Consider the following 144,179-nt stretch of genomic DNA (forward strand, 5'->3'; position numbering starts at 1 on the left):
ATGACGCATTCTTCTACGAGGGGGTTTGGTGCCATGCCGTTTGTTTCCAGTCGGGCCGTTAAAGAATGCAACACATACGTCTCCCAGACATCCTGTAGTATTCAACCAACCAGATGATGACTTCGATACTCTTGAAGTGTTTCCAGATAAGTGTGCCATATGCATCAGACATTCAGCCAACGGTCCATGGGCGTGACATCTGAGGCTGAGACTAGCCCGACAGTGGAAACGTGGCTATTCAGTGCTAACATGGCGGATGCAGGCACGCCTTTCAGCATGAAAGACATTCCGGACAGTTGAAGGAACTGTCAGTGTCCCGATCGGGCCAGCATGATCACGAAAGTTTATCATTTGCGTTTTCAACCCTTGCCAATTTAAGCATTCAAGTGAAAAATGTTTGAGACTGTTTGAGAAGTTTTGTGTGAGAAGTGCTCAGAGCTGCGCGCCTCAGACAGCGTGCAAATAATAAAATTCTCTTTCACCTCTTCTTGCACCTAAATGGACAAATTCACACAAATTTCTCAAAATGCCCGCCTTTGCGAGTATCTAGGTAAACATAGTCAGTTACAGTAAGCAGTAAATAAAGAATGCATGTGCATCATTATTGTATCCATGCATTAGTCTTAAAGTGACAGCAACCGAATATTCCTGCAGCTGTCTGTTTTAATGTTAATCAGACTTCAAAAGACAAAGAAAAAATCTGCTCTTCACTGAATAACGTTTTTGTAACTTTAATAAGGATTAACCTTTATTTAATTTGTACAGTGAAGATTATTTGCAGTGATATTTTACATTTGATTACTTTATTCAATTTATGTACCTGAAAACTACTCTTAGACCTACCTGAAAAACCTTAAAAGCACTGAATATTTCATTTGTATCTTTGTTCTATTGTATTTATTTATTTGTGCTATTGCTTGTAGTTTAATTATTTGTTCCTTTTTTAATAATAACCGTTTACTTGTCTTTAATAATCTTTGAAATTTATATTAGTAGTTTTAACTGTGGTCTCAAATGGAATCAAGAATTGTTAAATTTCACTGGTATCTAAAATATTAGTTGTCATTAATGTTGACAATGTCGATAACTTGGTTGGGCCGTACTTGCCGATAACCGATTAATCAACCGATAGTTTTTAAAAATAAAACCTTATTACAAAAATTAAAAACAAAAAAACAAACAAAAAAAACAGTGCTGAACCATGAAAATGTGCTAAAGGAAATAAATATATAAAAATGAATATATTAAAATTCTCTATAGAACAATTTCTACAGAAAATAATTTAAACATTAAAATATTACAGGCCAAATGTGTGTTTCTTTAGCTATCCTAGAAACATGTACATACATTTCATAGGTAACTCTTTGCAAGTCCCATTTGTTAACAATGATGTATTAGCTAGCTTAGTAAGCTTACATGAACTACATGCATTATGCAATATACGTTTTTACAGCATGTATTAATACTTGAGCAATACAATTGTACCTTGATCATTTCATAGTGCATTAACTAAGGTTAACAGATAAAATAAAAATTAAAACTCAATTTAAAAATGTATTAGAAAATGTTGAAATTAAACTATGAACAATACTTCTACAGTATTTATTAACCTTAGTTAATGTTATAAACTGAATCTTATTGTAAAGTGTTACCATTTCATATCTAAATAGTCATGTTTAAAGATGGACATCTTTAAATATCTACGCAAAGGCCAGAGCATTAAAATAACATAAATGTATATTACATGTATATTCTCACTTTATTTTCTTCTATTTTAGAACACTTGATGATTATCAAAATAACAAAACGTATTGCAGTGATGGAAAAAAAAATCTATTCTATCGAATGCGTTTCTGGGTTGTTTTTGTTTATGGTTCTGTCGGCTGCATGAACATATCAATGTTGAGAAAGCAATCACGTCACTAGCTTTAAATATGCAACTTCGCCAGCTAATAAAAGTGACCAGCTGAATATAAACTAATGCAAACAGATAGTAACAACTGCGACATTAAACATTTGGGTCGGATTTACATGTATTTTTGTCAGCGTTTTAACCGCTTGAGGCACTACTAATGTTAGCGTCCTCTCAGCCTTGACAGCAAACATACTGCTCTTCTTTCTCTGCTAATGCAGCATCTAGTCAACAAATCAATTACTTTATAATGATATGACTCTGTAGTGTTCTGTGTTCATACCGTTTCACTGTCTGTTTTAAACGCGCATCTGATGTGCTCTCAGTGCTGATTAGTGCTCTCCGTGCCGTGTGCAGCCTCATGTGTTTAAATAAACAACACGAGGTGTCAGTAATAGTTTTTATTTCACCTCTAGAGGCCGCTCTTGTTCTGTGTAATGACAGTAGACCTTCTCAGCGCTCATGTTTTGTGTAATGATAGTGCATCATTCTCAACTGCTCCAGCAACGGACACAACCCGGAAAAACTATCGGTATGGATTTTTGCCGATAACCGATTGTTCCACCAATCAACTATCGGTGCCGATTAATCTGCAAAACCGATGAATCGGTCGACCTCTAGTTGTCATAACCTTATTTATTACAATATAAGTGAAAGGCATACGGAACGCTTCATTGATGCCTTAAATACGGAACGATTCCGTATTATACAGAACAGTTGGCAACCCTAACTATGGATGTGAAGCCATTTACACATTTTGAGAGAAAGCGAGACTCTGTACCGCTGAATCACTCAAACCGTTTGTGAAACTACGCCTCACAGAAATGTTTTAAAATAACTGATCTGCTCTTATAATCTGTTTGGATTCAAACTGCAGGTATAGTGCATAAATGTTTTCGGGAATTTCCCCACTTAATAATCGCGAAACCTGCGGGAATGTGTAGAATTATGCACAATAACTGCAATACCTGAGGTGTTTTGCAACTTCAGTGTAGTGGATTGTGATTTATTGCAACTTTAGCAATGTCTGCTGCAACTGATGGGTGATCACTAAAGCAGCTCCAGTTAGCAAGTGCTTTCAGTGCAGGGTTGCCAGGTTTTCACAACAAAACCCACCTAATTGCTACTCAAAACTAGCCCAACTAGCCCAGGGGGGCCCCCGGTAAAAAAAATAAATAAAAAATAATTCGCTTTCTAGTTGTAAAGTCTGTGTTTTTGGCAGGGTTCCCCTGGTAAAATTTGCAGACATGAAAAACAACCCACGGCAACAGTGTTAAAGTAGCCCAATGACTTGGCAACACTGTTTCAGTGTGAGCGCAAACCTTTTCGTGCCTTCAGCCTTCCGCGTTGATTGGCTGGACTCGCGACTCCCAACAAATCAGATGGACGGTGGGGCGGACCTTGCTCTAGGCCATAGAGTAGTGAGTTCCGACAGAGGTGGCTGCATCAGAGCCAAATAGCGCATTTCAAAATTACATTATTTTATCTGCAAATCGGTTTTGAAAATGACCGATACAGATAACCATAAAAATCGGCTGATAATCGGTCAATCCCTAGTGCAGTTAGTGTTACTACAGTAAATACATGGTAAATGATGGCAATTTGTAGATTAAAAAGCCTTCTGACTGTTTCGTTGCACAGAGTGTTTCTCCTGTTTATCAGTGCTGTTTCATCTGGTTTTTAACTAGCTTAAATCACCGAGACATTTGTGTTCTTCAGTGAATTCAAGCGCTTCTTACTGGATCTCACAGCGCTGTTTAGTGGTTGCGTGACAGACCGATCAGAGTAAATCCGCTCTAGTAAGCTCACGCCACGGTGCCATTTGAACTGTGAGCCGAGCGGATAAATGGTCCATTTGGTGGGTCGTTCAAATAAGTTTTATTCCGCTTTTGAAGCATAAACATTATTGAACACTTATCGAACTCTTGATATCTTTTTATTGAGGAAAATTATATTGCAATAATTATCGTTATCGACCTCATTTATGGCTTTTTATTTGAAACATGTAAGTAGTAGCAACTTTACATGGCTGCTCGCTCAATAAGCTAAATAAATGCTACTATTAGGCGCATATCCAAGTGTTTGAGCAGAGTGTGGAAGCTGCATCAATGCGCATACAGCATGACATGGAGGCGCAGGCACGAACACTTGCATTTTTTCTCATAACAGCAGAAACAACTTAAAATACTAAATTTTTGGTCATACAGATAGTAATACATCTCAATAAATTAGAATGTCATGGAAAAGTTCATTTATTTCAGTAATTCAACTCAAATTGTAATGGAAGCCCAGGTTGCTTTGATAGCGGCCTTCAGGTCATCTGCATGGGGTCTGCTGTCTCTCATCTTCCTCTTGACAATACCCCATAGATTCTCTATGGGGTTCAGGTCAGGCGAGTTTGCTGGCCAATCAAGCACAGTAATACCATGGTCATTGAACCAGCTTTTGGTACCTTTTTGGCAGTGTGGGCAGGTGACAAGTCCTGCTGGAAAATGAAATCAGCATCTCCATAAAGCTTGTCAGCAGAAGGAAGCATGAAGTGCTCTAAAATTTCCTGGTAGATGGCTGCATTGACTGTGGACTTCAGAAAACACAGTGGACCAACACCACCAGATGACATGGCAGCCCAAATCATCACTGACTGTGGAAACTTCACACTGGACTTCAAGCAACATGGTTTCTGTGGCTCTCCACTCTTCCTCCAGACTCTGGGACCTTGATTTCCAAATGAAATGCAAAATTTACTTTCATCTGAAAAGAGGACTTTGGACCACTGAGCAACAGTCCAGTTCTTCCTCTCCTTAGCCCAGGTAAGACGCTTCTGACATTGTCTTTGGTTCAGAAGTGGCTTGGTACATGGAATGTGACAGTTGTAGCCCATTTCCTGAAGACGTCTGTGTGCGGTGGCTCTTGATGCACTGACTCCAGCTTCAGTCCACTCCTTTTGAAGCTCTCCTAAGTTCTGAAATCGGCTTCGCCTGACAATCTTCTCAAGCCTGCAGTCATTCCTTTCACTTGTACACCTTTTCCTACCACACTTTTTCCTTCCAGTCAACTTTCCATGAATATGCTTTGGCACAGCACTCTGCGAACAGCCAGCTCTTTCAGCAATGACCCTCTGTGGCTTACCCTCATTGTAGAGGGTCTTGATAATCGTCTTCTGGACAACTGTCAAGTCAGCAGACTTCTCCATGACTGCTGTTGGGATTACTGACCTAAACCCAGTATTTATACCCTGAGAATGCTAATTTAATAGAACTTGAAATTAAACATTCTAATAATTTGAGATACTGATCTTTTGATTTTGATGAGCAGCAAACTGTAATCATCAAAATGAAAACAAAAAAGTCTAGAAATATTTTACTTTATGAATTAAATTACAGAAAAAATAAACTTTTTCATGATATTTTAATTTGATATTCTAATTGAGATACACCTGTATTATATATAGGCAATTAATGGCTCATTATTATGATTTATATGGCTTATTAACATACACGTGCAAATAGTTGAATCGCTTAATGACTACTAGTCAACTAGTAAAATCTTTAGTCGAGGCAGCCCTACTATCAAGACACAAGAAAGAACCACAGGCTTCTCACTGATAGATTGTACTGTTCCCACAACAGCCCAACACCTAAAAGTTAGTCACCCATTCATTACAATAATGTATTATAAAATCTTTGTTATTTAGAACATTCTAGCAATGTTTTTTTTTTTTTCCTCTTTCACCAATGTCAGATATGCCTTTTTTCTTTGAAACTACCTAAAAGGCCAAAACCCCAGAGTCTTCTGTTAAAGAAATTAGAGTGCTATTTTAAGGACCATCCACTTCTCTTTTTGTCCTATTATGATCTAGTTTGTTTCCTTCTTTTTTAAAGACAATTGAGCACAAATTATCCTTCCTAAGAACATCAGACTAATGACTTTCCGTCGCCGAGCATTTGTTGGTGTGTGGTGTGTTTCGCACAGTCGCCACTACTCAGACTACTTCGGCAGCTTTTGGCTGATTGAGAATGTTAAATCGTCATCAGGCAGTCAGTGAGACAGACCACTCTGATGGCTGTCCAAAAAAAAAAAAACAAATTGATGGAAGCAAGCAAACGAGCGTCAAGAGTGCACATAGAGAAGGCAGTTCTAATTTTACATCTTGAAGACCAACTGATCAACATGATTCATATTTAAAATAATAATCAAGCGCTGCTTGGTATACAGTTTATATATCAGCAGTCTTAGATTTGGTTTCCCTGTTTGTATGACGATATAGACTACTGCAACCTGCTGATATAGACAGTTATTTCATCTCATGCATGCGCAGATTGTATGTCCTAATTGGCCATTGGCTGTAGTTTTTGCAGTGTGTTCAAACACAACTTTTTGGCCCAGAAGCAAGAGACACAAGGTGACAGCACAGTTGGATTTCATTGCCACTAGTTCTTTGCCTTAACTTGAAGAGTACAGTGTTTGCTTCATCCATATATGAAGTTACTTGCTTAATCCTCTTCGTCCCATGTAAGACATAAGGCCGCATACATGAAGCACTTCCTGAATAATTTATTAATAAAGTGAAAGACATTACAAACACTCAACACTTAAAGAAAATTAACTGGTTCACCATTGGTTGAATCTCCCTGGTTTGAATAGCAACATAGGAATGCATTGTTTCTATTCAAAATCTTGTTTGAATATTTGCACTTGGTGTGAAAGATCTTGAATTCTTATGAGAGTTTAAAGCCATGCTTTGTACATTTGTGTCTCTTCACAGATTCCTACCTTTGCCCACAGGGGACGGAGTCGGCACATGGTGTCTGCATCCTTGATTGCTTGGCTGAAATTTGTCATTTCCATAAGCAGCTCTGCCCGCCGAGCCAGGAGCCTACATATAGAGGGCTCTGTGGAGAGAATAACGGGTTTTACTGAAAATAAATCGATATAACAGGAATTAAAGAAGGTCATTTTAAGCTTGACTTCAGCTAGATTACTGTGGCAGAAAAATATTAATAAATTGTAATGTATTATAAATTGTATTATATATATATAAAATGGATTACAGACCATTTCAATGATGCAACAAACCATTCCAAACAATAGCCCAAAAAAACCAAAAACCAAACAAAAAAAAAGTCACCTTATTTTGAACTATTACCAAAATAAAATGTTATGAATGAGAGAGCAAAAAAATTAAAGCTGCAAGCAGCGATGAAAGGGCCCTCGCACACGGGCTCACCGCCACCCGTTGACCTTAGGAAAACAGTGAACAGTGGGCGACATGAATGTAAGCGAGTAAATACAAGGGAAATATGGCAAAGTCATTTCAAAGTGCCACGCTTCCTGCTGCCAACAGGTGGCGCTTTGACTGTAACTGAATATTGCCATGTAGATGTCTTCAGGCCAGGACTGTTATCAAACATGTGAAGTCTGGAGCAGATCAAAATAAATTATTTTGTATGCCTGACTTACAACAACTTCCTGTTTTGCGGCGTTAATCGCATGCATTAGCACTTAGCCAAGTGTTGCATGATTTAACGTGTTTCTAGCATGTTTGGCATATTGAAATGTGTTTCTGGGAGTGAGTTACAATGTAAAGCAAGCCATTTCCTGTTGTCAGCAGGTGGCGCTATGACTAACTGAATATTGGCATATAGATGTCTTCAGGCCAGGAATCTTATCACACGTGAAGTTTGGGGCAGATTGGACATTGTATGCCTGAGTTATAACAACTTCCTGTTTCATGGTAAAACATCAAATTTTGTCAGGCAGCCACGGACATGCCCTTCAGCGAAAACTCTAGATCTTTGCAATTTAACATCACTAAAGCCGGGTACACACTGTGCGATTTATAATAGTCCTTTAGGATTGTTGCTTGTCAGACTGTACGTTCATGATCCTCATGTCACACTGTGGGATCTCAGCTGTCATTTATGTCAGACTGTACAACAGTCAAGACGTGCACATGAAAACTTGTACAGAGTTTTACATCATCCCACACACGTTCGGTGACTGTGAGCTGCATTACACACGGGACTGAAATGGTGGCTAACAAAGACATCTTTAGCGTTAATTTTGATCACGGGGTGTCTTGAAAAACGAAGACAATTTGACGTTTGTCGTAGGAGAAGTCACACTGCAGGACTGTGCGGCAAATCTTCTGACACTGCCAGAATTTCATCGGAGGTAAGATTTGATCACAACGGTCATTAATCAGCCGTCGGTGAACATGTCAAACTAGCGATCAAAGACTATAGATTTTAGCCTAGGATTATAGGAATCTTGTAGGATTCTCAAAATGTGTCTCAGATGACCAAATCGTGGCCAAAACCGCACAGTGTGAAATCGGCTTAAGGCCTTTAGATTAGACTGACCAAATATGATGATCTGATTAAAGCTCTAGGAGGAGTTTGTTAAAGTACAGCATCTGGAAATGGCAAAAATTGCACAAATTTTCCAAAGTTAATTCAAAATATCTGACTTCTTGTCGGTTTTCAGATTTTGTTTTGTTTTGATTTTGAGACTTTTTTGTAGGTATTGGGCTGTTAGATGTGTGTACCGTATTTCATACTTGTATGTGAAACGTAGCGTCAGGGGCACTTTGTTGAAATTTTGTAGGTGGTGCTATCGAGCCATTTTGCCACACCAAATTCTGAAACCCATATCAGACGTAAATTTTCACCACTTCTGACGCGTGTGCAAAAGTTTCATGAGTTTGAGCATGTTTAGGCCCTCAAAAATGTGATTCATTTCAGAGAACAAGAATAATTGGCCAAACAATTACAATAGGGTCGTCACACCATCGGTGCTCGGGCCCTAATAAATCTTTAAGAGCTATTCGCCTGGGTCTGTGTGTGTCTCGTGTCATTTCCATTCAGAGAAAAGTAGTTCTGGCTGAGGGTAATGAGAAGCTGAAAATTTGTTGTCACAACAAACAAGAAAAAAAAAAAAAAAAAGGATGAACTGATCAAAGCAGCAAACCTCTGGGGAATCACTATTACGAAAACAAAAAACAAAAAAGTTTTTATGTCCACCCTCTCTGATAAGGCGCAATAAGCATAAGGTAGATAAGATAATTTTGATTTGGTTTGATCATTGTGGTTTGATAAGGTCATTGCACTTAAATGGTCAAATACACAAACGCATGTACAAAATTACTGTATTGGCAGTGTATTCACGCAAACACAGAGCTCCAGACTGCAACCTTTTTTTCCTACCGGTGCAACAAAATTTTGTTAGAGGTCGCACTGGTGTGACCACCACATTGCATAACTGATAAGACCTGCCATTTCTGTTTCATACGGTTAGTTTTACCTACAGTCACCAAACTCAGTACATATATTGTTCTCGTTAAGCTGGACAATTTTATAATTTATTAGCTCCGACCAACAGGAAGTCACCTATTTTGGTTTGAATGTGGATTTAATAAATAAATAAATAAATAAATCAGGCTCTGAATTTTAAACTACTACTCCTAGAGGGTTTATTCGATTCATACCAAACATGGTGCTAAGACACTTAAGATGTTAAATTGCAAACGGATTTTAGATATCTCAAACGGTGTTGCCATGGCGAGAGATTAAAGTAATGTCAAAAAAGGGAAACAGGAAGAGTCTCATTTCTTCTAAACAATACATTATACACTATTTATTTTATATAAAATAATACAATGTTTGAAATAAACAAATTTATTCTTTTTTTCCCCCAGTTCAAAAAGCATGTGTAAATTAAAAATAGGCAGATTAATTATATCTGGTAGGAAAAAAAATGTCATACATAGTGTAACTACTAGAGGGCAGCATATACCTATTTTTAAACTGTTGATAAAACCTGAGAAAACGGTTTGTTGACAACACTGTAGAGAATACGGTTTTAGGTATAATTACATTTAGTGGGTATTCTATTTGGATGCATATATTTAGACATGATCAAAGACTAATTTCTGTCACAGTGTACATTTTATTTTTTTATTTAAAATGTTGAATCTTCTGGAGTCAACTTACTGATAAACAGTTTACAACTAAGATCTCACTCTGCCTCCCTCTCTCTCTCTCTCTCTCTGTGTGTGTGTGTGTGGGTTAATTGAGTGTCAGTGACACTTTTGATGGTTTAAACCCTTCATTGCTGTGTGCTTTGGGCTGCATTAAAGGATCTCTTAGGCCTTGTCTTTCTCGGAGTTTGAATAACAAAATAAATGCATAGAAGTTAATTCGTTGGGAACTGACAATAGTTTTATATAATTAGTTTAATAATTAGTTTAATAAAAATATAAAAAGAACTTGTGACGGCCGAACCTGTGACCACACATTCATTCACCACGCATACATTTCCCCTTGCATACATTTCCTTATACATTCATTCACATATTTAAGTCGTTTTTCGTACTCTTTATCCATCCTTTAAGTTTATGATATAGTATTTATGTTAAGGTTTATGTTAAATGTAATAAAAACGCTACACAGATTTACTAGCCTGTGTTATGTTTGTTTCTACTGAGTTTAAGTTACCATGAGGTGGCTCTACAGCGCCCCCTAGAACAGAATCTGAAATCATGGATACATACTAACACATAAATGTATGAAACTTGGTACACATACAGATCTTATCGGGCCGAACAACTTCCACACTCTATGTCATTAGCTCAAATTGCATGAAACTTGACACGTACGTCAGCGATGTCCTCCAGTAGACATGGGCAAAACCATAGAAATGGGTGGGGAGGAGGGCCTCTATAGCGCCAACTTTTGACAAAAGTGGGAAGTTAGTTTTACCTCCAGTCACCAAACTTAGTACATATATTGTTCTCATTAAGCTGGACAACTAGGGCTGTCGCGATAACCGCAATATCGTAATACCGCGCTATTGACAAGCCAACCGCAGAGGACTGCAAAAACCGCAGCAACCGCGATATTTGTTTTCTATTTTTTGAAAGATTATGTCCTTCTCATTTTACACTTCATGCATGTGTGCTAAATATTAAATAAGTTAATAATGATAGCTTAATGTGTATAATGGTGATTTGTACAGAGGCTCTGTAGATTTGCACTAAACAAGCCTAATCAGAATGTGAGAGAGATTGACTGAGCGCGTGCGATTACCTGCGTCTGTCCTTCAGGCCGAGACATTCATGAAAAAAGGTTGTGTCCAAAGATAGCAAAATTTTGTTTTGATATTGAATATGACCTTGTTACACAGATTATATTATATATATATATATATATATATATATAGGGAAATTCCTTAACCGCGACAGCCCAACAGACAACTTTCTATTTTACAGTTATTAGCTCCGACCAACAGGAAGTCAGATATTTTAGTTTGAATGTAGATTTTTTTTAAATAATCAAGCTCTGAATTTTAAACTACTATTCCTAGGAGGTTTATACCATTCACACCAAACTTTTTCAACATGACGACAAGACAAGAAGATGCTAAATTGTGAACGAATATCGGATATCTTGAACGGTCTTGCCATGGCAAGGGATTAAAGTAATGTCAAAAAGGGAAGGAGGAAGAGTCTCATATCTTGATATAATCCTTTTACATTCACCCAGTTGAAATGCATATTACCTGTCATACACAGTCTCCCTAAAGCCTCCAGGGTGGTGGTGGCTCTGGGGCTTGGGCCCACTATCGCTGCTTGCAGCTATATTTATTTATTTATTTTTTCCTCAACCTTCCGGGCACTTTTGGGGGCCTTAACGTGCTCAAACTCTTGAAAATTTGCACACACATCGGAATCATCGGCCATTAGGGAAGCTGGTACCGAACCGACCGAAGCTGGTACCTGGGCGTGGTGGGGGGCTCAACAGCACCCTCTTGAACGGGGTCTGAAAACTTGGTCCATATATCAAACACACTTGCACATATTAGTATGAAACTCTGTACACATATAGACCTCATCGGGCATAACAATTTTTGTGCTCTAAGTTATATGGCAGCCCAACAGGAAGTCAGCTATTATGGGTTGTTTGAAAAATGCATGCTCTGGAATTTGACATACTCCTCCTAGGTGATTAATCCAGTCACCACCAAACTTGGTCAGCATGAAGTCAAGACACTGAGGATGCTAAACTGCGAGCAGATTTTTAATATCTCAAACAGTTTGGCCATGGTGAGGCAATGAATTTATGACAAAAAAAGGGAAACAGGAAGTGTGTTATAACTAGGGTTGGGTATCTTTTGAATATTAACGATTCCGATTCTGATTTTGATTCCATAAGGTTAAAAAAAAAAAAAAAAAAAAAAAAAAAACTTTGGTATAATTCACATTTATTTATGTCTTGTTGCAAAACATTTCATTGTAGCTGAATACCATGAACAAAAAAAAAAAAAAAAAAAAAAAAAAAAAAAAAAAAAAAATCAACAAGCTAAAGAACACTTACACAAGGAACTTTTGTCTATGGTTTAAAAATACCATAGCAAAAACAACTAGCCTAACTAATATAAATATCAACCATTATTAAAGACAAGTAAAACACTCAAAAAATTAACACTCACAAATACAACAAATATGCGATTGAAATATACTGTTTTAAGATTTTCAGGTATTCAGGTTCAGAAACTAATCAAATGTAAAATAACACTGCACTCTATAAATAAAATAGGATGCATTACAAAAATAGTTACAAAATTATTCAGTAAAGAACGAGTGAATTCTCTGTCTTTTTTGTTTGTTTAGTGTTATTATAGAGACGGCAGCAGGAATATTAGGCTAATGTATACTAGTCGCTTTAAGAGCTGCAGCACAGAAAACAGCACAAGTCATCTCACGCTTAAAATCACTTTTTCTGTGAGCGCACTTTGGATGTGTGTGCAGCATGGAAAACAGTGTCGTCTCGTGCTTGAAAGGTTTGAAGTCATATTTAAAATGCACACAAAGAAATTAATAAGAGGAATCGAAATTAATTTTATAACAAGTATCCGATTCCTGACCGCAAGTATTTGATTTTTTCGTTTCCCAACCTTAGTTATAACTTCTGCATACACTGATTGATTTTGATTAAACTTCAGCTGTGTGTTCATTGTAGGAGTCCAATCACATGGATGTGACTATTGTGAGTCAAAGTTATAGTGCCACCAATTGGCAGCAGGAAGTGTGTCACTTTCAAAATGCTTTGAGATCACCCTTTTATTTTTACCCAATTTGCTTCAAACTTAATCAGAATAATGTCAAGACATGGCGAATGTAGACATGTGAAAAGATTTTTGATATCTTAAACACTGTTGCCATGGCAACGCAATGATAAAGGATATCTCAAATGGTGTTGCCATGGTGAAGGATTAAAGAGAAAAAAAAAAAAAAAAAAAAGGGTAACAGGATGGGTCTCATATCTTGTAAAATCATTGCTTGATTTAAATTAAATTAAGATTGTATGTTTGGTAATTGAACCTGAATGAATTTAAAATGAAAGTATTGTATTTCAGATCAATATTTTTTTTTTCTTTAAAATTTTGTATTTTGAGATTAATTCATGACATTAAACAATATTCTCTTCTGAATTATACACCGTTTATTTCTATAATAATACTAACATTAGAAAAACACATTTGAGTTTCTTTTTTAATCAGTGTTGTATGCGTAATTTAAAAATAAGCAGATTAGTGTTCTGTTTATAACAAATGTAATATATTGTATAACCAAAAGACGGCACCAAAGGCCTATTTGTAAACAGGGTTGGATAAATCTTTTTTGCTGTTAAAACAGTGCTTAAAAAGTGCAGTAGTTTAAACATTATCAAAGACTACTTTGTCACAATTTAGATTTTATTTTTTGTTTAAAATCTTCTGAATCTCACCCTGTCTGTCCTCCCCCTCACTCTCTTAGTCTCACTCTCTCTCTGTGTGTGTGTGTGTGTGTGTGTCTGTGTCTGTGTGTGAATCAGTTTCACTTTTGATGGTTAGTTTACCCCTTTCATTGCTGTGTGCTTTTGCCTGCATTAAAGGATAAGAAATCCCTTAAGCCTTGACTTTCTATACACATTTGAATAACAAAAAGGCATAAAATAATTTGTAAAATGGCAGACAACTTTCTAAAAAATATCTTAACCCCTCCCTCTCACCACCCACACACAGTCGACTATAGGCAAGACTTGACAATTCTGATTCAACTATGTAAATTCTTAGTCGGGGACACCCCTAGTGTTAAACTACCTCATGTCTCAAAGCACATAACATTACAATAATAATGAAAGTAAACAACTTGAGCTTGTACCCAACTGCTACAGATTCATTTCGGTTTTGATACTGTTGACATGGATATGCACAATTCTGAGTCTGACTGAACAGCTCTGGTTAGAACATCATGGGTTGCATCTCTTAATTATGGTAGTAATGGCATGAACGCAGCATAAAGCTCATTGTTTTGATTCGGTAGGAACTGTAAAAGGTGGCTGGCTGTTTATTTGTGGTGCTCCGTGACTAAGGTCGGTCTGCGCAAACAGGGTGCATGATAGGGGTGGGGGGAAAATTTGATCCTAAATGCATCGCGATGCAGACGCGGACGATTCTGAATCGATTCACAAATGTCGAAAATTGATTTTCTAAATGTTAACTTAATTGATAACGTAACGTTGATGGAAAGCAAAAGGCGGAACTCTGAAGTGCAGAAGTGTAGCACCCAGACAGTCTGTGGCGTGCACATAACGGTGCGTATCCACTGGCTCGGAGCGAGTGGAACAGAATGAGCGTTTTCAACTCATTTCTATGGAAGCTGAACTTGCATAGGAATGAACTGAAAACGCTCGCTCCGCTCTGCTCGCTTCACGCCAGTGGATAAGTACAATAAGAGAAAAGCAAGAAATCTGACCGGCACACTCTACATTAAAAGCTAGCATATGGAAGCACTTTGGCTTCTATGAAGTTGATGTTGGAAAAAAGGATCTGGGCTGCGTTTCTCAAAAGCATCGTAAGCCTAAGTTGATCGTAGAGACCACTGGTTGCAATTGTTCTACGATTAACTTATACTTACGATGCTTTTGGGAAACGCAACCCTGGACAAGCCACACTATAAGCAAGTTGTGTTATACACAAAGTCACATCCATTAAGGGTCAAACAGTGGAGTGTGTGCAATCTTACAAGTACTTTGGGACAATCATTGATTTGAAGTTTGAAGCCAACTGCAAGGTGGTGTGTAAAAAGGGACACCAACGTCTGTTCTTTTTAAGGAAGCTGCAAATTTTAAATTGATAAAACACTGTTGATTTTGTTTTATCGTGCTTTTATTGAATCTATTTTGTCTTTTACATTGGTGTCCTGGCATGGGAATTTATCTTTAAAGAGCAAGAACTCTATTAACCAAATTGTGAATTGGTCCAGTAGGTTGATTGGGAAGCCACAACTTAACCCTGCTTCACTGTATACCAGGCAAGTACAGCGAATGTGTGTTTCAATTTTAAGTGACAGACAGCATCCCCTGTATTATGAGTTCCAGCTCCTTCCTTCTAACCAGCGGTTTAGAATATCACAGTGTACAACAAAGCGGTACAAGTACAGCTTTGTCTCAGTAGTGATTAAGCTTTTGAATAGTAACAGGATGAAGTAATGTGTTTATTTATTACAATGTTTTAGTGTTTAGTGTTGTTTTTAGTATTTCGCTGTATAGCTTGTCTACGGTATTGTTTATATGTATGGGAAATAGCCTGAACTTGTTTACTGAAACCTAATTTACAGACAGGTATAAAATAGGGGTGTCGCAATATACCGGTATTGATGATAATCGTGATATTCAAAGCATGAAATATCGACATCGTGTTAATTTAGGGTGTGACAATATACCGGTATTGGTGATAACCGCAATATTTAAAATGAATAGGACTCTTATGATATCATGACATGTAAATACTCCAGCACCAGTACCTGGTTGACCTCTCAGGTGGAAGTATTGCACCTTAACGCTGACACCTGTCAAACAAGAAGACGACGCAGCACGCGCAGCTATTCCGAGAAAGAACCATGTCGTCCGAGCAGGAGAGCGAGAGGCTCTGTCCACACCCGAATAAAGTAAGCTCGACAGTATGGGAGTTTTTCGGCTTCAAAGAAAACACTCTGCAGAATTTGCCTGGCTACATCAGTGCGAAGGGTGGCAACACCACCAACCTTTTTACCCACCTCTGTGTCTATCACCCTGCGGATTACGCCATTTTATAGAGAGTTGCGATTATTTTACAAGTCATGGAATGGGAAATGTTAGGCTATATTAACCTGTTAACAGCGATTTTCTGTGTTCATGTATTTAAATAAATAAATTATTATTTTAATAAGTACCGTGTTTTCTTTACTCATCTTACTCAGCGTGATGTAGCTATGCATGCAGTTATATGCCCTGAAATTCAAGATATCATTTTATTTGATTGGTATAATGTATAGGCTACTAGGCTAGTATTAATTTTTGTTTCTTTGGGTCTTAAAAGGCCTTAAATTTGACTTAAAAAAAAAAACTGTGCAGCAACCCTGAAAAAGAAAAACTAAATAAACAAAGTAAAAATTAATTTGACTGATACATCGATAATCGTTTTATCATCGCAGCCCTCCGAATCGTAATTGAATCGAATCATGAGGTGCCTAGAGATTCCCACCCCTAGTCCACGAGGGTATGTAAAAACATAAGTTGGCAGGCAGGTAGGACCGTGTTATTCAAACTGACTAAGTCACTGAAATAAGGCCACAAAACAAATACTAAATGTGTGTCCACAAGACTTCTGGGTACTGAATGTAGAAGCCTAGAATTTTTGCTTCACAATGATGTGAAAATTAGGGCTGTCATGATTCCTCAATTAAATGTGAGTATTCGATTTCAAAAAAAAAAAAAAAAAAAATCAATTTGTCTGTGTCAAGTAACCGGCAAAGTACCGGAAGTGGTGCTTTCCATGGACGAGAATCCATGAAATGCTTTATTAGACCGTTTTCTAAGGCTGCACGATATTAAACCCGTTTAAAATCATTATAAAGCATAAGGCTATTGTGAATTTACAAAGGCTGTGATTCAAGTAAATGTATGTGCTTCAGGTTTTTATATACATGCGCTGTAATTATTTACATGCGTGTAGTAGGGCTGGGCGATATGTAAAAAATATTTTATCGATAATCGCCTTAAAAAATATTGCGATATCCGATAATATCGTCTACCCGAGCCCTGCCCGCCCCGCCCCCATCGGAGACAACATTGCAGACATGCACTGTAAACACACATCAGTTTGGTTGTACTTTATCTGAAAATAGCAGGCAAATCATTAGGCATAAACTTAATTTAAAGGTTAAAGGTTTGTTTTTCTTTTCTTAGTTTGTGCTTTAGTATAAAACATTAGCTTTGTTGTTATGTTAGTGTTGTTAATCATTTCCACACTGCTCTTATCAAGTGTTTGAAATGAATTTCGTTTCGTGAAGAGAACTGTTGAATTGATCAGAGTTTAACGGAGTTCATTGTGAAGGTGGACATTCTGGTGATTATAAGAATCATGCATGTTGATGTCAAATGTGTCTTGCCTATTTTTTTCTTAAGGTCCGATGTTTCTCTTTCATTTTTGAAAGCGAAACATCGGACACATTTTATTATAATACATTTTATTTATTTAATTTTAACGCGTAGCACTGTTTTTTTAAACTTGTAGTTAAGCTATAATGTATTTGTTATTTGTCTAAAAGCGATTAAAAACAATTTGATTTGTTCTGCACGACCAAAAACGGAAAGGTTATTTTTTTTTTTTCATGTTTTTGAGCTTCGATGTGTCCTTACAGGCCTCTTATAATGAAAAAAAAAAAAAAAAAAAAATCATTATTTATTTGGAAAAATAAGTAATTACAAATGTTGTTTGTGAATTTTATTTTTCATTTATTTTGATAATGAACAGGCTGCGATGTCAAGCAGTGCTATCAACATGAGTGCGCGCGAGGCGCCGGCGTGATCACTTGAACTGCTTCCTTACACCAGTGAAAATAACTTAAAATACTCATTTTTGGTCATACATAAACTGTAAAGAGTTTAATTATATCTGTGTACACTCACAATAAAAACAAAACATTTTGTTTCTGTAACATAGAGAAAACAGGTAGGCCTACCGCTTTATTCCGTCTTAGTTTCCTTTTTGAACGTGTTTGTGTGGAGAGCGTCACAAAAAATTAAATCAATTAAAACAGCATATGGCTTTTTCTTTCGTTTTGTTAATCTGTTAATTGTTTAAGTGATATATTTTGTGTATTTATTCCTTTTATTTAGGCTATATGAGTTTATTTTGTGCTGCAGGTGCTTGATGTGAATCCTCCTTTTCTGTTGTTTGCGCATGTAAAACGAAACCACTGGAAAACAAATTTTGTTATTTTTAACGAGTCGTAGACATTTAGGCTATTCATTCTAATTTAATTTAGCCTTTTAAAGGGTTAAAAGGTGCCCTCATGGCGTTCCACACCCGTAAGACCTTTGTTAATCTTCGGAACACAAATTAAGATATTTTTGTTGAAATCCGATGGCTCAGTGAGGCCTCCATAGCCAGCAATGACATTTCCTCTCTCAAGATCCATTAATGTACTAAAAACATATTTAAATCAGTTCATGTGAGTACAGTGGTTCAATATTAATATTATAAAGCGACAAGAATATTTTTGGTGTGCCAAAAAAAACAAAATAACGACATATAGTGATGGCCAATTTCAAAACACTGCTTCAGGTCACGCGATTTCAGCAGTTTGGCGGTTTGACACGCGATCCGAATCATGATTCGATACACTGATTCATAATGCTCCGAAGCTTCCTGAAGCAATGTTTTGAAATCGGCCATCACTATAAGAAGTCGTGTTTTTTTTTTTTTGGCGCAACAAAAATATTCTCGTCGCTTTATAATATTAATATTGAACCACTGTACTCACATGAACTGATTTAAATATGCTTTTAGTACATTAATGGATCTTGAGAGAGGAAATGTCATTGCTGGCTATGGAGGCCTCACTGAGCCATCGAATTTCAACAAAAATATCTTAATTTGTGTTCCGAAGATTAACGAAGGTCTTACGGGTGTGGAACGGCATGAGGGTGAGTAATAAATGACATTATTTTCATTTTTGGGTGAACTAACCCTTTAATTCTAATTTAACAAACTTGTCGGTTTAAACAGAAATGAACATTATTAGCGCCGTGGGTATAAGCCTAGGTTGATGTAAATGCACGAATCCAATATAGTCTGTTACACACACATTTTTACATAATTTTCTGTGTATTTGTCCACGAAATAACCTATGAGGCAGCTCTCCTGCGCGTGCTCTGGATGTGTGCGGAGCTCAGAAAACAGCGTACAGGGCCTACAGAAGTGTTGTCTGCTTCATCTCACGCTTGAATGTTTTAAAAATAAAAATACATTGTTAATAAGCAAAATCAAAATGTTAATTTTATAGAGTAGCCTAGGCCTATTCGATTCCTGGCCTTAAGTAAATGTGATTCCAGAATAGATTTTTTATTCCTAACCCTATTAGCTACTATAGGCTACAAAATATTTAATTGCTATTGCATGTGAATAAATATGTGAATGGTAACTACGGGACTATGTTAAATAAATTTGTATTTTTTTTCCTCGATATTGGCAATTATCATCTGTAACTCGCTTTTATTATCGCCATCACGATATTTGCAAGACATCATCGATATACGATAATATCGTCATATCGCCCAGCCCTAGCGTGTAGGTTATCTACGTGCTTCTCAGTGCGGCTCCATTCACAGTAAATGCTACTCCACCTGAACCGTTATTTACATGAGTGGTGCGTCTCAAACTGCATCTCTGCCTATGCTGTGAATTTGGATTGCTTTTAACGTTCATCTGGAAACACAATGTGCGGTATTTAGATTTGTAAGGTAAGCCATCTGTAAACCTACACAAACGTAGAAGAATACATCAGTATGTTTCAACTTAGTGAAATGTGCTAACTGCTCGTCGCAAATTCAAAAGTTTAAGCCCTCGTTTAAGTCCACATGTTCTTGTTCAAGAAATTACAGAGGTTGTAGCATTTCTGTTGTAAAGAAATGGCCAAATATTAAAGATTAAGTGGACATTTGAAATAAATGTTGTAAACCAATATTAAACAAGGATTAGATCATGTTGTAAAGTGTAAAAACATTCATCAAGCCTCTGCGGGCATTTGTTATAATACATAAAGAACATAATATTATACAACACATTATGTATTTTGACAGTTTTGTTCAATATAAAACCATATGATTACTTGCTTTTGATACTTTAAAGGTGCAATATGTAGTTTTTCATTCGCTAGAGGTCACCTATTCAAAACAAAAGGTATAGCTTGATGACGCCAAGTTTGAGTGAGGAATCTTGGGACATGTGGTCTTCACCTCACAGCCGGTAACAATTCTTTTTTGGTGATGTTCCACTATATGTGAGCTGTATCTGCAGCAAATTTGGTGGTGATCCCATAAAAAAAAAAAAAAATAAAAAAAAATAAAAAGTTACAGCATTTGGAATCAAGGTAGCCTTTTTGTTTATCCATTGGCGCCCCCTGATGGACATTTTTGATGGACTCGTGATCGGTTTATTGGATTATTTTGATCTTGGACTCATTTCTATCGAGAGAATCCACTGTAAGTAATGTTATGTCATTTTCTACAATCTATGCATGTTTCATGAAGTTATAAGCAGAAATGCCAAGTGATAGCTAAATTTTTGCTTTAGTTAGCATCTGTGCGCCTGTGGGGTTTTGTGTCGTAATTGCGTGATCAATATCTTGTGATTGGCTTATTGGATTATACTGATGTTGGGATTCATTTTAATCGTAAAAATCTCTATGGGTGTAGAACGACATGAGGGTGAGTAATAAATTACATTATTTTCATTTTTGGGTGAACTAACCCTTTAAAACCATCCATTAAGATATGCTTCAGAGATACTGGACTTTGGCATAAGGGGCATAAAGGAGGTTTTAACTTGATTACACTGTTTACACTGTAAAAAGTCATTTTGTGGGTTTGTAGAGTTCATGGAATTTAATATGTAAACTTTATTTAACAAGATTAATTTGATTTTTGGAACCAGTTTTTTTGTGTTTAAATTAATTAAAATTGTCTAACAAAACCTACTTAATTTTGTCGTTAAGGATTCATCTATTCTTATTGAGTAATTCCAAACAGAGAGAATATTGAATGAATCCAACATGATGGAAATGAGTTGTTTTCAATTGACAAGCATTTCCAATTGCAGTGTGCGCTTTTAAGGAATGACCTGAAGTTTCCCACAGCAGACAGTATGAGGGCATTTCTGATGGCACTCTTTTTGGGGGCTTTGCTTATTTTTGTGTTAATATTAACAAATAATGCTAAATAAGGCAACTGTAAACCTATTGAGCACTGCTATTGAATGGTTTATGTTCACAAGGCCTGGCTTTACTGGATTCCTGCTGACAATTGGAGGCTGACGACGACGACGATCTGATGATGATGATACAGCTAATTCTTTGACAAAGGTAAGGAAGATAATTTAATTTATTTCTTAAAAACTGTTGTTAATTGTCCAGGTTGTGTGTTATTACCACCAACAAAGTAGGAAATCATGTTTTAGACCGATTAATAGCTAGAGCAGATAAGCTAAAACTATTAGCCTATCGCTGTCATTCAACAGTGTATGCCGTTTCCAGTGCTCACATGCACCACTCCCTTTCCAGCCCTTATTATTATCATTTCAACATTTTGTTTAACTCTTACAACTAACTATGAACATAGATGCATTTGGTTGCACAGTTTAATTAGGTATTAGAGGTATTAGCCACAAAAATTAAAGTGCAAAAAAAGTTAACCGTTAAAATGTCTAAATGTACTCATGTATGTTTTTTTCTCTCATGCATTTTTTAATAGGTCCAACGTAATGAGATGACGGTATAAAATCTGCAGATTGCAACAAGAGGATCTTTTACATTACAGACTACAGCACCAGTCATCTGTACCTGGAAAATCAGTGCCTTGTCTGCATTTGTATTGCCCAATTTTCTAATAAATAAAGAGTTCTTAATCTTAATCTGTTATTTATACTTAAAATCTGATTTAATTAATTAAAATACATTAATTTAAATAATCCACTTAATATTATTAATAATATTAACTTAATTTTGTATGTCAAAATAATTTCATTGAGTAGTATTCATTAATATAGTGTTCTTGTCCAATCAACCCAATACATTTGTTTAAATTTTTTGTGTGCTATTTGCAGTTATTTTAAATGGTTCACTTTTAAGGAGCTCATTTGATTAATTTGAACTTAATTCTTATTTGTTACATTTTAATTAATAATATTGCTTGTAATCTGTTGCCACAATTATGAGTAAGATATAGTGTATTATTTTTTACAGTGTAGCAGTGAGAAAATTATTCTGACAAATTTGTTTCTCAGCATTAACAAGGTGTGATATGACTCAACGTGGGACTCTACATTTCTCAGATCACAGACTGAGTCAGCACTGGGCAAGCAGGCAACATACATGTTTACTTCCAAACTGCCTGAGCAGCATATTGTGAGATAAGAAAACATGCAGTACACAAAACGCCTACACTGCCACCATGTGAGAGAGCAGAAGAAATTCTGCCAAAACTGTAATTCACAAACACAGAAGCGATGCTCACTATGAGAAAAACTCAGCTTTCTGCTTTTACGCTTTGTCTCTGCGAGTGATCTGTTAATGCTCTGCCTGCATTACCCAACATAGAGCTTGGAATACAGGCTCTACACAGGCAAAATTAGGTTATGCATGATCCGTGGAATTAGCGCATCCTCATTAAGTGTCAACATTTTGGTTCTGTCTATCTTGTAAAATCAAAATGTGTTAGGAGACATTTGAACTGACCCACTTAATTGTCATATTTCTATTTCTTTTACACGATCATGTAACCTACTAGGGTAGGAAACAACATTCTAATAATGCCTGAAAGGGAAAAAAATGTATGTCTTTAGACATACAGAAATGCTTTCTGTTACACAAATTAGTTTAATCATTGTACCTGTTGGACAAAGCATGTAACCTAGGGATGCACGATATATCGGGCAATAAATGGTCATTTTTAAAGTTATCATTATCGATCCAATAAGGAAATTGGGCCAATATATTAAAGCCGATAAAGGTTTATTTATTTCAGCTGAGACACTTCAGATGTGCGCTGTTCACCATGATGGTTCTGAATTGATTGATATGATTGGAATCACATTGTTTCAGCGTGACGAGTGCATTGTGGTGGAAAGAGCGCATGGGATTTAAGCCTTCATGACAAGCACGGTCAAGTTCGCTTGAGCATTTGCAGCATTTTGTGCCATTATATGTTGTAATATGTTTATTTTGTGTATATATATCTGATTAATCTCATATAGGTTGAGTTTGGTTTAGTTAATTAACGATGCAGGAAGCTCTTGAATGTACCCGTGATCATTAGCATGAGCAGCTCAAACAGCAATGCACATTAATAACTATGATTGGGACTGTGCTATACATAACATTATAATGAGAACACTATTGTAATAAAACATTCTCAATTCTCTGGGTTTAGTTGCAGTGTTTTAGCATGTTGTTGAGGTGAGCGCATCCAGAACAGGAGTTATCTGGCCAGCACAGACAAGTTCGCTTGTGCATTCGCGTCATTTTGTGCAGATAGAAGTCGTTATATTAAGTTTATGTAATATAAATATCTGATTAATCTCATATAGGATGCGTTTCGTGGGTTAAATAATCCGCTAGAAAAGCTCTTCAGTTTCCAGGTGCTCATTCTCTTCAGCTTCAGAGCGCGCAATGCAAACAGCAATGCAAAACATTAAAAGCTATGACTGTGACAGTCATAAAACATAATTGTATACACTACTGTAATAAAAAAAAAAAATGTATTGGGTTTAGTTGTCATGCTTCAGCAACTGTTGAGTTGATTAACCTTCTAGCAAAGCGCTTCAGTTTACAGGTGTTCATTCTCTTCAGCTTCAGCACGCACAGCTCAATCAGCAATAGTGTTATTTGAAACAGTAATATTAAAGAAGTTTACTATTACTGTAATATTAAAAAAAGTTTAATATTTTTTTTTTTAAACATTGATGCATTATTAATAACTAGCACTTTTTTGGTTCTCTTATTATTTTCATCAACAATATGGTTTGATTAAAATCATTTCCTTTTTGGCCGTGCAGAGGCTATTACCTTTGATTTATCCATGGCACATGTATTTTGCTTATTTATATGTAGCCCAAGTAATGTTGTCCAATGACTTTTTTGCATTATTTAGGTATTTTATTTTAATTTAAATTTTTTTGTTAGGCAATAGATTTTTTGGTATCACTTTACAATAAGGTCTCTTTTGTTAATGCTTTAACTAATGTGAACTAACAGAAAGCAATAACTTTTATGAATGCTAGTTTATAAAATATTCATTTTCTTGTTAGTTCACAGTGCATTAACTAATGTTATTACACGGCTCTGTGGAATACTTGATTCTGATAGGTCAATGGGGCCATCCAGCGCTGTTATTCCCCGATAACAACCACTGAAAACAGTTAACACAGACTCATCCGGGTTACTGAAGTCTGCAGTGCTATATGTTTGTTAGGAGCGGGTTTTCCTTGTGGAAGTTTTGAATTTGGTGAGCTAATAAAATATTAAAAAGCAGACAAATTGTGTGTAGTTATGTCATCCGGTATTGCGGACTCGCTCTCTCGTTTCATACAAACGCAGCTGCTGCCATTTTGCGACTATTGTTTTGTTCACTGTAATGGATTAAGATAACAAACAGGTATGATTTCAAATCAGTTTAATCTCAGATCAATATCTTATCCCCATAATTATTTATGTGGCGAAATGCCGTGTAATATGCTGTATGACTGTACCATATCTCTTAAATGTGTTTGTCTAGTTTGAACTTGCCGCGCGAACAACTGCTCCAATAAATCCAATAAAAATAAAGAGGTATTGTTCATTCATTGTTGGTTCATGTTAAAGGTTCATGTTAAAATATCCATATTTAACAAGTTATAAAGTAAAATATCTAGCTTCTGCCAGACCACCTTCCATATTCAACTTATGAAAAAAGCCTAACTGATGTTGTGTCAGTTACACTTTCTTCGTAAGTTGAATACAGAAGGCGGCCTGGCGGAAGCTAGATATTTTACTTTACAACTTGTTAAATATGGATATTTTTCTTACACAAATGCATCGCTTCGCTTCAGAAGGATTTTATTTACCCCCCGGAGCCATGTGGAGTACATTTATGATGGATAGATGGATGCACTTTCTTGAACTTCATACTCGTTGGTCCCATTCACTGCCATTATAAAGCTTGAACGCATCAGGATATATATTAATAAAACTTTGATTGTGTTCATCAGAAAGAAGAAAGTCAAATACACCTAGGATGGCTAGAGGGTGAGTAATTTCTTGGGGTAATTTTCATTTTAAAGTGAACTAATCCTTTAACTAATGCTAGCAAAATGAAACCTTATTGTAAAGTAACCTTTTTTTTTTTTATAAAGAAAGTTGGCCATAGGAGTGTAAAATTAATTTTTAAGGAATCTTACACTGGTTCAAACTAGGGTACTGTATTGTATATGTTTGATTTATGTTGAAGCCTTTTTTTTGTAATCAGGCTCTCAAAGTATATCAAAATTGGGATTTAGATTTATCGCCCAATATATAGGTTATCACCTTCCAAATGTAAAGAATTATCGGTATCGGCCAAAATTTTCATATCGGTGCATCTTTGCTTTTCAGTGGTTTCACTGTTTGTGGTAGCGGTCTCATTGTAGGGTCTCATTTCGAAGGCTGCGCCCTCCATAGGTTGCATCTGTCAGCTGCATATGTCACAGGGTCTGTCTCGTTTTAGAAAAGCAACCAAGACTATTATTCCTTTTGAGGCACAAATTACTGTGATTTCTTTCTTACTTTGGAATGTAATGGTTGCTCTTCTGAAATGGGATGGTGATTTATGACACATGAGACCCCCAGAGGGCACAGCCTTGGGGACAAAAAAATAAACAAAATAAAATAAAATAAAACGAAATAAAATAAAATAAAATAAAATAAATAAACAGCATGTATTTCTCACACTTCAAATAATGAGCAGGTCTAATGCACTGACCTACTTTTGAGACTTTTGAGCTAAAACAAGTGCCTAACAGCAACCTAAACAAAATTAAACAAATTTCATTTACAAACACACAAAATTTCTGTAATAATTATTATTGTGCCTAATTTATTGTGTAGACAGAGAGTACTATTTGGAAGACTCTGAGTTGGGTTGATAACATGCACAAAAAAAAAAAAAAAAAAAAAAACATAGATAATGGTTGTTGTTGTAATTGCTGCTGTGATCAACAAGACACCAACCTAACTTTTTCCAGCCTAACACCTCAATGAACCCCAATTCAAAACCTCAACTGGTTTATATAAATTGTATTGGTCACGTTGTTACAAAACATCTTTGAGCGTGAGATACACAATGTCGCCCCCTGTAGCTATTTCAACAGTGTCTCGGAAAGTAGGTCAGTTCTTTATAAAATACTCGCTGCAATAAATTGGGTGAAAGGCCGCTTGTACGTAAGAATGAAACAGTCTCTTACCTAGTGCCATCGCCTCGTTGAACTTCAGTATGGCGTTGGATAAGTCTCGTTTTTTCCAAAGAATTTCCCCTTCCAACCAGTATCGTCTCGCTTTGCTTTCCGAATTGAACCACTTGTCAATCAAGCCACTGACAATAACATTTACTCTGAGTCCGTCCACATTTAATTCTCTTGGTGATTTGTTCGTTTTTAAACGACAGCTTCTGCACTCTTTCGTCAAGTCATCTTCCAGACAGCGCTTACAGAAAGTGTGCCCACACACCAAAGACGTCGGTTCCGTTAACAAGCACTTGCAAAGGCGACATGAAAACAAGTCTAAGTTCTGCTCTTCATCTAACTCGTCACTTTCAAAACATCTGTTTTCTGAGTAAGAACCCACGCTTATTGTCTTACTGTCACACTGCTCTTTTGTACGTATCGTATGCGCTATAACTTCAACTAAAACCTGCAATTCATTGGGTCTCAGTGCCTGAAGATTTGCAGCGATGCAGTATGAGTCCAATGCATCGGCTATGCGTCCCCCACGGGCCAGGGCATCAGCTTTCCGCAGACAGAGGCCACGGTCGGTGTGCTCAAGCTCGGCTAGCTGAGAGGAATATATCTCCGCGGCCAGATCGAAGTCTCCTGCCCGGCACGCCTCGTCCGCCACCCCGAGCATTTCCGCACACAAACCCGGTGCGGTCGGGTTAGAGAGGTCGTGCACATAATGTTCGGCGTGATTTTGAATCCCAGAATCCATTTTCTGCTACTCCACATGAAATTCTAATTATTTTTAGGAAAGCGGTAAAAAAGGAGCGTATAGGATTCTGTTCGAATGCATGGAATCCAAAATTACATATAACCTGATGCAGTCGTGTTTTCAGTTAATTAACAAAAACCCCACCTTTAATACAACACGATCTCGGAATATTGGCGAAATTCAATATTAAAGGAGACAAGGCTAAATATTTATATACACTCCTCCGGAAAACAATTCATTTCCCATTCACCACTGCTAGGCCCAAGACAACCTTTAAATGACTGGTGGTTCATTTCTCAGTAAAGCAAAAGTAAGGTGTCTAACTTCTGCCAAAATAATACATAACACATCTCGCAATGTTAGCATTTCAAGTTGAAAATTAAAAAAAAAAAAAACAACAAAAAAACGTACGTTTAAAAACTGCAGAAAAGTAGTTCGTTAGGTTTATTTTGAAATCACAAACGAGTATCCAAACACGACGCATTTAATTAAGCAACTGACAAAATAAAAGGTTAAATATGATTTTCACAGATCGACTTTGCTGATGGTGACTTTCGAGACCTCTGTTGAATGAAGCATATTCATGGCCGACGTTTAGATGACCCATCAGTTTTATATAAGACCCGATGTCTCTGGCAGCGGCACTCTGCGTAATCCTCGAGAAGTCTTTCGATCGGAATACCTTTTAAAACGGTCCTTCCCCGGGTCTCTTTTGTTCTGGTCATTCTACAGGATGTCCATGTCTTATACAAGCCACTGGAAACTGTAAATATTAATTACTTGTTTTAGCAGAACCGAGACAGTTGTGACGTTACCATTTGGTCTGCACGGGAAAGTGTGATACCGACAGTCTGTCTCGCTGTCATTCACGTAAGAAGCACGTGACGTCAGGGATGAAGCCCCATTGGTGTGTTATATAGCTCACTTATATAATGATTCAAACGGTTGTGTAACCTAAAAGGGGCAGGTATGTAGAAAATAGGAGATAATTTCATATTTTTTTTAAAAAAAAGTTTTTTGATAATGTTATGATATATGGATTCTATGGCATGTGAAAGACACATTCAAAAACAGTGAAAAGTTTGAGGTGACGATATTCGTAAATGGCATGTGAATATGGTGCTAGCCTAATACATGGTGACCTAACATTAATCCAAAGTTTTATGTAACTGTTTACTTTATGTAAGTGCAGTTTAATAGCCTACATTCAGTGTGACAACAATGACTAAACCTTGTTTACCAAATTTGTATATTTATGCTGCTTGATGCATTAATTGTATCTTTTATGTATATCCAAACTTTATCTGATATTTTACTCATTTGTTAAACACATTATGTATACTAAACAAATAAACATCAGTTTTGGCATACAGGTTTATTTACACACTAAAACTGTTAATAAAAATACAAAATTCACCACACTTAATTGACTATATTTTAAAGAAAAAGTAAATCTTCAAAGCATGTCAGTGAAAACTGTCAAGAATTAATTTCTTGGATCTCCAAGTGCACTTAATGCCTGTAGTAATCCTACGCTAACCTGAGATCATAGTTAAAAGTAATCCTAATGAAACACGAAACACCTGTTTGAAGAAGCAAACAATACCCACCACTTAAAAGTCATTACAAAATCAAAATTGACAATTATTATTGTTTATGGAATGTTGCAGTGTTTATTATAAATTATGTATCTGTGCAGATATTATTATTTTAAAATAAATGTTACATCTAGCATTCTCCTAATGGGCCGACATGATTCCTCACTCCCACAAGTGCTCTATGATTCAAGTAATCTTTTGGGAACCAGAAGATGGAAACATAGCCAGATACTTGCGACTTTCGATTTCATTTTGAGGATCAACTAGATCAAGCCGCTGATTATGAATGGTAAGTTGTTTTTTTTATTCTTAAGTTCTTTATTTTAATTGCTATATAGTGTCTGAGAATATTAAACAGCAAAAGACTGTTTAAATATGAATCCTGCAAGTTTTGTGTGTCTCAGTGTGAATTAATGGGGCAGATCGTGTGGTTTCATACTTTACATAACTTACATTAGTAAACATGCCATATTGGCTATTCCCAAACTATATTGCTATACTGAGATGAGTAAAATCGACTGAAATACGTAATAAATACTGAAATGAAATGTGTAAGCAATGTATTAAACTGCACATTAAGATTTAGGCTCTGTAATAAAACAAATATAATACATAAAATGCCACAGAGGTAATATGAATGTTTAGATGCTTTGCATCACAGAAATACATTATATTTTAAAGTATATTAAAATAGAAAACCATTATTTTAAATTGTAATAATATTTCACAGTAACAGTTATTTTTTTTTATTTTTTTTTGATCAAATAAATGCAGGCTTGATGGGCATGAGACTTCTTTCAAAAACATTAAAAATAGTAATGTGTTGACAGGTACTGTAATTTAAAATATAATAGGCCCATACAAAATTTCATTCACATGATGTGCAATAATAGGTGCATGCATGAGATCACAAAAATCATGTTTTCTGTTAAGAGTGGACATTATATTAATGTTAATACAATAGCTGATATGATCCTGTTATCAGCATGCTCACAGAGTTTTTTTTTTTTTTCTTTTCCTTTTTCTTTTATCTCACAGATTTGAGAATCATAGTGACCAGATACTGGCCCTCACTGGACTGCATGCAAATGATATTAAGATCACTGACTGGAAGCAGGAAAGGTTTTTTTTTTCTTCTTTTTTTTTCTCCAGTGCATAAAAACCAAATGCCAGGTATGTGATGTTCTCATATCTTTGAACAGGATTGATTTCCAGGTAACTGTGTACTGAAAATGTGTCTTTGACTCTCATTTATATAGTTAACTATATTCTAAATAAATTACAAACAAAAATTATATATTTCAGTAACACTTTATAATAATGTTCAGTTATGAGACATTTATGAATTACTAGTTAATGATGAATGAATCATTTACAAAACATGACTATACATTCATAAATGATTAAGTGGTATGCTAGCAATTAACAATTGTGTTGTAATTTATCTTAAAAATGTGTAAATGAAATAAATCAAACAAATCATTAGATGGTTGATAAGTTATTAGTTGATACATTATTTATCACTTATAAATCATTTAAGTATGTCAAAATTGTTTTGTATCATCTCAATAAACAATTGTTAATTATGAACAAATGATGAACAAACCATTAATAAATGATCAGTATATGATTTATTCATGAAGTTGTAAGCTGGTCTGTGTTTAAAAGCACAAACATGCAGGTATGCTAAAGCACTATTTTTAAGAAGAGTAATTTATTTGTTTTGAAGTGGATAAATATTTATAAATGATTTACAGTCAGGTGATTCCATTGGGTTATATTAAATCCTTTCCCTCATCAGCACAGTATTGTGTTCTGTGTGGATTGTAGGGCTGTAGTCAAGTCCACCTTTGTTGAGTCCAAGACAAGTCCAAGTCCAGGACTAGTCGAGACCGAGTCAAGAGTTTCGAGTCCAAGTCAAGTCTAAGTCCAAAGAGGTTAGAGTCCAAGTCAAGACCAAGTCCAAACGAGACATTCAAGACAGAGACAGAAAAAAAGAGTCCTCTTCAAGACCACGTACGTAACTATTGATAATTTATGTGATGTGAGAGACAGCATATCTTCTATTCTAAGATAATCATTTTGCATTATTATTTGTAAAGATCAAAAAGCATGTGCAGAGTAGCAACACTGTAGGATCAAATAAGGCCATTTTATTTACTTTAGGTATAGCAATTTCACTAAAGTCACATAAAGCTGAAGTGCAACTTCACATTTTCAATCTTTTTTATTATAGTGTAACAATCACATTTTGGGCTTCCAATGGAAAATGTAAAAAAAATAACAAGCAACACAGGTGTCACTAAAAAAAATGACATGTTCCCATTCTTGAACTTATTACTTGTCCTAAATAATCCATAGTAGGCCAACAAAGTAACTAAAACAATAAACCAGTGGGGTTTTTTGCAATGACGATGACTTGCGATAAATAAACTAATAATGAAGAGTGCATATTAGCTGCCTGCTTGTTTTTAAATTAACTTCAGCTGTGGTTCCCAAACATTATACAGTCATGTACCCCCGAGGCATATTCTTCTGCATATCCCCTCTTTTCCACTGAGACTGCTGCAGTCACACCTTTTCCATTAAGGGACAATATTTTCCCCCTTAAACTGATTGTGCATTAAAGCGCTTCTTTTTTTTTACCTTCATAAATACCTTTATAAAATAATAATGTTTTAAATTAAAAATGCCCAATAGAGAAATAATCAATGATGTTAAAACGAGTAATACTTTTAAATATTAAACTAAAACCACCAGTAGGTGGCATTAAATCACTGTCTAAATGAACGAGTCATCGAGTCATTCATTCAGTAACGAAGCAAGTGGCGGTATTTTTGAAAGGGTAATTGAATCATTGACTCTCATGGTCTTTTCACAGCCACAGATTCGTTCACAAAACATCGATATAAGTCACAGTTCTGCTGTGGCTTTCGTTGGAACTAGAGATGCGCCAATTGCAATTTTCTTGGCCGATTCCGATTTCCGATTTTTTGATAGTGTGATCTGCCGATACCTATTTTTGCCGATTTTCTTTCTAAGAACTATAATTGACAGCATATACAAAAAAAGTATACTTTTCTTCAACGCAAAGTTTTATTTTCATAAAAAAAAAAAAAAAAAAAAAAAAACTAAAACTCAGTAATAAAATAAGAACAAATAAAAAAATTGCAAACAACAGCACAAATAAATGCAATAGACTAGAGAGCTAGGAAACTAAATTTTTCAGGTTAAGTAGGTTTTTATTCAGGTAAGAAATACTACAGAAATTAAAGTAATCAAATGTAAAATAACACATCCAGTGTTATTTTACATTGGTTACCTTAATTTCTGTATTCTTTATTGTAAATATTAAATACAGATGTATTCTTATCATTAAAGTTACAAAACGTATTCAGTCAAGAGCAAAAAGTAATTTTCTTTGTCTTTTGTTCTTTAAATAACATGACAGACAGCAGCAGGAATATTGGACTGCTGTCCATTTAAGAGTTTATGAACGAACCCAATACTGTTACATAACATGCGTTTCGTGTGAGCACGAAACCTGCGGGAACCGGAGCTAATGAGTCTAGTCAAGTCAAGTCACCTTTATTTATATAGCGCTTTTTACAATGCAGATTGTATCAAAGCAGCTTTACAGTGATAACTGGTATATAATTTTGGCTGCACAGCAGCTCTTAAAAAATGGTGTCAATGCAGGCAGATCAAAGCACTGTTGAATATCAGATGTCAAGTCAAATGTCAAGCTAAGTCAAAACTAAGCAAGCCAAAGGTGACAGCGGCAAGGAACCCAAACTCCAACAGGTGACATCAGGTGTGAAAAGAGAGGAGCGGGTGTGTGTCACTTCACTGCCGGAGAGAAGAGAGCAAGAACGTGCGGCTGACGTTATTGCCTGTGCGGCCCCACTGGTAACAACGGATCGGCTCGGAATTGGAAAGAAGTGAGACTGACCTGCTGGACTCGGTTGAGACCAACTAGAACTTTTGGTGAGACCAATGACCAAGTCCGAGACAAGTCTGAGTGCAAATACCAACAAGTCCGAGACAAGTCCGAGACAACAGAAAAACATCTCGAGTCCGGACTACAGCACTAGTGGATTGTGTCGGATCTAGTGATAAAGTGAACCTCTGAACCGGTTTTACCTTCCACTGAAGCTCACATCAGGTGCACAGCAGTTAAAGACTCCATGTGTGTCAGAGAAGACAGCTATACCCTCACCAGTCAGTACACAGTACAAAGTGTTCAACACCTGTTATAGATGTGTAAATGCATGAATAAATCATTACAAAGCTTTCTGCGTCCCCTAATCTAAAGTGTAAACTATTCATCACTTGTAAATGTGTAACACATCATTTGTAGATCTTTCTTACCTGTTACAAATTATGTGTATATGTAAGTCATTTATAACACTTTCTGCATCCCCTAATCTAAAGTGTAAACTACTCATCATCACTTGTAAATGTGTTACACATCATTTGCAGATCTTCCTGTTACATGATCCATCTCATTCAATCACTTTACTCAAGCCTGAACTTTACATTTTTTTAAAAATAAATTAACACTCTGCCACCATTTAATCAGCACTTAATCGTTTAATTTTTATTTTGTTTTCCATGGGACAGCTCCTCACCATAACATGAAAACGCACCGTAAACGTAGTCCATTATTTTGTGCATTTTATTCCAAGTCTTCTGAAGTCGTACGATACAACATTGTGAGGAAAAGATTCTTATTCCATAATATAATCTTTATACATTAATAATTGTACCTATCCGCCATCTCATCTATTTAAACTTTCAAATTGGCACTTCAAACACTACGACACAGGTTTGCGTCAGTGACGTCAAACCTCGCTCCTTATTGGCTGTCACTTGTGATTTGCGACCACCATAGACTTGTTACGTTAGCATGTGGTATAAAACATCAGGCAGACGAAGAGGAACAATAAAGGCAGGATTTAATAACTAAACTCAGAATATCAGCATACACACGACATACATCAAACGAGAACGGACAGAGACTGAAGGAGAACACAAGGTATATACAGTGGGTACGGAAAGTATTCAGACCCCCTTAAATTTTTCACTCTTTGTTATATTGCAGCCATTTGCTAAAATCATTTAAGTTCATTTTTTTTCTTCATTAATGTACACACAGCACCCCATATTGACAGAAAAACACAGAATTGTTGACATTTTTGCAGATTTATTAAAAAAGAAAAACTTAAATATCACATGGTCCTAAGTATTCAGACCCTTTGCTCAGTATTTAGTAGAAGCACCCTTTTGATCTAATACAGCCATGAGTCTTTTTGGGAAAGATGCAACAAGTTTTTCACACCTGGATTTGGGGATCCTCTGCCATTCCTCCTTGCAGATCCTCTCCAGTTCTGTCAGGTTGGATGGTAAACGTTGGTGGACAGCCATTTTTAGGTCTCTCCAGAGATGCTTAATTGGGTTTAAGTCAGGGCTCTGGCTGGGCCATTCAAGAACAGTCACGGAGTTGTTGTGAAGCCACTCCTTCGTTATTTTTGCTGTGTGCTTAGGGTCATTGTCTTGTTGGAAGGTAAACAGTCGGCCCAGTCTGAGGTCCTGAGCACTCTGGAGAAGGTTTTCGTCCAGGATATCCCTGTACTTGGCCGCATTCATCTTTCCCTCGATTGCAACCAGTCGTCCTGTCCCTGCAGCTGAAAAACACCCCCACAGCATGATGCTGCCACCACCATGCTTCACTGTTGGGACTGTATTGGACAGGTGATGAGCAGTGCCTGGTTTTCTCCACACATACCGCTTAGAATTAAGGCCAAAAAGTTCTATCTTGGTCTCATCAGACCAGAGAATCTTATTTCTCACCATCTTGGAGTCCTTCAGGTGTTTTTGCATGTGTCTTGCACTGAGGAGAGGCTTTCGTCAGGCCACTCTGCCATAAAGCCCCGACTGGTGGAGGGCTGCAGTGATGGTTGACTTTCTACAACTTTCTCCCATCTCCCGACTGCATCTCTGGAGCTCAGCCACAGTGATCTTTGGGTTCTTCTTTACCTCTCTCACCAAGGCTCTTCTCCCCCGATAGCTCAGTTTGGCCGGACGGCCAGCTCTAGGAAGGGTTCTGGTCATCCCAAACGTCTTCCTTTTAAGGATTATGGAGGCCACTGTGCTCTTAGGAACCTTAAGTGCAGCAGAAATTTTTTGGTAACCTTGGCCAGATCTGTGCCTTGCCACAATTCTGTCTCTGAGCTCTTCAGGCAGTTCCTTTGACCTCATGATTCTCATTTGTTCTGACATGCACTGTGAGCTGTAAGGTCTTATATAGACAGGTGTGTGGCTTTACTAATCAAGTCCAATCAGTATAATCAAACACAGCTGGACTCAAATGAAGGTGTAGAACCATCTCAAGGATGATCAGAAAAAATGGACAGCACCTGAGTTAAATATATGAGTGTCACAGCAAAGGGTCTGAATACTTAGGACCATGTGATATTTCAGTTTTTCTTTTTTAATAAATCTGCAAAAATGTCAACAATTCTGTGTTTTTCTGTCAATATGGGGTGCTGTGTGTACATTAATGAGGAAGAAAAATGAACCTAAATGATTTTAGCAAAAGGCTGCAATATAACAAAGAGTGAAAAATTTAAGGGGGTCTGAATACTTTCCGTACCCACTGTATACATGAGGCAAACAAAGGGAACTTAACGAGGTGATTAACTAGACACAGGTGAATCAAATGAACTAATAAAACAGAATGGGGAAAACTAGTTAACAGGGGAAAACAGAAACATGAGGACTGTAACAGTTCGCCCCCCTCTTGCAAGGTGCGTCCTCGCGCCATACAAGGTCCAACAGAGGAGGGAGGGCGGGGGCTCTGGAGGAGGACGAGGAAGAGGAGAGGGACAAAAACAGACAAACAGAACCAGAATAGTCCATGGGGGAGTGGAGGGTGGGAGGAGCCAAGGGGAAGCCTGGAGCAGGAGGAGCCAGATGTTGGTCCAGAGACCAACCATGACGAGGCCCCAGGGTGGAGTTGAAGGCGGGAGACGCCATAGTGGAGAGTTGAGAGGCGCCACCCTGGGGACAGCCGATGGAGACGCCACTGACGATGGAGATCCAGGTGGAGCTGGCATGCCGGAGAGCCCACGCGACACTGCTGGATCTGGAGACCGAGATGGAGTCGGGACAACGAGCATCCAAGGTGGAGACCAGGAACCTGAAGACTGAGACGGAGGCGGTGGGAATGAGGACGAAGGAGGAGACGGTGGGGAAGGAGGAGCCAGGTGGAACCGAAGGTGCAGGCTGGACAACGTCTGACCAAGTCAGAGTCTGTGGGACGAGGGAGCCCGGTGGAGTCGTGAGGCTGAAGGTTTCCGGTGGAGCCGAGGGAGGGAAGAGCCACGGCGGAGGCGATGCGTCGACAGGCCGCGGTGGAGTGTTGGGTTCGGAGGCTGGAGGCGGAGCCAGGGGATCCTCTGGTCTAGGTGGAGCTGGTGGCCTGAAGCTTCGAAGCGGGTCCACACACTTGGGTGATGGAGCTGAAGAGGGGCTGAAGGGTACCAGTGGAGGCAGGAATTATGAGATGGCAGTCAGAGGAGGCGGGAGAGGGAGGCTGGGAGGGAACACAGGAGACACATGGCTGGACGGAACCAGCGGGGAAACGGACAGTTCTTGACTGGACGGAACCAGCAGGGACACGGACAGTTCAGGTGTCTGGATGTGGAGTGGGGCTGGTGTCATCCTCAGCAGGGCCGATGGTGAACAGGGAGTTATTGTCTCTGTTTGTTCCGTTCTTCTGTTATGTTAGCGTGTGGTATAAAACATCAGGCAGACAAAGAGAAACAATAAAGGCAGGATTTAATAACTAACTCAGAATATCAGCATACACACGACATACATCAAACGAGAACGGGCAGAGACTGAAGGAGAACACAAGGTATATATATATATGAGGCAAACAAAGGGAACTTAACGAGGTGATTAACTAGACACAGGTGAATCAAATGAACTAATCAAACAGAATGGGGAAAACTAGGTAACAGGGGAAAACAGAAACATGAGGACTGTAACAATAGACTGTTTGCGACATGCCAAATTTGAGTTGCTGTGTTGAGTGAGATGCAGTGCAACGCTTTAAAGGATGGAAATACAGATCAGGGGAATGTTTGCAACGATTAACCACTTTAATTTCATTCTGTAACTTACACAAAATTATGTTTTGCTGTCAGAGCACTGGTAATGTAGCACACGCATCATTTCGTCTGTTCTTTATACTGCTTTTTATAATGTTTTAAATAAATGATTGTGATTACATTTATCTGCCTGTCACACTTTGTATATTGTCAAAATCGTTATGCTTAAGGTTATAGAGTGGAATAGGGAGCTCAAAATGATCCTTTTTGTACAAGAGTATATTAACTAAGATAGCAGTCACTGTAAATATATCTATATTGCGTTTTTTTTTTTTTAAGTGGTCATGTTTAGGTATAAGGGGTGAGTTAGGGGCTCAAAGATATCTATATAATAGTAATATGGCAAATAAATGGTAAATTTACAAATTGCTGTTTGTAAATAATTTATATAGAAGATCTGAACTCCATTTAACATCATACCTTCATACCTACCTGCACCGCCACTCTCACCCTCCTGTCAAGACTCCAGGACGCCCGCCCTCCCTCCCCATTTGTTCTATCTACGGTGCGAGGACGCGCCTACCGGGAGGGGGGAGTACTGTCACGGTCACCATCTCTCTCACCTTCCCTGAACTCCATTTCCCATCATCCCTCCTTCTTCTCACATGCTCACGCTCAGCATTCACCCGCACCTGATCTTCATCACCTCATCACACAAGCAGCATTTAAGCACACACATCACGCTGGCACTTTGTCTGGTCTCGTTCGTTTGTAGAAGGATTCATTTACCTGTAGAGCTTACCTTTGTGTCTCCAGCGTCTGCCTGATCCTCTGTGTCTCCAGCGTCTTCATTCTCCAGGCTCCCTCCAGGCTCCACTCTCTCCTCACCTATGTGTGTGCTTGGCTGCTCACTTCCACGATCTCCTTCAACCACCTGCAAAACAAAGAACTGTCAGTATTATCATTCATTATTGCATTCCTGCTTTGACTACCATACTCACCTGCCTGTTTGCTATACCTGCCACGTTCAATAAAACTCTCATATTCATTTCTACATTGTTGTGAGTCTGTGTTTTATGTAACACAAATGATATGTAACACATTTAAGTGATGAATAGTTTACACTTTAGATTCCTCAGGTGTGAATCGCATATGGCCTTTCTAAACCAAAAAAGTGTCTTCGAAATTTAAAATTAATACATTGTTTTTGTGACCGAGTAGGCAGGATAATTTTTACATCATTCTGAAGCAAAAACTCTGTACTAAAATATACAGTTCCCAAAAGTCTTGTGAAAAAATGTTTAGTATGTGTTTTGAGGCCTTATTTCAGTGACTTTTTTTTTTTTTTTTTTTTCAAAAACCATGCATATACGTAATTCTCTCAAAAAATACAAACATGTACATTACTTGTTACTCACATATTATTGTAGCCTAGTTTGTGCTGAATCCAATGTAATGAGACTTTTGTTATTAATGTTTAAGCAACTGAAAAAAGCACAAATGTCAGAGCATGTCAAAACTACTCCAGGACCCCATATCAGCCTCAGACCCCAGAGGGTTAAAGCTCTCGGAGGAGTTAGAGTCAGAAATTTTAGTCTCATAAAAAGAATAATAATAATACATTTAAATAGCATTTTAGTAAGTTGGCTTTCTCAAGGATTCCTGAGGTCCTGTGTGTGTGTGTGTGTGTGTGTGTGTGTGTGTGTTTGTGTGTGTGTGTGTGTGTGTCCATCCTTCCTACCATCTATAAGGTGTTCATGAAATGCATACTGACCAGAGTTCTTCCGTGGTTGGTGAAAGCTGACATCTTATCCACCAAGCAAAAGGCATACATCAATAGGCAAGGTATGAATGAGCATGTATTTTGTCTTAAAACTGGGATAGGTGACTTTAAGCATGAGTCATGTAGACTATACTCAGTCTTCTTAGACTTTAGAGATGCATTTGGAACTTTATCTCACAATGTCAGGTTCAAATCAATGGAGGAAATACAACTACCTCAGTTATTCATTGACATAGTGAAAGATGTATATAGAGGCTCCTTTATCGAAGTAATCTGTGGAGAACAGCTTACTCACCCTACATCACTTCAGATAGGCATTAAAACTGTCTGCCCTTGGAGTGCTATTAATTTTATAATTGCCATCAACCAATGGTTAAAGTGGATGTGTCAATGTGCACCCCCAATGTGATCTCCAATCTCCTATTCCAGTGCAGGGCTATGCAGATGATGTCCAGATCGCTTCTAGAGAAGAAAGTGTAGTTTAAAAACATGCTGGCCAGAACAGATTCTTTTCTGAAGTGGTCAGGTCTGGAGATTAAAGACACAAAATGTGTTGTTCTGTATGAGAGGAGGAGTGGAGGGAATAGGTGGTACCGTTCAAAAACTGATAAATGTCCTGTGTTTACAGTAGCAACAAATCCTATACGTGTATATTCTCTTCATGAGACACACTTATCTTGGACATAAAATTAATATTACAGGATAATGGAAAGAGCAAGTAAACATCATCTTGTCAGAGTATACATCCAGGTTGGACTTGATTGACAAATGTCCACTGCCACTGACTATGAAGTTAGAGGCTATTAGACATGTGGCACTGTCTAATGTACAACATCTGTTTTCCAACGTTCATATTCAACAGAAAGTGCTGAGCGAAATGAATAACAAAACAGTGAGCTTGGTGCGAAAGTGGTTTGGATTGAACACATATATAGCACTCGTGATATTATTTTCCATCCTCAATGGGAAGGAGGGTTGGGGGTGCCAAACATGATATGGATTTATACCAGCATGCGGATTTCCCATCTTCTGAATATGCTGAATAATGATGACAAAGATGTTAGGGAGCTGGCTAGATCCTCCCTGTTCCTGGAGCTAAGGAGACGCAAGGTGCCGTTGGCCAGGGAGTCAGAGCCTCACTTCCTTGGCTTCAAAAGAAAACCCAGCGGGAAACTTGACACCCACTCTGCTGGTGTCTGCTCAGATTGGCCGGACCTGAATGACCTCTGTGTTCGAACTGGAGTATCGCTGGAGTGGGCGAGGTCTGACTCTGGGACTGTGAGAGTCTCGGAGGACATTATTACTGACCCCCTGACCTACGTCAGAGCAACAGCCACATACGGTGGTCATAGCCACCCGTTAACATCTACAGGTGCCCGGTGAACTCTCATGGACTTACATCAACATCACCAAAAACAACACTGGGTGGGATTGAAACTTCAAGGAAAACTTGCATGTCTTCCATCTGCTGATCACTCTGTTTCTCATTCATTTCTTAAGAATACAGCACTTTGTGAGGACATTGTAATTTTTACAGTAAAAGCTAGAGTACAAGTTCTTCCTACTAGATTTAACCTTTCCATCTGGTTTTCTACAACTCAGGTTTCCCATTGTTTGCATCATACCACAGAACAGATTATTGAAACATTGCCACATATTTTGAACGGCTGCCATGCTTACAAGGGAATGTATATAGCACGCCATGACAGAATAGTAGACCTTATAGTGAAAGACATATCAAATTATTTCTCACCTTCAGTAAGAATGTATAAACATTCCTGTGTAAAACCATACATGTTCCAGTATTGCAATAGTAACTCTAAAATCTTTTCACATCTGTTTGCTAATACACCTGATGTTGTTGTGATTAATGAGCAGTCTAGAGAAGTGTTCGTTTTGGAGGTTGCTTGCATTTTTGACTCCAGTATGGAGGAAGCCATTATGACTAAAGTACTTAAATACCAACCACTCCTAAACACCATTTCAGAGATAGGTTATTGGGCCCGATTACTTGTTTTCATATTTGGCAGCTCAGGACATACACACAGGCTGGTATTAAAGGGGCTTCAACAGCTTGGGATGCCCAAAAAAAGGGCTAAGCAGTTAGCAAGGTACTGTGCTCTGTCTGCTATTATAGGCAGCCGCCATATATGGTGGAGGCATTGTTACTTATACCCATAAAAACTGAGAGTTATGCTTAATATTGTGATGATCTGCTGTATGCTACTAGTCCATGATTTTGTACATGTATTTCACTGCATCTATAATATTTATGTCCCTGTGGATTATTTCTCTTAAGTGGACTTAAATAAATTGTTACAATGTGTGTGTCTGTGTCTGTGTGTGTGTGTGAAAGTGACAGTTGAGAGTCAAAGATTCAAATTCACGAACACTAATAATAAGTATGGAGAAGAACAATACTGATGCTTTGCCAAAGGCAAGAACCACTAACTAGAATTTACATTTCCTGAAGAAAATGTGAGTGAAAATAAGAACGTGCTTGCAGTGGCAAAACTCGGCACTCGGGTTGCTAGGGTGTTCTGAGTGGTTGCTAGGGAGTTGCTAGGGTGTTGTTATGTGGTTACTAAAGTGTCCTGTGTGGTTGCTAGGCGGTTGCTTAGGTGATCTTGGTGGTTGCTAGGGTGTTGCTATGCAGTTGCTATGGTATCCTGGGTGGTTACTAGGGTGTTGCTAGGCAGTTGCTAAGGTGTTCTGAGTGGTTGCTACCGTGTTGTTAGGTGGTTGCTAGGGTGTTCTGGTTGGTTCCTATGGTGTTGCTCGGTGGATGCTAGGGTATCCTGGGTGGTTGCTAAGGTGTTCTGGGTTGTTGCTAAGGTGTTGCTAGGCAGTTGCTAGGGTGTGCTGGGTGGTTGCTAGGCAGTTTCTAAGGTGTTTTGGGTGGTTGCTAAGGTGCTGCTAGGCAGTTGCTAGGGTGTTCTGGGTGGTTGCTAAGGTATTGTTAGGTGGTTGCTAATATATCCTGGGTAGTTGCTAGGGTGTTGCTAGGCAGTTGCTAAGGTGTATTGGGTGGTTGCTAAGGCATTACTAGGTTGTTGCTAGGGTATTCTGTGTGATTGCTAGGGCGTTACTAGGCGGTTGCTAGGGTGTCCTGGGTTTTTGCTATGGTGTTGCTAGGTGGTTGGTAGTTATCACAGATGGTTACTATGGAGTTTTTATAGAATTCTTAGCATGGTATTAACATGTTTTAACACTTAGTTGTTATTAGCATGTAGCTATTCACTGCTAGCATGTGTAGCATTTTGGAAGTCCTGTTTGCTAGCATGAGTAAAAAGAGCAATCCCCCATCTCTATACGATGTTCTGATGCAGAGAAATAGGTCTTGCTAAACTGCTGCTAGGGTACTCTGTTCGGTTGCTTGGGAGTGGCTTGGCAGCTGCCAATGATGTTACTACAAAGGCTGCTTGTCATGAATGATATAAACCAACCCCCATCCCTCTATGACATTCAGATTACAAGATATCCCTCTTTGGGTTTGGGTTGCTAGGGTGCTCTAAATGGTTGCTAGGGCAAGGCAAGACAGTTAGCATGGTTAAACCAATAGCCTGGATATCTGCCCAAATCAAAAGAGCCAAACTCTTCAAACTTTTCTCTATGATGTTCTGATTTATCTCTCTCATCTATTTTTCAATGGAAGTCTTTGGGTGGTTGCTAGGGACCTGTAACTGGTTGCTAGGGTGTGGCTATGAAGATTTTAGGTAATTACTTATTGGCTGCTTGATAAGATAAGCCATGAGTGTGAGAGAGAGACAGAGAGAGAGAGAGAGAGAGAGAGAGAGAGAGAGAGAGAGAAAGAAAGGGTTCTAAGGCCCTGCATGTGTGTGTGATAACGACAGTTGGGATTTAAATTCATGAAAATTCCGTCAATGTTAAGTCTATGGGATTTTTTTGCCCGCTTTTTCGTCTGCTGTGTGAACATTGTAGGTCCGATCACTTAGAAAAGTCATAGCACACCTCTCCTCAATGAGCTGGTTGATTTGAGACCATATTCATGGGTCTATGACAAACGGTGCGGGAGGAGTAGCGCGTCGAAATTTTGTCCAGAAAAAGAATAATAAGTATGACAAATAACAATAGTGATGCTTTGCCTTTGGCAAGCACCAGTAACTAGAATATACATTTCCTGAAGAAAATGTTTTACTTAGTTTTGCTTGCAGTGGCAAAACTCGGCCCAGGGCAGATGCTACAGTGTTGCGCACGATTGCAAGAGAGCCAACCGCCATGTCTGTACGATGTTGTGGAGCTGAGAAATGGCTTATTCATGATGGTATATGGTTGCTAGGGTGCTCTAAATGGTTGCTAGGGTATGGCTAGACAGTTAGTAGGATTAAAACTAATAGACTGGAAAAAGAAATCAAAAGAGCCAAACTCATGTATCTCTATAATGCTCTGATTCATTTATATCCCTCTCATCTATTCTCAATGGAAGTCTATAAGGTGGTTGCTAGGGTCCTGTAACTGGTTGCTAGGGTGTGGCTATGATGAAGATTTCAGATCATTACTTATTGAATGCTTGATAAGATGTCAAATAAGCGTGTGTGTGAGAGAGAAAGGGTTCCTGAGGCCCTGCGTGTGTGTGTGTGTGTGTGAAAGTGACAGTTGAGAGTCAAAGATTTTAATTCACGAACATTCCCTCAATGTAAGTCTATGGGGGGTTTTTTGCCCGCTTTTTCGTTCACTGTGCAAACAGCATAAGTTAGATCACTTAGCAAAGTCATAGCACACCTCTCCTCAATAAGCCGGTTGATTTGAGACCTCATTCATGGGTCTATGACAAACGGTGCAGGACGAGTTACGCACCAAAGTTTTGTGTGGAAGAATAATAAGTATGCAAGAGAACAATAGTGATCCTTTGCCAGAGGCAAGCGCCACTAACAGACCAATTTGGTGTTTGCAAACAGCGATGGCGTTTTTGTGGGCGGAGCCTACCTGGTTGCAGAACATGACAGTTCTGCAGTAGCAGTCTATGGAAGCCACGGGATAAAAGAATAAAAAGTTAATTTCAAGTTTATATTTCACAATTCTGACTTTTATTTCTCGTAAATCTGAGTTTATATTTCACATTTCTTATAAGAAAAAACTGAATTGTGAGATATACTCGTTGTTCTGTCTTTTTTCCTCAGAACTGCAAGTTTATATCCTGCAATTCTGACTTTTTCCCCCTCAGAATTGTTAAATAAAGTCACAAGTGCGAGTTTTAAAGTCCAAACTGGGAGATATAAACACGTAAATGTAAGAAAAAAAATCAGAATTGTGAAATAAAAATGTTATTGGCTATGTTTAAAAGTTATCTATGTAAATGTTATAGGTTTAAATATTATTTCTTGCTGTAACTGCTATGTATGTATGTCCCCTATGAACTGCATATATTAATATTATGTAGACTTACTGTTTACATCAAATTCATGTTTTAATAGTAGACTAATCATGGCAGGTTTCATCAGTCCAGTCTGTGACTTGCAACATAAACATATCCGCTTAGCTTCAAAGACGGTATTCTATAAAAAATTAAGACTATATTTTTTGCATTCCGATTCCGACATCCAGAGGCACAACAAAACATTTTTCTCTTATTCTCTGGATTTTGCACATTTTCCTCTACTCGCTACCGCTATATTTCTGCAAACTATGTGCGTGCAGCTGCAAGTGACGTAACTGTGACGTCTGCTCCAAATGGGTCTATAAGTATGGAGAAAAACAATAGTGATGCTTTGCAAGAGGCAAGCACCACTAACTAGAATGTAGTGGCAAAACTCAGCACTTGGTTGCTAGGGTGTTGCTAGGCAGTTGCTAAGGTGTTCTGAGTTGATTCTATGGTGTTGCTAAGTGGTTGCTAGGGTATTTCTAGGATATCCTAGGTGGTTGCTATGGTAACCTGGGTGGTTGCTAGGGTGTTGCTAGGCAGTTGCTAAGATGTTCTGGGTGGTTTCTAGGGTGTTTCTAGGATATCCTAGGTGGTTGCTATGGTAACCTGGGTGGTTGCTAGGGTGTTGCTAGGCAGTTGCTAAGTTGTTCTGGGTGGTTGCTAGGGCGTCACTAGGTGGTTGCTAGGGGGTTCTGATTTGTTGGTAGGGTGTTGCTAGGTGGTTGCTATGGCAGCCTGGGTGGTTACTAGGGTGTTGCTAGGCAGTTGCTAAGGTACTCAGGGTGGTTGCTAGGCAGTTGCTAGGGTGTTCTTAATGGTTGCTAGGGAGTTGCTATACAGTTGCTAGGGTGTTCTGGGTGGTTGCTATAAAGTGGCTAAGCAGTAGTCACAGATGGCTAATATGAGAGTTTCATAGAGTTCTTAGCATGTTCTTAGCATGATTTAACACTTAGCTAATCACTATTAGCATGTAGCTATTCACTGCTAGCATGTGTAACATGTTGGAAGTCCTGTTTGCTAGCACGAATCAAACGATCCAACCCCCATCTCTATACGATGTTCTGATGCAGAGATATAGGTCTTGCTGAACGGTTGCTAGGGTACTCTGTTTGGTTGCTAGGGAGTGGCTTGGCAGCTGCCAGTGATGATACTGCCAAGGCTGCTTGGCAGTTTAAATTATATAAACCAACTCCCATGCCTCTATGACATTCAGATTTGAAGATATCCCTCTTTGTATTTCAGTTGCTAGGGTGCTCGACAGTGGTTGCTAGGGCATGGCTTGATAGCTTTACGATGATCCTGAGAGACTGATTGGTTGCCTGAGTAAAATGAGCCCACCCCCATGTCTCTATGACATTGTGCTGCAAAGATATCCATTTGAGCCTTTTATAATGGCAGTCTATGGGATTAGTTGTTTTAAAGACTACTTGCCAGTCTAATTCAAAAGAGGCCACCCACTTGTCTCTACGATATTCTGATTCACAAATATACCTATAACCTTTTTCAATGGAAGTCTATGGGGTGGTTGCTAGGGTGCTGTTACTGGTTGCTAGGGCGTGGCTATGAAGTTGAAATGTCATGATTTATTGGCTGCTTGCTAAGCAGAGTAAGATGAGACCACCCCCAAGTCTCTACGACATTCTGATGTGGAGATATGACGTCACAAAGTTCATCCTAATGTTAAGTCTATGGGATAGAACACCTCTCCTCAACAAGCCAGTCGATTTGACATCTCATTCATGGGTCTATGACAAACGGTGCGGGACGAGTTATGTGCCGAATTTTTGTGTGGAATAATAAGTATGATGAATAACAATAGTGATGCTAAGGCAAGCACCACTAATAAGTTTAATAGCATTTCAGTATGTTGGCTTTGTTAATTAGAGTAAGTTGGCTTTAACTTAATTAGAACACTAATTTGTTTTTTTTGTTTTTTTTTACATTATCATTATAATTATATTAAGAATTAGAACACTCCTGTTTTTTATTGAATTTATTTGTAATGTTTGTAATATTTGTATTGTTTTTTCTCAGTGTTTTTGAGGTATACAAGTGACAAGACAAATTATTTTAAGAAACATCTGCATGACTTTTGATTCATAATATTTACACATGATATAATAGTAAAATGCAGGAAAAATCCATCTCTCATTTAGTACTCTGTCATCAATTGGTGCAGCAATGGTCCACATTAAACTGTTCTTATGGGCCTCTTTGAAGCATTTAATGTAAAGGTGCTCCCATACTTTGGACAGATGGGTGATATACTTGACCCACTGCAGTTTGTTCTGTTTTTCATACAAGCACAATTTTCAGTATGGATGTTCTGACTTGTGACATTACGAAATTAACCTGCCAAACAGAAAATGTATTTGATGCTTTTGAGTGTTCATTTTGAACCCCAGTCATGAAGATTAACTTGGTTTAGCTTTTTTACTTAGTTATAGTTTTCATTATTTACACTTCATCTTGCGTTATGTCCTATTGACTTGCATAAAAGTACTATTTTCTTTTTCTTTTGCTAAAATATTGATCTTAAGAACTGTTTATTGAGCCTAGCTTTAGATTGGCTAAGTGTGCACTAATAAATGTTTGGTTCCTCAAGTTTGGAGTCAGGCAAAGATTCTTGGTGTTGTTGCTGTGCATGAGTTTTATGGAATCACATGGTTTGCTTGGGTTGCACTTTATTTTACAGTATGCACACTAATGTGTACTTACAGTGTACATACCTCAGAAAGTACTGGGTAATATAACATATATAACAAATACAACATGGGTTAAAGTTAGGTTTGGGGGTAATAATTATTACGTTATTACCCAGTTATTGTAATTACTATAATTACACAGAGTATGTACATCGGGAACAGGACTGTGAAATAAAGTGCTACCTTTCCTTGTTTCTGTTTTTCAAGACTTTTGTAACCTAGAATCTTAAGAGTTGGCATGTTGTTTATTGTGTGTAGACCTTTGGATCTGGCCCTCCTCCATATAATCAGCTATCCATCTAACCCCTTCTCCTTTCTCACACTCAAGCACCCTCATTCTCCCCTTTTTTTAGAAACACGCAATGCTTTTAATGGCCCATTGTTTGTCTCCGAACCAGACCCCCATCCCCCCAGCCAAATAAACAAAGGATCGAGAGCCGCTGTAGTCCCTGAGTGAGCCAGGTGTTTACCACTGTCAGCCTGCTCCCTAATGACTAAGACCTCATGCTGCAGCTGCTTGCTAAGGCCTCTTTTGTGTGGTTCCATTGTTGACCACACACCCCTCGTTTATTCATGGGCCACGCGGGGGAAGACCTTTTGGACAGCCACTAGTTTATTGCCACACTCCCTTAGAATACAAATTGTGTGTGTGTGCATCAGAGAAAGAGAGTGAGAGTGTGTGTCAGTATTTACACTCCATTGTGAGCTCTGTGCACTCTTATTGGTCTGCAGATAGTGACTGGTCTATAGGGGTATGATAGACATTGTAGCTCCATCTGCTCAAGCTCTAATTGTCTTCTGAAGGAAAACAATCTACAGCACAGAGTGTCACTTCTTCTAACTTTTCTGGGTTTTGTGGCCCTTCGTCTGCTTGACTGGATTTGTGCATCCCTAAGCGTGACTTGGTTTCTGCTTCTTGGTTTTGAGTTGGAGTGCAACAACGGGAATCTATATTTTGTGCTTGGCAATCTGCTAACTCAGTTAATGCTGAACTGAAAAGAGATATTTTAATGAACCACAATAATTTCCACATCATTTTCCTACTTTTGGGTTGGATCTTCCTTCACTTATGGTAAGTCTGGTGGTTTTTTTGTTTGCTTGTTTTTTGCCATTATTTTATTTGTTTGTTTTTTTGCCCTATTTTATCAGGCATCAGCTATCTTGTGTTTAGCGCATTAAGTGTCAGTGTCTGTAACAGACTTTTTCGTTTTTTGTTTCCCAGATTAAATGCACATTTTCCTCCACATAGAATTCATACTTCTTGTGTTTTTTCTCACTAGTTGTTGGTAGTTACTTCTACTTCTAGTATTAGTTCTATTACTTCTAGTATTTCAATTGATTTTTGGGACATGGAGGCACTTGTAGGTACAGGTGTCAGAATATCTTAACTCTTTCCCTGCCATTGGCAGAATTTTCCCATTTAAGTGTTGTTAAAAAATAATGCATGAAGCTAGAATAAAACAATATTTCTGTTGTTGTTTAAAAGCAGAGGCTCTTTTCTTTCTTTTGATATATTTCATATTCAGACATTCATACAACAAAATATTCCGGGGGCCATTATTTTTTTATGAAAATGATCAAAAACACTGGTGGTGGCTGGCAACTTTTTAAAAAACGCTGGTGGGGAAAGAGTTAAGGACAACTGCCATAGAAATGTGCTCATGTTGCTATGTCTTCGTGCTTATTTACACTTTCTTTAAAATGAAGGTGGGAAGGGCATGCTTGCTGACATCTGTTGAGAGAATGGAGAAAAACATTATGTTTTGACTGACTGACTTTACTGCTCTTTATAGTTTTGCAGTGGAGCTGGGGCCCTCTTCCCTTACCTCCCCTTTTTAAAACAAGAATTAATGAAGGAAATAAGAGTACCATGACTAGCCTAGATCCCATAGGCTTAAATATATTTTTATATAACTTGATCAATGTACTTTGTTCACCTTGCCTCCTTAAGCATGTAAATTTATATTCTGGGGAGTACACTTGCGGAATCTCACAGTTTCATTTAGAGTTAAATTTCTGATGTAAAGTAATGAATGGATTTACAACTTGGTTGGTGGATGTATGGTGTGCTTCAGGTTATGTGTGGCTGGGGGATAGCTGAAACATTTTCACAAAGTGTGTATGTGTGAATTTGATGTGGTCATCAGGATTCATAGGGCCTCAGAAGTAGGATGTTTGCACTTAAAGAGAAAGCCTGTCTTAATTCTCATGTCACATGACCCGAGTTGGTAGAGAAAATGCTGGTGCTGAAGAAAGAGAATACCAGTTTTTGTTCCCTAGTTGCCTTAGCAGACATCTGTTGCCCTGCTGGGACCCCTGGGACTCCCCACACTAAATTATGTTTTTTGAAAGTTTTCTGTGAGGGTTGTGTTTAGGGGGTAAGGTTGTGTTTAGGTTAAGGTTAGGGTTAGAAACTCAGGGACTGTATTATATCAATGAATATTCTAACAAATCCACACAAACTTGTATGTGTTAGGATTAACCCCTTAATATCTGCATTCTGCGTTTCTGATTTTTGGCAAATTCTATAAAAATGCTTTCTGTTGCAGTCACACCTGAATGTGTTTATGTGTATTTGTGTGTGTTGTTTGTTCCACTTTGCATTTGTGCTCTAGTACTAGGTTTTACCAGTTTCTGTGCAGATTTTCTTTTTTTTTCAGATTTATGCGGATTTATTGATTTTATTTGACAAATAAAAAATAAACAAAATGGAAATCACTTTCTCCATTTATTTATAACGTGTACCCTGAATACCATGAATATGACTTTTTTTAATTTGAATATGACTTTTTTAATTTTTTACACACCTTCAGAATGGTCCAGGCCTGGCTTGCACGCTGGCGAGGTTTAAAAAATGGCAACAAATCAAAAGTGACCCTACTGGCAAACTTGTGGCTGGAAAGGCTGGCTTTGTGCTGTTTTTAATAAACCAGGAGGCAGGAATTGGCCAGTTTTAATTTTCAAGCATATTAAAAACGCAGATGCTCATTGTCTTAATAATCCTTTATGTTTCTTATGTGTCTCGAGTTTGAGTGATGCACAGATTGGTCTGGCAAACTCTTTTTTGTTAGACAAGTCAGATACATGGGTCGCCTTTGTACAGCAGCTGCAGCCTAGCAAAAGTTGGTTAGTCAGCAGCCGTCGCCAGAGATGGGCACAAATACATCAAAAATTAAAGCTGCAAGCAGCGATGAAAGGGCCCTCGCACCCAGGCTCACCGCCACCCGTTGGCTTTAGGAAAACAGTGAACAATGGGTTACATGCATGTAAGCGAGTAAATACAAGGGAAATATGGCAAAGCCATTTCAAAGTGCCACACTTCCTGCTGCCAATAGGTGGCACTTTGACTGTAACTGAATATTGCCATGTAGATGTCTTCAGGCCAGGACTATTATCAAACATGTGAAGTTTGGAGCAGATCAGACATTGTATGCCTGAGTTACAACAACTTCCTGTTTCGTGGCGTTAATCACATACATAAGCACTTAGCCAAGTGTTGCATGATTTAACATGTTTCTAGTATTTTTGGCACTTTGTGGCATATTGAAATGTGTTTCTGGGAGTGAATTACAGTGTAAAGCAAGCCATTTCCTGTTGCCAGCAGGTGGCGCTATGACTAACTGAATATTGGCATATAGATGTCTTCAGGCCAGGACTCTTATCACACATGTGAAGTTTCGGACAGATCGGACATTGTATGCCTGAGTTACAACAGCTTCCTTTTTCATGGCGAAACATCAGACTTTGTCAGGCCGCCACGGACACGCCCTTCAGCGAAAACTCTAGATCTTTGAAATTTATCATCCCTAAAGCCTTAAGATTAGACTGACCACATATGATGTTGTTCTGGTTAAATCTTTATGAGGAGTTAATCACAGTGTAAAACATGTCATTTCCTGTTGCCCGCAGATGGTGCTTTGATTGTAACTGAATTTTGGCATGTAGATGTCTTTAGGCCAGGACTCTAATAAATCATGTGAAGTTTGGGGCAGATCGGACATTGTATGCCCGAGTTACATCAACTTCCTGTTTCATGGCGAAACATCAAATTTTGTCAGGCCGCCACGGACACCCACTTCAGCGAAAATAGCTGACTTCCTGTTGTGTTTAGGACTCAGCTCCAAGAGACTTTTTTGTAGGTAATGGGACAGTACATGTATGTACCGAATTTTGTACATTTACATCGAACGTAGCCCAAGGCGCACACCGTTGAAGTTTTATAGGTGGCGCTATCGAGCCATTTTGCCCCACCCATTTCTGAAACCTATATCAGATGTCAATTTTTGCCAGTCCTGACGCGTGTGCAAAGTTTTGTGAGTTTTCGAGCATGTTTAGGCCCTCAAAAATGCGATAATGTTTGGAAAAGAATAATAATAATAATAATAATAATGATAATAATTAAAGCTGCAAGCAGCGATGAAAGGGCCCTTGCACCCGGGCTCACCGCCACCCGTTGGCCTCAGGAAAACAGTGAACAGTGGGCAACATGCATGTAAGCGAGTAAATACAGGAGAATTATGGCAAAGTCATTTCAAAGTGCCAGACTTTCTGCTGCAAACAGGTGGAGCTTTGAGTGTAACTGAATATTGCCATGTTGATGTCTTCAGGCCAGGACTATTATTGAACAGGTGAAGTTTGGAGCAGATCGGATATTGTATGCCTGAGTTACAACAACTTCCTGTTTCATGACGATAATAGCATGCTTTAGCAGTCAGCTAGGTGTTGATAGCATGATTTAGAATGTTTCTAGCATGTTTAGTTGCTAATAGTGCATCATATTGTTAAAAAGTCACTTCCTGTTGCCAGTAGGTGGCACTATTACTATAACCGAATATTGTCATGTAGATGTGTTCAGGGAAGGACTCTTATCAAATGTGTGAAGTTTGGGGTAGATTGGACATTGCATGCCTGAGTTACAGCAACTTCCTCTTTCACTGTATTAATATAGCACTTAGCTAAGTGTTTTGCTAACATTTTTCTAGCATGTTGGTAGCCTGTTTAGAACTTGCTGGCACATTTTAATATGCTGTCAGGAGTCCATAACATGTTATGGGCATGGACATGTGTTCAGGACAGGACTTTTATCAAGTGTGTGAAGTTTGGGGCAGATCGGACATTGTTTGCCTTAGTTACAGCAACTTCCTGTTTCATGGCGAAACATCAAACTTTGTCAGGCCGCCAGGGACACGCCCTCTTACAGAAACTCAAGATCTTTGCAATTTAGCGTCGCACAAGCCTTATGATTACACAAACCAAATTTGAAGATGATCGGATTAAAACTGTAAGAGGAGTTCGTTAAAGTACGAGGCCTGAAAATGGCAAAAACTACACAAAAATCGCACAGAAAATTCAAAATAGCTGACTTCCTGTTGCGTTTAGGACTTTTTCCAAATTTTCCAAATTTACCGAATTTCGTACATGTACGTTGAACGTAGTCCGAGGCGCACACCGTTGAAGTTTTATAGGTGGCGCTATCGAGCCATTTTGCCCCACCCATTTCTGAAACCTATATCAGATGTCAATTTTTGCCAGTCCTGACGCGTGTGCAAAGTTTTGTGAGTTTTCGAGCATGTTTAGGCCCTCAAAAATGCGATAATGTTTGGAAAAGAATAATAATAATAAATATAGCTGCAAGCAGCAATGGCGGGCCCAAGCCCGGTGGCACCGCCACCTCGGTGGCTTCAGGGCAACTGTGCACAGCGGGCAATAGGCATTTAAAACAGTTAAACATCAAGGGACTATGTCAAATTCACTCCACATTTTCTGCACTTTAAGGTGGCGCTATAGAGCCCCTCCTCCCCACCCGTTTCTAAGGCTTTGCCCATGTCTACTGGATAACAATCCTGACGTGTGTGTCGAGTTTCATGCAATTTGAAGCATGCTAAGAGTCTTAAAAGCATCCAAAATGAATATTAAAGTTTGATGCGTTGCCAAGGCAACAGTGTTTGAGATGTCACGATTCTTTTCAAAGGCCTACATCTGCCATGTTTTGACATTATTTAAATGAAGTTTGAAGCAAATTGGGTAAAAATAAGAGGGTGATGTCAAATCATGCTGAAAGTGACACACTTCCTGCTGCCAGTTGGTGGTGCTATAACTTTGACTCATAATAGTCACATCCATGTGATCAGCCTCCTACAACGAACACACAGCTGAAGTTTCATAAAAATCAATCAATGTATGCAGACGTTATAACACATTTTGTGTTTCCCTTTTCTCGCCATAAATTCATTGCCCCGCCACGGCCAAACCGTTTGAGATATAAAAAATCCGCTGGCAATTTTTCATTATCAGTGTGTTGACTTCATGCTGACCGAGTTTGGTGGTGATCGGATTAATTGCCTAGAAAAACTATATCAAATTCCAGAGCATGCGTTTTTCAAACAACCAATAATAACTGACTTCCTGTTGAGTTGGCGTATAACTTAGAGCACGAAAGTTGTTAGGCCCGATGAGGACTTTATGTGTACTGAGTTTCATACTAATATATGCAAGCATGTTTGATATATGGGCAAGTTTTCGGATCCCATTCAAGGGGGTGCTGTCGAGCCCCTGTGTCAAGCCCGGGTCCCAGCCTCGGCGGCATCCTAATGGCCGCAGTTTCCAATGTGTGTGTCAATTTTCAAGAGTTTTTGAGCATGTTAAGTCCCCCCAAAAAGCCCTGGAAGGTTGAAGAAAAAAATAAAAAATAAAATAAAAATAATAATCCTTAGGAGAACAATAGGCCCCTGCGCATTAGGGGCTTGGGCCCTAATAAACGGAGCAATTCTAATAGGGTCCTCACACCATCGGTGCTCGGGCCCTAATAAACGGAGCAATTCCAATAGGGTCCTCACACCATCGGTGCTTGGGCCCTAATAATAATCCTAAAGAAAACAATAGGGCCTTCAGCCCTTTACAGGGCTTTGGCCCTACATTAAAGCTGCAAGCGGCGATGAAAGGGCCCTCGCACCCGGGCTCACCGCCACCCTTTGACCTTAGGAAAACCGTGAACAGTGGGCGACATGCATGTAAGTGAGTAAATACAGGAGAATTATGGCCAAGTCATTTCAAAGTGCCAGACTTCCTGCTGAAAACAGGTGGCGCTTTGACCGTAACTGAATATTGCCATGTAGATGACTTCAGGCCAGGACTAACGTGAAGTTTGGAGCAGATCGGACTTTGTATGCCTGAGTTACAACAACTTCCTGTTTCGTGCCGTTAATCGCATACATTGGCACTTAGCCAAGTGTTGCATGATTTAACCTGTTTCTAGTGTGTTTGTGGCATATTGAAATGTGTTTCTGGAAGTGAATTACAGTGTAAAGCATGCCATTTTCTGTTGCCCGCAGGTGGCGCTATGACTAACTGAATATTGGCATATAGATGTCTTTAGGCCAGGACTCTTATCAAACATGTGAAGTTTGGGACTGATCCAACTTTGTATACTCGAGTTACATCTTCCTTTTTCATGGCGAAACAGCAAAATTTGTCAGGCCGTCACGGACACACCCTTTAGCGAAAACTCTAGATCTTCGCAATTAAACGTCACAAAGGCCTTTAGATTAGACTGACCAAATATGATGTTGATCTGATAAAAGCTCTAGGAGGAGTTCGTTAAAGTACAACATCTGGAAATTGCAAAAAGTGCACAAACTTTGCAGAGAAAGTTCAAAATATCTGACTTCCTGTTGGTTTTCAGACTTTGCTCCAGGAGACTTTTTTGTAGGGATTGGGCTGTTACATGTGTCTACTGAATTTCATACCTGTACGTGAAACGTGGTGCAAGGGGCACTTTGTTGAAATTTTGTAGGTGGCGCTATCGAGCCATTTTGCCACGCCTAATTCTGAGACCCATAACGGACGTAAATTTTCACCACTTCTGACGCGTGTGCAAAGTTTCATGAGTTTTCAAGCATGTTTAGGCCCTCAAAAATGCGATTCATTTGGGAGAAGAAGAAGAAGAAGAAGAAGAAGAAGAAGAAGAAGAAGAAGCGGAAGCGGAAGAATAATAATAAATGGAGCAATTCCAATAGGGTCCTCACACCATCGGTGCTCGGGCCCTAATAATAATAATCCTAAAGAAAACAATAGGGCCTTGCCCTTTACAGGTCTTGGGCCCTAATAATCCTTAGGGGAACAATAGGGCCTTCAGACCTTTACAGGGCTTTGGCCCTAATAATAATAAATATAGCTGCAAGCAGCGATAACGGGCCAAAGCCCGTTGGCACCGCCACCCTGGTGGCTTCAGGGCAACTGTGCACGGCGGGCAATGGGCATTTAAAACAGTTAAACATAAAAGGACTATGTCAAATTTTCACCACATTTACTGCAGCAGCTGGTGCTCCTATGAACCACAAACAACAACAGCCACATCCATGAGATTGTATAAATTGAGATGACTTTCATGTCATAGAATGTCATAAATCAATTTCAAATGAGTGCAGAATATCATCCTAATCTGCCATGTCTGTGTTTTTTCTCAGACAACCTCTATAAAAATTCTAGAGCAAATTATATACTATTTTTTGTGCAAACTCCACAGTGCTCTGAGAAATGTAATTCAGTCTTAATGCGAATGTCTGTGATTGCTGATGTTGTATAATCCTAACACTTCTCTTCATGTGTTTTTTGACCTCCCTGAGCTGTTGTTTGTGCACCAATCTTATGCACCAAAAGCATGCTTTCATTTAATTTCGGTATGTGTGGTATAAGATGAAAAAATAAAATTAAAAAATTAATAAATAGAGCCAAATCATAGATCCTGCAAAGACAATTTTAATGTCAGTCTCAGGTAATAGTAAGGTAGATTTTTCTGCTCACTTACGCAAGTTTATTTTAAACAGCCACTTTTATAATCATGTGAAATTTACTTAAAGATTTTATTTTAATAAATTTGAATTATATCAATAAATAATTAATTTAAAAATAATAATTGTAACTCAAACGACATTTAGAAAACTAGTCCTGTACTAATAGTAATATAGTGTCATAGTTCAGTTTCAAATGAGTGTGAAGTTATCATTTGCAGTATGTTTTTATATTTTAATTAACCTAATTATCAAACTAATAATGTAATACTATGTTGTCAGTGGCCTACAAATACACTGGTTTGATTAGCTGCCTCAGGTGTGTTTGATTTGAGTTGGCACTAAACTCTAAAGCACAGTGAGTCTGCAATAAAAGGGTTAAATAACTGATCAAGGGTGTAAAACTCACTCTCTCTCTCACTCACACACACACACACACACACACGCACACACAAAGACTGTAGGAGTGAGGGGGAGAGGAGGAGGGAGGGTGTAGGGGGTTGGACAGAGAGAGAGAGTCTACGTCTGTGTGTGTGTGTGTGTGTGTGTGTGTGTGTGTGAGAAAAATCCACATTCAAACCAAAATATCTGACTTCCTGTTAGTCGGAGCTAATGACTGTAAAATAGAAAGTTGTCCAGCTTAATGAGAACAATATGTGTACCGAGTTTGGTGACTGTAGTTTAAACTAACCCCCCGACTTTTGTCAAAAGATTGTGCTATGGAGGCCCTCCTCCCCACCTGTTTCTACGGTTTTGCCCGTGTCTACTGGTTGACATCTCTGAAGTTTGTATCGAGTTTCATGCAATTTGAAGCATGCTAAGCGTCTCAAAAGCATCTTCCTGTTGAGCTGGCGTATAACTTAGAGCATGAAAGTTGTTAGGCCCGATCAGGTCTATATGTGTACCGAGTTTCATACAAATACGTGCAAGCGTGTTATATATGATATATGGACCAATTGTTTAGGCACCATTCAAGGGGGCACTTTCGAGCCCCCCTGCCACGCCCGTGTACCAGCTTCTGCCTGGCCCTGATGGCCGACGATTCCGATGTGTGTGCAGTTTCAAGTTTCAAGAGTTTTTGAGCATGTTAAGGGCCCCAAAAACCCCAAAAACTTAGAAAAAATAATAATTTTCCTAAGGAAAACAATAGGGCCTTCAGCTTTTGGCTTTGGCCCTAATAATAATAATAATAATAATAATAATCCTTAGGGGATCAAGAGCGCCCTGCGCCATTAGTGGCTTGGGCCCTAATAATAATAATAATCCTTAGAAAAACAATAGGGCCCTGCGCCTTAGTGGCTTGGGCCCTAGTAATCCTTAGGGGATCAAGAGGGCCCTGCGCCATTAGTGGCTTGGGCCCTAATAATAATAATCCTTAGAAAAACAATAGGGCCCTGTGCCTTAGTGGCTTGGGCCCTAATAAACGGAGGAAATCCAATAGGGTCCTTGCACTTTGGTGCTCAGGCCCTAATAATAATCCAAAAGAAAGCAATAGGGCCTTCAGCCCTTTGGGCTTTGGCCCTAATAAAAAAAAAAAAAAAATCCTTAGGAGAACAAAAGGCCCCTGCGCCTTGGTGGCTTGGGCCCTAAATTTAGCTGCAAGCAGCGATGACGGGCCACAGCCCGGTGGCACCGCCGCCCCGGTGGTTTCAGGGCAACTGTGCACGGCGGGCAATGGGCATTTAAAACAGTTAAACATAAAAGGACTATATCAAATATTTTCATGTCATAGAATGTCATAAGTCAATTTCAAATGAGTGCAGAATATCATCCCAATCTGCCATGTCCGTGTTTTTTCTCAGACAACCTCTATAAAAAATAGTCCGAATAGTGATATAGTATCATGGTTCAATTTCAAATGAGAGTGAAGTTATCATTTGCAGTTCAAAATTTTATAAGTTCATCAATAAATAGGTAATCAGTAAAAAGGTTAAAGACCACTAACCAAGATTGTAATACACACACACACACGCACGCACGCACGCACCCACACACACACAGGGAGGGGAGAGAGAGAGAGAGAGAGAGAGAGAGACAAAGTCTGCATACCTCTAGTGGCTATCTCTGCTGGAGTTAGATTTGCTACCAAGTAGTTGGCCCTCCTTGGGTCACCTTGAAAGCAATCCTCTGGGGTGAGCTAGGTTGCTGAGTGTTCTAGTTCCCTAGAATTGAGCAGATGGTTATCAGGTTATCCCTGATACTAGCCCTGGAGTTCTAGATCTTTACCAAGTAGTTGGCCCTCGAGCAGGCCCCCTTGAAGGAGATCCTCTGGGTTGAGTAGGTCCTTAGAGCACTTCCAGCTAAGATAGTATTCTGACTCCCTAGAGTTATATCAGAGTGTAGGCTCTTTAGGAGCCTACCTGGTACTTGCATTGAGCTTGGTCAATACTCGTCTCGGTTGAGTCCAGTGGGTACTCCCCTCGCATTGAGAGTCATTCTTTAGAGTACTGCGCTCCCGAGGTCTGATCGGAAGGTTGAAGGTCTCTCGTGAGACCTCCCTGGGAGCTCAGTATTGAAGGCTGAGGACCTCGCCCCTGAGTTGGTCATTGAGGTTTAAAGGGTTCTTTTTAGTAAGAACTCCCTTAATCGATCAGCTCCTGTTGGAGCTGGAGGTACGTCTCTCTTTAGGGACCCTTTTTAGAGTATTCAGCCTCCAGAGTGCTTATTAAGAAGCGCTCTGTAGATCCTAGGTTGAGCAGAGTAACTCCCCTCGATTGCAAGGGTTCTAAGCGCTATGCCGAGTTCTGCTCCCCAGGATGCCTGTCTCTACGCCCGGTCTGAGTTGGTTACTTCCAGTTACTGCCAGTTTGTAGTCCCTCTTTCTGGACCCCTCCTCTGGAGGCTAGTGCTTTAGAGATTCTGTTTTGGTAACAGGCAGTTTGCTGGCCAGACTAGGTTTCTACTAAGTAGGACCAGGTCGGCCTCCCTGGTGGCAGTCAGGGTAGACTATGCTCCCCTGAGAAGTGACTGGCCGGGCCTCCTTTCGGCTCCCTGGCCACATTCCCCTAAAGTGACCCCTTCTGTTTGAAGTTGTTAGTTCCAAGCCTTTGAGCGGCCTTGGTAGGCCTCTAGATGTTTCTGGAAGCCTCTTTGAGGCTTATAGCTTGGGTGGTGGGCATAGGGAATGCTGTCACTGACAGCCTTTGCGACCCTTAGGAGGAGTGTTTTTTGGCATTTCAGTTGAAATGGTTTCTGATATTTGTCACAGCCATTCTTTGGCATGCACTCCCCTCAGCATGGCGGCGTGCGTATCCGTTCCCCATATGCGTTACGACGCAGTGCGAGTTCCCTTTCAAAAGGGAACGTCTCAGGTTACGCATGTAACCATGGTTCCCTGAGAACAGGGAACGAGACATATGTTCCCCATATGCGTTAAGACGCAGTGTCTCGTTCCCTGTTCTCAGGGAACCATGGTTACATGCGTAACCTGAGACGTTCTCTGCTCACTTATACAAGTTTGTTATAAACAGCAACGTTTATAAAATCATGTGGAATTTATGTAAATATGGGTTTTGAATACATTAGAATTATATCAATAAATAATTAATTTAAAGACATATGCGTCGTATGTGATGCTCGCAATCACAGCACATGACCTTCTGTCATGCCCATGTCTACAAAACACACTCTCCTTTGTTAAAAAAAAAAAAAAAAAAAAAATTTGTCTTGTCTGAATCAATACATGAAATCACAGTTGTCAGGTAATAAGAATTGTAACTTAAGTGTCATTTAGAAAAGTAGTCCTGTCCAAATAGTGATATGGTGTCATAGTTCAATTTCAAATGAGTGTGAAGTTATCATTTGCATTGTGTTTTTATTTTTTAATTAACCTAATTATCAAGCTTATAATATAATACTATGTTGTCAGTGGCCTACAAATAAACTGGCTTGATTAGCTGCTTCAGTTGTATCTGATTAGGGTTGGCACTAAACTCTGAAGGACAGTGCAAGAAAAGGGTTAAAGAACTGATCAAGTGTGCAAAACTGAGACACGCACACACACACACACACACACACACACACACACACACAGACAGACAGACAGACACACACACACACACACACACACACACACACACACAGACAGACAGACAGACAGACAGACAGACACACACACACACACACACGCACACACACACACACACACACACACACCATTCAAGGGGGTGCTGTCGAGCCCCCCTGCCATGCCCGGGTACCAGCTTCTGCCCGGCCCTGATGGCTGTGGATTCCGATGTGTGTGCAAAATTTCAAGAGTTTTCGAGCATGTTAAGGGCCCCAAAAGTGCCTGAATATTCGGAAAAATAATAATAATAATAATAATCATAATCCTAAGGAAAACAATAGGGCCTTCACCCTTTACAGGGCTTGGGCCCTAATAATCCTTAGGGGAACAATAGGGCCTTCGCCCGTTGGGCTTGTGGTCTAATAATCCTAAAGAAATCAATAGGGCCTTTGCCCTTTGGGCTTGCACCCTAATAATCCTAAAGAAAACAATAGGGCCTTCGCCCTTTGGGCTTGGGCCCTAATAATAAACAGATTATTAAAAAATCATGCATCCTTAGAAAACTATAATGCGATTCATGGATTCGTGTCTGTGGAATGCTCCACTTCTGGTATTGGCAGCCCTATAGATATCTTTACCATGGTTCAAAACACAATGCGCCAGCCGGAGAGGCTACGCAGAACGGCAAACAGAAGATGCAGAGAAGAATGAAGAGAGAGAGGGAACTGCATGGGGGCTTTTTAAGCTCTGATGATGGCCTCTCTTCCTAAGGGTCAGTGAGCCAATCTTACTTAAGCTTTCAGAGGAAAAGTTTTACGATCCTTTGTCTCAAGCAGATAGTTTGCATATGTAACTGGATTGGCTGCTGATGAAGAAACTAAGATTCTTGTAATACTAATATATTGCACAGGTATCGACATATATACACAATCATTTAAATCTTTAAAATACAAATTCGTAGACCCAAATTTGGTATAGGTGAGATTACATTAACTGTTGGTTCTATCATAAAATATGCATAAAACAAAATACCATACAAAAGACACTACACAAGACAGTAATAATCATACACACAATGTCCTGGGATGCATGTTCATTTTTATATCAGATCATCTATAAATTAATGCAGGAAAGTCTGTTTAAAGCCCCGGGTATACTTCGGCCGTCCGCGTTCGTGCACCATCCGTATGACGTAATTTTCGTCATGCGGAGGGCTCACGGCCGGACGCACATCCCATCCGTGTGCAGCCCAAATTTCGAGACAGCGCGGACGGTGCGCGGATCTAGGAATAGATCTAGGATCAGAACCTGTATGACTTTCTTTCTCCTGTGAAACATAAAAGAAGAAATTTTGATAAATGTCTCTGTAGATTTTTTTTTTTTTTTTTTGGTGGGAAGCTAGAGAGTAAGTAAGAGGGAAGGGGGGAGCAAGGGGATGGTAGAGTGCCAAGCACAACAACTCACAATACCACAGACCGACAACACATCATATAGAAATGAATAAACATTAAAATGTGAGTGGAGACAATAAAACAAAAGAGCTTATAGCACTTTGCTGTTTAATTCACAGGACAAAAGTGTGAATGGGTGAAGACTATAGACAATAGATCTTTTTGTCTCTCTTATTCCTTTCATGTCCTTTAGTAGAGCTCTTAACCCCATGTGCTTCAAGCATGCTTTATCAGTTCAGCACATTAGACACATCTTTCTGTTCCCTGAATTTCTATGCAGTCCCTTAAAGTATCCCTCTCTCCTTCTCTAGGTTCACATGAGAAACGTGATCTGAGGGCTGAATAACAGGTGGCAAGAGTGGCAAGTCTCACAGTCAAAACGGTGCTGGATATCTGTGGCTGATTCATGGGCCTGAAAGACTATGTGGATGATGGAACAGGCCACATACTCAAACTCGGGCTGGATTTAGCTGACAATGGACCTATTATAGACAGTGGCTTATCAGACACAGGAGACATGGTGGCCCCCTGCACCAGGAGCTGTGGTTCATCACCACAAGATGAATCAGAGAAAAGTGCAAGGCCAGACAGTGAGCCTGTGAAGAACCACAGTCATCCTCCTGTTGATACCTTTAGCAATAGATCTATCCATGCAGTCCACTCACTACTCTGTTGGTCTCCATGTTTAGATTTGGATTCATTGGTTCCAAATATGGTACCCCAAGTACCAGGCCCCATGGATACACTCAGGGAATACCAGACAAAGATGGAGTTTGCCCTTAAGCTCGGCTATGCTGAAGACTTGGTTCGGCTGGTTCTGAACAAGCTAGGGTCAGATGCACTGATCAATGATATTCTTGGGGAGCTGGTGAAACTAGGCAGTAAGCCGGAGAATGAGGGTGGGACACAGTCTCCCTACCCATCTACTTCCACATCATCATCCTCTGGCTCATCTTCCTGCAGTTTCTCTGACTCACTTGACTCTCGCTGGTCCCCTTCTCAGATACCCATGGATAATAAGGATAACCTCCGTCCCATTGTTATTGATGGCAGCAATGTGGCCATGAGGTAAGAATCCAAACATTGAAGAATCCAATAATATAAACAGACCTGAAGTGGTAGGGGTTATGCTTAATTGTAATTGTAATTGTAATGTAGTGGTAATTGTAATGATCACAAATGTAGCTACAAGGAGCAATCCATTTCGATGGATCAAAGGTTTGATACCTTCACATCTTCATAACCATTGAACAAAATGGTATATCAAAATTCTGTTCAGTCATTTCTGTTTGGCTCGGTCCAGTGACTAGGCCAATTTTGGTAAGAATCTGAGAAAATTTGAAAGAGGAGCAGCAAAAAAAGCGGAAAACAGTACATTTCCAAATGGGGACTACTGTAATGGTCGGAGTCTTAATGTAAGATATATTATGTCATCAGCATGAGGAGAGTATTCAAGTCAAGTCACCTTCATTCATATAGTGCTTTATACAATACAGATCTAAAAGAAAATAGTGTCATTGTTCAGCTGAAGTCAGTTCAGTGTTAATTCAGTTCCGTTCTAAAGATCATCAATTATTAAATTAGTTTATTTCACCTATAAAGCAGGTCTGCAGAAAACAGTGATGTCATTGTCCAGCTTAGTTCAGTTCTCATCCAATAGTGTCATTGCAGTCAAATCAATAAAACACCGTTTTAACAGCAAAAAATATTTATCTGTTTAAAAATTAATCTCAAAATACAAATTTTTACAGACAAAAAATATTAATCTGAAATCTAGTACATTCATTTTAAATTCATTCAGGTTCAGTTACCAAACATACAATATTAATTTAATTTAAATCAAGCAATGATTTTACAAGATATGAGACCCTTCCCGTTTTTGTTCTTACTTTAATCCCTCAATAGGCATTTAAAACGGGGAAAACATAAAAGAACTATGTCAAAGTCATTTGAATTCACCACATTTACTGCAGCAGTTGGTGCCACTATGACCACGAACCACAACAGCCACATCCATGAGATCATTTAAATTTAGATTAATTTTATGTCATTTGTCAATTTCAAATGAGTGCAGAATTCCGTCCGAATGCTGATGTTGTATTATCCTACACTTCTCTGCATGTGTTTTTTGACCTACCTGAGCTGCCGTTTGCACACCAATCTTATGCACTAAAAGCATTCTTTCATTTAAGGGTGGTATCCGATGAAAAAAAAAACGATAAAATTAATTAGTTTACTATAAACAGCCACTTTTATAAAATCATGTGAAATTTACTCTTTTAAATAAATGTAAATTATATCAATAAATAATTAATTTAAAGACATATGCATCATGTGATGCTCGCAAACACAGCACATGAGCCTGTGCAATGCCCATGTCTAGAAAACACACACTCCCTCCTCTGTAAAAAACACACAGATGTTAGTCCTGTTTGAATCAGTACATGAAATCACAGATGTTGGGTGATAAGAATTGTAACTCAAACGTTGTTTAGAAAACTAGTCCTGTCCGAATAGTGATATAGTGCCATAGTTCAATTTCAAATGAGTGTGAAGTTATCATTTGCAGTTCAAAATTTTTATAAGTACATCAGTATTTATCTTGTGTTTTTTATATTTTAATTGACTTAATTATCAAACTAATTATATAATACTATGTTGTCAGCGGCCAACAAATGAACTGGCTTGATTAGCTGCTTCAGGTGTGTTTGATTAGGGTTGGAGCTAAACTGTGAAGGACAGTGGGTCTCTATAGGCAGAAACACACCAAGCCGACGGTCGCTTGTCGGGCAGTTTTTGTTTGTCGGCCGACTAAGTTTTCTCAGTATGTTCCACATCGTCGGCTGAAGTTGGTCCTTGACGGCTTTTTTTCCGGCTGAATCTACATGTTGAATTGGCGTCAGAGCTTGTCAGTCCGTCGGGCCATCTGATCATTCTGATTGGCTATTCAGCTACTGCCACCTGCTGGTATGGAAAGGCATTTCATCTTACGCAGGCGAAGAATGGACGTGCTACTTGGACGTCGGCTGTCGAGTGTCGGTTTGGTGTGTCAGGGCAACTTTGGACCAAGACGCTGCCGACGTGAGCCAACCCCGCAGTCCGCTTTCGTCGGCACTAGTTCATCGGCGTCGGCTTGGTGTGTTCCTGCCTTAAGAAAAGGGTTAAAGAACTGATCGAGGCTGTAAAACAGACATTGAAAGTCAAGTCAAGTCACATTTATTTATATAGTGCTTGTAACAATGCAGATTGTGTCAAAGCAGCTTTACAGTGATAACTGGTATATAATTTTGGCTGCACAGCAGCTCTTAAAGAAAATGGTGTCATTATCCATCTTAAGTAAATTCAGTATTGATTCATTCTGTTGTAAGAATCAATAGTTATTAATTAGATTGGTACGGTCTAAATCCTGACTGGAAATCCTCACAGATACAATTTCTTTCTAAAAAGGAACATAGTTGTGATTATACTGCCTTTTCTAGTATTTTTGACAGAAAAGGAAGATTTGAGATCGGCCTGTAATTGACTAATTCTCTAGGATCAAGCTGTGGTTTTTTAACAAGAGGTTTAATAATAGCCAGCTTAAAAGTTGTTCGTACGTATCCTAGTGATAAAGATGAATTAACGATATTAAGAAGAGGATATATGACCTCTGGAAGCATCTCTTTCAATAGCTTAGTCGGTATAGGGTCTAATGTACATGTTGTTGATTTTGATGATTTAACAAGTTTAGACAATTCTTCCTCTCCTAAAGCAGCGAATGAATTTAATTTTTCCTCAGGGACACTACAGTGCACTGTCTGATGCGATACTGTAGTAGACGGTTGCATGGTAATAATTTTCTCTCTAATATTGTCAATCTTGAAAGTAAAAAAGTTTATAAAGTCATTACTGCTGTGCTGTTTGGAAACATCAGAAGTTGAAGCTTTATTTCTTGTTAATTTAGCCACTGTATCAATTAAATACCTAGGGTTGAGTTTATTTGAAAAATTTGAATTGAAAAATAAGCAGATCTAGCAGTTTTTAAGGCCTTTCTGTACTCAATCGTTCTCTCTCTCCACAAAATGTGAAAAACTTCCAGTTTCTGTTTTCTTCCAGCTGCACTCCATTTTTCTGGCTGCTCTCTTAAGGGCCGAGTGTGCTCAGTGTACCGCGGTGTTGGACTAATTTCTTTAATCATTTTTAAGCGCAAAGGAGCAACTGAGTTTAATGTGCTGGAAAAGACAGAGTCAGTAGTTTCTGTTGCAACATCGAGATCTTCTAAGCTGTCTGGTATGCTAAGGCGATGAAACTGATCAGGAAGATTATTTATAAAGCAATCTTTAGTGGTAGAAGTGATGGTTCTACCATATTTGTGGCAGGGAGGCAGTTTCGCAGCCTTGACTAAATGTAGTATACACGAGACTAGATAATAATCTGAGATGTCGTCACTCTGCTGCAGAATTTCAACAGCATCAATATCGATTCCATGTGACAATATTAGATCTAAAGTATGATTACGACAATGAGTGGGTCCTGACACGTGTTGTCTAACTCCAATAGAGTTTAGAAAGTCTGTAAATGCCAATGCGTCCTTATCTACATGGATATTAAAATCACCAACAACAAGGACTTTATCCGCAGCTAGTACTAACTCTGATAGAATATCAGCAAATTCTTTGATAAAGTCTGTATGGTGTCCTGGTGGCCTGTATACAGTAGCCAGCACAAATGTCAACTTACATAACGTTACATAAAGCACCATCACTTCGAAGGAATTATATTTTAAAGACTTTTGAATAATACTGTAAATATTACTATAAATTACAGCAACACCTCCCCCTTTGCCTTTCTGACGAGGATTGTGGAAACACACATATATACAGAGAGAGAGAGAGAGATACTGAGGGAGTGAGGGGGAGGAGAAGAAGAGATAGAGATAGAGTGAGATTCAGAAGATTTAACAACATTTTAAACAAAAAATAAAATCTAAATTGTGACAGAAACTAGTCTTTGATAATGTTTAAATACACTTGCAAATGCAGTGTGAAATAAAAAGAAACTATTGCGATTTTAAACACTGTTTTAACAGCAAAAAAGATTTATCCAACCTTGTTTGTTTAAAAATAGGCCTTTGGTGCCATCTTTTGGTTATACAATATATTGCATTTCATATAAATAGAGCACTAATCTGCTTATTTTTAAATTACACATAATACATTGATTAAAAAAGAAACTTGAATGTGTTTTTTTTTTCTAATGTTAGCATTATTGTATATAGAAATAAATGGTGTATAATTCAGAGGAGAATATTGTTTAGTGTCATGAATTAATCTTAAAATACAACATTTTAAAGAAAAGAAATATTGATCTGAAATCTAGTATTCATTTTAAATTCATCTTAATTTAATTTAAATCAAGCAATGATTTTACAAGATACCCTTTCCCTTTTTTGTCCTTAATTTAATCCCTCGCCATGGCAACGCTGTTTGAGATATTCTATAATCGTTCCCAATTTAGGATCTACAGTGTCTTTGTTTCATGTTGACCGAGTTTGGTGGCGATTGCATGAAGCCTCTACAAGGAGTACATAAAAACTCAGAGCTTGATTATTCAAAAATCCCCATTCAAACCAGAATATCTGACTTCCTGTTGGTCGGAGCTAATGACTGTAAATTAGAAAGTTGTCCGGCTTAATGAAAACAATATATGTACTGAGTTTGGTGACTGTAGGTAAAACTGGCGCAATAGAGCCCCTCCTCCCCGTTCGTTTCTAAGGCTTTGCCCATGTCAATGTATTTTATTTTATATTTTATTGTATTTTATGATTGTTTTGTACGGCACTTTGGTCATTGTAAGCTGAATTTAAATGTGCTCTTTAAATAAAATTTACTTACTTACTTGTTCCCTTTCAAAAGCTACACTCGAGACGGTTCCTGCCCTTTCAACCACTCTGTCACCTGGCCTATGCATCCCTTTGCGAGATCCTAAAGCGCACTCCGGTGCTTCTTCAGTTCACGCAGGGGATGACAATTCTCTTTACGAGTGTGCTGCCTCTGAGCGTTCCTCACGTGATGATAAATCCGTTGAGGAATTACTCAAGGAAGTAACTCGAGCTGTGGCCAGATTACAGCTAGTCTGGCCACAGGAACAAGAGATCCCCAAATGCTCTAAGCTTGAGGATAGGTTTCTGTCTGGTGGCAAAGGGGAGGGGCCACAACCTCAGCCTCTCCACTTCTTTGAGGGCCTTCATGACGAACTATCAGAGTCATGTAAATAAAACATATACAGTGGGTACGGAAAGTATTCAGACCCCCTTAAATTTTTCACTCTTTGTTATATTGCAGCCATTTGCTAAAATCATTTAGGTTCATTTTTTTTCCTCATTAATGTACACACAGCACCCCATATTGACAGAAAAACACAGAATTGTTGACATTTTTGCAGATTTATTAAAAAAGAAAAACTGAAATATCACATGGTCCTAAGTATTCAGACCCTTTGCTGTGACACTCATATATTTAACTCAGGTACTGTCCATTTTTTCTGATCATCCTTGAGATGGTTCTACACCTTCATTTGAGTCCAGCTGTGTTTGATTATACTGATTGGACTTGATTAGGAAGGCCACACACCTGTCTATATAAGACCTTACAGCTCACAGTGCATGTCAGAACAAATGAGAATCATGAGGTCAAAGGAACTGCCTGAAGAGCTCAGAGACAGAATTGTGGCAAGGCACAGATCTGGCCAAGGTTACAAAAAAAATTCTGCTGCACTTAAGGTTCCTAAGAGCACAGTGGCCTCCATAATCCTTAAATGGAAGACGTTTGGGACGACCAGAACCCTTCCTAGAGCTGGCTGTCCGGACAAACTGAGCTATTGGGGGAGAAGAGCCTTGGTGAGAGAGGTAAAGAAGAACCCAAAGATCACTGTGGCTGAGCTCCAGAGATGCAGTCGGGAGATGGGAGAAAGTTGTAGAAAGTCAACCATCACTGCAGCCCTCCACCATTCGGGGCTTTATGGCAGAGTGGCCCGACGGAAGCCTCTCCTCAGTGCAAGACACATGAAAGCCCGTATGGAGTTTGCTAAAAAACACCTGAAGGACTCCAAGATGGTGAGAAAAAAGATTCTCTGGTCTGATGAGACCAAGATAGAACTTTTTGGCCTTAATTCTTAGCGGTATGTGCGGAGAAAACCAGGCACTGCTCATCACCTGTCCAATACAGTCCCAACAGTGAAGCATGGTGGTGGCAGCATCATGCTGTGGGGGTGTTTTTCATCTGCAGGGACAGGACGACTGGTTGCAATCGAGGGAAAGATGAATATCCTGGACAAAAACCTTCTCCAGAGTGCTCAGGACCTCAGACTGGGCTGAAGGTTTACCTTCCAACAAGACAATGACCCTAAGCACACAGCTAAAATAACGAAGGAGTGGCTTCGTGCAACAACTCCGTGACTGTTCTTGAATGGCCCAGTCAGAGCCCTGACTTAAACCCAATTGAGCATCTCTGGAGAGACCTAAAAATGACTGTCCACCAACGTTTACCATCCAACCTGACAGAACTGGAGAGGACCTGCAAGGAGGAATGGCAGAGGATCCCCAAATCCAGGTGTGAAAAACTTGTTGCATCTTTCCCAAAAAGACTCATGGCTGTATTAGATCAAAAGGGTGCTTCTACTAAATACTGAGCAAAGGGTCTGAATACTTAGGACCATGTGATATTTCAGTTTTTCTTTTTTAATAAATCTGCAAAAATGTCAACAATTCTGTGTGTACATTAATGAGGAAAAAAATGAACTTAAATGATTTTAGCAAATGGCTGCAATATAACAAAGAGTGAAAAATTTAAGGGGGTCTGAATACTTTCCGTACCCACTGTATACTTCCCTTGTCTTTGTGCCCTCGACGTCAACTTATTCAACTATCGTGGGTGCTGGGGCGAGGGGGTATACGACGATGCCACAGGTTGAAGAGACGCTTGCAAGCTATCTCTCGCCTGCATCGGCATCGTCACTCAAGAAACCTAACCTCCCCACAAAGCCCTGTAGAACCACCTCAGTGCTTGTTAGAAAAGCTTTCCAAGCAGTGTTACAAGCGGTGTTACAAGCGGTGTTACAAGCGTACCAGGCTGACCTGCTGAAGGACCTGAGTGCGGGTCTGAGACCTGTCTCTCTTGTGCCATTGGCCGTCCTATGGCTGCTATGGTACGCACGGAGAGGCATCTGTGGCTGAATCTCACTGGCATCAAGGTACAGTCGTGAGCAGGTTTCAGGAGGTGAAAAAATCTAAAGGAAGCTTTCATGAAATTTCTTCCTCGTCTCACTTAGGGGGAGGGGCCGTCAACCACACAGCCCCAACCCGGTCCTTAAAAAAGGGAGGTTCAAAAACAGAGTGTAGCAAGTCGAGCTCCCCCTCGCAGAGACTGGGGGCCATCTCGACGCCCTCAGCAACCTCCCAGGCAAGACCTCAGGACTAATTTATCAAAAAAGAAGAAGTCCTGATGGTCTTGCGCCCAGCCCCGTGGGGATGGCCCCCCTCGGGATGGGGCACGTAAAACATCTAAAACCCGCCCCTTCTCGACATCTCCACACAAACCCTCCTTCCCCGCCACCTCTGGTGCGTCGGGGGGCAGCGGTTTCCAGCGAAATGTTAGGTGTTCCATTGGTCCCTGTATCACATCAGGACATGGAACATCTAACATTCCCTCAAAAGGATGTATCAAAATTAGTACCCATTTCAGAGAGCCTGGCAGCGTGGAAACTACTGCCAGGGATTTCTGCGTGGGTTCTAAACACAGTAGAAATAGGATACAGAATCCAATTTATTCGTCGTCCTCCGCGTTTCAACGGCATGGTCTCCACTACCGTGAAGCCGGAGCAAGCAACTTTACTGTCACAAGAGCTGCAAACTCTTCTGAAGAAAGGGGCCATAAAGCATGTTTCCCCTCTAGAGAGAGAGTCAGGTTACTACAGCAGATACTTCCTAGTTCCCAAGAAGGACGGGGGGCTGCATCCAATCTTAGATCTTCGAGGCTTAAACCGTTCAGTCAAAGATCTCAAGATCAAGATGTTAACCATAAAGATGATCCAAAATCCAACAAAATCCACAAATCCAACATCACGATTGGTTCGTCACAATCGATCTCAAGGACGCATATTTCCACATAGAAATATTGCCACAACACAGGAGGTTCCTGAGGTTCGCTTTCGGGGGCAAAGCTTACCAATATCGATTTCTTACATTCGGCCTAGCCCTATCACCCTGCACATACACAAAATGCATGGATGCAGCATTGACTCCGTTGCGACTCCACAATTATCTCCCGCACGAGTCGAGACCATTCTAAACACCCTGAAAAATGTCAGGCATTCTACAGTATCAAAAAATATTAGGAATCACAGAGGATGCTGATGCCATGAGACCTATGGGCCTGCTGCATATGAGACCGTTTCAGTTGTGGCTCAAAGCCAGGGGGTTTCATCCAGGGGGCAAACCCCTACGGCAAATAAGGGTTATGCGCCGCGGGCTTCGTACCCTATCTATGTGGCTCACACCCCGCTTCCTTGCCTTGAGTCCCACTCTAGGGGCGCCGATTGCTAACGACAGACGCCTCCCTGACAGGCTGGGGAGCCGTCTTAAGTGGCCGTCCAGCCCAAGGGGAATGGGAGGGTCATCAGCTCGTCTGGCACATCAACTGCCTAGAGCTGATGGCTGTATTTCTGGCCCTGAAATACTTTCTCCAGCAGCTGAGAGGCTGTCATGTCCTAGTGCGGATGGACAACACAACAGCAGTCTTTTGTATAAATCACCAGGGAGGTCTGCGTTTGCGCCATCTGAACAAGATAGCATGATAGATCTTCCTCTGGGCCCAGGACAAGTTCCTGTCACTGAGGGCAGTGTACATTCCTGGGTACCAGAATGTGGGAGCTGATTTACTGTCCAGACAGAAAATATAGACAGGGGAATGGAAACTCCACCCTGAGGTAGTCAAACAGATATGGCTGAGATTCTACGAAGCAGAGGTGGACCTCTTCGCCTTCCAACAGACAGTGCAATGTTCCCTTTACTTCTCTCTAAGTCACCCAGCACCCCTAGGTCTCCCTCCACTAGAATAAGTTATGCCAACAAGTGGGGTGTCTTTGAAAGATGGTGTACTGCACACAATGCAGATTCAGTTAACTGCCAGATTGCTACAGTTCTGGACGTCCTGTAGGAGAAATTATCAACCCGCCATCCTCAGGGTTTATGTGGCCGCTCTTTCGGCTTGCCACGCTCTGATTGACGGGGTGCCTTTGGGCAAGTATGTCCTGCTTTCTCGCTTCGTTCGAGGAACTAGGCAGCTGAGGCCACCTGTTAGAACCAGGATCCCTTCGTGGGACCTAGCTATAGTCCTAGAGGGCCTGGTTGAGACCCCCTTTGAACCGTTAGAGTCAGTTTCTGACAAGCTGTTACCTCTGAAAATGTTTTTTCTTATGGCTATAACTTCTCTGAAAAGAATTGGGGACTTGCAGGCTCTGCCCATTGTGCCATCCTGCTTAGACTTTGCCCCAGGAATGGTGAAAGCTATTTTGCATCCTCATCCTGACTATCTGCCAAAGGTTCCTTTATCGACCTTGCATCCGGTCACTCTCGAAACCTTCTGCTCTCCGCCGTTTACTATGCCGGATCAGGAGAGACTTCACAGACTGTGTCCAGTCCGTGCTCTTCAGGCCTACGTCCACCGCACTAGCCAGTGACATAAGTCAGAGCAACTAATAGGCCGCCACAAAACAGACCACGTCACATTGGGTGAGAGATACTATTGCCTTTGCCTATGAGGTGCATGGTCACACTTCACCAGCAGGCATCAGGGCTCATTCCACCAGGGGGCTTGCCTCTTCTAGAGCTTTGAAGGGGGGTGCCCCCTTGCAAAATGTTTGTGATGCAGCAGGTTGGTCCTCTCCGCACACATTCATAAGGTTTTATAGTTTGGATGTTCATGTTACTCCGGGCTCTTATGTCCTTGAGTCAACATCGCAAGCTAGTGTCTGAGACTCTCTGCGCTTTGTGACACACTTCACAGCCTGGGGGTCTGGATACACAGTGCGGCGGCATGGGTATTCTCATTCCCATAGCGCTGATAAAGCGCAGCTCGAGTGTAGCTTTTGAAAAGAGAATGCCCCAGGTTACTTCACTGTAACCCTGTTCCCTGAAAAAGCGGGAACGAGAAACTGCGCTTCATTGCCGCACTGGGATGTCCCAGGACTGCTCTTCAGACAAAATATCCTGCTGAATGCACCTGTGGTTCATCTAATTATAGCCTCGTATTGGCGCATTCCAATGACGTCATGTAGATTATAAATATAGCTGATAAAGCGCAGCTTCTTGTTCCCGCTTTTTCAGGGAACAGGTTTACAGTGAAGTAACCTGGGGCGTTTTGTTTACATTCGAATGTGATTGGCCTCTCAGGCGAGATACCAATTCATCAGTCATTCTGACATGACATTTTCATTCCCTCCTTCAGGGAACATGGGTTAGATTAGAAACCTAGACATTCTCTTCTTGAATGAAGGAAAAAAAGTACAAAAAACAAGTGGAAGTTCGGAGAAACTGAGAAAAAAAAAACAGTTGGTCCAGTTACTTACCTGTTCAGTATTGATTCATTGCTTTGTAAAAATCAATAGTTGTTAATTTAGTAAATTCATCTATACATCGTCCAGCTCAGTTCAGTTCGCATACAATGGTGTCAATGCAGGCAGATCAAAAACATTGAATGTCAAGTGTCCAACAGGTGACAAAATGGAGAAAAAACCTTGGGAGAAGGCTCAGTCGGGGGGCCAGTTCTTCTCTGGCCAACAACGAACAGTGCATAATTATGATTCAGGCAGCGTTACAGGTCATAAGTCAGATTGGGATCACAACAGTCAAAATATTTAATCAACTGCCACTGGCTGTCGTATCGATGAGGCCATCGCAGGGGATGGTCTAGTTGACACAATCTCTGTTGACACTTCAGGGATGCATTGTGGTCGTGTCTAGGCGCAGGTCCTCCATCTGATCTGGATACGGCCTGGATCCAACTGACTATGGTAGACCTCGTGATAAACAGGGAGACTAATATTAGCGTAGGCGCCATTCTTCTTCTGATGTAATGAGTACATCGGGTGTTATAGGAAGTGTTCCCGGTTCCGGCTGACCTAATTTTGCAGCCTAACAATCCTTTAACGGATGTGAAAATATAAATTGATAATGTGTTATGTGTATGCCAGGTTAAAGAGATGCGTTTTTAGTCTAGATTTAAACTGACAGAATGTGTCTGCTTCCCAAACAATGCTAGGAAGATTGTTCCAAAGTTTAGGTGCCAAATAGGAGAAGGATCTACCGCCTGCGGTTGATTTTGATATTCTAGGTATTATCAACTAGCCAGAATTTTGAGATTGCAATAGACATGAAGGACTGTAATGCATTAAGAGCTCACTCAAGTACTGGGGAGCTAAACCATTTAATGCTTTGTAAGTAATTAGCAAGATTTTGAAATCTATACGATGTTTAATAGGGAACCAATGCAGTGTTAACAGAACCGGGCTAATATGGTCATGCTTCCTGGTTCTAGTAAGGACTTTAGCAGCTGCATTTTTTTACGAGCTGTAGTTTGTTTATCAAGCGAGCAGGACAACCACCCAGTAGAGCATTACAGTAATCTAGCCTTGAGGTCATGAACGCATAAACTGTTCCGCATTTGCCATTAAGAGCATATGTCATAGTTTAGATACATTTTGTCAGACAGCTCACTTATTGGATCAGCCACATAATTCACTCTAGACCAGTCTAGCTGTAAACACTGAATACAGTTTCCTCCCATGAGGCTAGGTCCCTTACCTTTAGACACCAGTAAGACCAGTTTTCCTGACTGTTCCTTACATGTCACTGTAACCTGAATCAATCTAACAATGAAATTTGTTCTGAATAGGTCCTAAAGGTTACATCACAAGGCTAAAGTTGACATTTTTTGGACCTCTTTCTGTACAAGGTCTCTGAAATGATGGACATGGATGCTCCTATATCAACCTGCATCTTTGACTTAACACCATTACATCGGATCATTACATTGTATGGTTCCCTCACTGTTCCCTTTTAAGGGACTCACTGCTCCCTTTTAAGGCAAACTCTCCACAGTCCTTGTCCATCTGTGACTGCTGCCCCTCGGCTTTTGCAGCGGACTGATTTATATAATCACTGGAGTCGCAGTCCGGTGGTTGTACTAGCTGATCTGCCCTCTGTGGGCGTTGTCTTTTTTTCTGGACCACGGTGCGATTTCTCCCTCGTTAATCCCTTCAGTAGAGATGTATTTCGTCTTGCGTTCCCAAACTATTTTTTATGGCTCGTAAGTTGGAGAATTCAATGCTGTTTTTCTCCAGTCTTTTCTGTGGTGGGGAATTTTTACAGGCACGCTCTAAACATCCCTTTTACCTGCAGACTCAGCATTGGAAATCATTATATTTGCAATTGGACGCAGTATGTCTCTTTCCAAGACACCTGTAACAGGGGTTTTTGTTTGCTCTTCTCATGACTGCCTTTCCCTGGCATTCTGTCCTCCGCTCCCGGATGCTCTTCTAGTGGCTTGGCATAATTCAAGCTGTTGGTTCTCAGTGGTGCATGCTGAAATTCTTTTAACTCATAACAGTACATTCAAAATTGTTCACAATGTCCAAAACCTTAGGTCAGGGGTTCGCTGTAATCTGTACTCAAAAGTCAACTTACTGCATATTCTGTAAACAAGCTGGTCCCGCAACTGTTCTTCCATTGAAGCACTAAACTCACATGTGGACACTAATCCCTTTAATGCAGCCACATATTCAGACAGGGATTCCAAATTCAGCTGCTTCCGTGTACGGCAACTGTATCTTTCACTCAAGATGTTTTTCTTGGGTATATAGATGTCACTGAGCGCTTTCAAAATGTCATCTAATGGTGTTTCCAACGGTCTTCTTGGTGCCAATAAATCCGTGAGCAAGGAAAAGGACTTTGCACTGACGACAGATAGAAAAAGAGCACATTGCTTGTTTTGGTCACGTCACTTAAGGTGAGTGTGAAAATTTGGTCACGTCACTTAAGGTGAGTGTGAAAATGTCAGATGACCTCTTATGCCTTTTACTTCAGGGCCACCAGCTAAGGAATTTCACCTTAACAGTAAACAATCAAAGATGATTGTTGAATAAATATGATTATGTAAATAAGAGGGAGTTTGACCAATCTGAAAGATTTTTGAAATATTGTTAACTTGTAGAGCCTCTTCTGTATTATCAACACAAGGACTGACACACGTGTAATAAAATAAATTTTATTACCAAAAAGATAATTCAAGTAAATCAACACAACTACCAAACGAATACCATGAATTATAAAAGGAATATAGTGCATAATATGCATAAAATACAAGTGATTAAGTTGGGTGTAGCTATGGCAGAGAGCCATTACATATAAGATTACAATATTACATTATCTTAGCAAAACTAATAAGGTGAAGACCCTTATTACACATCAAACAAATGAAATGAAATATTAGTTGTTATTACCTAGCATCAGTTATGTTACTTATAATGTAAATTAGAAAATCATATACTGATAATATACAACAATAACAAGGTCTCTGCACTCTAAAAAATAATGTGTTGGCTCAAAAAAATAAAATAAGTTATGCAACAGTTTGCATAAATTTTTTTTGAGTTATGAAAACTTTGATTGAATTTACATTCAACCAACAAGCTAGATTGAGTTAAAGGAACTTAATAATTTGTAGCATAAACACAAATGCTTATACAGTCAATGTAGTGTTTACCAGTCCTATGTAAAGCATAGTGAATATGAGGCATGCGATTGGTTGACGGTTGCTAAAGCATCTAGTCATAGCATTCTAACACGGCACGGTTTCACACTGTACACGTTTGGCACGGCAATGCCCTCCAAAGCAGGGTTTCATAACCACAGGTAAAAAAGTGGTGGTACTAACCCCTTTTTTTGTTCCGAGGAGTAGGTCCTCAAGGTTACATCACAGGGCTGCAGTTTACATTTTTTGAACCTCTTTCAGTACTAGTTCTCTAAAATGATGGACATCGCTGCTTCTAACCCCGTTTCCAAATTACTAGCTTTAAACTTTCCTTTATCTGGGGTTAAAAGCGGAGTTTAGAATGATGACAACCCAGTGCAGTGTGAGAAGTCCTATAGAATGTTTCGACCTGGAAACTGTGACGTGTGACGTCTAACTTAACAAGTGGATAGCCCCAGCAATCCCCGCCCTAGTGGTGCAACTGGCAGAATATTATCCTTTGGGTAACTCTTTATAATAAGTATAGTGTAATAAAGTACTTACAAATCATTTGCAAACTATTAGTTTATAGTTAATTAATAGTTTATAAACTGTAGTTAATACATTAATAGACTATAAACAGATACGTATATGCATGGTTTTTAATAAAACAAACAAACAAAACAAACAAACAAAAAAACAACAACAAAACAAAATAAGCCACTGAAATAAGGCCTCAAAACACATACTAAATATTTTTTCACAAGACTTTTGGAAACTGTATATTTTAGTCTAAAGTTTTTGCTTCAAAATCATCCTGCTTAGTCACATAAAACAATGTATTGATTTTAAATTTCTAAGACACTTTTTGTTTAGAAAGGCCATATGCAAGAAGGCATGAATCTTCATGAATAATGCTTTGATTCACACCTGAGGAGATTAAGACCCTGCCCCTAATGAGCCACATAATGAGCCATTCAGTGAGGAATGTGACTGAGTGAACTAAGAAAGAATGCAATGACAAAAGAAATATATAATTTTCTGTTTGTAGTTTATTTAGAATGTAGTTATTGCACATCATAATATATATTTTAAATTACAGTACCGGTCAAAAGATTGGACACATTACTATTTTTAATGTTTTTGAAAGAAGTCTCATGCTCATCAAGGCTGCATTTATTTGATCAAAAATACAGAAAAAACAGCAATACTTGAAATATTATTACAATTTAAAATAATGGTTTTCTACTTTTATATACTTTAAAATATAATGTATTTCTGTGATGCAAAGCATCTAAGCATTCATTTTACCTCTATGGCATTTTATGTATTATATTTGTTATATTACAGAGCCTAAATGTTAATGTGCAGTTTATGTAAGATTGTGTGATTGGGTCAACGGCGTTAGGATCCATTTGCAGTTTTTATCGATAAGCAAACACAACAGGGCAAGGACAAGGCAGAGGCATAAACTGGGACAGGCAGAGATCAGGGCAGGTGGCAAACAAACAGAGTCTAAAGACAGGCAGAGATCAGGGCAGGCAGCAAATGTACAGAATCCAGGAACAGGCAAAGGTCAGGGCAGGCAGCAGAGAATCAAACACGAGGAACAGTCCAGTCAAACACAAGAATAGCAATCCACAATAACGCTCTCACTGGTGATGACACTCTCACTGGTGATCGTGACATAGCCCCCCTCCTAAGGAGCGGCTTCCAGATGCTCCTAAACTCAAAACCCAGAAAGTCCTGGAGGGAGGTGGAGTGGAGGCGGAACAGTGTGCGGGATGGAGGGCTAGGTCCATGAAGCAGTTAAAGGCCTGGAGACTGAGGCAGGACAGATGGCCAGGGCAGAGGAGGCTGGACAGACAGCCAGGGAGACAGGCTTGAAGACCCCCACGGTGGAGCAGAGGACCACCACGGCAGTGCAGGCGGGCTTGAAGACCCCCACGGCGGAGCAGAGGACCACCACGGCAGTGCAGGCGGGCTTGAAGACCCTCACGGCGGAGCGGCTGAGGGCTCCGTCGTGGCAGCCATCTTGGCTGAGGGCTCAGGCGTGGCAGCCATCTTGGCTGAGGGCTCAGGCGTGGCAGCCATCTTGGCTGAGGGCTCACAGACAGCCACCTTAGCCATGACAGGACAGAGCGAAAGTTCATAGACAGCCTCCTTAGCCGTGACAGGACAGGGCAAAAGTTCATAGACGGCCTCCTTAGCCGTGACAGTACAGGGCAAAAGTTCATAGACAGCCTCCTTAGCCGTGACAGTACAGGGCAAAAGTTTATAGACGGCCTCCGTCCACAGTGGTACTATCGGAAAACAGGGAGGAATCCTCTGTGGCTGATTCTGGCAAGACAAAAGTTCACAGACAGCCTCTGCAGCTGGGTCGAGACAGGACAAGAGTTTGCAAACGGCCTCCGGGGCTGATTCAGGACAGGATGAGAGTGTGTCGCTGGACGCCACCACTGTGCCAGTAGCTGAAGCAAGCACCACCGCTTCGTGAGGTTCTGCAGCATATGCCGCCACCTCTAGGGAAATTGCAGCGGGAGTAACTACCTCCAGAAGTTCTGCCACATAAGCCACCACCTCTGGAGATTCAGCAGTGATGTACGCGACCCAGGTACAGCATAAGGCGACCCCCATTATGGGGAGCGTTGCAGGCAGGGGAATCAATTCAGGAGCAGGAGGGCTAAAATTAACTGGTTTGGGGAAACCAGCTGTTCGTACTGACACCAGTGGTGGATCCTCCACGCTGGATGCAAACCTCTGACGCTTGATGACGGGTTCCCCTGACAGAACAGAGGGGGGTTGTGGTATGACAACGGATGCGGAGACGTGACGTGACGTGACTCTGGACGATCAGCGGAGACTTGACTGGATTCATGAAGATCAGCAGTGATTTGACTTGACTCACGAAGATCAACTGTAACTTGACTTGGCTCATGAAGATCAACTGTGACGTGACTGGATTCATGAAGATTAGCAGTGATTTGACTTGACTCATGAAGATCAAATGTAACTTGACTTGACTCATGAAGATCAACTGTGACGTGACTGGATTCATGAAGATCAACTGTGACGTGACTGGATTCATGAAGATTAGCAGTGATTTGACTTGACTCATGAAGATCAAATGTAACATTGACTTGACTCATGAAGATCAACTGTGACGTGACTGGATTCATGAAGATCAATGGTGACTTGACTGGACTCATGAAGATCAGCCATGATTTGACTTGACTCACGAAGATCAACTGTGCTTGACTTGACTCACGAAGATCAACTGTGACTTGACTTAGCTCATGAAAATCAACTGTGACTTGAGTTGTGGCCGCCATTTTGTGAGTGTGTTCTAGCGTGGCTGCCATCATACGAGTGAGTGCAGGATTGCGTTCCTCCGCGACAACCACAGTGAACGCTGGACCATAATCCAAAAAACTACCCAATGACGAACGAGGGTCCATGAATCACTTTTGATTTTAAAGGCTGATTAAGGCCATCACAGAAAAAGTCTATTAATATACAGTCCGGTAATTCTGAGCCATTAGCCAAAGCCAAATATTCCCCAATGTAACCCTCGAGTGATCGTGTGCCCTGCTTGAGCGCTAGCAGCAGAATCGCTGCGTTCATACCTGGCCAATGTCCCTTGGAGAAGCCGCTGGATCCTTGTCTGGCGAAGTCTTCTGTAAGGATTGGGTCAACGGAGTTAGGATCCATTTGCAGTTTTTATTGATAAGCAAACACAACAGGGCAAGGACAAGGCAGAGGCATAAACTGGGACAGGCAGAGATCAGGGCAGGCGGCAAACAAACAGAGTCCAAAGACAGGCAGAGATCAGGGCAGGGAGCAAACGTACAGAATCCAGGAACAGGCAAAGGTCAGGGCAGGCAGCAGAGAATCAAACACGAGGAACAGTCCAGTCAAACACAAGAATAGCAATCCACAATAATGCTCAGAAAAGATCACCGGGGAAAATCAAGACTTCGCGTGGAGGTGTGGGTGCAAGTGTCTTTTATGTGTGAATGAGTGATTGCATAATGGGTAGCAGGTGCAGGGTGATAAGTCCAGGGTATGAGGGTAGATGGGAAATGAAGTCCAAATGATGTGTGTAGTCCAGGATGGAGTGCCCTCTGGTGGCAATGATGGGCACTCTCACTGGTGATTGTGACAGTTTAATACATTGCTAACACATTTTATTTCAGTATTTATTACGTATTTCGGTCGATTTCACTCATCTCAGTATATCATTATAGATTACTAATGTAAGTTATGTGGGTAACACTTTAGAATACTGATCCTTCATTAATGAATAACTACACAGGAACAAATGAGTAATGCATTATTAACACACTAGTAACTACTATTAACTAACGAGAAACTCTGATTAATGAATTAATAAGTAATAGTGCTCAGTTGAATGTGGTAGTTCACTATTAGCTAATCAGTAACTACTGTTTTTTCATACCTCCCAGAGAACTACTAAGAACTACTATATACAGGTTCATAATTAACATGAATGATGCATAATGTATAATTAATTCTAAAGCAAAGGTCATGGTAACCCACTAGTAATGACTGAAGTATTACCAAATCCTTCAGAAGAAATACTAATACTAATTATTTGGTAAACATGATAACTCTCTAGTAACTACTGAAGTCATTGTAAACTTTTGAGGGGAAGAGGGGAGAGAACAACCAATGAAACACAGACATACAACACACTCATTATACAGAATAATGAATATTAATACAGTGCCACTTGAAAGTTTGTGAACCCCTTGCAGAATCTGTGAAAATGTGAAAATTTTTTAACAAAATAAAAGAGATAATACAAAATGCATGTTATTTTTTTATTTAGTACTGTCCTGATTAAGATATTTTACATAAAAGATGTTTACATATAATTCACAAGTCAAAAAAAATAGCTGAATTTATTAAAATGACCCCATTCAAAAGTTTGTGAACCATTGATTTCTAATATTGTGTGTGGTTACCTGGATGATCTACGACTGTTTTTTTGTTTTGTGACGGTTGTTCATGAGTCCCTTGTTTGCTCTGAGCAGTTAAATTGCCCAGCGTTCTTCAGAAAAATCCACCAGGTCCTGCAGATTCACCCGGGGGGTGAAAACTTTTTGAATTTGAAGATCAAGGTAAATTGTACTTAATTTGTCTCCGGGAAACATGTAGGTATCTTCTGTTGCTTCCAAAGGGCAGTACTAAATGAAGAAAATTGATATTTAAACAAAATACGAAAAATTTGGACATCTGCATCCTGTTCAAAAGTTTTCACTCCTGACTCTTAATGCATTGTGCTTCCTTCTGGAGCATCAGTGAATGTTTGAACCTTTTTTAATAGTTCTGTTTGAGTCCCTTAATTGTCCTCAGTGTGAAAAAATGGATCTCAAAATCATACAGTCACTGCTGGAAAGGGTTCAAATATGCAAAAGATGCTGGAAATCTGAAGAATCTGCAGGGCCTGGAGGATTTTTCCGAAGAACAGAGCTCAGTTTAACTGCTCAGAGCAAACAAGGGACTCATGAACAACCATCACAAAACAAACAAACAAACAAAATAATAATAGGCTAATAAAAAAAAAAAACAGTCGTGGATCATCCAAGTAACCACACACAGTATTAAGAATCAATGGTTCACAAACTTCTGAACGGGGTAATTTGAATAAATTCAGCTATTTTTTGTCTTGTGAATTATATGTAAACATCTTTTATGTAAAATATCTTAATCAGGACAGTACTAAATAAAAAAATAAAAAAATAACATGCATTTTGCATTATCTCTTTTATTTTGTTAAAATTTTTCACATTTTCACAGATTCTGCAAGGGGTTGACAAACTTTCAAGTGGCACTGTATATGAGCACAGAGAAAATGACAACAAACTCCCAAGCACAAGGGAGAAATGAGAAAGAATATTTAAAAGGGCTAATAATACGTTGATTACGTTTAAGAGCGCTGCAGTCTCATTATAAACAACACGTAGTTTAACACAGAAAGAATAAAGACATAGTTTATTTTTTGTCCATTTTTCCTTTGAATTTCCGATCTAAATCAGTATTTTGTCTATTAGAATAATCATGTTCAGATAGGCTACACTGTATCAGTGTCCAGTTTGCACATATATTTCATTTGAAGAAGACTTGATGAAATATGTGTGCATACACCGTGCTGGTTCGTGTTTGGTGCAGGAGAATATGTGAAATATGTCTATAAAAACTTTAAACACGGATACTTTATTCTGTATATGAGCTATGATCCACGTGGCTAGTGTTGTTAAACTCATCGCGGAGCTCCGCGCTGAAACCGATCATATGCGTGCTCCTCGTTTAAATCATAACAATTGTATTTTTGATGTGTTCGTATTCAAACTCCAGTTCTGACCGCATCGCGGGCAAAATACAAACAACACTTATGTGCTTGCTGTGCTGAGGGAAACATACATACGGCTCACGTGTCCGAACACAGAGGTGAATGAACAGCACCTTTCCATTTGAATTCTCCGCTGTAATGCGATCTCATGCGAACAGTAGATCCTGCCAAGAAAACAAATGGAGTCAAAGTATCAGTCAATTAATGTGTATAACTGTACTAAGTATGAAACAACTGGGTACTCACCCTATTATCTGCTATTTGGCTCGTCTGCCTGTAGACATAGAGTTTGGAACTTCATCAGAAGGTGAAAGTGGTCTGAAACATCACCAGTACATTGAGGGTGTGAAAAAAGACTTACAACACGCATACCAGTTAGCAGTGGAAAATTCTCTGAAGACGCAGCGAAGAAATAAAAGACAAAGACTGTAGAGAAGAAGGTTGTGAATCTGTAGAAATAGAGTCTGAGAGTGAGGGCAATAGCATGGATGAATATTATCCAGTTCAGCAAAAGACATTTGACAGACTGCTCATTTCTTTATTAGCATCAGAGAGAGCCAAAGTACCTACTCAAAGCCCTACTTGATTGGAAGTGATGGAACACGTTAAAGAGCATGAAGTGGGGAGTACTGCTTCCAGTGTTGCCAACTGCTTTCAATTGAAAGTAGCTAAAACTGGTAGCTAAATGTCACTAGATGACATCATAATGGTAAATTCATTGATCTATATAAATATGAATAGAGATCAGTGGGCAAAATAAGAATCTAGATAAGGTGTGTCCAAGAAGTTGCTAGATTTGTCCCTAAACTTTTGAAAAAAAGTCTCAAAAGGGGTAGGGAAGTCACTAAATTTAGTGACAAAATCCCTAAATTGGCAACACTGACTGCTTCACCAACTCCTTAATGTACTGAAGGTCTAGAATCAGAAGGGGGAGACAATTCATCCTTTAGTACACCAAGAGTAGCGGAAAGTGAGAGAAAGGAACTTTGTCCTTGGAGAAAATTGAAACCTGTAAAGAAACTCAGTTATGATGAACTGGGGAATTCCAAAGATATGCCCTTAACACTAGTGTATAGGGGTATGGTGGTAAATGTTCAAAATTCTACCAGGCAATTTTACAAGAATAAAGCTCAATATAAGCATATACTTTTTAAAAACTAAGTTTTTTTTTAATCAGTTTTATTTTGATAAACATGACACAATATAACATCACGACTACATGAAAAGAGCTTTAACTGTTATAAAAATACAGATTTGTGAGCATTAGTGGAACTGAAGGCGTGACAATAAACACGAAACACACGTGATCGTTGTCATGCCTTGAATCCGGCCAATCGTGAAACAGCTGTGTCGTCATCAGAGCTCGTGCAGCTCCTCTTGAGAAACTGCGCTGGCTGACTCAGGTGGCTGATCTCGAATCGCTCTCGCGGTACTTTGAAGCCATACATCACAGTCACATGGCGTCAGCACTGTCTCAAGTCGGACAAAATTTCTTACCGGCATGCACTGCTTCAAGTCAGCCGCCGATCGGTTTTGCGGTGCTGCATCAAGTCTTCTTCTTTTGATGTTTTATGGCGGTTGGCAAACCAGCTTATGGTGCATAGTCCGCCACCTACTGGGATGGAGTGTGAGGCGATGATATCAAGGGAAATAATAATACTTAAAAAAAAAAAAAAAAAAAATTACCTATATTTTGTTATGTAACTTTGTTATTTTCAGGAAATTTATAAGAGCTTTGTATCCTTTATGAGAACTGTTTAATACATTCTGTAATGTCATAGAATTAATGCCTGCAGATTTTAATTCCTCTTTTAACTGGAGTCTTTCCATTTCATATGCCCTACAGTTAATCAGCACATGCTCTACTGTTTCTGGAAGTCCACAATGATTACATTGACCAGATTCATGTTTTCCTATCATCTGGAGTGATTTATTAAGAGTAGAGTGTCCAATTCTCAATCAAGATATAACTGTAGCATCCCTTCTATTACCATAAGCATTTCTTACATAGCCAACTTGTTTATATTATACTTGTATATTATACAAATGTCGCCCTTTGTTTCCTTTATTCCATCTCTTTTGCCACATCTTTCTAACAGCAACTTTAATTAAACCTTTAATTTTTGATTTACTCAAGGTTATGTGTATGTTGACATTTGCATGCTTTAGTGCCGGTTTCACTATCTTGTCCACCTCCTCATTACCCTCAACTCCAACATGAGCTGGCACCCATAAAAATTCTGCTATAATTCTCAGTTGGCAAATTCGATACAAACTTTGCAGTACTTCTATTAATATATCTTGTCTAGATTCAGATTTTCCACTCAGTATACTTTTAAGTGCAGAATATGAATCTGAACAGATTACAACTGTTGTTGGTTGTATTTCTTCCACCCACTGTAAGGCTATCTGAATAGCAATCATCTCTGCTGCATATACTGATATATTATCAGAAGTTCTTTTTGCAGATTTATATTTAAAATGAGGAATATACATGGCAGCACCGGTACGCCCAGTTTCTGGGTCTTTAGATCCATCTGTATAAATTTGTAAAAAATTTAAAGTAATGGCTATCTAAATGCTGCTGCACTACTATCTCCTTTGGAACATATTTCTGGTTTCCATTTATTAATTTAAATATTTGCAAATCAACTGTTGGCATAGAGAAGAGCCAAGGTGGATATACTGGCAGAGCCACCGTGGGGCTAATATCAATATTACTGATTCCTATTTGTTGAGCATGCTTGCCTACAGTCCAGCCAAAGCTATTCAAACACGTCTGCTCATATTCCCAGCAGCAACTCTCCAATATTTTTTTAACTGGATGATTTGTAAAATGACCTTTAATACCACTCCAGTATACCATTTTAAGCTGAACTTCACGGATGTCTATTGGCATTTCACTCATTTCTACCTGTAAAGCTGTTACAGGAGAGGATCTAAAAGCTCCACAACGCATTCTAAGGGCTTGGTTTTGAATCATCTCTATCTTAGTTAGTAGAGAGGTTGATGCTGAGCCATATATTATTCTACAATAATCAATTGATGATCTAATTAATGCACAGTATACCCTTTTAAGAGAATGTCTTGTAGCACCCCAATGTACTCCTGCCAAGCACCTCAACACATTGACTCCTTTCTTACATTTATCGACTAACTTCTGAATATGTGACCCAAATGTTAATTTGGAATCCATCCACACTCCCAGATATCTAATTAGTGATACTTGCTCTAAAGTTTGTTTATATAACTTTAATTTAACTTCAGGAGTTTTCTTCTTTTTTGAAAAACATATTACCTGGGTTTCTGCTACTGAAAGACGAAATCCCCATTGGTTAGCCCAATTGTCAACAACATCTATTGCCTCCTGCATTTTTTCCCCTGCGTACTGCAGGTTCCTTCCTCTTTTCCACAGAGCTCTGTCATCCGCATATAGTGCTTTGGCTATTCCTGATTCAATTTCCCCAAAAATATCATTTATCTTTATATTAAAAAGTATGGGGCTACAAACACTACTGTCACAATCGAGTCTTCTGCACCAGATCTCCCGAACCGCCAGAGGGAGCCATCACCTGAGTATTAGCTTGTATTGGACTTCATTTCCCATGAACCCACATACCTGGGACTGATTACTCATGCACCTGCCGCCAATCATTCACCCACTCTTCCGCTATAAAAGACACTCTCACTTCCAGCTCTGTGTGAAGTCTTGATTAGCCACAGTTGTCAACTCTGAGCGTTTATTCTGTATTGTGGTTTTGTTACTGACTTGGATTGTTTATCTGGACTCTGATTCTTGCTGCCTGCCTTGACCCTCGCCTGTTTACTGTTTATCCCTGTCTGCCACCTGCCTCGACCTACTGCCTGTTCACGTTTATGCTGCTAGCTGCCTGCCTCGACCTTCTGCCTGTTTACTGGTTTGTGTTTCTTGTACTACCCTTGTTGTCAATAAACTGCAAATGGATTAATACACTTCTGACTCGTCACAGAAGACTTCGCCAAATAGCGATCCAGCAGTGATTATGCAGCTATCGACCGAACTGTCTGCCCAGGCTAGCCAACTCGCTGTTCACCAACATCAATTAGCCCGGTTGACTTCCCTGACGGAGGATCTGGTGAGATTGCTACAAGGCCTCAACCTGCAACCCAGCACGCCACCAGTGGCGCCACACCCAACGCCCGGCCATCCACCAGAAACCCCACCAGCCATCGTTAACCCACGACTGGCTTTCCCGGGAAAAGTTCGATGGGGAATCCAGCAGGTGTAAGGGCTTTTTGCTACAGTGCTCACTGTTTGTCAACCAGCAACCAACTTTATATTCCACAGATTCAAGTAAGATTGCTTTTGTCTGTTCGCTACTTACGGGGAAGGCCCTTGATTGGATTACTGCTGTTTGGAGATCTGATGGTTCCAGCTTTCACTCGTCAATCATTTTATGCAACGATTCAGAGAGGTGTTCGAACAATCCAACAGCGGACGAAGCGCGGGTGAGCAACTGCTCGTTCTGACTCAGGGCACAAACTCTGCAGCTGAGTACACGTTGGCCTTCTGCACCCTGGCCGCACAAACAGAATGGATTGAGGACACCCTAAAGCTATTATACCGACGAGGTCTGGGTCTAGAACTACAGGCTGAGATGGCTGTCATGACGAGGGTCGGTCCTTGAACGAATTCATGGAGTTAACCATCCAGATCGACAACTTAATGCGTTCACGTCGCCCCGTACGCCCCACTCTTACTTCAACTCCTCTCCCTTCCTGCAGTCCTGAACCCATGCAGCTCGGATACACTCACCTGACACCAGAGGAACGAGAACGCCACCTGTGCATGTACTGCGGTCAATCTGGCCACTACAAGTCATCATGCCCTGTTCGACCAACCTCAAGTAACACCAAAGCGGTGAGTGGACAGCCTCGAACCAAACAGTTTATCTCCTGTGTTAAAATTCCAGTCAAACTGTTCAGCGGCAGCAAATCAATAGCGGTGGTGGGCCTATTTGATTCTGGGGCTGCTGGCAATTTCATATCCAGAGAATTTGCTGTCAAACATAACCTAGCTCTAACGCCCTGTACTTTTCGCTTGGCAGTGGAGGCGCTAGACGGCCGACCGCTCGGAGAGGGTCAGATCACGCACATCACCGATCACCTACGGATGCAGACCGGCATACTTCACCATGAAACTCTCCAGTTCTACGTTATCAACTCACCCATTCACCCATTAATCCTGGGATTACCATGGTTACGCCGATGCGACCCCCAAATTTCGTGGAGAGAGGGTGAGATCACTCAGTGGAGCACCTCCTGTCACCAGAACTGTCTCACTTACATGTCACCCATTCCGGTCAGCACCATCACACTCACCCAAGCTAAACCTGACATTCCTGGACTCCCACGCGAATATGCAGATCTCTGCGAGGCCTTCAGTAAGACCAAAGCCTCCTTACTACCACCGCACCGTTCTTGGGAATGCGCTATCGATTTACTTCCTGGTACCACGCCACCCAGGGCAAGAATTTTCCCACTGTCGCAACCTGAATCTGACGCTATGAAGAAGTACATAGAGGAGGAGCTAGCCAAGGGTTTCATTCGGCCATCCACCTCACCAGCATCAGCCGGGTTTTTCTTCGTTAAGAAGGATGGGAGTCTCAGACCTTGCATTGATTATCGTGGACTCAACGACATCACTGTGAAATTCAGGTACCCTCTTCCATTAGTTCCTGCTGCCCTGGAACAGCTTCGCCAGGCCAAATATTTCACTAAGTTAGATCTGCGCTAGGCCTACAACCTTATACGCATAAGGGAGGGGGACGAATGGAGGACAGCATTCTCCACATCCACTGGGCACTATGAGTACTCTGTTATGCCGTTCGGCCTTGCCAACAGTCCGTCCGTGTTCCAATCCATGATCAATAACGTCTTCAGAGACATGCTAGATCGGTGTGTGGTGGTCTACATTGACGATATCCTTGTCTATTCAAACACCATGGAGGAGCATATTCAGCATGTCCGCTCTGTGCTTCGTCGGCTCATCCAACACCAGTTATATGCAAAAGCAGAAAAATGTGAGTTTCATCTGACGACAACTTCTTTTCTGGGATACATCATCAGTCAAGAGGGAGTGGCAATGGATGATCAGAAGGTGAGAGCAGTGGTAGACTGGCCCCAGCCCCATACACTCAAGGAATTACAACATTTCCTGGGGTTTGCAAACTTCTATCATCGGTTCATCATAAATTTCAGCACTGTGGCAGCACCCTTAACTTCTATGACTCGTCAGAATTCAACCACCCTCTCCTGGTCTCCCGAAGCTCTTCAAGCCTTTTGTGAGCTCAAACACCGCTTCACAACCGCACCCATACTTCATCACCCGGATCCCAGTCGTACGTTCATCGTGGAGGTTGAGAATGGGAATTGGGGCTGTTCTCTCGCAACGACATGAGCCATCAAACAAGATGTTTCCTTGTGCTTACTTTTCAAGAAAGCTCTCGGCGGCTGAGCGCAACTATGATGTGGGAAACCATGAATTATTAGCAATGAAGGCAGCTATGGAGGAGTGGCGTCACTGGCTCGAGGGTGCACAACAGCCCTTCACCGTCCTAACCGACCACAAAAACCTGGAATATTTGAAGTCTGCTAAACGTCTGAACCCGCGCCAAGCCAGATCTCACGTATGTACCCAAACAATACAGAGACAAGTTGCTGCATTACGTACACGACAGCCCGAGCTCAGGACACCCTGGTATCACAGCTACGCTGCATCTTCTCAAAAATAAGTACTGGTGGTCATCTATGTCTGAGGACACTGCTCGATTCGTTGCACAGTGCGTCACCTGCAACACCTCCAAGTCATCACACCAAGTACCAGCCGGCTTGCTTCAACCTCTACCCATACCGTGGTCGCATATTGCTATAGACTTTGTCACTGACCTCCCCAACTCTCTCGGTAACACCACTATTTTGACAGTAGTAGGCCGATTCTCTAAGTCCTGTCACCTTATTCCCTTGCCCAAGTTATCCACCGCCTTGGAAACTGCAGAGACTCTATGCAACTACGTCTTCAGATTCTATGGTTTACCCGACAATATTGTATCCAACAGGGGTCCTCAATTCACATCCAGGGTCTGGTCAGCCTTCTTCCATCTCCTCAATGTCAACATCAGCCTTACCTCCGGATACCACCCACAATCTAATGGACAGACTGAACGTTTGAACCAAGAGCTCACCCGCTTCCTCAGAACATACTGTCAGAACAATCAGACCGACTGGAGCAGATATCTCATGTGGGCGGAATATGCGCAAAACTCCCTTCAAAAGCCAGCCACAGGTCTCACTCCTTTCAAGTGCGTGCTGGGTTTTCAACCACCTCTATTCCCCTGGTCCGGGGAGCCATCTGAACTGCCTGCTGTCACAGAATGGTTGCAACACAACGAGGAGACTTGGAATCGAGCCCACGTTCATCTTCAGAGAGCAGTGAGGAGACAGGAGGATCAGGCAAAACGTCATCGCCGCCCCGGTCCTGAATACGCTTCTGGTCAATGGGTATGGCTATCCACCAGAGACCTCCGCCTTCGACTCCCATGCAAGGAGCTCAGTCCTAGGTATGTGGGGCCATTCAAAATTATTACACAAATTACACCTGTTTCATTTCGTTTAGAACTCCCTGCTAATTATCGTATTTCTTCCACTTTCCATATGTCACTGCTGAAACCTGCTGGCGGTCCGAGAGAAGGTCAGGAGACTGCGGGCACCGAGAATCAGAGACCCCCGCCCTTGCTGGTCGACGACGAGGAGGTGTATCAGGTCCGAAATCTGCTCGATTCTCGATGCCGCAACGGGGTGCTCCATTACGTGGTATATATAAAAGACACTCTCACTTCCAGCTCTGTGCGAAGTCTTGATTAACCACGGTTGTCAACTCTGAGCGTTTATTCTGTATTGCTGTTTTGTTACTGACTTGGATTGTTTATCTGGACTCTGATTCTTGCTGCCTGCCTCGACCCTCGCCTGTTTACGGTTTATCCCTGTCTGCCGCCTCCCTCGACCTACTGCCTGTTCACGTTTATGCTGCTAGCTGCCTGCCTCGACCTTCTGCCTGTTTACTGATTTGTGTTTCTTGTACTACCCTTGTTGTCAATAAACTGCAAATGGATCAATACACTTCTGACTCGTCACAACTACCTTGAGGGGTTCCATTGTCTATTTGATAAATATCAGAGTATTCAGAACCAGCTCTCACTTGTATTGTTCGTTCTTGCAGGAAATCCATAACCCAGTTATATAACCTCCCCTTGATGCCCATTTGATCTAATTTAGTTAACAGCCCTTCTTTCCACACCATGTCATACGCTTTCTCAATGTAAAAAAAAAAAACCCTCCTATTACCACTTCTTTTTTAACTAGAGCTTTCCTTATTTCATTCTCCAAGCATACAACTGCATCTAGTGTGCTTTCTCCCTTTATAAACCCACTCTGATATGGATGTAACAAATTTGGTTTCCAAATAAAATAATACTCGTGACATAACCATTCTTTCCATTACTTTGCACATGTTTGATGTTAAAGCAATAGGTCTATAATTCGTCAGAATAGAGTGGCGATAGAAACCACTACACCTTGTTTCCATGAAGACGGAATTTTTCATGATTTCCATACTTCATTGTAAAGTTAAGATTACATTTAATGCTTTATCTGATAGATGCTTGATCATATAACACACTTCATCTTTCCCTGGAGAAGTATGTCTTACCCCATTTCTAATCCTGTTTTACAGAAGAGAGGAAAATGGTCACTTCCTAAATACTTTCCACATACTGTCTTTAGCTAAACATTCAGACATAATCGTTAAATCTATAGCTGAATATCTACTCTTAGATATATCCAACCTAGTATAACTCCCATCATTAATACACACTAGATTTCTCAGTTCTAAGAGTTCTTCCACTGCTCTTCTATTATGATTAGTGTGCATGCTACCCCATAATGAACTGTGTGCATTAAAATCACCACACCACACCTCCTTATGGCTACCTTCTCCCCCTAGATTTGTTAGTCTTTCACAGGGATTATGAAAATTGATTACTCTAACTTTTTGTGATCCTGTCCAAACTTCTACTATCACTGATTCACATTCTTCCTTCACATTCACTTGTTTATATGCTACATCATCTTTAATGAACGTTACAACTCCACCACCATTTCCAACTTTCCTGTCCCTTCTAACTGCTGAGTATCCTTGTAAAACAGATTTCAAGTGTGGTTTGAGCCATGTCTCCTGAATACAAATTACTTGAGGTGTAAAACTACTATCCGAAATATATTTCTTAAATTCCTGACTATTTGCTATCAAACTTCTAGCATTCCACTGAAGAATAAATAAGACCATTAAGATCCACCACATGCTGTTTGTGTATTTGAAATCTGAACCTTTAATTTTTCATGTATTTGTTCCACCGTTACTTCTTCCACATCCAAATATTTTCCAGCTGCCCTCAGGATTATTCTAATTCTTTCTGTTCTACTTTCTGTTTGCGCTGAACAATTGATGACTTCTGCCATAAATGCAATGAATGACATCTTGTCAGTCAACATTGTTTTGTCATTTACTCTTTGACTGCTTACTTGTTGTTCATCCACTGTAGATGATTTTTCCTCCTGATCTGCGTTTCCTGTGCTCGTCTTCACATTTTTTGGACATGCATTAAAGCTTCCACATATGATATTCCTTCAGATATTCTTATATTTTGTGCTTTCAGACCATTCTTTCTAACTTTACATCCTCCATAACCCGCACTATGGTTTTCTCCACAATTGTAACATTTTGGGTTTACTCCTTGCCCACACTTTCCGTACTCGTGCTCTCCTCCATACCTAGCACAACGTAGTTTTCCATTACAAACTGCAGCTACATGACCAAACTTCTGACACTTAAAGCATCTTATAGGTGGTGGACTGTATGGTCGTACCACGTAACTCAAATATCCTAGATACACTTTCTCTAGTAATTTTTCTGCATCAAATTGAATCATTACAGAGAGGCTATCCACCTTTTGTTCATTTTTGGCATATTTCAATCTCTTCGCATCTACTACTACTGCCCCTGGTAGATTTCGTTTGATAGACTCAACTGAAACATCCGTTGATATTTCTGATATCACTCCTTTCAACCATTTCCTTTCCTCCATTACTGTACAAGATACTTTAATTCCCAGCAAAGTTTTTAGTCCTACTGCTGCTTTTTGTTGCTTCTTGTCATGACACAACAACAGTAATCTGCCATCTCTCATTCTCTTTGCACTTTCAATCTTGTCAACCACTTCTTTCAGTGCTTTTGTTATTTTAATTGGGTTCAACACATTATCTGATTCCGCAAGAAATTTAAGCATTACCTTGTACTCCTCTTTCACTATCTGAACCAGATGTATGATTCCTCATTTTCTTCCTTTTACGATTTTCCACTAAGGTCCAATTACTATTTTCTGTACTTTCTAATTCCCTGCCATCCATTCCATTCGTTTCCGGATCACTCCCTGAATCCACGCAACTTCCTTCCATTACCGCCTCAGTCACACCCCAGTGCTGCCAACCGCCGGTCGCTGCATCAAGTCGAACAAGCCTAATGGCTTTAAATACAAGAACTTAGTGAACACATGACTAAGACAACCAATGGGCAAGTTGGCACAAGGAACAAGGGAACTAATGACAGAACAGAACTCAGAAACACATGACCATAAACAACCAATCAGAACATGACACATTGACTAAGGGAGCACATGAGGAACAGGGGAAGCATGAACAAAATTACAAAATAAAAGACATGAAATCATAAACATGAACATGAAAACAAGAATATTAACAAAACCCAAAACTACACGTGAGAATGTAATGCATTATGATGTCATCCTTTAGCCAAAAATGATTCATGTGCTAGTTGGAGTACTGACTGCAAACCCAAAGCCCCTATACAAATGTAGGAAATAGAAAAACTCATGGGGACATGAGAATATCAGAAGTGGGAAAGTGTAGCCCAGCTAAGGTTATTTATAATGTCCTAAATACATATTTCTGAATATGTAGATTTTTCTGATATTCATGGGTTAAACCATTATAAATGCCATGGGCTCATATAATGGTATGTCATTTCACTTGTACAAGTGTTACATGGGTTATTGTAAATGTTTATGTGATATGTACTGGCTCAAAGCGTGGCTTTGACTAGCACGCATGTTCTTTTATTTGTGATTGGTCTTTGTTTTACTTAGTCCCACCCTTGTGCAGGTACTGAGAGTTCTGATTGGAAGCAGGATGAGAGTGAGAGAAGAGAGATGAAGAGAGATGATAGAGGCAGATCGGAAAGTGATGTCGCATTTTATTTTTTCATGATTCAGAAAGAATTAACAAAATAACCGCTGGCTAAGTGGTCAAAGATTATATTCAGCGAATGTAGGAAGTGTTACAGAACGTTTATTTAATTTGTTTTAATTGTTCTACTCTGACTAAGAGGTTGCTGTGCGCGCTGTCATCTCCCTTTCTTTTACGGATGATGATGATGATGTGATGATGGACCAGAGTTTATTAATCGTTTCGAAGAAGACGGCTATAGGATGGAGGAACCAGATAGCGTTATAAAGCCCCATGCGGTTTAGAATTCCTCTGGAATTGTGGAATTCATTGTCATTCAGCGGACAGCTGGTGAGACTGCAGACGCATATGGACTTCCATATGCCATTTATCGGTTTTAACGGCCACACCGTTCTCAAGCGACGACACAGGCCTGCAACATGGGGTTTTGAAACAGTGAGAGTGTGTATGGGCCAACATTATATTTTTTGTATAGTTTATTCACATGATTTATACTGAGTGAATTTTGCATTTTAATTTCTTTTGTTATATTGCCATACCTCAAAAAGGAATTGCATTATTGTTTTCTTACTGGTACAAATTGATTATTGATATTTGAGTATCAGGTTTTGGAATTTCTGATCTGAGAAGTTTGAAAGGTGATTTTGTGTGAAAGAAAATAAACAACAGACGTTTTGAATTTTCATTTAATCCTTTCACTCTTGATTTACAATATTTCATTCTTTAATCTTATTTTCTGTTAAATAAAATTACTTGTTAATTGATAAGAACTTACCTTTTTTGTGATTTACATTAACAGTTTATTAGAAAGACTATCACATAACATTTTCATTTATCAAAAGTGATCAGAGGCGAAAAAGGGAAGAAAGTATACGAGTTACAGCTGCAGTCCATAGCTTTGCCTCTTTGTCGCTATCTCTGTTTGAAACCTGCAATTGCAGTTGTTTGCAGAATTATTATCTGTATTATCTGCCTCGGCACGGCTCCTCAGCGTGGATGAATCTAATGTTTGCTGTCAATCACTACACCGGTGTGGATACTGTACTTTGGAATCACAGATTGTAGTCTTGAAGTATGACCAACATAAGAATTTTCAACAGAAAATGTCATCTGAACAAGTAAGTAACATGTCTGCCACTTTTGTTCTGACCAACTGAGGGGGAAAAAAAAAAACATTACAGTAAATCGCGCTGGCAATGGTAATTAAATCTAACTATAGCTTAGCTCGGATCACGTCAAACTGTGCAAATTATTATTGTTATACTTTCTCAAATTGTTAATGTTAACAACATCAACATTGTGTGACTATATGTAGGCTATTTAGTGTGAATTAGCATTACCTAGATCTAATCTCTAACATTAATTTGTCATACCATACAATCTGCCATCAAAATAATAAGTTTAATTATTGCAGCTGCTGTGAGAAAACGCTATAAATGATCCTCTTCACATGCGATGTAGTGTACTAACTTGGACTAGTTACAGACGTAACGCAAAGACATGCTCGAATTTCCCGCGGAAACCCACCAGTACCACCCGAATTATGAAACATTATTACAAGCATACCGTTGTGAATCGGGCTAAGATTCAGATTATCTAGCTAAGATAAGGTAAGGAGATAGTTTTGAACACTGGCTGGTTATGTACATGCTCAAAAAATGATTGTGGATCATTTTTAACCAAAAATAAATTAAAAATAAAAAAGTTACGGACAGCAGCTTTAGTTAAGTTGGGAGACACATCATTAGAACCCGGTGCTCCGCCCATTAAAAGAAGAGGGTAGGGGGCGCTACATTCGTATTCAGTGTTCCCTTGTTCCTTTCCTAACACTTTGTTAATTAAAGTGACAATGAATGAAGAACTCAGTATTTGTATATAGTCTATTAATGTATTAACTACAGTTTATAAACTATAATTAATTAGTTTGCAAATGATTTGTAAATACTTAATTACACTATACTTAATATAAAATGAACTGCAGGCATAGCAGTAGAGTACTTATTAGGGGTGGGAATCTTTAGGCACCTCACGATCCAATCCGATTCCGATTCCGGGAGTCATGATCCGATTCCAAAACGATTCTTGATCTACTTTTTTTATTTTTATTAATTTAGTTTACCGACTTGAAAATGTATTTAATTACAAATTTAATTATAAGTACTATAAGTAGAAAGTGAGGATGGAGGAATCAAAGGAAATATTGTAATAAATATTCTATAATCTATAATAATATTGTGAGGAATATTCTTGATCACTCAAACACCACTTCGAAACGTCATCAGCTGCGCTGAAGGGATCTACCCTTATGTTGTTGAAGTTTAGTTCTTTAAGAAATTCATAATAAATATTAATAAAGCAAGATGCCCTGTTGAAATTTGTGAGATGTATAGTTTATGTAAACTGAAAAAGTAAAACAAATTAAAATGATTGTGACTGATGTGAAGAGGGAGGAAATGTGTGTCAGTTTTTTCAACAAGCAACACTTCTGAATAGGATACACCTGTGGATCCTCACTCATAGCTCCTCTGGAAGCTTCCTCACTCCTTGTCTCTGCGCAGTGCAATTACAGAATTGAGATGTACCTCAAGATGGCTAACTTTGATCAGTTTACGGCTCACAAGCTGTAGGGCGGAAGCATTAAGCATTAAGTCTGATAATGAATCAAAGGGCTATGTAATACTTTTAATTGTGTGTTACTCTTATTTAAATGATTTGGTTCAACACAGTCACCTGTTGATCAACTGCCTTAAACTTGCACCAGAAATGTTTTGTTTAGTTTTATTTTGTTATTGGATCAGAGGGTGTATTCATTTTTGCAACAACATTTTATCAATTTGATAAGAACAAAAAAATCCTGATTAATACTGGCACACTTTATTGGTAACTGATAAACCAGATTTGCTGGAACATTATATCTTCAAACATGTATCTTCCATGTCATTGACAAACATTTTTACTGAATTTCAAATTCAAGCCAACACAGTGACTACACTTTTAAAAAAAGTTATTAATTAAAGTTACATATGTTTAATTGTTGCTTTCTTCTTTCTTTCCCATTTTTACAGCCATGGCAATAAACAGATGTTCTCCTGTCATGGCATTCAGCTGGCAGTTGATTGGTTTCTTGAACGTGGCCATCAAGACATTACAGTGTTTGTGCCAGCCTGGAGGAAAGAACAGTCCCGCCCTGATGCTCTTATTACAGGTGAAAATATTTGCCTGCTTGTCCTCAGACAATCAAATAAGCACATGCTGACATTTAAACTTTTCTGTGAAGCTTGCTGAAGTTATATTAAGTATATATTTGATGGTATCTGATTTTTATTTTTTATTTGTTGTTATTTTAGGTCTAGAGTGACTATATCAATCAAACTGAATTTTTTGCATTTTTCCTTAAAGATCAGGAGATTTTGAGGCGGCTGGAAAAGGATAAGATTCTTGTTTTCACACCCTCACGTCGTGTCCAGGGCCGCAGAGTAGTCTGCTATGATGACAGGTTTATTGTCAAGCTAGCTTATGAATCAGATGGCATCATTGTCTCCAACGACAACTACAGAGACTTGGCTGTTGAGAAACCGGAGTGGAAGAAGTTTATTGATGAACGCCTTCTGATGTACTCTTTTGTAAATGATAAGTAAGTCTGTTGAACCTGGAATTTTGAGGTATAAATATTTGTGGGATTTAAATCTTAATTTCAGTGCTGTGTACATCAGTTTGCTTTTTTGCCCTTTATAAAATTAGAAAATTAATCTTGAAAAAAAAAAAAAATCTCCCAGGTTTATGCCTCCTGATGATCCATTGGGTCGTCATGGGCCAGGTCTGGAGAATTTTCTAAGAAAAAGACCTATAATTCCAGAGCATAAGAAACAGCCCTGTCCATACGGTAAGTGATGACACCATATTTGATGCCGTTTTACAGTTGCCTGTATGTATGTATCAAAGCTATTATTCAGTTCAAAATTTGAAGCAAATTAATTACATTACTCTTATCAGCTTACTACTACAATTAAATTATTAAATCAAATTGCTATAATGCTATTATGTGTTATGCTTTTATGTTGTATGTTATTTTCATTTTTCTACTGGCCAATGATGATTCTGAAAGAAAACGTACAGGGTTTTGATAGTAACAAATAGGCCTACAACTTTCATGCGCATCTGATTGACAGATAAAGTGCATGCTCTTATTTCAGTGTTGCTGTTAATGTTGTGGCAAATGTTTGCTTTGTGCATTCTGTTCAACCGCATTAAGGTTAAGAGGGTACACTTTATCACTCAACTGAACTGCACATGGATTTTAGACACCTGCTCTTGTGTTCTTGCTGCGTTCAAAAAATAAACACATCCTTGAATGAGTGCTGTAGCGTATTTATTTAAAGTTCAACCACTTAGGCATTCTCCATGGTATGACCCATTTCAGGGGATGCCATAATTACAATTTAAAGTCAGAGTAAAGTAAAAGCTTAATGCTTAAATAATAATAATAATAATAATAATAATAATAATAAATGCTTAATTTTATAAGGTCTAAATTTGAATTATAGAATATTATTGAGTAGCACGACAAAATGACTATTTTGACCAGCAGAGGGCAGCAGAGGATCAGTCATTGGCTCACGTTCATTTTAAAAGTCTCTGTTTATGGTTTCCATTACATTTTCCATGTTAACTCCATTAATTAAATGTGCTCACACAAACACTTTGTTGCAGATATGGATATTTGAAATCAATGATAGGTTAGAAAATGCTTATTCCAGGTTTCCCCTTTAAAAATCATCATTTTCAGGTCTCAATGTAAATGTAATGTTATATAATAGCAAAAACATATCAAATGAAAATGAAGTGGTAAACCTTGATAAAATGTGAATAGTAATGTTATTATAAGGATTTATATTGTTTAAAAGGGATTTTAAATGACAACCTTGAAACCTTAAAGCCTTGAACTATATTAGTGGCCTTCTGCTGCCATCTGGTGGCACTAAATGACATTATCAGGCAATTCACTATAGAAAAAATATGGTTTTAAAGGTTTTTTGACAGTTATAGCGCCACCTATTGCCTGATCTCCACCGCTTTTTTTGGGTGTCCTCAGAGTGGGTCCATACATATGTGTGCCAATTTAGGTGAAAATATCTCATTTCGTTTTGAAGTTATAGACGCTTATATATATGAGAGTATAAAAAATGACGCAAGAATGTCTTTGATTGGATTTTTTTTGCCACTTGCTATCAAAATTTTGACATTTGGGCTTTAACATTTAGTAAACCAACTTAGATTCCATGTTACCTATGGTGGTTTCGTCTCGATCAGACTAACGGTTTCGAAGATATTTGCAAAAGTTTAAGTGCTAAATCACAACGTTGAACAAACCATAAGCCGAAACCTGGCAAGTCTGATATCGTTGGACTCGGTAAGGATTCAGGAGTCTAAATACATAACTCCCGTGAAAATAAGTCAACTACACACAGAGTTATATTTTTATATATAGTTTTTTAAAGTTTATTAACAGTTATAGCACCACCTATGGTCCGATCTCCATAAAAATTGGGGTGCTTCTTTAGAGTCATATGCTGCATGTGCTTACATATTTTCGTGAAATTCGGAGTTTTCGTTTAGGCTTTTTTATAGGCTTTTGGCTATATTTAGCCACGGCCACTTTCTAAATGACTGTTATAGTGACCCAAAGGGTAAAGTTCCACGTTTTTTTTTGATAATTATTGATCTAGAGAGTCCAGAGAATTGTCCTGCACTGGTTTCGTTCCGATTGGGCAAAAAACCTAGGACTAGTTCGCAAAAGGTTTTTAACTTATTCATGAATAATTAATGAACGATTTAATTGACAGCATTGGTTCCTGAGGCAAAGTTGTTCAGCATGAGGAGATCTATCAAATGATATGCATATTGTGTGGATCTGTGAAACACCACGTGATTACAAGGGGGTAAAATCTCGTTAGCACCAACTAGTGGCTGATTTCTTTAAAAATTCTTACAGACCTCCAGGCCCATGAGTCGATCGTGCACACCAAGTTTCGTTCCGATCGGCCTCCGTTAACCTAGTCTAACAAGTGCTCAAATTTCATTGGCCGATGGCAGCCATGTTTTTTGAGATACGCCAATGTCCTCATAGACCATCATGCCCCTTTGGACCAAGACACTGCATGCCATGTTTCAAGTCGATCGGACTAACGGTTGCATAGTTTTCATGTTTTTTTCGTGTTATAGCGCCACCTAGTGGCCAATCGCTGTGATTTTTTTTTTATCGTGACCAAAAATTTAGCCCCTACATATTTGTACCGAGTTTGGTGCAAATCTCTCATTTCGTTCTCGAGTTATAGCCATTTTAGTAAAAGTGGCTCTGCCTACTTCGTACATTTTGGTGCCAATCAAAATATCAACTTTTTTTTAATAATTATTGATGTTCAGACTCCAGAGAACATTTCTGCACTGGTTTGGCTCCGATCGGGCAAAAATCCTAGGACTAGTTTGCAAAAGTAAGTTTTGGACAAAATTCAAAATGGTGGGAAATTTGCATACCGGAAGTGAAATTGGAGGTTTGTCCGTCTTGAGCCAAGGATTACAAATATATAAGACACTTGTATCTAGGACAAACGGTCTAGGAGTTATTAGAGATTTACAACTTTTGATCGCTATAGCGCCACCTATTGGCCGATTGGGGTCATACTTTGTCAACCTCTCCTTGATTTCTGTCCTATCATCTGATAAAGTTTCAAGTCTCTAACACTTACGGTTTGGGCTGCACGATCAGTTTTACGGCAGAATAATAATAATAATAAAAATTAAAGCTGCTAGCAGCATTTATCGGGGTTCAAGCATTTAAGGCCGTTTGCATAAAAAGGACTTGTCTTATTTATTAAGCATGTAACCACTGAAATCATATATGCTAAATAAACACACAGAAAGAAAAGGTTTAAACAATAATACTTGATACATACGAAGCATGCTTACACACACACACACACACACACACACACACACACACTCACAATAGTCACAAACAAGATAAAGAAAAAGCACACAATACCTTTTCTTTACTTTCAGTGTGAAGTTAGACCTTTCAACACTTTCTTTGAGCATAGGTCAATGCTAGGCACAGTTAGCCACTGCTAAACTCGGTTAGCCACTGCTATCACACAACTAATGTTGCACAATGTCACAAGCAAACACATAACCCAACAACATTTAATCTGGAGCAGGGGAAAAGTTTGTCTCCTCCAACAAGCTCTGTACTGCCCCAATATACTCCCAGTCTCAGGCATGCTCTCACGAACGAGCTACGGGTGGTGGTGATTTGGCCTGAGGAGGAGTAAAGAGAGAGACAGACACACACACACACACACACACACAAACACACACACACACACACACACAGAGAGAGAGAGAGCATGCAAAAAACACAGGCACAGGGCATTCAACCACGCCCACACCTTTGTGAACCACTGTGAAATAAATAATAATAAATTACAACCAAAATAATACATCCTGGGACGTAACACATCATTTCAGGTTTCCTTTTAATTAATGTGGCACAACTGTTAAAAGTAATACTCTAATTGAAATGTAGAATCATTTTAAGAAAAAAAGTGTTGGTAAATGTTAAAATAATGATTTTATTAAGTCTAAATAAGAATTATAGCACAATATTAGTGGGTAGTATGACAAAATTACTATTTTAGACAGCAAGTGGCAGCAGAGGACCTCTTATTGGCTCACTTTCATTTTAACAGTGTCTGTTTTGTCTAAGGTTTATTTTACATGTTAACTCCATTAATTAAACGTGCTGACACACACAGAAATGTTGCAGAAATGGATATTTGAAATCAATAATGAGGTAAGAAAATGCAGATTCTAGGTTTCCCATTTAAAAATCATCATTTTCAGGTCTCAATGAACAACTGAAGTGGTAAACCTTGACAAAATGTGATTTGTAATGTTATTATAAGGATTTATATAGTTTAAAGAGTAATCTCTTTAAACTATATAAATCCTTATAATAAATGACAAAACCTTAAAACCTTGAGTTATATTAGTGGCCTTCTGCTGCCATCTAATGGCACAAAATGACAGTGTCAGGCAATTTTATGGTGAAAAATATGGTTTTAAAGGTTTTTTGACAGTTATAGCGCCACCTATTGAGCGATCTTCCCCACTTTTTTTGGGTGTCCTCAGAGTGTGCCCATACATATGTGTGCCAATTTTGGTGAAAATATCTCATTTCGTTTTGAAGTTATAGACACTTATATATATGAGAGCATAAAAAATGACCCATGAAAGAATTTGATTGGATTTTTTTGCCACTTCCTGTCAAAATTTTGACATTTGGGCTTTAACGTTTAGTAAACCAACTTAGGTTCCGTGTTTCCTACGGTGGTTTTGTCTCGATCGGACAAACGGTTTCGAAGATATTCGCAAAAGTTTTTTAAGCGCTAAATCACAACCATAAGCTGAAACCTGGCAAGTCTGGTATCGTTGGACTCGGCAAGGATTCAGGAGTCTAAAGACATGACTCCCATGAAAATAAGTCGATCACACCCTGAGTTATATACATTTTCATCCAAAACCATTAAAAACACAAGTTTTTTAAAGTTTTCTAACAGTTATAGCGCCACCTATAGTCTGATCTCCATAAAAATTGGTGTGCTTCTTTAGAGTCATATCCTGCATGTGCTCACCAATTTTCGTGAAGTTCTGAGTTTTCTTTTAGGTTTTATAGGCTTTTGGGTATATTTAGCCATGCCCACTTTCTAAATGACTTTCTAAATTCACTGGCCGATGGCAGCCATGTTTTTTGAGATATGCCAATGTCCTCATAGACTTTCATGCCCCCTTGGACCAAGACAATGCATACCAAATTTTAAGTTGATCGGACTAACGGTCAGGTGGTTATAGCTGTTTTCATGTTTTTTTTTTAAGTTATAGCACCACCTAGTGCCCAATCGACGTGATTTTTTTTATCCTGGCCAAAGATTGAGCCCATACATATATGTATCGAGTTTGGTGCAAATATCTCATTTCGTTCTCGAGTTATAGCCATTTTAGTAAAAGTGGCTCTGCTGACATCGTACATTTTGGGGCCCCTTAGCGACCGTGAATCAAAATTTCAACTTTTTTTTGATAATTATTGATATTCAGATTCCAGAGAGTTTTTCTGCACTGGTTTGGTTCCGATCGGGTGAAAAACCTAGGACTAGTTCGCAAAAGTAGGTTTTGGACAAAATTCAAAATGGGGGAAAATTCCAGGCGCAAATGAAATCGAACAACAAAAGGAAACAATGTCACAATGTGCATGTTTTCTACGCTACTATTTTCAAGTATATATATTTGGAATAAATGACTGCACCAAGGACAGCAACATAGTTTCACTAATAATTTGTTTATTTTGCACAATTCAAAAAACTTTTTAATTCTTTTGATGTTATTGGAATCTTTCATGTAGTGGACAATTTTGAGATTTTGGTCAATTTATGCTTCTATGTCTTCTTTTACTCTAATGGAAAGAAAACTTCCAAAATACACATTTAGATGGTTTGTTTTAAGCCTACTACCCTCCGTGTGTTTGCATGTGTAGATTTCTTCTAAATTAACCAAAACAAGCTAATCTGCATATTTATACACATCAAGAGTCTTTTCTTCTGAAATGTTACAAGTACAAAAGAAAAGCCTGGTGATTGTTGTTGTTACACATCATGATCAAATCCTTGTTTATGGCCAAACAGCATTTAATTAAAAATATATTAAAAAAAATAAATAAAAAAAATTATATATATATATATATATATATATATATATACAGGTGCTGGTCATATAATTAGAATATCATCAAAAAGTTCATTTTTTTATTATAAATTATTTTTAAAAATGAAACTTTCATATATTCTAGATTCCCTATATGTAAAGTAAAACATTTCAAAAGTTTTTTTTTTTTTAAATTTTGATGATTAGAGCGTACAGCTCATGAAAGTCCAAAATCCAGTATTTCAAAATATTAGAATATTTCCTAAGATCAATCAAAAAATGGATTTGCAAAACAGAAAAGTTCAAGTTCTTTAAAGTATGTTCTTTTGTGCACTCAATACTTGATTGGCAGGACATATTACAGCAAATGACTTGCTCCTAGCACAAATTACTGCATCAGTGAAGTGTGGCATGGAAGTGATCAGCCTGTGGCACTGCTGAGGCACTATTGAGCCTTCAGATCATCTGTATATTGTTGGATCGACTGTTTCTCATCTTTCTCTTGAAAATATCCCATAGATTCAGGTCAGGCATATTGGCTGGCCAATAAAGCACAGTAATATCATGCTCAGCAAACCACTTGGAAGTGGTTTTTTGCACTGTGGGCAGGTGCTAAAGTCCTGCTGGAAAAGGAAATCAGCATCTCCATAAAGCTTGTCAGCAGATGGAAGCATAAAGTGCTTCTTGAACAAGAATATGTGAACATCAAAACATGTAAACTCAGAGCAAGGGTTTGAACTTTTATTGATGTTGTCTCTTTTGTAAGCATATGTTTAAACTGATAGCATTATGCTATGCTGCGTTATGATTTTAAATGGTTTTAATAAATTGTGCATCCTTGGAAAACTATAATGCGGTTCATGGATTCGCGTTCGTGGAATGCTCCACTTTTGGAATTGACAGCCCTACAGATATCCTTAACATGGTTCAAAACGCAATGAAATTATAATATGACATAAATTGCATTAGTATCAAATCAGGCAGATGCGTTGCTGATGGCCAAATTATTAACACGGCGTTAAACACGAATAAATAATCTCACCCTTCAATAGCCAAAACTTTCACATGTTTGTGAACATACATAGGCTACCTGAAAGTGATGCACGGGATTCATCTTGAGTTTTTTTCTTTTTCTTTTTCTTTTCCTGGGCATAGTTGTCACAACTTGTCATCCAGCAGCATACAGGAATGAATGGCGTGTCGCATGCGTTCACCGTAAAATGCATTTTTTTTCTATGCTTATGTTAATATTAATATAGAATGAAAGGGGGTTTTTTTTCAGCAACGGAAATGGTGCCCTACGCAAACCGCGTACTCTACATTTAGGGAGCAGCGGTACTGGATGTGTCAATGTGTGCTGCACTGCTGAGGCCCAGGGCACTTACTCTCTAGGAAGAAAAAGGGCAGGTGCTCAAGCCCCCTTTGATGTCTGTGTGCGCATTTGCCTGAAGATATTAGCATCCACACCAATGAATAATAATGCTGTGTTTATTCTAAGCACGCGGCGCAGGATTGTTATCTGCCGCTTTAAATGCTCACACTCTTTAAAGCACAATGGATTCTGATTGGCTGTCAATGATTTTATCGTTTATCAGCTGGAAAAAAATCGTTCTAAAAGTGACTCCAGTGATATCGTTTCTCGGTGCCAGTGTGCTGTTATCATTATAGATGTGATGTGGACTCTGCTATTGTTTTATATTTAGAACGATTTTCAGAACTAGGGGAGAGCGGGGCACAACCTAACGCTTTTTGACTTTCTCAGTTTGTGTAAATCTACTTAAGGTTCAGGGAATTTCTTTTGTTCCACATTAATTTCACACATGTCTGGTACAAATATGTGGCTTTGTTTCATTAATACAGTGTATACTTTTTTCTTTATTTATCCCGAAAGAAGGGAAGTGAAATGTGACAACATGCCCCATAGGTGGGGCACATTGTAACATGTGATGGGACACGTTGTAACATGACCATATGACAGCTTAAATTTTATCTGACTTACTTAAAAAAATATACATGACAAACTAAAATATTTTGTCAATAAAACACAATCATTATTTTTTTCAAATAAAATAATAGCATTTTTTTTTAGAAATTCAAATTTAAATAATTTTGTAGTTTGACAATGAACACTCTGCAAAACACAGCTATACAGCACTGGTCAAAACAATACACCCAAAGAGATGAAGAAACATATCCAGACATTCAGAAAAACAGAGCTGAACAAAAACACTCCTCTCCCTCCACTCACAGCTCTCACAGAACATGAGACAAATAGACAAGCCAGTACAAATGCTGAACATTTCTTGAAATAATATTTTCTGGATGTTCAGGTTCTTCCTCTCAGTCTTTATTCACCTTTTTTTCCATAGTTTATCAACATAAATTCATAAAAGTTTATTATGCCAGTTGTATCGTAACTGTATATAATAGCATTCTAATAGCGGGGCACATAGTAACGCAGTGTTACAACGAACCCTATCTGCGCAGCTGGAATTTAAACCTGGTTAGTGTCTTCTGATAGTTAGTGAAGCATTAAAGAACTATGCAAACTGCTAAACAACAGATATGAGATTGAAATAATATCAGATTTGTCTAATTTTAAATAAAAACAAAAAATATAGATGAAAAATTAGCTTAAGTAAGAAATTTACTTTTGCTATTGTTAAATAAATGTTAAGTGATATCTTTCAAAGATTTTTGAATTTTGCCGCAATTTTTTCTCTATATATTGTTGATATGGCAACTAGTAAATAAGCGAAGTTTCTTCATGCTAGCGTGTGTGGAAGTATTTAAACCATGTGTGTTACAACTAACCCCGCGTTATCCCTTATGTCTTAATCATTATCATTATCATTATAGTTATCATCCTTTGTGTGAATGGGCCTTTATCAAGGAAACAAGAAAGGTACTGAGGATTGCAATTGTCAGTATTATAGCTTACAGTATATTTCTGAACAGAGTCCCCCTCACAATGTCACAAGTTCAAGAGAGGCCATTGAGGATATTCTCCATGCAAAATACCAATCCTGATAATGCCATATGTTGGAAAACAAGACGTGTTCATAAATATAGCTGCAAGCAGTAATATTTGGAGCTGAGCAAGTCAGAAACAAAGTGACAAGCTAAGCAAGCATGGCAGGGAGCATCAGAACAATAGAATAAAATGCTTATTATCAACCCTCTTCAATGTAAATATTGCATATGCGACTACATTTTAATGCTAGGCGAGTAAAAAAGGTCTGTCATTAGCCATTGGCAAATAAATTGTTAGATTTCACACGTCAGTGTTTGAGTTAAGTATATGTTTAGCACAGATATATTTTCACTTGTCTTGAACACTCTGACTGTGTGCTTAAGAGAGTTTCGCTCTCCGTCTTTTACCCTCATATTCTTCTCATGACCTCAAATATTTATAGAGTGATTGTATAAAAAAAATTTTTTTCTTTTACTTCTCAACTGTACATTTTTGCTGTGTTTTGGGGGATATATGGTACTTTTTTACTAATTCACAAAATCACGGAGAGTGCACAGCATTCAAACGCAAATTCTGAGGCGATCCATGCAACAGAGTGAACTTCTGCATCAGTCTGAAAAAATGCATCAAGCTTAGTCAGGTTCATGTACATCATTTTGAGATGCAGTGAGGAATAATTCTAGAAGAATTTACCTCAGAGGAAGAGCACGACTTTCAATTTCATTTCAAAGATCAACTTGATCAGGCAGATGATTGTGAATGGTAAGTTTTAAGTCTGTGAATATTAAACCGTAAAAAGACTGTATAAATTTGAATCCTGCATGTTCTGTGTGTCTCTGTGAATGAATAGGACAGACACACATTTTGTTTACAACACATAACTTACATCAGTAAACATGCCATATTGGCTATCCCCAAACTATATTGCTATACTGAGATGAGTAAAATCGACTGAAATACATAATACTGAAATAAAATGTGTTAGCAACGTATTAAACTGCACATTATAATTTAGGCTCTATAATATAACAAATATAATACATAAAATGTCATAGAGGTAATATGAATGTTTAGACGATTTCTTTGGTCTGTTTTGAACAGATTATGAGGTGTTTACTTTGAAATAGTAATGTGTCCAATCTTTTGACCAGTACTATATATAATTTAAAATAAAATAGGCCTATACAAAAAAAAATTCACATGTATATGTATATACAATAATACGTGCATGCATGAGATCTCAAAAATCATGTTTTCTGTTAAGAGTGGACATTATTTTAACATTAATACAATAGCTAATATGATCCTGTTAAAGACATGCTCACAGAAGTTTTTTTTCTTTATCTCACAGATTTGAGAATCATAGTGACCAGATATTGGCCCACATTGGACTGCATTCACATGATACTGAGATCACTGACTGGAAGCAGGAAGTTTCTTTCTTTCTTTCTTTCTTTTTTTTTCTCCAGTGCATAGAAACACCAAACACCTTGGAATGCCAGGTAAGTGATGTTCATATAAATCTTTGAACAGGATTTATTTCCAGGTATAACTGTGTACTCAAAATATGTCTTTGACTCTCATTTATATTGTTAACTATATTCTAAATAAACTACAAAATAAACTACTTTGTCCTGAAGCTCTTTCTTTCCTCACACATACAGGTGCTGGTCATATAATTAGAATATCATCAAAAAGTTGATTTATTTCACTAATTCTATTCAAAAAGTGAAACTTGTATATTATATTCATTCATTACACACAGACTGATATATTTCAAATGTTTATTTCTTTTAATTTTGATGATTATAACTGACAACTAGGAAAATCCCAAATTTAGTATCTCAGAAAATTAGAATATTACTTAAGACCAATACAAAGAAAGGATTTTTAGAAATCTTGGCCAACTAAAAAGTATGAACATGAAAAGTATGAGCATGTACAGCACTCAATACTTAGTTGGGGCTCCTTTTGCCTGAATTACTGCAGCAATGCTGCGTGGCATGGAGTCGATCAGTCTGTGGCACTGCTCAGGTGTTATAAGAGCCCAGGTTGCTCTGATAGTGGCCTTCAGCTGTTCTGCATTGTTGGGTCTGGCATATCGCATCTTCCTCTTCACAATACACCATAGATTTTCTATGGGGTTAAGGTCAGGCAAGTTTGCTGGCCAATTAAGAACAGGGATACCATGGTCCTTAAACCAGGTACTGGTAGCTTTGGCACTGTGTGCAGGTGCCAAGTCCTGTTGGAAAATGAAATCTGCATCTCCATAAAGTTGGTCAGCAGCAGGAAGCATGAAGTGCTCTAAAACTTCCTGGTATACGACTGCGTTGACCTTGGACCTCAGAAAACACAGTGGACCAACACCAGCAGATGACATGGCATCCCAAACCATCACTGACTGTGGAAACTTTACACTGGACCTCAAGCAACGTGGATTGTGTGCCTCTCCTCTCTTCCTCCAGACTCTGGGACCCTGATTTCCAAAGGAAATGCAAAATTTACTTTCATCAGAGAACATAACTTTGGACCACTCAGCAGCAGTCCAGTCCTTTTTGTCTTTAGCCCGGGCGAGACGCTTGTCTGTTGTTCAAGAGTGGCTTGACACAAGGAATACGACAGCTGAAACCCATGTCTTGCATACGTCTGTGCGTAGTGGTTCTTGAAGCACTGACTCCAGCTGCAGTCCACTCTTTGTGAATCTCCCCCACATTTTTGAATGGGTTTTGTTTCACAATCCTTTCCAGGGTGCGGTTATCCCTATTGCTTGTACACTTTTTTCTACCACATCTTTTCCTTCCCTTCGCCTCTCTATTAATGTGCTTGGACACAGAGCTCTGTGAACAGCCAGCCTCTTTTGCAATGAACTTTTGTGTCTTGCCCTCCTTGTGCAAGGTGTCAATGGTCGTCTTTTGGACAACTGTCAAGTCAGCAGTCTTCCCCATGATTGTGTAGCCTACAGAACTAGACTGAGAGACCATTTAAAGGCCTTTGCAGGTGTTTTGAGTTAACTAGCTGATTAGAGTGTGGCACCAGGTGTCTTCAATATTGAACCTTTTCACAATATTCTAATTTTCTGAGATACTGAATTTGGGATTTTCCTTAGTTGTCAGTTATAATCATCAAAATTAAAAGAAATAAACATTTGAAATATATCAGTCTGTGTGTAATGAATGAATATAATATACAAGTTTCACTTTTTGAATGGAATTGGTGAAATAAATTAACTTTTTGATGATATTCTAATTATATGACCAGCACCTGTACCTGACTGAAAGGCTCATTATTGTCTCCTCAGGTGTGAATCACAGCATTATTCAGGATTATTCACGCCTCCACGCATACTGTCTTTCTAAACAAAAAGTTTAAGTCAATATATTTAAATCAATATATTGTTTTATGTAATTGAGTAGGCAGGATTATTATCATGTCATTTTGAAGCAAAAATGTTAAACTTAAACACTTAGTACCCAGAAGTCTTGTGGACATATACCCAAGTATGTGTTTTGTGGTCTTATTTTTTGTTTTTTTCAATAACATATAACATGTACATGTTGCTTACATATTATGGTAGCCTAGTTCGTGCTGAATACAGTGTAATGACACTTTTGCCATTAATTTGTTTATAAGCAACTGAAAAAGCACAAATGTCAGGGCATGTCAAAACTTCTCCAGGTCCCCAAAAACCCTCAGAACCCTGAGGGTTAAGAAAAGTAGCCATTAGATTGCAAAGAAAGAAACTAGATAAAAAAGTTTGTCAAGACAAACTTTAAGTTGGCGTGAAAAAGCCTAGCCAGAAAGTTTGAAGTAGTTTTAAAACCTTAAAGGTTGAAGGTTTTCAGTTTGTAATCATTTTAAGCTTTAGTTTTACAGTTTTAAAAGCTTGCTAGATTAGATAGATAGGTGGTTGCTAAGATGTTGCTGTGTGGTTGCTAAGGTACTCTGGGTAGATGCAAGGATGTTGCTATGTGGTTGCTAGGGCACTCAGGATGGTTTCTAGGGTGTTTCTATGTGGTTGCTAGGGTACTCGGGGTTGTTGCAAGGGTGTTGCTATGCAGTTGTTAGGGTATTCTGGGTGGTTGCTAGGGTGTTGCTATATGGTTGCTAGGGTACTCAGGATGGTAGCTAGGGTGTTGCCATATGGTTGCTAAGGTATTCTCGGTGGTTGCTAGGGTGTTGCTATGCGGTTGCTAGGGCATTCTGGGTGGTTGCTATGCTGTTGCCATGGTGTTTTGGGTGGTTGCTATGCGGTTGCTAGGGTGTTCTGGGATAGATAGATAGATAGATAGATAGATAGATAGATAGATAGATAGATTTAATAAGTTCATGAGTTTAAAGGGGGGTGGGGGGTGTAATGCTATTTCATGCATTCTGACTTATTTACACTGTTAAAGAGTTGCATTCTCATGCTAAACATGGCCAAAGTTTCAAAACACGAGTTGGACATACAGTGGGTACGGAAAGTATTCAGACCCCCTTAAATTTTTCACTCTTTGTTATATTGCAGCCATTTGCTAAAATCATTTAAGTTCATTTTTTTCCCTCATTAATGTACACACAGCACCCCATATTGACAGAAAAAAACACATAATTGTCGACATTTTTGCAGATTTATTAAAAAAGAAAAACTGAAATATCACATGGTCCTAAGTATTCAGACCCTTTGCTCAGTATTTAGTAGAAGCACCCTTTTGAGCTAATACAGCCATGAGTCTTTTTGGAAAGATGCAACAAGTTTTTCACACCTGGATTTGGGGATCCTCTGCCATTCCTCCTTGAAGATCCTCTCCAGTTCTGTCAGGTTGGATGGTAAACATTGGTGGACAGCCATTTCTAGGTCTCTCCAGAGATGCTCAATTGGGTTTAAGTCAGGGCTCTGGCTGGGCCATTCAAGAACAGTCACGGAGTTGTTGTGAAGCCACTCCTTCGTTATTTTAGCTGTGTGCTTAGGGTCATTGTCTTGTTGGAAGGTAAACCTTCGGCCCAGTCTGAGGTCCTGAGCACTCTGGAGAAGGTTTTCGTCCAGGATATCCCTGTACTTGGCCGCATTCATCTTTTCCTCGATTGCAACCAGTCGTCCTGTCCCTGCAGCTGAAAAACACCCCCACAGCATGATGCTGCCACCACCATGCTTCACTGTTGGGACTGTATTGGACAGGTGATGAGCATTGCCTAGTTTTCTCCACACATACCGCTTAGAATTAAGGCCAAAACGTTCTATCTTGGTCTCATCAGACCAGAAAATCTTATTTCTCACCATCTTGGAGTCCTCCATGCGGGCTTTCATGTGTCTTGCACTGAGGAGAGGCTTCCGTCGGGCCACTCTGCCATAAATCCCCGACTGGTGGAGGGCTGCAGTGATGGTTGACTTTCTACAACTTTCTCCCATCTCCCGACTGCATCTCTGGAGCTCAGCCACAGTGATCTTTGGGTTCTTCTTTACCTCTCTCACCAAGGCTCTTCTCCCCCGATAGCTCAGTTTGGCCAGACGGCCAGCTCTAGGAAGGGTTCTGGTCATCCCAAATGTCTTCCATTTAAGGATTATGGAGGCCACTGTGCTCTTAGGAACCTTAAGTACAGCAGAAATTTTTTTGTAACCTTGGCCAGATCTGTGCCTTGCCACAATTCTGTCTCTGAGCTCTTCAGACAGTTCCTTTGACCTCATGATTCTCATTTGCTCTGACATGCACTGTGAGCTGTAAGGTCTTATATAGACAGGTGTGTGGCTTTCCTAATCAAGTCCAATCAGTATAATCAAACACAGCTGGACTCAAATGAAGGTGTAGAACCATCTCAAGGATGATCAGAAGAAATGGACAGCACCTGAGTTAAATATATGAGTGTCACAGCAAAGGGTCTGAATACTTAGGACCATGTGATATTTCAGTTTTTCTTTTTTAATAAATCTGCAAAAATGTCAACAATTCTGTGTGTACATTAATGAGGAAAAAAATGAACTTAAATGATTTTAGCAAATGGCTGCAATATAACAAAGAGTGAAAAATTTAAGGGGGTCTGAATACTTTCCGTACCCACTGTATATGACAGAGTATTTCTGTGCCAAATATACTACTTCTGGTTGTGGACATGTTTCATCACATAATAAGAGCGGAATTCCTTGTATAGGCACTTCTCCCTGATAAGCGTGCATACACACACCACCGAGAGAAAGCTACCCTTTTTCAGCTTCCCAAAGAACCCAGCATTAAAGGAACAGTGGATAAAGTTTGTTTTTACGGGGCAGCGTTGGAGTTGTGCACGTATGTTTGTTTGTTCCCAGAATTTTGGTGATGAATGCTTTGTAAACAAGTCCCAGTTCGGTCCTGGATTTCCAGATCGCAGGTGGTAAGTAAAACTGCATCAAATGTTGTTGGCAATTGTTGGCAATCGGTGTGCAAGTGCATACAATGTAAACAACAGGAACGTTTTTGTTCCCTTTTCATTTATAATGATGTCAGCGTGTAGACGATCTCTACACAAAAGCTGCGCGCGCTCGTGACTCTTTAGCTCTGCCCACGGCAGGCACGCCTCCAGGAGCTCGGCTTTTTTCGAAAGACTTGGTACAGTGTATCTATCTTTTATAAATATGATAAAACTAAAGACTTTTCGGAGATATGAAGGATGCACTACTACTCTATAGGTACTCAAGATTAACATGAGATTGGCAGAAACTGTGTGTGATACCTCCCCTCCCCTGTGTGTGATACCTCCCCTTGAGTCTCAATGGCTTAGAAATAGTACTTAAAATGGCAGTTTAATTGAGTCTAATGGGCTTCAGTGTGTTTATATTTGAATTCTGACCGTTGGAGTTTGAACAGTCTTGGCACATTTTAACATTCTGTCAATGAAAGTCTATGGGATTTTTCTGAGTTTTAACAGTCTTTTTTTAGGAAAAACCTAAGTCGGATCAGTTAGAAAAGATATAGCACACTAAGTCATAACGGTCTGAAGGTCTAGTCTGAGTTTGGTGGTTCTAGAGTTAAAGCTCTAGGACACTGGTCACCAACCTTTTTAGGCCCAAGATTCCTGACCTTTATGAAAGACAAGATCTACCTATTGAAGATTTGATAGAAAAAAACAGCCCAGATTGTATTTAGTATTTTTAGTATTTCATGGCCAATTCAGATTCCAATGTATTTATTTTTACAAGCAAATTGGCCGATTCCGATACTAGTTGCATATATTTTTATTATTATTATTATTATTATTATTATTATAAACAAAAATATCTAGCTATTTCAAATTAGAGGTAACCACTGCATTTTAATCTCGATCCAAACAAAGATGCTACACACGTTGCATGAGGAAAGAGGAAAATAAAATGCCATTGCCATTGAAACTTTTCTGAAGTCAGTTCCCTTCAGAGATACATTCATATAACCCCTCACCCCAATTCAATATTTATATTTTCTTCCTATATTTCAAGCATCGTGAACAGTGAGCTGCTCTGCCTGTTACAGAATTTTTTCTTCTTTAAGAATCAGAAATTTTAGGGTCAGAAGAAAAAGAAGAACTAGAACGTTGATTTCCTGAGGAAAATGTGTGGTGCTTTCAGTGGCAAAACTTGGCACTCTGTTGCTAGGGTATTTCTAGGCTGTTGCTAGGGTATTCTGGTTGGTTGTTAAGGTGTTGCTAGGAGATTGCTAGGGTGTTCAGGGTGGTTGCTAGGGTGTTGCTAAGTTGTTCTGGGTGGTTGCTAGAGCTTTGCTAGGCGATTGCTAGGGTGTTCTGGGTGGTTGCTAGGAGGTTGCTAGGGTGTTCTGTGTGGCTGTTATGGTGTTGCTAGGCAGTTGCTAGGGTATTCTGGGTGGTTGCTAGGGTGTTGCTAGTTGGTTGCTAAGGTATTCTGGGTGGTGATTCATGATTGGCAGTTTGCTGTCCAGAGTCAATTGAGCCCACCCTTATGTTTCTATGACACATCTATCTAAATATATCCCTTTGATGTTTTTGAATGGAAGTCGATGGAACTTGTTGCTAAGGTGCTCTAAATGGTTGCTAGGGCGTGGCTTGATAGCTTTACAATGATCCTGAGAGACTGATTGGTTGAGTGAAATGAGCCCACCCTCCTTGTCTCTATATCACGTGATTCAATATTATGTTCAATACAAAATCCCTATGCAATTTACCATAGTAGGAAAAACATGTATGTGCAATGGGCATTCCCTTCAACATAGTATGTCAAGGGGCAAATTCGGGTGGCTCTTGCGCCCCAGGGGTACAACTTTTACCCCATTGCGAGGTATGTTCTTACAGAGCAAGCCAGCCTCTTCAAATGTAGTAACCCACGTTTCTACGAAATCCTCAGAATGCAAAGTCTATGGGACTTTTTCGGCCACTTTTTCGCCTGCTGGGCAAACATCGTACACCTGATCACTTAAGGCATCTTTACACAGCCGATTTAAGGCTACTCTGAAGCGGGTCGGTGTCTGCTCAGAATTCAGTGTAAAGACGCAATGCCGCATAAAAGCAGACCTAAAATATGCCGGGTCTGACCCACCTCAGCCCCTAGTATCAAAGGGACTCTGATACTGTTCTGGTTCAGTGTAAATGAACCCGAAATATGGCCGCCCTAAACTACGTCATTGTCATGACAACCAAAAATCATTCCAGTCAGCTCAGGCGGCGTGAGATTCAAGAAGCAAGATACGAAACATATAGGCCAAATAAAAAAAATGTCTACCAACAAGGGGCAGAGAAGTAAAAGATTCCTATACTCACACCGTGAAGCAAACCACCAAAATAACAGCAGAGAATCGTCGTGTGTCATCAATCGGCTTTTGCCATTTGTAATCTTCCTATCGAAGAGGCTGTCAGATCAACGCGCTGCTACATTTCTCTCAGATACGGTAAATGCAAACACAATCGGCCTCACTGTGAATGTGCATTGTTATATTGAATTTCAAAAATCATCTCCTTGAGGATGATATTTCACCCACACACGATGATCTGGTGACATCTGCTGTCCTGCCTGACACACGCAAATGCTAGCATCATTTTTTGTTTCTGGCTCTTTAGGGGGAAAAAAAAAATGGTCGACCTCTTTTAATCCTGTGGTGATCAACCCAGTGTAATAATGAATAATTTCTTTGTAGCATTTGTTTCAACTGTAACGATTTTTATTAAGAAATAGAAAATTACTATCAGTAGCCTACCACAGAATTATGACAAACATCAAAGCGTGAGATAGCTATTGCACGCAGAGAAAATTAATTTAAAATTTTGTATTTTTTTTATTTCAAGTTTTATTTCATTGTTTATTATTTCATTACTTTTAAATTCATTTTGTTAAAACTGTAGTTTTAAAATAGTTATGTTCAAAGCATTGTTTCCCGCGATTTTAATTCCTGTGTAAATGCATTTATGCCGCTTCAGAGAAACGTTAAACAGTCTGTGTAAATGCACATTTTTGTGATTTTATGCCACTTCAGGGTTGGTTTCTGTGCCGCTTTTTCTGTGTAAAGATGCCTTTTATAAAAGTCATAGCACACTCTCCTCAATAAGCCGCACGATTTGACACCTCATTCATGATGCAGGAGGAGTAGCGCACAAAAGTTTTGTGAAGAATCTAAGGCCCTGCATGTGTGAAAACGGCAGTTGGGATTCAAATTTATGAAAATTCCGTCAATGTTAACTCTATGGGATTTTTTTGCCCACTTTTTGGTCCACTGTGCAAACATTGTAGGTCCAATTGCTTAGAAAAGTCATAGCACACCTCTCCTCAATGATGTCGATTTGACACTTCATTCATGGGTCTATGACAAATGGTGTGGGAGGAGTAGCACGCCAAACTTTTTGTCCAGAAGAAGAAGAAGAAGAAGTATGCAAGAGAACAATAGTGATGCTTTGCCAGAGGCTAGCACCACTAATAATAATTAGAATGCACATTTCCTGAAGAGAAATGTGAGTGGTGCTTGCAGTGGCAAAACTCAGTACTGGGCGGTCGCTACAGTGTTCTGTATGATTGCAAGATAGTATATGACAATAAACAATGACAATATTCAACGTAACATGTAGGCTATATTTATGTAAAAATGAAACAATATACTTATTCTATTCAATTATACTTATTATATACCCGTTCTTATTGAAATATATAAAAGAAATGTGATCATACTAAATTTTATTATATTTGAAATGATTTTCACTTCCTTTCAGTTCTTGCTGACAAATGGGTAAAATGTAGTGGTTTGAAGAATAGTGGCAAAGTATAAAGCTTTAAAAAAAAAAAAAAACAATTTATTAGTATTTGGGAGCTGCACTGTGATCCTTAAATTGAGTCTTTTAATATGACTCTTTTTTCAAAAAGATTTTTTTAGCATATAAACTATTATTACACTGAATGACATTTTATTGGGTGTCTTCTACGGAAGCCCTGAACCGCATGGTGGAGGAAAAAAAAAAGATAACTTATCTTGTTATTTCAACATAATAACTTATTTTTGACATAACTCGTTATTTCAACATAATAACTTGTTATTTCGAGATATTAAGTCATTATTTCAACATAACTCCTTATTTCGATATTAAGTCGTTATTTTGAGTTACCATCTTATTATGTTAAGGTTTGGGGGTTGTGAAGATGGCCTAATAAAAGCACAATTTATTGACAGAATTCATGTTTAATATTTCATACTTATATCTACTATAATACAATATATTGATAATCCAGAGAGTATTTACATTACTAAATAAATACATAGAAGTATTAAAGTATTGAGGCCAAACATAAAAATACTAACCTGAAATCCAAAAGGCTGTAGCCATAGATCTGATTATAGCCCCTTGCGTTGTGGTTGGTATACACCGGTTTTTAAACTTTTTTTAGTGTGACCCTTTTTCATTGATGCGACCCATAGGCCTATGCAACCATATGTAGCTAAACAAGCCAGAACGAATTCAAAAACACCACAGTGGAGCAGTGCTCTTGCTGAATGGCACAGATTGCACTACGGACTATTTAAATAGCATTGAGCATTGTAACTTTTATATATTTGTTTGACTGTATTATATTTTGATAATGAACAAACTGTGATGTCACATTTCCAGTGCGAGGTGCCAGTGTGATCAAACAGCCAAACAGCAGTCTTTGCAAGGGACTTGCCTCATCATCATGGCAACGGTTTGTGGCCAGGTCAGATTACGTCAGAGTTTGTTGACGTTTGTTGGAAAATCATACCACACTGCTCAGACATTCCACGACCCAACAAAGGCCAATTAAACATGTTCATTCGGGTGAAAACAAACTCCGACCAACGGCAACAGACGGCGACAGGGGCATCACACTGATCCAACAAGCTTCAACAGACGTGTTTGTTGGTGTTTGTTGGCGTTTGTCTGTGCGGTGTGAACTGCCCTTAAAAGAGCCAATGGCTGAATAATAAAATCATTATTGCATCACTGCAGCTGCCATTAGAAGCTCCAGTTCCCATAGAAACCGGAGACTCATGCTTAGGACTGTACATGCGCATTGGCTTGACTAGCCTGATATAATGTAGTCCAGGTGATATGTGAAAAAAATGTTCACTTTTTCATAAAAGCATGAAATTTGGTACACTTGTACAGTTTGGGACCCTGAACATTTTCAGAAATGGAGTCATCACAAAAACGCCTCGTGGTCGCCATGACAACCATTTTACTTTCTGCCATAACCAAATTACGTATTTTGTATCATATCTTCTGAATCAAACATGATAATACAGAAAAGGTGATGTCTACCCTTATGTTTTGATGGTCAAGGATTACAATGATACCATATAAAACATCATAAACTGTTCAGGTGAATAGGTAATGGTGAATTCAGTGACGCGAGAAGAAAATCACAGTACCTGGGAACCTAGGCTTGACTTTATAATACAAACCCGATTCCAAATAAGTTGGGACACTGTACAAATTGTGAATAAAAAAGGAATTCAATAATTTACAAATCTCATAAGCTTATATTTTATTCACAATAGAATATAGATAACATATCAAATGTTGAAAGTGAGACATTTTGAAATGTCATGCCAAATATTGGCTCATTTTGGATTTCATGAGAGCTACACATTCCAAAAAAGTTGGGACAGGTAGCAATAAGAGGCCGGAAAAGTTAAATGTACATATAAGGAACAGCTAGAGGACCAATTTGCAGCTTATTAGGTCAATTGGCAACATGATTGGGTATAAAAAGAGCCTCTCAGAGTGGCAGTGTCTCTCAGAAGTCAAGATGGGCAGAGGATCACGAATTCCCCCAATGCTGCGGCGAAAAATAGTGGAGCAATATCAGAAAGGAGTTTCTCAGAGAAAAATTGCAAAGAGTTTGAAGTTATCATCATCTACAGTGCATAATATCATCCAAAGATTCAGAGAATCTGGAACAATCTCTGTGCGTAAGGGTCAAGGCCGGAAAACCATACTGGATGCCCATGATCTTCGGGCCCTTAGACGGCACTGCATCACATACAGGAATGCTACTGTAATGGAAATCACAACATGGGCTCAGGAATACTTCCAGAAAACATTGTCGGTGAACACAATCCACCGTGCCATTCGCCGTTGCCGGCTAAAACTCTATAGGTCAAAAAAGAAGCCATATCTAAACATGATCCAGAAGCGCAGGCGTTTTCTCTGGGCCAAGGCTCATTTAAAATGGACTGTGGCAAAGTGGAAAACTGTTCTGTGGTCAGATGAATCAAAATTTGAGGTTCTTTTTGGAAAACTGGGACGCCATGTCATCCGGACTAAAGAGGACAAGGACAACCCAAGTTGTTATCAGCGCTCAGTTCAGAAGCCTGCATCTCTGATGGTATGGAGTTGCATGAGTGCGTGTGGCATGGGCAGCTTACACATCTGGAAAGGCACCATCAATGCTGAAAGGTATATCCAAGTTCTAGAACAACATATGCTCCCATCCAGACGTCGTCTCTTTCAGGGAAGACCTTGCATTTTCCAACATGACAATGCCAGACCACATACTGCATCAATTACAACATCATGGCTGCGTAGAAGAAGGATCCGGGTATTGAAATGGCCAGCCTGCAGTCCAGATCTTTCACCCATAGAAAACATTTGGCGCATCATAAAGAGGAAGATGGAAGATGAAGACCTAAGACAGTTGAGCAACTAGAAGTCTGTATTAGACAAGAATGGGATAACATTCCTATTCCTAAACTTGAGCAACTTGTCTCCTCAGTCCCCAGACGTTTGCAGACTGTTATAAAAAGAAGAGGGGATGCCACACAGTGGTAAACATGGCCTTGTCCAAACTTTTTTGAGATGTGATGATGCCATGAAATTTAAAATCAACTTATTTTTCCCTTAAAATGATACATTTTCTCAGTTTAAACATTTGATATGTCATCTATGTTGTATTCTGAATAAAATATTGAAATTCGAAACTTCCACATCATTGCATTCCTTTTTTATTCACAATTCACAAGGGGGAACACTTAAATCACACATTGGATCTCAATGAATGAAATATTCAGTTTGAAAATCTTTATTCATATACATTCTGTAATTTGTTAATAACAAAAATTGTGAAAACAGTCAATGGAAACCAAAATCATCAACACACTGAGGGTTGGGTTCCAGAATCACACCAAAAATCAATGTAAAAAACTGAAGTTGCAGGCTGATCCAACTTGCATGAAGTTCATTACAGCAACTCATAATGTAAGTCAGTAGTGTGTAGGGCTGCAAAATGAATCAAATTTCTAATCATGATTACAGTTACGGATGGCACAATTATGTAATCGTTCAAAAGTGCAATTACAAAAAACAAAACAACAACAAAAAAAGTCCACTTACAGTGCATTATTTTGTGTGCTAAAGATGTGTGTTGTCTTTCTACAGGTTATTGTTTTAATTTTAGTTTTGGCATAACCAATACCATATATTTTTACTTTTTTATTTAAAAAAAGAAACCAAACCAATGACATCTGAGGCTTAATGCTATAAAAAACTAAAAGTTTTTCAGGAGTGTTTTCAGCTTGCTTATTTTCATAAAAAGATATGGCATGCAGTTGCTTCAAACGATTGTATAAAGCTATTCAAAACAAAATTCAGTGTAAACTGTGATAATCGTAATTAATAATTACAATTACAATTTCAAGGGAATAATCAACAATTATTTTTGTCATAACCGTAGAGCCCTAGTAGTGTGTATGGCCCCCACGTGCCTGTGTGCACTCACGACAACATCTGGGAATGCTCCTGATTAGATGACGGATGGTGTCCTGGGGGATCTCCTCCTAGACCTGGATCAGACCTTTGGATGCTCCAATAATGTCCAAGAGGTTTTCAATTGGATTCAGGTCTGCGTAACGTGAGGGCCAGTCAATGGCATCAATGTCTTCGTCATCGGTTGCACCTGGTGATTCCATTTATTTACGATCACAAGAATGCACAAAACTCCATTAAGGTTTTAAATCCAAAGGCTTACACATTTAGAAAAATATTGATAAAATATTGTATGTTTACATCACATTTCTGAAAGTTTCTATTAATTTCCCTCGAAATTATGTGATGATTGCAATCCGAGGAGGTTTGTGCGATCTCTCTGTCTCTCTATACTGTTATCCTTTCAGCCAGAGCAACAGAGGGAGCTCATGAGAGGAAAAAAGGAGTTATGAGTTATACAAGTTAACTGGAGTGTCTGAGTGTGACAGGTATATGGATGCATTAGTCTGGTATCAACAAAGGCACAGGGAAGAGACTGATAAAACATTAAACCAAATAAATACATGTTTATAATCATATATGACTTGTCTACGTTCCTCAAGCAGTTTCTGGTATTTTCCATAAATGTGTGTGTTTATTATTGCAATGATTAGCATAAGCAGACTTTAGCATCACATTTCAGTGATCAGAATCCCCATCGGATCACAAGGATGTTATTTCAAAACTCACTGGTGTCTGAAAGTGAGCTTTTAGCTGAAAATTGTTTAAAATGTCTTAAATGTTGAAATTGGCTGGAAGCCTGATATAATAACATGGGAAATGAGCAGCGGTGTTGACCATCTCCTGACTCAGATAAACTCCGTCTCTGTTCATGACCACTCCTCAAGCCCCAGTTGGCCCGCTTTAGACCAAGGTATTCTGCGGGCCAACCCTGGCTGTTGGCCCCAAGGAAACCCTGATGAGGTCCGATTAAGCCCATGAAGTGACAGCGGAAATGTGACTGGCCCTGGCCCTCCTCTACACTGACACAGAGCTGTGCACATTAAGGAGGCTTTTTTTTTATATTGCAGCTACAACTTAGGAGTGGACTAGCTTGCCTGTGAAAGTGTTGACCACAATGGTTTCCAATCGCTTGGGTCCATCCAACCCTGGACTGAGATGGCATATTTGGTGCCACCTCAAGTGTTTGTCCCCAACAGTGTCCTCTTTTGGTACACTGCTCTTTTGAGGTACTGCACCAGTGCATCCTTAGATGAGGGGATTTGTTCCATTCCTCTTCCTTTCTTTCTGAACAACGCAAGACAAGCTTGATTGATGTTGAGTTGGCTGCTGGTGTGATCATAGAAAAGAATTGTGAAGTGTTTCATAATGGAAATCACCTCCTCTGCAATGCTTTTTGGAGCCTTTGACAGGGCATTGTAGGCCTCTGTTGTCATGTCATCTGCAGTCCAGGTATCCCCTGCTGTCTTCTTGCCCCTGACTGCAAATGTAGATGCTGTGTCACAGCCAGTGAAGGCATGGATCACAGGAAGGGCGTTGGTTTGTCAGTAGCCAGAGACTTGGCAGTCTCATGGGCAGGTATGTACAGTGGGTATGGAAAGTATTCAGACCCCCTTCAATTTTTCACTCTTTGTTATATTGCAGCCATTTGCTAAAATCATTTAAGTTCATTTTTTTTACTCATTAATGTACACACAGCACCCCATATTGACAGAAAAACACAGAATTGTTGACATTTTTGCAGATTTATTAAAAAAGAAAAACTGAAATATCACATGGTCCTAAGTATTCAGACCCTTTGCTGTGACACTCATATATTTAACTCAGGTGCTGTCCATTTCTTCTGATCATCCTTGAGATGGTTCTACACCTTCATTTGAGTCCAGCTGTGTTTGATTATACTGATTGGACTTGATTAGGAAAGCCACACACCTGTCTATATAAGACCTTACAGCTCACAGTGCATGTCAGAGCAAATGAGAATCATGAGGTCAAAGGAACTGCCTGAAGAGCTCAGAGACAGAATTGTGGCAAGGCACAGATCTGGCCAAGGTTACAAAAAAATTTCTGCTGCACTTAAGGTTCCTAAGAGCACAGTGGCCTCCATAATCCTTAAATGGAAGACGTTTGGGACGACCAGAACCCTTCCTAGAGCTGGCCGTCCGGCCAAACTGAGCTATCGGGGGAGAAGAGCCTTGGTGAGAGAGGTAAAGAAGAACCCAAAGATCACTGTGGCTGAGCTCCAGAGATGCAGTCGGGAGATGGGAGAAAGTTGTAGAAAGTCAACCATCACTGCAGCCCTCCACCAGTCGGGGCTTTATGGCAGAGTGGCCCGACGGAAGCATCTCCTCAGTGCAAGACACATGAAAAAACACCTGAAGGACTCCAAGATGGTGAGAAATAAGATTCTCTGGTCTGATGAGACCAAGATAGAACTTTTTGGCCTTAACTAAGCGGTATGTGTGGAGAAAACCAGGCACTGCTCATCACCTGTCCAATACAGTCCCAACAGTGAAGCATGGTGGTGGCAGCATCATGCTGTGGGGGTGTTTTTCAGCTGCAGGGACAGGACGAGTGGTTGCAATCGAGGGAAAGATGAATGCGGCCAAGTACAGGGATATCCTGGATGAAAACCTTCTCCAGAGTGCTTAGGACCTCAGACTGGGCCGAAGGTTTACCTTCCAACAAGACAATGACCCTAAGCACACAGCTAAAATAACGAATGAGTGGCTTCGTGCAACAACTCTGTGACTGTTCTTGAATGGCCCAGCCAGAGCCCTGACTTAAACCCAATTGAGCATCTCTGGAGAGACCTAAAAATGGCTGTCCACCAACGTTTACCATCCAACCTGACAGAACTGGAGAGGATCTGCAAGGAGGAATGGAAGAGGATCCCCAAATCCAGGTGTGAAAAACTTGTTGCATCTTTCCCAAAAAGACTCATGGCTGTATTAGATCAAAAGGGTGCTTTTACTAAATACTGAGCAAAGGGTCTGAATACTTAGGACCATGTGATATTTCAGTTTTTCTTTTTTAATAAATCTGCAAAAATGTCAACAATTCTGTGTTTTTCTGTCAATATGGGGTGCTGTGTGTACATTAATGAGTAAAAAAAATGAACTTAAATGATTTTAGCAAATGCTGCAATATAACAAAGAGTGAAAAATTGAAGGGGGTCTGAATACTTTCCATACCAACTGTATCTGAAGTTCTTGCCAGTTCCAAAATGCCACCCACATCTCCTCAATGTCCAGCTCTGACACATGTGTAATGGCTAGGAAAATGACATCTGTTTCCACAGTGCACAGGATGGTCTTTTTAAATACTTTTCTTGCAGAATCTGCCACATGGACTAGCATTCTTGTATCTGCCTCTTCATGTATGCAAGAGGCAATCTGATTTGATTCTTGTGCAGGCCAGGGTGCCATAACAGAAACTAAGGACTTTCTTGTGTAACACTTTATTTTACAGTGTCGTTGTTACATACACTATATTGCCAAAAGTTTTGGGACACCTGCCTTTACATGCACATGAACTTTAATGACATTCCATTCTTAATCCGTAGGGCTTAATATGGAGTTGGCCCACCCTTTGCAGCTATAACAGCCTCAACTCTTCTGGGAAGGCTTTCCACAAGGTTTAGGAGTGTGTTTATGGGAATTTTTGACCATTCTTCTAGAATTGCATTTGTGAGGTCAGGCAGTGATGTTGGCGAGAAGGCCTGGCTCACAGTCTCTGCTGTAATTCATTCCAAAGGTGTTCTATCGGGTTGAGGTCAGGACTCTGTACAGGCCAGTCAAGTTCCTCCACACCAAACTCGCTCATCCATGTCTTTATGGACCTTGCTTTGTACACTGGTGCGCAGTCATGTTGGAACAGGAAGGGGCTATCCCCAAACTGTTCCCACAAAGTTGGAACATGGTCCTAAATGTCTTGGTATGCTGAAACATTAAGAGTTCCTTTCACTGGAACTAAGGGGCCAAGCCTAACCCCTGAAAAACAACCCCACACCATAATCCCCCATCCATCAAACTTTACACTTGGCACAATGCAGTCAGGCAAGTACCGTTCTCCTGGTAACCGCCAAACCCAGACTCGTCCATCGGATTGCCAGACAGAGAAGCGTGATTTGTCACTCCAGAGAACACGTCTCCACTGCTCTAGAGTCCAGTGGTGGCGTGCTTTACACCACTGCATCCGACGCTTTGCATTGCACTTGGTGATGTAAGGCTTGGATGCAGCTGCTCGGCCATGGAAACCCATTCCATGAAGTTCTCTACGCACTGTTCTTGAGCTAATCTGAAGGCTACACAAAGTTTGGAGGTCTGTAGCTATTGACTCTGCAGAAAGTTGGCGACTTCTGCACACTGTGCGCCTCAGCATGCGCTGACCCTGCTCTGTGATTTTACGTGGCCTACCACTTCGTGGCTGAGTTGCTGTTGTTCCCAATTGCTTCCACTTTGTTATGATACCACTAACAGTTGACTGTGGAATATTTAGTAGTGAGGGAATTTCACGAATGGACCTATCACGGTACCATGCTTGAATTCACTGAGCTCCTGAGAGCGACCTATTCTTTCACAAATGTTTTTAGAAGCAGTCTGCATGCCTAGGTGCCTGATTTTATACACCTGTGGCCATGGAAGTGATTGGAATACCTGAATTCAATTATTTGGAGGGGTGTCCTAATACTTCTGGCAATATAGTGTATGTTACATGAAGTTACTCCAGTAATAACTAAAAATTATGCATAATTACATGCAACTAACCCTAAACCAAACCAAACCCTAATCATAACCCTATAGTAAGTATATGTAGTTAGTTATTATTACTTAGTACTTAAGTGTATAATTGCAATGTAACAAAGACACCTTAAAATAAAGTGTAACCCTTTCTTGCTGTCTCATGGTACACCACTTGTCAATGGTGACAAGCAGATTAGCAGATAGTCTTGATTCAGTGTACTGGTTGTAGGCCCATGTCATCAGGATGTGGAGACTACTGGCAGTTACAAATCCATGGCCCAGTGTTCTATGCCTTCACTGACTATGACACAGTATTTGCATTTGCAACCAGGGGCAATAAGATAGCATGGGATAGCTGGGATGCAGATGACATGACATGACAACAGAGGCCAAATCCCCCCAACTAAGGATGTGCCTTAGTGCTGGTGGTAACAGACTGGGGTTGGTTGGACCCAAGCATTTGGAGACCTTTATGGTCAACTTTTCTACAGCCAAGCCAGATCTTCCTTGAACTCTTAAGCTGTGGCTGCAAGAAAGGCTGCCGGTTGGCACTGCAAATGTAAAAAGCTTCCTTAAAGTGTCAATGTGAAGAAGACCATGACGAAGACTGAAGAATAGGTTCAACAACAACAAAACAATCAAACAAACGTGTTTCTGAAATAGATTTTTTTTAAAGTAAATCTTTATGTCTGACATTCTTTTCAAGCTATGTTGCTAAGGTCGTACTGAATATTCTACTCTTTACAGTCACTGTATTGTCAGGGTTAATGAACAAAAGGATTAAGCTTTTGAAACTCTACACAACATGCATGCAACAGACATGATATTATAAAGTCTAGCCTAGGTTCTCAGGTACTGTGATTGCCTTCTCACAATCACTGAATTCACCATTAACTATTCACCTGAACAGTTTGTGATGTTTATGGTATCATTGTAATCCTTGACCATCAAAACATAAGGATAGACATCACCTTTTCTGTGTTATCATGTTTAACTCAGAAGATATGATACAAAATACATAATTTGGTTATGGCAGAAAGTAAAATGGTTGCCATGGTGACCACAAGTCATTTTTGTGATGGCTCCATTTCTGAAAATGTTCAGAGCCCCAAACTGTACAAGTGTACCAAATTTCATGCTTTAACGAAAAAGTGAACATTTCACCTCAAATTTTGCACATATCACCTGGACTAATAAGCTTTTTTAATGCTATTTGAGCATAAGAAACAACATTTATGGGACAGTTCATGTTGGATTTTGTTGCTGATTTGAAATATGTTATTTAAGTGTGAGTTCGCCAAGCAGGTTTTGAGATTTCAGGATTCCCCAATTCAAATAGATAGGACTTGGTCATGGATGCCTGAAATAGCTGCCTGGAGGCATTGCAAATATGGCCGCCTAATGAACAGACTTTCCTTGAAAGGGACTTTGCTCTTATTTAACACAAATTATTGATTTTTTGCCCATAGAACAGTTGTACATCGGCCAGATTTGATCACAACACAAGTGTGGACGCCCCGTGTTGTCCCCGGCAAGATGCAGCCCTGGGTAGTCGCCCATGTTGCCTATGCCTAAATCCGCCACTTTTATGGTAATATGTAACATTTTTTTTTTTTTACATAATATCTCGTTATTTCGAGATATTAAGCCATTATTTCCACATGTCGTTATTTCAAGTTACCATGTCATTATGTTAAGGTTTGTATTAATTTTGATATAAGCCACTAGAGGGCAGAATAAGACAGGGAATCAATTAACCCTCTGGGGTCTGAGGCTGATTTGGGGTCCTGGAGTAGTTTTGACATGCCCTGACATTTGTGCTTTTTTTCAGTTGCTTATAAACATATTAAACCTCTGGGGTCTGAGGATTTTGGGGGCCCTGGAGAAGTTTTGACATGCCCTGACATTTGTGATTTTTTCAGTTGCTTATAAACATATTAATGGCAAAAGTGTCATTACACTGTATTCAGCAAGTACTAGGCTAGCATAATATGTGAGCAACATGTATGTACATGTTTGTATTTTTGAGAGAATAATCTTTATGTGTGGTTATTGAAAAAACAAAAAACTTAAGTCACTGAAATGCGGTCACAAAATTAATATTAAATATGTTTTCACAAGACTTCTGGGTATTGGAGGTTGTAGACTAGAATTTTTGCTTCAAAATGATGTAAAAATTATCCTGCCTACTCGTTCATATAAAACAATATATTGATTTAAATTTTGTAAGACACTTTTTGTCAAGAAAGACAGTATGCGGGAGGCGTGAATCTTCATGAATAATGCTGTGATTCACACCTGAGAAGACAAAAACCTGCATAATGACCCCCATAATGAGCCCTTTCAGTCAGGTAGGCTATATGAGAGGACACTAAAAAAATCAAAGTACAAAGTTTTAGGTAGTTTATTCAGAATATAGTTAACAATATAAATGAGACACATTTTGAATAAATGAGGGCACATTTTGATATAGAGTTTTACCTGGAAATAAATCCTGTTCAAAGATATAAGTGAACATCACTTACCAGGCATTCCAAGGTGTTTGGTGTTTCTGCACTGGAGAAAAAAAAACCTTTCCTGCTTCCCGTCAGTGATATCACCATTATATTCATTCAGAATGTCCAGTGTGGGCCAATATCTGGTCACTATGATTCTCAAATCTGTGAGATAAAAGAAAAACCCTCTGTGAGCATGCTGATAACAGATATTTATAATGTTTTTGAAAGAAGTCTCATGATCATCAAGCCTGCATTTATTTGATAAAAGTACAGAAAAAATAGCAATACTGTGAAATATTATTACAATTTAAAATAATATTTTTCTATTAATATACTTTAAAAAATAATGTATTTATGTGATGCAAAACGTCTAAACATTCATATTACCTATATGGTATTTTACTATACCATATTACCTATATGGTATTTCACTCATCTCAGTATAGCAATATTTGGGAATAGCTATGGCAATTTACAAAGTTGTGTAGTAAACAGAACCCTGTGTCGATCTGCCCCATTAATTCACACTGAGACAAAAATGTTGGTGTTCAGTTGGTGATGTGCTGAGTCCCAGACCCTCTCGCTCTCTCGGAACCAGTAGTCCACAGATGGTACGTCCGATGGTTCCCCGGTCCAGGGGAAAAGTGGGGGTTGGTAGCCGAGTATGCACTGGAAAGGTGTAAGTCCGGTGGATGGCTGGCGTAGGGAGTTCTGTGCGTACTCGGCCCAACCCAGGTACTGGTTCCAAGAGTCCTGGTGGCCATGACAGAAGGTACGGAGGAAGCGGCCGATCTCCTGGATCTTCCGTTCCGTCTCCCCGTTCGTTTGAGGGTGGTAACCAGACCAGAGGCTGACGGCCACACCTAGCAGTGAGAAGAAAGCTCTCCATACCCGGGAGATGAGCTGTGGTCCTCTATCAGACACGATGTCTTCAGGGATGCCAAAGTATCGAAATACATTGTTGAACATGATCTCTGCCATTTCCATGGCAGTAGGGAGACCTTTCAGAGGGATGAGACGACAGGATTTTGAAAATCTGTCAACAACGACCAGTATGCAGGTATATCCATCTGATGCTGGGAGATCGGTGACGAAGTCTACTCCTAGGTGTGACCAGGGTCTGTTTGGAACGGGCAGAGGAAGAAGCTTGCCGGATGGTAAATGGCATGGGCTTTTTGAGATGGCGCAGTCCCTGCATCCCTGCACGTACCTTCTGACATCGGCAGCCATGTTGGGCCACCAGAAGTGCTCCTTTAGCAGCGAGAGGGTTTCATTGACCCCCGGGTGGCCAGTGCCAAGTGAAGTATGTGCTGAGTGAACCAGTGGAGTGCGCCGTGTGCGGATGACATATTGCAAGCCCGGTGGACAACCCGGTGGAGTGTTGGTGGAGGCATTGGAGGAGGGCAGAGTTTCCCCAGACCAAGTGATGGGGCTGACAACAATCTGCTCTGGGAGAATGAGTTCAGGTTCCTCTGTGTTTTCTTCTGGAGCATGAAGTCTTGATAGAGCATCTGCTTTGACATTTCTGGAACCAGGTCTATAAGAGATGGTGTCAAAACGTCAAAAACGTGCGAAAAACAGCGCCCAGCGGGCCTGTCTGGGGTTGAGTCTTTTAGCGGATCTGAGATACTCAAGGTTCTTATGGTCCGTTAGGACCAGGAAGGGATGTTTAGCTCCCTCCAACCAATGCCTCCACTCCTCGAGGACCATCTTGACTGCAAGAAGGTCTCGGTTCCCGATGTCGTAGTTCCTCTCCGCCAGGTTGAGCTTGCGGGAGAAGAAGGCGCATGGATGGAGGCGGCTCAGGTTCCCCTGCTGCTGAGACAGGACCGCTCCTACTCCAGTTGTGGAGGCGTCCACCTCCACCACGAATGGTCTGTTGGGATCAGGATGTACCAGGAGAGGAGCGGTGGTGAAGGCTTCCTTGAGGTTGTCGATGTACTCCACCATGGCCTTCTCCGGGATGGATAGGGGGTATATCCTTCCCCTAGGCACTGACGCACCCGGAAGCAGATCAATAGCGCAATCCCATGGCCGGTGTAGAGGCAGCTTGGAAGCTCTCTTGGGGCAGAAAACGTCGCTGAAGGGGGCGTAACATGAGGGAATGTCTACAGACCGTTTCTCGATGGGACTTTCAATGGAGGTGGTGCAGACAGGGAGACGATGGGAGTTTGGCGGTCGTGGAACTGGAAGTGCAGAGAAACAGGATGGGAAGCAGGTGTCGCCCCACTTCAGGACTTCTCCAGTCTTCCATGAGAGGATGGGATTGTGCTGCTCCAACCACGGGCGCCCTAATATCACGTCAGCGGTGGAACCCTCCAGAACCAGCAGATGGATGTCTTCCACGTGAAGAATGCCGACTTGAAGTTGTAGAGGGCCTATGCTCCGACTCACATGTCTTCTGCTCACAGGTTTGCCAGTTATCGAGTGGATCTGGTAGATTGACGGCATACACTTGGTCTTGATACTGAGCTGACGGCAGAGGGCGCCGGAGATGAAGTTTCCTGCTGACCCAGAATCGAGGAGGGCGGTAACTGGAACGAAGATATCAGCAGCAGTAAGCTGTACAAAAGTGGTGAGTGGTTTCATGGTATTAATATGTGGGATGATAGCACTCACCATGGGACAAGGAGGACGTGTTGGGCATGCGGAGAGTACATGCCCTGGAGAACCACAATAGAGGCATAATTTCTGGGTCAGCCTTCTCTGCCATTCAGCGGGTGACAGACGGTTAGATTCCACTTGCATAGGTTGTACTCCACCATGGCGTACACCATGGCGATACTCCACCATGGCCTTCTGGCTGGTTCTGGAGTGCTGACGGATTCTGGTCGGCAGAGGGAGGTGTTGAGCTGTTGCTGACCCTGGTGCTCATCGAGACACGACTGCATACGAGTGGCGAAACGGATGGAGAGTTGGATGAAACGTTCAAGGCCGATGGTATCCTCGTATGCAGTGAGATGCAACCGCACTCGAGGATCCAAACCCTGGCGATATGTTGTCATGAGCGCTTGTTCATTTCATCCGCTTCTGGCAGCGAGAGTTCTGAATTGAATGGCATAATCATTAACAGACATGCTTCCTTGTTTCAAATTATAAAGTTTCTCACCAATAGATGCATCCCATGAGGGTTTCCCGAAAACTTCTCTGAAGTGCTCGACGAAGCTGGAGTATGATTGAAGCACAGGGTTGTTTTGTGACCAAATGGAATCAGCCCATTGCAGCGCTTTGCCGGATAATTGGGAGATCACAAACGCTACCTTGGAGTAATCGTTGGGGAACAAGTGTGGTTGCATCTCCAGGGTCAGGAAACATTGCAGGAGGAATCCATTGCACTCCTCCGCTGAACCAGAGTAGGGCGCTGGTTTGGCCATGGGACTGACGTACACAGGCGGTGAAGGAGAGGTGTTTGTGGAAGTGAAGGTGGGTGCTGACGGTGGTGGATGAGTGGAGAAAGTGCGACGCAAAGCGTCCACCAAATCCTGGAACTGATCGGGTTGACTCATGCTTGTGTTCCGCTGTATTGGTCCGGTCTTCTGTTACAGTAGGACCAGCCAGGAGACAGGAGATAAGTTTAACAGGTTGTTTATTGAACACAAGCGGAGTAGATGGTGACAACAGGTGAGTATGCAGATGCAAGTTTGTGACTGGTGAATGGTATAGAGAAAGATACTGTCCTTTGTGGTTGCAGAGTGCCGATGATGAATGATACTTGCTGACTGGAGACGATGACTGCAGACAACACTTCACACACAGACTGGATACGAAGGAGGGAACTCGGAGACAAGGGAACAGGTAAGTAGCGAGGAGAGTCCTTGAGGTAAGCATACAGGTAAGTCCTTAGATGCGAACGAGACCGGACAATGTGACTGTGTGTGTGAGTGTCTTAAGTAGTGCTGGTGATGAGTGAGCTGATGAGGTGCAGGTATCGGTGATTAGTACACCGGGGAAGGTGTGCGCTGTGATTGGTGGATGTTGGAGCCTGGCGTGTCTGTGACAATATATGCATGGTTTTTGAAAAAACAAACAAAAAATAGTCACTGAAATAAGGCCTCAGAACACATACTAAACATTTTTTCACAAGACTTTTGGGAACTGTATATTTTAGTCTAGAGTTTTTGTTTCAAAAACATCATCCTGCCTACTCAGTCACATAAAACAATGTATTGATTTTAAATTTCTAAGACACTTTTTATTTAGAAAGGCCATATACGATGAGGCGTGAATCTTCATGGATAATGCTGTGATTCACACCTGAGGAGATTAAGACCCTGCCCCTAATGAGCCACATAATGAACCATTAAGTCAGGTAGCTCTGTGACTGAGTGAACTAAGAAAGAATGCAATGACAAAAGAAATATATATTTTTTTGTTTGTAGTTTATTTAGAATAGAGTTAACTATATAAATGACAGTCAAAGACACTTTTTGAGTACACAGTTATACCTGGAAATAATCCTGTTCAAGGATATATGTAAACATCACATACCTGGCATTTGGTGTTTCTATGCACTGGAGAAAAAAAAAAAAAAAAAAAAAAAAAAACTTTCCTGTTTCCAGTCAGTGATCATCAGTATCATATGCATGCAGTCCAATATGGACTAATATCTGGTCACTATGATTGTCAAATCTGTGAGATAAAAGAAAAATCCATCTGTGAGCATGCTGATAACAGGATCATATCAGCTATTGTATTAACGTTAATATAATGTCCACTCTTAACAGATAACATGATTTTTGTGATCTCATGCTTGCACGTATTCTTGCACATTATGTGAAGAAAATTTTGTATAGGCCTATTATATTTTAAATTACAGTACCAGTCAAAAGATTTGACACATCACTATTTTTAATGTTTTTGAAAGAAGTTTCATGCTCATCAAGCCTGCATTTATTTGATCAAAAATACAGAAAAAAACAGCAATATTGTGAAATATTATTACACTTTAAAATAATAGTTTTCTATTTGCATATCCTTTAAAATATAATTTATTTCTGTGATGCAAAGCTGTATTTTCATCATTCATTGCGTCATTGATGTGGTACCTCACAGTGGCTAGTTAATTTGCAATTCAATACATTGCTAATACATTTTATTTCAGTATTTATTACATATTTCAGTCGATTTCACTCATCTCAGTATAGCAATATAGTTTGGGGAAAGCCAATATGGCATGTTTACTGATGTAAGTGATGTGTAGTAAACGAAACCGCACATCTGCACCATTCATACAGAGACACAATGAACATGCAGGATTCATATTTAAACAGTCTTTTTGCAGTTTAATATTCACAGACACTAGTTTACATCACGATTAGAATAAAGGATTTAAGAATACAGAACTTACTATTCACAATCCTCGGCTTGTTCTTCAAAATGGAACTGAAACCAGTCGTACTCTTCCTCTGAGGTAAATTCTTCCAGCATTATTCCTCACTGCATCTCAAAACGATGAATAGTACATAAATCTGACTAAACTTCATGCGTTAGTATTTACTAAGTTACAGTTCATTTTATGAGGGAATATCAGAATGGACTTCATTCAGACAGAGATGGCAGATTGTGCATCATGTTAGTTCCCTTTCGAAAGGGAACTCGCTTTGCGTTTGAAACGCTATGGGGAACGTCACACGTGAGCCGATGTCTGAAAGCCAAGTATCAAAAACTCCAAGAAACAGTCAGTATCTTTTCGTCTTTCGGAACTGTTTTGTCCGGTCGTGATTGTATCGACTCCGGTAAGGGATTCTATAATATGCCTTACAAACGTTCAAGAGAGTGTGTTCATCCGTGTCCCAGGTTTTGACACTTGATATACACATTTCTGGGAGTTTTCTGTCTGGGAGAGGAGCGCACATAGACAGTGCTTGAGGGCGCTGTCTGTGTCTTTCTGTGTTTGACGTCATCGCATCTGGCTGCGCACGCTCCTCTGGCTGCTGTGTATGCGGAGCTGCTGGTGTTTTTGGGACGCACTTCTGGCAGGCTGTGGCTGCCGTGAGGGCACGTTAAGAAAGGGACCGCATGCTGACGGCTCGACGAGCGGTTTCTTTCTGTCCATCAACGCTGCAGCTCCCATAAGCTTTTCATTCCTTCCTGATCTCTATGTTTGAGATCGGGAGGGCATGGAAAAAACACTAGCCGTTCAGATTTGTATCTGAGCCCAGACAGACGGGAGGGGGAAGAAGCGAGAGCGAGATGGGTGATCGATTGTAAACACAGCTGCGTTTGTAATCGATCCCCCATCTGCAAAAGGGCGATTTACATCTACCCTCTCCTCTTCTTCTTCCACCTCCTATATATATATATATATATATATATATATATATATATGTTTATTTATATGCATGTATATATATATTTTATAGACATATTATGCTCAGATTTCTTATGGTCAGACTGATGGCTGGGCCCATAGTGATTATTTCTGTCGGCCTGCTTTTTCGGTTTGATAGTGAGAGGATCTTTTAGGCTTAAAAGAACCCTAGATTCTATCTTTTCATGTAGAGAAAAAGGAGTATGAGGAATCTTCGGTCTTTGAGCCGCAGGAAGGTAAGCTGGGTCTATATGTTTCCCTGTATAGTTTTTCTGAGCATGTAGTTAGTCAGGAGGCTGGTCCATCTCGAGCTGAGGCTCTGAGACAGGGCCAGAGGTCCAGTATGGCAGCTCGGGCGCCGCCTCCTTTTCGGAACAAGGCGCAGAGACGGCTGGGCTCAAGGAGGAAGAAGCAGGTTTTAAAGGAGATGATTGATCACATACGCCAGTAGCGTCGGTAATCGATTCCCTCTCGTTGCGAGGGCGACTTTACATCTGCCCTCGCCCCTTCTTCCTCCGCCTCCTGGGTTTTGGTTTCATTTAACATACTCAGGTGCTTCTTTAACAGTCAGGCTGGCGGCTGGGCCTCTGTTAATAATTTTTAAGGCCCGCCTTCTGGCTTGATAGTGTAAGAGGCTCTTTTAGGCTTTAAAGAACCCTAGATTCCATCCCTCCTTGTTTCTAGCTAGCAGCTTGTGTTTTTCAAGTGCTGTTGTTAGGTGATCATAGTTTGCTCACACAGATTTTACACTGCCACAGGCTTTTGCTACGTGTCTGTTTAGGGTAGTAGGCCTTGGTAGGCCTCCCTTAGACCATGTAGGCATTTATTGATTCCCTTTTGTCACTGGTTTAGGGTACATTGCCTGTTGGAATGTGTAGCCATAGCTCAGGTTGTAGTTAGCTTCCACAGCTGTTGCTGGGTTAGAGCTGGTTCCCTGTAAGCTTGGTTCCCTTATATTCACGAGCTGGCGCCACGTGTCACTGAAATGGTAGGCCCTAATAGGCCTCCTTTTTTAATTCACATGTTGGCACAGTTTGTGTTTATATATCTCAAATGAGCTGAACGCCACTTGTTGCTGAATTTGAAGGCCCCATAAGGCCTCCTTTTTAGCTGACTTGCTGGTAGGATGCTTGGGAATCCAATACCACCATCGGCCACGCCCCACCTCTGTTGAGTAGGCCTTAAGCAGGCCTCTCATGGAGTATGGTGGCGTAATATGCATTTCCTTTATAGAAACCAAATCGCTGAATGCATGGCCTCTAATGGTTGGTATGGATATGGTTGCCACTAGCTGATGCCACGTGCTTACTAGGGTAGGCCCTCTGGGCCTCCCGTGTAGCATGCTGGAGTTCAGTTATGTACTCCTCTTACTTTGAGAGTAAAAAGGTGCTTTTACCGAGTACTTTTCTGAGTGGCTGAACTCTTAGGGGTGAGTTTTTGTGGTAAAACCTTACTGAGGTTTTAACTACATCAGCCTCCTTGAGTCTGGGCTTCTACTCTAGTTGAGCTAAATAGCTACCTAGTATCTAGGTTGGTTCTATTTCTGCTCCTAGAACCCCGATGGCCACTAGACTAACGCCGTATGTCTGGGCCACCTTTTTTGAACATACTAGCGTATGTTGCAGTGTAATTCTCTTACTGGAGAGCTATCAGTATCCTACTGAATACACTTCTGGTTGGCTAGGGCCCCAGGTGATAATTTAACCTCCTCTGGTTCGGTTATTTATCCTTCCTGGTGCTTTAAACACTGCCACTGCCACGTGTCTGCTGAGGTCATAGGCCCGTCAAAGGCCTTCCTTAGTGTGTGTTGGCGTACATTGTACTCCTCTTACTTTAAAGAGTATAAAGGTTCTTTTACCGAGTACACTGCTCGTTGGATTGTGTTAGGTGGATTATACATGTGGACACTTTACAGTTTGACTACTGTTACTAAGTCATATGTCCATGCTCCCAGCAAGACAGGTGTTCAAGGTGGCCCTCTCAGGCCACCATTTGAATGTCCTTCTAATATGATGAAATGCTCTTCGAATGAGAGTCATGCTCCATATAAAGCCACTATCATGCTGTAGGCCCCTTTCTGGCCTCCATGATTGTGTTCCCACAGTATGGTCTACCTGTTAGGTTGAGCTTTGTATTTCCCTGCTAGGGTTGTCTGTGTAATAGTGCTTAGCTCCCTAAGCTGATCATGGGTTGTAGGCCTCCATGAGGCCTCCTCCTGAGGATCAGCCCTAGGCTGGTTTGTGCTCCCCTGTATCAGGGTTTCTAGCGCACAGCCTCCTCAGTGCAAATAATCATAGCGCTGAGTAGATCCTAGGATGAGCGGATTATACTCCCCTCAATACGAGGGTTTATAGCACTCAGAGTTCTGCTCTCCAGGATGCCTGTCTCTACGTGGCCACTAGACTAATGCCGTATGTTTTACAGGTATTAGGCCCTCTGGGCCACCTTTTGAACATACTGGTGTATGTAATAGTGTACTCCTCTCGCTGAGAGAGTTACAAGTGTTTTATTGAGTACATTTCTGGTTGGCCAGGGCCCCAGGTGATAATTTAACCTTCTTATGGTTTGGTTATTTGTCCTTCCTGGTGCTTGAAACACTGCCACGAGCTGACGCCACGTGTCTGCTGAGGTCATAGGCCCGTCTTTGGGGCCTTCCTTAGCGCGTGATGGTGTATGTTGTACTCCTCTTGCTTTAAAGAGTAAAAAGGTTATTTTACCGAGTGCACTGCTTGTTGGATTGTGTTAGGTGGACTGTTATGTGGGCACTTCACAATGTCTTTTTGCTGTATACTGAAGTCATGTTTCTTGCTTCCAGCAAGATAGGTGTTCAAGGTGGCCTTCGCAGGCCACCATTGAATGTCCTACTGTTGTGACAAAGTACTCTAGCTTATGTGAGTCTTACTCGACACAGAACTGCTATCATGATGTAGGCCCTTTCTAACCTCCATGGTTATGTGCCCACAGTAGGTCCTGTTAGGTCGAGCTTGGTACTTCCCTGTTAGGGTTGTCTGTGTAATAGTGCTTAGCTCCCTAAGCTGATCATTAGTTGAAGGCTTCCATGAGGCCTCCCATTAAGGATCAGCCCCAGGCTGGTTTGTGCTCCCCTGTATCAGGGTTCTCTAGCGCACAGCTTCCTCAGTGCAAATAATCAAGCGTTGAGTAGATCCTAGGATGAGCGGATTATACTCCCCTCAATATGAGGGTTCATAGCACTCAGCTGAGTTCTGCTCTCCAGGATGCCCGTCTCTACGCGCGGGTTTGAGTTGCTTACTGCCCTTCTTGCAGTCGCTCTTACCTGCTCTCTTCTCTGAAGAATGCGTTATTGAGGTTCTGTATTCAGACAGGGTTGGCCAAGACTATGTTTGTCCTTCATCATACCAGGTCGGCCTCCCTGGTGGCATTGGGGGTGACTTCGTTCCCCTCTAGTGACTAGCCAGGGCTCCTTTCGGTTCCCTGGCCACATTCCCTTGAAGGGACCACTTTTCCTTAGAAAATTTGGTCCCAGAAGTCTTGAGCGGCCTTGGTAGGCTTTCTACGGAAGGCCTCTTTGAGGCTCAGCTTGGGCTGTTGGCCGTAGGGAATGCTGTCACTGACAGCCTTGTGTGACCCGAGGGTGAGTTGCTGGCGTTTCCTTCGAAACTGCTTGACATTTGTCTCAGCCATATTTTTTGGCATGCACTCTCCTTAAGCATGGCAGCATGGGTATATCAAGTCAAGTCAAGTCTTTTTTATTTATATAGCACTTTTTACAATGCAGATTGTGTCAAAGCAGCTTTACAGTGATAAATGGTATATAATTTTGGCTGCACAGCAGCTCTTAAAGAAAATGCTGTCAATGTAGGCAGATGCAAAGCACTGTTGAATATCAAATGTCAAATGTCAAGTGTCCCTAACTAAGCAAGCCAAAGGCGACAGTGGCAAGGAACCCAAACTCCAACAGGTGACATCAGGTGTCAAACAGGTGGCAAATAGGTGTTAAAATGGAGAAAAAAACCTTGGGAGAAACCAGGCTTAGTCGGGGGGCCAGTTCTCCTCTGGCAAACAGTGCTTTGTTACGATTCAGGTAGCTATCATAAGCCCGATAGGATCGCAACATTCAAAGTATTTATTCCAGTTCAATCCAGTTCAATCCATCGTATTCATCATGCCTTTATGGACGGTTTGTTGAGGAACTGTGCCACTGGCTGTCGTGTCGATGAGGCCTTCACAATGGATGATCTAGTTGACTCAATCTCTGCTGACACTTCAGGGGTGCATTGTGGTCGTGTCAAGGCGTAGGTCCTCAATCTCACCTGGATACGGCCTGGATCCGGTTGACTACGGTAAACCTCGGGATAAACAGAGAGACTAATACATCTGTACATCTGGTGTTATAGGAAGTGTTCCCGGTTCCGGCTGACCTAATTTATGCAACCTAATAATCCTTTAACGGATTTGAAAAAATAAATTGATAATGTGTTATGTGTATGCCAGGTTAAAGAGATGCGTTTTTAATCTAGATTTAAACTGACAGAGTGTGTCTGCTTCCCGAACAATGCTAGGAAGATTGTTCCAAAGTTTAGGTGCCAAATAGGAGAAGGATCTACCGCCTGCAGTTGATTTTGATATTCTAGGTATTATCAGCTGGCCTGAATTCTGAGATTGCAATAGACGTGAAGGACTATAATGCATTAAGAGCTCACTCAGGTACTGGGGAGCTAAACCATTTAGTGCTTTGTAAGTAATTAGCAAGATTTTAAAATCTATACGATGTTTAACAGGAAGCCAATGCAGTGTTGACAGAACTGGGCTAATATGGTCATACTTCCTAGTTCTAGTAAGAACTCTAGCTGCTGCATTTTGTACGAGCTGTAGTTTGTTTAACAGGCGAGCAGAACAAACACCCAGTAGAGCATTACAGTAATCTAGCCTTGAGGTCATGAACGCATGAACTAACTGTTCTGCATTTGTCCTTGAGAGCATATGTCGTAGTTTAGATATAAATGAAAGATTGGTATCAAAGAGCACACCCAGGTTCCTAACTGACGACGAAGACTTAACAGAGCAGCCCTCAAGTGTTAGACAGTATTCTAGGTTATTACCTGAAGAAGTTTTTGGTCCAAAAATTAGAATCTCAGTTTTTTCTGAATTTAGTAGTAGGAAATTACTGGTCATCCAATTTTTTATATCAGCTATGCATTCCGTTAATTTTGTGAATTGGTAAGTTTTGTCAGGGCGCGAAGAAATATAGAGCTGAGCTGAGATACAACCACGATCTGATGATAAGAGCAAATCATTAGTAACTCTAATGAAAGCAGTCTCAGTACTATGGTACGGTCTAAATCCTGACTGGAAATCCTCACAGATACTATTTCTTTCTGAAAAGGAACATAGTTGTGACGATACTGCCTTTTCTAGTATTTTTGACAGAAAAGTGAGATTTGAGATCGGCCTGTAATTGACTAATTCTCTAGGATCAAGTTGTGGTTTTTTTAATAAGAGGTTTAATAATAGCCAGCTTAAAACTTTTCGGTATGTATCCTAGTGATAAAGATGAATTAACGATATTAAGAAGAGGATCTATGACCTCTGGAAGCATCTCTTTCAATAGCTTAGTCGGTATAGGGTCTAACATACATGTTGTTGATTTTGATGATTTAACAAATTTAGACAATTCTTCCTCTCCTAAAGCAATAAATGAATTGAATTTTTCCTCAGGGACAATACAATGCACTGTCTGACGCGATACTGTAGTAGATGGTTGCATGGTTATAATTTTCTCTCTAATATTGTCAGTCTTGCAAGTAAAGAAGTTCATAAAGTCATTACTGCTATGCTCTTTGGAAACATCAGAAGTTGAAGCTATATTTCTTGTTAATTTAGCCACTGTATCAAATAAATACCTAGGGTTGTGCTTATTTTCTTCTAAAAGTTTTTAAAAATAGGCAGATCTAGCAGTTTTTAAGGCCTTTCTGTACTCAATCATTCTCTCTCTCCACGAAATGCGAAAAACTTCTAGTTTTGTTTTCTTCCAGCTGCGCTCCATTTTTCTGCTACCTTTAGGGCCTGAGTGTGCTCATTGTACCACGGCATTGGATTAATTTCCTTAATCTTTTTTAAACGCAAAGGAGCAACTGAGTCTAATGTGCTGGAAAAGACAGAGGCTATAGTTTCTGTTGCAACATCAAGGTCTTCTAAGCTGGTATGCTAAGGCGATGAAACTGATCAGGAAGATTATTTATAAAGCGATCTTTAGTGGTAGAAGTGATGGTTCTACCATATTTATGGCAGGGAGGCAGTTTAGCAGCCTTGACTAAATGTAGTATACATGAGACTAGATAATGATCTGAGATGTCATCGCTCTGCTGCAGAATTTCAATGGCATCAATATCGATTCCATGTGACAATATTAGATCTAAAGTATCATTACGACAATGAGTGGGTCCTGACACGTGTTGTCTAACTCCAATAGAATTTAGAATGTCTGTAAATGCCAATCCTAATGCGTCTTTTTCATTATCTACATGGATATTAAAATCACCAACAACAAAGACTTTATCTGCAGCTAGTACTAACTCCGATAGAAAATCAGCAAATTCTTTGATAAAGTCTGTATCGTGTCCTGGTGGCCTGTATACAGTAGCCAGCACAAATGTCAACTTACATAATGTTACATAAAGTACCATCACTTCGAAGGAATTATGTTTGAAAGATTTTTGACTAATACTGTAAATATTACTATAAATTACAGCAACACCTCCCCCTTTGCCTTTCTGATGAGGATTGTGTCGAAAATAATAACCTTGAGGGCTAGACTCATTTAAAGTAATGTAATCGTCTGATTATAGCCAAGTTTCTGTCAAACACAGCAAATCCAGATTATTGTCTGTGATAATATCATTTACAATAAGTGCTTTTGAAGAAAGGGATCTAATGTTTAACAACCCAAGCTTTATCATTTGTTTATCAGTATTATCTCTATTTTTTATTTGTTGAACATCAATTACATTTTTACCATTAAATGGGTTTGGAAGTTTTTTGTTTTTACTAATTCGGGGTACAGACACAGTCTCTATGTGATCATATCTAGGTGTAAGAGTTTCTATGTGTTGGGAATTATCTGACTTCTGTGACGTGAGGCAGCTAGCAGACGGTCGGTTTAGCCAGTATGTCTGCTTCCTGACCTGGACCCCAGTTTGTCATGTTTCAGCTCTAAGACTATGTGCCATATTACTAGAGAGAAGAGCAGCACCATCCCGGGAGGGATGAGTACCATTTCTTTTCAACAGGTCAGGTCTGCCCCAAAAACTTTTCCAATTGCCTATGAAACCTATATTATTCTGCGGACACCACTTAGACAGCCAGCCATTGAGTGATGATAATCTGCTAACTATCTCATCACTCCAACGAACAGGAAGGGGACCAGAGCAGATTACTTTTCCTGACATTTTACTTGCAAGTTCACACACCTCTTTAATGTTAATTTTAGTGATCTCCGACTGGCGAAGTCGAACATCATTAGTGCCGACGTGAATAATGATTTTAGAGTATTTACAATTAGCATTAGCCAGCACTTTTAAATTTGCTTTGATGTCAGGTGCTCTGGCTCCTGGCAAACATGTGACTATGGTGGCTGGTGTCTCTATTTTCACGTTCCGTGTAACAGAATCGCCAATAACTAGGGCACTTTCAACAGGATTCTCAGTGGGTGTTTCACTGAGTGGGGAGAACCTGTTTGATGTTCTTATTGGAACGGAAGAGTGGTGTTTTCCGCAGCTAGGCCGCCTCATCGTTACCCAAGTGCCCTGCTGCGCGGGCTCTACAGCTGGAACCGAACAATGTACAGAGTTCACTAAGCTAGTCACATCCAAAACTAATTCTGAGATTTTCTCTGTCAGCCTGACTATTTCCCTACATTTATGACATGTAAATCCCTCGTCGCTGACAGAGAAAGCTATACTGAACATGTGGCAAACAGAACACGATATAACACTAGGAGAGGATGACATGACTCACTGTGTTTGTAGACTGATCCGACTTACCACAGCTGTTTGATGAATGCGTTGAAAAGAAAATGAGTGCGCGAGAGGCTGATGACAAGTTAACAAGCTAGCGAGATGCAAACGCGTTGTAATAGCGATTTAGATGCAAAGATTAAAAGCTAGCGACGTCAGATTAATGTGGTAGGCAATATTATATATAAGGTAATGATAATATAAGCAACAATGAATGAAAGTAAGAGATTCAAAACAAAGCTATACGGAGTTACAGACGCAAACCACTCTGAGCAGCAAGGCAGACAGGAGCAATCGATCAACACCAGAGGATTATAGGATTCATCAAATATCATTTCCCATAGTGTTTCAAACGCAGAGGGAGTTCCCTTTCGAAAGGGAACATCTCAGGTTACGTATGTAACCAGGGTTCCCTGAGAAACAGGGAACGAGACTCTGCGTTTCCATGCCATGCTTCAGGCTGCCTGCTGAACAAGATACTCACTGTTTCTCCAGGCGCTCCTTATATACTTCCGGGTCGCGCCATATGACGTCATAGGCTGTCGCCGGCCAATAGGATTGGAGTTTTTGATACTTGGCTTTCAGACATCGGCTCACGTGTGACGTTCCCCATAGCGTTTCAAACGCAGAGTCTCGTTCCCTGTTTCTCAGGGAACCATGGTTACATACGTAACCTGAGACGTTTTCTTTATTTTGCAAAAAGCACAACATTTTGTTTTTACTGTGAGTGCACACAAATAAAAGTAGACATTCTGTAGTTTTAATTGATGTATTACTTTTGTCTGTACGACAAAAAAAATGACAATTTCAATTTGACAAAAATGACATGTCAATTTTGCTGCTATATAAAGAAAAATCCAGTAAAACGCGCCAGTGTTTCCTGACCCCTGAGTGTTAAAGAACGCATTGTAGTTATGCTGACCTACTGTTGGTGCTCCAAAATCCCAATGGTTTATCATGGGAATTTGCATTCATTCTAGGCTACAATCATGCGCTCTACACGTCATTAAAATGACACCATAGAAACTGCCTCCCCACTGCATGTCCCCACCACTTTTTACCAGGGTCGATATTGTCCCTACCACTTTTTGAAACATCTCACGGCACAGATGTATCTAATACAAAATAAACATCTCTAATTAGCAATCGGTTCGTTTGTGTTAAATAAGAGGCGATCTGGCGCTGGGATGTATTGTTTTTTGAAATCATGCTGAGTGCTCATTGACTTTGCCGCTGTTTGGCACAACAGTGTTCTCTTAGCGCTCGTGCACATTGTGCAGTCTTCACACAGACGAGCGCTTCAAACTATCGCTTAATGCCACTGTGGAGACTCTCTATTAATTTCTGTGAAATCACAAAACAAAATGCACATAAACATGTCCCTCCCTGCTTTTAATATACAATCTCTGATGAACATCTATCTCAAAATAATAAGTTATGTTGAAATAACAAATTATTATGTCGAAATAATGAGGTATTTTTTTTTTCCTCCAGTTTCAGGGCTCCCGTAGCCTTCTGTAAATCATGGTGAAAATGTATGATAGTTATTTATTTTATTTATTTATTTATTTATTTATTTATTTATTTTTTTGCTTAGACAAATTAAACAGAATACATTCTAATGTAGGGGCAAAAAAATTTTTTTAAAGCTGTATTACACTTTTATTTTTTAAAGCTTGAAACCTCTTTTTTGTCTTTGACCCTCATACCATCATCAGTAAACTGTGACAAAACATCTAATAGTGAGTTTCTCCTGAGCCTCCTACCTGAGCTCCATCATTCATCTCCTCTAAACCTCCTGTTTTTTTCCCATCATTCATCTCAGTCATATCAGCAGCAGTCTGAAAACCACTCTTATCAACATCAGTAACATTCACACATCCAGCATTGACACTGTTATCACTCACCTCCTCTTGTCCTTTCACCTCCTCTGTGACTCATTCGTCTTGTTCCTTACTTCTCTGCTTCGCTTCATAATTTCTGTGATGCTCAACAGTAACTCCAGCATCAGCTTGAGATGTGGATGGCTGTTGATTATATGTGGACACACGAAATGTTTATGGCCCAAATCTCCACACCCAAAACTCTTAAAGCTCTCAGCGATCGCGTAAATCATGTAAGAGTTTTCTCCGGGTTTCACATGGAAGGAAACTTCTTGAGTCCATGTGGGTGGAGTGAGGAACATGTAGACCTGGCGTCTGAAAG

The 144,179-nt window shown here is 39.8% G+C and overlaps 2 protein-coding genes across 7 annotated transcripts in view; one reads left to right on the top strand and one right to left on the bottom strand.

Annotated features, from left to right (window-relative positions):
- The window catches only part of lonrf2 (LON peptidase N-terminal domain and ring finger 2), a 116,033-nt gene extending 87,944 nt beyond the window's left edge, over positions 1–28,089 (bottom strand). For 3 of the 6 annotated variants that reach the window (XR_007930554.1, XR_007930551.1, XR_007930550.1), the window contains exons 1-2: positions 26,471–28,088; positions 6,686–6,804 (exon numbers count right to left, since the gene is read on the bottom strand). Coding sequence is in view for 3 of the 6 variants with exons in the window: in XM_051896412.1 (XP_051752372.1) it covers positions 6,686–6,804; positions 26,471–27,209 (858 nt within the window). In the remaining 3 variants the exon portion in view is untranslated. Of the gene's footprint in view, positions 1–6,685; positions 6,805–26,470 lie in introns of all 6 variants that reach the window. The other 3 variants (XM_051896412.1, XM_051896440.1, XM_051896432.1) reach the window with 3 other exon arrangements.
- An 18,567-nt stretch (positions 28,090–46,656) lies between these two features.
- On the top strand, positions 46,657–100,835 carry LOC127514280 (probable ribonuclease ZC3H12C). Its single transcript, XM_051896990.1, has 5 exons — positions 46,657–47,867; positions 61,353–62,109; positions 96,606–96,745; positions 96,940–97,174; positions 97,317–100,835. Exons 2-5 carry the CDS (start codon positions 61,448–61,450, stop codon positions 97,429–97,431), a joined length of 1,152 nt encoding a protein of 383 aa, XP_051752950.1. The 5' UTR covers positions 46,657–47,867; positions 61,353–61,447; the 3' UTR covers positions 97,432–100,835.
- Positions 100,836–144,179: the final 43,344 nt, after the last annotated feature.

This window comes from Ctenopharyngodon idella, chromosome 1, assembly GCF_019924925.1.
Source record: "Ctenopharyngodon idella isolate HZGC_01 chromosome 1, HZGC01, whole genome shotgun sequence".
Taxonomy (NCBI): Eukaryota; Metazoa; Chordata; class Actinopteri; order Cypriniformes; family Xenocyprididae; genus Ctenopharyngodon; species Ctenopharyngodon idella.

Coding starts and splice junctions, on each gene's coding strand:
- LOC127514280 (XM_051896990.1), top strand. CDS start 61,448: ATGGGCCTGAAAGACTATGTGGATGATGGAACAGGCCACATACTCAAA. Junction 96,746..96,939: donor CCCTGATGCTCTTATTACAG/GTGAAAATATTT, acceptor TTTTCCTTAAAG/ATCAGGAGATTTTGAGGCGG. Junction 97,175..97,316: donor TACTCTTTTGTAAATGATAA/GTAAGTCTGTTG, acceptor AAAATCTCCCAG/GTTTATGCCTCCTGATGATC.